The 144,179-nt window shown below is 36.9% G+C and overlaps 1 protein-coding gene and 1 long non-coding RNA gene across 7 annotated transcripts; one reads left to right on the forward strand and one right to left on the reverse strand.

Annotated features, from left to right (window-relative positions):
* Positions 1-2,050: 2,050 nt before the first annotated feature.
* Positions 2,051-37,670, reverse strand: DPH5 (diphthamide biosynthesis 5). 6 transcript variants are annotated; one of them, XM_025385035.1, is made up of 8 exons: positions 37,371-37,670; positions 36,872-37,029; positions 33,769-33,893; positions 25,832-25,940; positions 13,943-14,063; positions 7,582-7,621; positions 5,057-5,160; positions 2,051-3,055 (listed from the first exon to the last, which is right to left on the reverse strand). In XM_025385035.1, the coding sequence occupies exons 2-8, from the start codon at positions 37,004-37,006 to the stop codon at positions 2,832-2,834; spliced, it is 858 nt and encodes a 285-aa protein (XP_025240820.1). In that variant the 5' UTR covers positions 37,007-37,029; positions 37,371-37,670; the 3' UTR covers positions 2,051-2,831. The 6 variants fall into 6 exon arrangements, with proteins under 6 accessions (XP_025240820.1, XP_025240799.1, XP_025240788.1 ...); XM_025385014.1 differs by having other exon boundaries at positions 37,249-37,382; XM_025385003.1 differs by having other exon boundaries at positions 2,051-3,041; positions 5,037-5,160; positions 37,249-37,382.
* LOC112624475 lies at positions 37,412-99,968 on the forward strand. The gene is made up of 5 exons (XR_003119401.1): positions 37,412-37,627; positions 88,365-88,686; positions 90,306-90,454; positions 96,111-96,224; positions 99,438-99,968. It is a non-coding gene; the product is annotated as an uncharacterized LOC112624475 (long non-coding RNA).
* The last annotated feature ends 44,211 nt before the right edge of the window (positions 99,969-144,179 follow it).

A 144,179-nucleotide genomic window follows, 5' to 3' on the forward strand; every position in this document is an offset into this window, starting at 1 on the left:
CTTTTCTTCCATGAACATAGTTCTAAAAACTGCTTTAAAAATAACCTTGTCTGCTAATTCCACTATCACCTAGTTTATGTTAGGATTTTTTTTTCTATTGTCTGCTCTTTTTTTAAAACCATAAGCTATAAGCCGTATTTCCTTATTTCTTTGGATACCCTATAGCATTTTATTGTATTCAGGTCATTGTTTATATGTTATGCAGATTCATTTTATTATACTCTGAAGAGTGCTAAGCTTTGATCTCATTTAAATTATTGGCTAATCACCTTGATTTTACATTATGTTAAAGGTTTTATCCTTAGTTTTAGCATAAATCTTTAGTCTTGTGCACAGCCTTTATTAATACATGGCCATTCTGGGGGTTTGGGAAGCTCAAAGTTCTATCAAGCCCTTCTAACTTGTCAGAATTCAAACTTGAAACTCTGTCTTCTGTTGCAAAAGAAAACAGCCATCTCTGTTCAGCTTCTTGAGCCTTCCAACTGTGGCTTTTCACCAAGGTCCATGGAGTCTTCCTGGGGCCTGCACGGTTCGAGAGTTAGCTAAGGATTCAAGGAGAGATCATATGCAGACAGGAAGCCTCCTCCATTTCTGACACCTTCATTTCTAGGATCTGCTGCTTTAATTTTCAGTCCTTCTAGCAGCCCTTAATTCCATCCTAACACCTCAAGCCAGTAAGACCGCAACTTTCTCTTGAGTTCTAGCCATGCCTTACCACACAGTCTGGGAATGACCTAAGGGGAAAAATCATATATAGTTCACAGCTGGTTTCAGTGACTCCCTAGAGTTTTTAGACCATTGTTTATTATATTTTGTCCACAGTTTATAATTGGAAGGGTTTGGACATTACAAGCTATAACACCATTACTAAAACCAGAAGTTCTTCATTTTATAGTTCTTAAATGTTTAGTTTAACATATGAGAACAAAATAATATACAACTGGTATTTAAATGTACTTGGCTCTCTCCCCTTCTGTGTCTAACAGATTGAAAATGACACCAGGCATGGTGGCTCATGCCTGTAATCCCAGCACTTTGGAAGGCCAAGGCGGGTGGATGACTTGAGGTCAGGAGTTCAAGACCAGCCTGGCCAACATGGCGAAACCCTATCTCTACTAAAAATAGAAAAAAAAAAAAAGCCAGGCGTGGTGCCGCATGACTGTAATCCCAGCTACTCGGGAGGCTGAGGCAGGATAATCGCTTGAACCTGGGAGACAGAGGTTGCAGTGAGCCAAGATTGCACCACTGCACTCCAGCCTGGGCTACAGAGTGAGACTCTGTCTCACAAAGAAAGAAAAAAAGAGATGTTTCATATATATATATAAATATATTTTATCTCGAAGTAAAATAAGTCGAATAATCTTTAGCTAATTGATGAACCCAGGGAGTAGGGAAATCTTTGTTCAACTTCCAATGGATTTATTAAGGGCTCAGAAAAATTGGTTAGGCCATGGAAATACTTAGAGTTGAACCAACTGAACTAGCATATTAAGAAAGCTATTTCTATTCAGAATTGACAAAAAATATAAAACTCTTTGGTCATGAAATAGAATGACCTGTGGTCATAAATGGAGTGTTATTTAAAACTAGTAAGATGTGTGACTACTCGCACATATACAATGGCGTATTAACTGAGTTAAGTGATATGGCATTATCTTGACTAATCCATTGTTGCCTTCAAACTTACATTTTTACAAATTTTATTTTGTAGTCAGCAAGTTTTCCATTTGTCTGCTTGGATGTGAAAGATGCTATTTAAAACCAAACAGCAACTGTACAAGACTGGCTGAACATTTATAATTAAACAATTACATAACCTCCAAAATACAGAAGAATATGAGCCACATAATTAGGATGTCAGCTAACCAAGACAGTGAATTCAGAAGAATGTCATTTTGTGGCATATGCTCAGCTGAGCTTTAAGTCAGACGGCTGGATGGAAATGTAATCTTTCTACCTTTGTTTATATACAGTAATACCAGCTGCTGTCAGGACAATTCATGCAGTCAGGACAGCTAACTTTTTTAAAAAGAAGAAAATTATAAACATATTTTGTGAATGTTTACTAATCTCTTATTTGCTTTTCTTGGCACTCATAACTTCTACCCTTTAAAACTGAGATTCAAGTGATTCAAATTCCAGTTACCTCTAAGTTATATTCTATTAACAACCATGTTGTATAAATTGGTTTCATAAATAAAAACTGCTCTTAAATGATTCTGTCAGTGGATGTCTATCCACAAGCTTTCCAGCCTGGTCTGCTCTATGTGTGTACATCCTGAAAAGTTGCCAAAATAGCAGCAACAACTGATGATATCATAGGGAAAAAACTCACTGCCACGGGAAACCAAGCATTGTTGAGTCAACTTCTTTTTGGTCGCTTGTTTTATACTTGCTAGATAAGCCAAAAGACCTGTTAGTTACACAAATGTGCCTGCATCCATGTATTAGTCCATTCTCACACTGCTAAAGAAACACCCGAGACTGGGTAATTGTAAAAGAGGTTTAACTGACTCACAGTTCCACGTGGCTGGGAAGGCCTCAGGAAACTTACAATCATGGTGAAAGGCACCTCTTCACAGAGTGGCAAGAGTGAGAATGAGAGCCAGTAGGGGAAATGCCAGACGCTTACAAAACCTTCAGATCTCATGAGAAGTCACTATCATGAGAATAGCATGGGGGTAACCACCCCCCATGATTCAATTACCTCCCACAACACCTGGGGATTATGAGGATTAAAATTCAAGATGCAACTTGGGTGGGGATACAGCCAAACCATATCAATCCATATATGGTTGAAATTTAAATCAGACAATAGTAAATATCTACGTTCAAAGTCCATCCATGCTTTGAGATTCTGAGCTATTTTCTGGTATGGAAAAGAGATTTAGCATCTCCATCTCCATTGGATGTATGCTGCCTCCTGTGATGATCAAGGAATGCAATGGTTCTCCCAAGTCCACAGTACACATTTGCTGTAAAGTGCCTGCTGCAATTTTCTGGTCGTCTGCTCCAACCCTGGCTAAGCCAACACAAAGTGTCTCCTCGGTGATTGCTATGAAAAAAAAAAAAAAAAAAAAGATACTGCCATTCAATTCAGCAAATGCATCATCCTGTCCAACAGTCAAACAAACATCAGTACCACAAGTACATTTCAAGAAGCCCCAAATATCTTAAATCTCTTTTGCCACTTATGGACCAGTTATCCATTAATTCATCCAAGGGATTTTCTAAATCATTTGTATTACCTAATATTATAAAAGAGTACTTTCAAATTTTACCCTTTTCAGAATTCCAAAGGCTTACATTAAGCTTTTAGGACTTGACAGGCTATACTTATACTCTACAATTGCATAGCATTTGTTTTAAAATAAGTTCTGAGTAAACAATGTTTATTACACACTTATGTTTTTAATAACTTACTTATGTTCATATTGACCTAGCTATACTGAAGAAACCATGAGATTATGAAATAAATTCACAGATTTGAGTTTCTCCCTTGCCAATGTGATAAACTTCAGTTTTCTGTTTTTAAAATGTAATACTGTCTCTTTTAAATCATGGTAATGAGAGCTAAGATAGTAGATACGAGACTAGTAGATTATAGATTCCTTAACAAATAATGAGCATTTGGCATGATTTATGTCTTTAAGTTCAAAAGAGCCAGCCTTAATGAGCTTTAGTATTATTGACTCTGGTGCTACTGCTAAAGAGCTGACCCTTTAATGGTTGTATTGTTTAATTGGGAAAGGGGTCTTGATTGAACAATGATCAAAAGGGGGCAAATGATTTATCCAAGGACAAACGGGAATGCAAGCAACCTCTGTACAAAGTTATGGATATAGAACAGCCTTGCAGACTATTGTTTCACGACTGTAATATGGTCTACTAATGAGAATAAAATAAGCAACAATCACTCAAGAATCTCTTGACCAGGCGCAGTGACTCGCACCTGTAATCCCAACATTTTGGGAGGCTGAGGTGGACGGATCACTTGAGCTCAGGAGTTCGAGACCAGCTGGGCAACATGGTGAAACCCCATCTCCACCAAAAATACAAAAAAATTAGCCGGGCGTGGTGGCATGCACCTGTAGTCCCAGCTACTCAAGTGGCTGAGGTGGGAGAATGGCTTGAGCCCGGGAGGCAGAGGTTGTAGTGAGCCATGATTGCACCACTGCACTGTAACCTAGGCAACAAAGCAAGACCCCATCTCAAGAAAAAAAAAAAGATCACAGTGGGTCGGGCGCAGTGGTTCACACCTGTAATCCCAACACTTTGGGAGGCTTTGGGAGGCCGAGGTGGGAGGATCGCTTGAGCCGAGGAGTTCGAGAACAGCCTGGGCAATATGGTGAAACTCTGTTTCTACCAAAAACACACAAAGAAATTAGCCAGGCATGGTGGCATGCACCTGTAGTCCAGCTAAGGTGGGAGGATCACTTGAGCCCAGGAGGTGGAGGCTGCAGTGAGCTGAGATCGCGCCTCTGCACTCCAGCCTGGGTGACAAAGTGAGACCCTGTCTCAAAAAAAAAAAAAAGAGAACCTCCCATAAAGATTTACTGACAATAAACATTATTATTATACACCACACACTGTGTCTACATATTAGGAATATAATAACAAATTTTCTCATATTTACCCTGAAGAAAACTATTCCTAGTCTCAGTGTTAAGAATGAAAAGAGGGAAAATAGAAGTAGGATAAGTGTATTTTTGCAGGACAGATCTCACCATTGATTAGGGATAACATGATAGATACATTTTACAAAAATATTTATATTCTAATATATTTATATCAAATGTGACTGATGTTTAATTTGTGAAAAATCCTCACGTTCTGGAACGGTGTTAATTACACTATAAAAGAATGCCAATTTTTTTTTCTTACAGTACAACTTGAAGCCTATGGGATTAAAGTTGGACAAAAATGACAAGAAATAGTACAATACGAAAACACTGACTCTTGCTTCCACAGTAGTATGAGTCAATATTAAGTCATATACACATCTAAATGCAGCAACAGAGGAATAATGTGAGAGCCCTTCTAGGGTCTTGAGTACCTGGTTCTTCTCCTCGTATTCTTTGATTTTGAATAATCTCCAGAAGCTGCTGGGCTGCTTGGTTTACACTCATATACCGTGGAGGTTCATAGATCTTCCTTCCCCTATAGGTAGAAAACTAGATGCCACTGTTCTTAGCCATTAAACTACATAATACATTATTAATGCAATTACTCTCCCAGGTATACTCAAGTACCACAGTCTACATTCTGTTTGATGTTTTTTACATATACTCACTTTAAGCATACACAAAAGCATGATGATTGTTCATTTCTTAAGCTTTTTCATTGTTCTACTTCAACTTTCCTCTCATCTCACTGAAATGATGGCAGGAACACATAAAGATAGATGTCTAAATGAAAGCTATCTTTATTCAAAGTGATACCTTTGGCAAAAACAATTCAAAATAAGTGGCAAGTTGGTCTATACTCTAGCTTAATCAGGTTTAATGTCCTTTTTATGGCCATTTTTAAACCACATTTCTTCTTTTCACTGTTTCCTCTAAGAAAAGTAAACTAAAGCATCTTGGATGCTTAAAAGTCTCAGGTGATGTTTATTTCTGTATGCCTCAAAAGCCTGTCAGGCTTGCCGAATTATCATATTAATAAAAATATAGCTATTGTAGGTCACGTGTGGTGGCTCATGCCTGTAATCCCAGCATTTTTTTTTTTTAATCCCAGCTTTTTGGGAGGCCGAGGCGGGTGGGTCACAAGGTCAGGAGTTCGATACCAGCCTGACCCACATGGTGAAACTCCATCTCTACTAAAAATAAAAAAATTAGCTGGGCTTGGTGGCGCACGCCTGTAATCCCAGCTACTCAGAAGACTGAGGCAGGAGAATCAATTGAATCCAGGAGATGGAGGTTTCAGTGAGCTGAAATCACAGCACTGCACTCCAGCCTGGGCGACAAAGTAAGATTCTGTCGCAAAAAAAAAAAAAAAAAAAATACATATATATACACACACACACACATATATACATATATATATAGCTATTGTGGTTTATAATACATTTCATATAGATTATTTTAATGACTTTCAAAACAATTCTCTAAGTCAATGCTATCCAATAGAAATATAAATGAAGCCACATATATAATCAAGTTTTCTGTAGCCATATTAACAAAAAAGTTTGTAAAAAGGCAATTTTTTTTTTTTTTTTTTTGAGACAGTCTCACTGTGTTGCCCAGGCTGCAGTGCAGTAGTGTGATCTCGGTTCACTGCAACCTCTGCCTCCTGGGTTCAAGCAACTCTCTGCCTCAGCCTCCCAAGTAGGTGGGATTACAGGTGCGCGCCACCATGCCTGGCTAATTTTTTTTTGTATTTTTAGTAGAGACGGGGTTTCACCATCTTGGCCAGGCTGATCTTGAACTCCTGACCTCGTGATCCACCTGCCTCGGCCTCCCAAAGGGCTGGGATTATAGGCGTGAGCCACCACGCCCAACCAAAAAAGGCAAAAATTTCAATAATATATTTTATTTAATCCAAAATGTTGTAATTTAACACCTACTCATATAAAAATTATTAAAGAGATTGTTTTTATATTAAGTCTTTGAAATCTGGTATGTACTTATAGCACATCTTAATTTGGATATTAAATTTTCACTGGAAATTACTGATCTGTATTTAAATTTCATAAAATTTATAGTTGTAAAAGTAGATTTATATACTAAAGCTGTTTCAAACATACTTAAAAGTTTTCCAACAACAAGAGTATCATTTTTCAATTAATTAAAATTAAATGAAAAATTCAGTTCCTCAGTCACATTAACCACATTTCAAATGCTCCTTAGTCACAAGTGGGTAGTGGGTACTGTATTAGACACTGCCTCTCTAAGTAAAAAAGGATTAGTACTATCATTATACATATGAAGAAAATAAGGCTCAGAGATGGAAGTAACTTGCCCAAGAGCACTCAAGTAGAGGCAGACTCAGGACTCAAACCCATGTCTTTTTTTTTTTTTTTTTTTTCTCACTCTGTTACCCAGGCTGGACCACAGTGGCGTGATCTCAGCTCACTGCAACCTCTGCCTCCCAGATTCAAGTGATTCTCGTGCCTCAGCCTCCCAAGTAGCTGAGACTAAAGGCACGTGCCACCACGCCGAGCTAATTTTTTCCTTTTTAGTAGAGATGGGGTTTCACCATGTTGGCCAGGCTGGTCTTGAACTCCTGGCCTCGAACAATCCACCTGCCTCAGCCTCCCAAAGTGCTGGGACTACAGGCGTGAACCATCGTCCAGTCTCACACCCATGTTTTCAGAATCCCAATGCATTAATTCATTCCACAAGCACTGAGTGTCTGTTAGATGCTAACCACTGTTCTCAGTGTTTAATCTACAAGATACATTGCTATTTCTACTCTATTATACTGCTTATCATTTCATAAGAATAAAAATGTTTAATGTTCACACTGTTAATGAGAGCTCATTTTCAACCATCTTTAGAACTCAGGTCATTTAAGTAGAATTTATTGAATTTGGTTCAAGGAAATAAAACAGATGTATGCATTCTCAGAATAATAACTTACTTGATTAGATTTTCCAAAGACTGCTCCTTTACTTTGATGTCTGTAGGAAGTAAAAATAGTTCTTTTAATTTAATTAAAAACTTTATCCAAAACCCTATGTGTAAACCTCAGTTAAGAGTCACCTAAATTTTGGGGAAACATTCTTCCCTCACACTTTAATTAGCCACTTTGTTACAGTAACATAGAGAAGAATGGAAGCTTGTGGTTGTGCCACTAGTTAGAAAATAAACATGAGCTTGGCCCTGAGACCATCCTGCTAACATCTAATTTCCTTTTGGAAAAGAAGACAAAGGGAAGAATTAGATAAACATTGGCAAATACACTACTAACAGCTAATCACAATCTTTGTTTTCATTTCTGCCAGCTAATAACTGCACAGACCCAACTGAAAGGCCTTCGATAGATATAAGTAGAAAAAAAATCTTTTCCACATTTAAAAAAGTATTTCGCTTTCTTATGAATGTTAACACATGCCATAATTTTGAATAAATACTTTAATTCTAAGTATTCATGCTTTTAACAGGGATTTGAGCACCAACTGTGTGTCAGACACTGTGCCAGAGACTGGGAGACCACAGGGACCTGACCAGATATAACCTCTGCTCTCAAAAAGCTTGACAGTCCAAGCATCACAAATATTTGATTCGGTATACTTTTTAATCACTAATGCTTAACTGAACTATTTGGTAAAGGTAAAAAAGGAGAATCACTCTACATCCTCAAAGGAACTCAGTATACAACAGCAACAGCTGCTTCCTGCTTTACATGCTGAAAACAAATGGTTCAGCCAAAGTTTGTTTTTGCAAAAATAAACATAGTGCAACTGAGGAGTCTTTAATAGCCTTATGCAGATTTCCTAAGTGATTATAGAAGTGTTTCTTATAAAGAATATCCAAGAGTTTGCTTGGAAATTATAGCAGAGTTAATATTAAATACATATTTTTAAATGTTCTTGGAACCAGCACTGAAAGCCTTTTTCAGGTTTGAAATATATTTCTACTTGTCTGTCACATTATGGAGAAAAAAGTGAATGTCTGTTACTAAGAATGTGGCCTCCCTATAATCAATGGTGTAAGTCAACTTTTAGATTTCCATTAAATTATGTTTGTAAGATTTTAAAAATTTTAACCCATTTATTAATTCATTCACTTTGAGCTTCTGAAATGTTGTGATAATGAGATTTTTTCATATTTTCAGTTTTCTTTACTTTTCAAATATGCTCTATAGAATCTGATTTTTAAAGTGAAGAGGGTTGAGGAGAATTTTTACAGGTAAATCCTTTTTAATCAAGGAATGCATTCGTGACTTCGTCTCAGGCCAGACCCCGCGTTACTTTTCCCTTGTCTTCAAACAGTCCATAATTTTTCTTCTCTATTTCTGCTTGCTAGAATGTAAGCGTCTCTGATTCATCTTAGTACCAGGACCTAGCATAATGTGAAGTACCCAGAAGACACTCCATAAATGTTTACTGAATAAATTTACTCATGTGGCTGTCCCACCACTCAGTCACCAACCCATCTTAAACCATCCGCCTTCTGGACAACCTAAGTCTAACTCCTTCATAAAGTCTTTGTTGACATCTCCTCAAATGCTTTTTGTTCTTGGAAAGATCTATACAATTAATGCTATCTTTTATGAACCTCTAATTATATCATATATATTGGTCTTCTCTTTCTAAGTAAATTGTAAATTCTCTGTGTTTTCCTACCATGATTTACCCACACTAATCCCTACAGAACTTAACCCACAGCAAGCATTCAATAAATACATACTAATTTAAATAATGAGAATGCCAGACGATAAAACGATAAGAACTATGGTTTGAGGATTTGAAATCATGACATCCTATACTTCACAGCCTGTTCCTGCTTTTGTTAATGGAGCAAGGAAGATATATTGTTTAACCTTGTTTGTCTTTTCCCAGGAAAGCTAAGAAAAGTGGCAGCTCTTAGAAAGAGAACTCAAGAGCCAAATTTCTGGTTTGTCCTTCCTGCCTCTCCATACAATAGAACTTAATTGTTCTTTAAACTTTCACATGCACAACACATTAGTTCCAAACTAGATTTCAAAGCTTTGAGAGCAGGACCCACGTCTATACTTTCTTGGTATTCCAAAAGAAACTAACTCTACATGGGGCATAGGGTAAGCACTCAATAAACACCTATACACTGATCTTCTATTTGCCTTTCCAAAGCTTCTGAAAAGATAAGCACTGCTTGCTCTCCTTCCTGTCACTTTTTCTTTCTTTTTTTTTTTTTTTTGAGACGGAGTCTCGCTCTGTCGCCCAGGCTGGAGTGCAGTGGCGCAATCTCGGCTCACTGCAAGCTCCGCCTCCCGGGTTTACGCCATTCTCCTGCCTCAGCCTCCAGAGTAGCTGGGACTACAGGCGCCCGCCACCACGCCCAGCTAATTTTTTTATATTTTTAGTAGACACGGGGTTTCACCGTGTTAGCCAGGATGGTCTCCATCTCCTGACCTTGCCTGCCTCGGCCTCCCAAAGTGCTGGGATTACATGCGTGAGCTTCTGTGCCCAGCCTTTCCTGTCATTTTTAATGGCTATAAGGGGAGGTTATCAGGTAGCCTGCCTCTCAGATTCTTCCTTCCCTGTTCTGTTTTAGAACCTTTCAGTACTGTTGTAAAACACACATTCTAGTATCTGAGCTCCAATGAATCCCCATTTTTCATCCCTCAGATACATCTTCTTCAGCAAAAGTCCTTTCAAAAATTATCCTTCACCTGTCATCTACTTTGACCTTCTACCCACAGCTGATCTTAACTGGATCGAACTTTGGGATAACAAGATAGATATATCTGATGGCATGGTCCACACCAACTCATAAGTCTTACAGTGTCCTTTTTAGTAAGGACTATAAAAAAGTAAGACCAGTCTCTTTTTACATGGAAAATTCAAGGACAAAATTATAAAGCTAATTAATGATGAATGAAGCACTAAATCACACTGGCAATAAACTAAAATAAGAAAACGTCATACTAGCTGATTGCGAATATTGGCATAAGACAAAAGAAAATGTGTTAGAGAAGAGTTTATGGCCTAATCTAGATCTATAATTAATTAGATGTCAAGAATAAAAGGAGGCCAGGTGCAGTGGCTCAAGCCTGTCATCCCAGCACTTTGGGAGGTCAAGATGGGCAGATCACTTGAGGCCAGGGGTTTGAGACCAGCCTGGTTAACATGGCAAAATCCCATCTCTACTAAAAACAAAACAATTAACCAAGCATGGTGGCACACTTCTGTAATCCCAGCCTCAGGAGTCTGAGGCAGGAGAATCACTTGAACCTGGTAGGCAGAGAGTGCAGTGAGCTGAGACTGCACCACTGCACTCCAGCCTGGATGACAGGGTAAACCTCATCTAAAAAAAAAAAAAAAAAAAAGAGAAAAATGGAATTAAAAGGAGTGTATTCTGGCTGGAATTGATTGAACTAGCAAGAGTTAAAAGATTTTCTGTGCCAATGGGTAATAAGACCAAGTCTGAGAATATAGACTAAATAAAACTTCAGTTAATTTCCATAAATATTTATTTAATGCCTACACTGTGCTAGACTTCCAGACATTAGGAAGAGAATAATGAGCAAGATAAAGTCTCTGCTCTTACGACGCAGTGAAGAAATCAAGTTAATAAGGTAATTCATATGGCTGGTAAGACTATGAAAAAAGTAGCGTAAGGTTATAACACATCACTGAAGGGATTCAGGGTGCAGCACATGAGATTAAATAAAATTTCACTCAAGATCAGGAGTCAGCAAATTTCTGAAAAGGGGCAGACACATTTTAGGTTTTGAGGACCATATGGTCTCTGTCACAACTACCCATCACTGCTGTTGTGGCATGAAAGTGGCCATAGATAATATATAAATGAAGGTGCATGGCCATGTTCCAATAAATCCTTATTTACAAAACAAACAGCAGGCCAGATGTGATCCATGGGTCCTTGTTTGCTAATCCCCGCTCTAGATATTAATTTCTATCCTAAGAAATGCCAATCATTAGTAAAAATGTATAATAATATTTTCTATTAAGACATACGGCCAGGCACTGTGGTTCACTCCTCTAAGCCCAGCACTTTGCGGGGCCAAGGTGGGTGGATCGCTTGAGCCCAGAAATTCGAGACCAGCCTGGGCAACATGGCGAAACCCCATCTTTACAAAAAATACAAAAATTAGCTAGGTGTGGTGGCATGTGCCTGTGGTCCCATACCTAGAAGGCTGAGGTGGGAGGATCACTTGGGTAATGGGAGGTTGAGACTGCAGTGCGATGAGATTGTGACACTGCACTCCAGCCTGGGAGACAGAGCAAGACCTTGTCTCTTAAAAAACGAACAAACAAACAAAAAACTTACTGTGTTGCTTAAAATTAAATATTGTTAAATAATAGAGAATTGGTTATATTATGCAAATAGCTTAAAAATTTTTGGCAAACAGGCCAGGCGCGGTGGCTCACACCTGTATTCCCAGCACTTTGAGGGGCAGAGGCAGGCAGATCATGAGGTCAGGAGTTTGAGACTAGCCTGGCCAATATGGCAAAACCCCATCTTTACTAAAAATACAAAAATTAGCTGGGTGTGGTGGCAGGCACCTGTAATCCCAGTTACTCGGAAAGGCTGAGGCAGGAGAATCGCTTGAACCCGAGAGGCGGAGGTAGCAGTGAGCCAAGATTGCGCCACTGCAATCCAGCCTGGGCGACAAGAGCAAGGCTCCATCTCAACAAAAAAAGAAAAAAAAAAAAAAAAAAGGCCGGGTGCAGTGGCTCATGCCTGTAATCCCAGCACTTTGGAAGGCTGAGGTGGGTGGATCACGAGGTCAGGAGATGGAGACCACCCTGGCTAACACAGTGAAACCCTGTCTCTACTAAAGAACTACAAAAAATTAGCCGGGTGTGGTGGCGGGCACCTGTAGTCCTAGCTACTCAGGGAGCCAAGGCAGGAGAATCACTTGAACCCGGGAGCCGGAGGTTGCAGTGAGCCGAGACTGCGCCACTGCACTCCAGCCTGGGCAACAGAGTGAGACTCTGTCTAAAAAAAAAAAAAAAAGTGGCAAACAGAAATCTTTTCTAATGTTCTGAATATCTGTATTTAATATACAGAGGCCAAAATCATGGGTTTATCTGCCCTGATGTTGTGCTATGTGATAGACATTTTGGTGAGTGACTTCACACAGTTTCACTAAGACAGTACAATTCAAAGTATGATCTCAGGACCAATGCCAGTATGTGAGCTTTGTGTTACCAGTAAATGATGAAGTAACTACAGGAGTAAGAATATGTACAAAATTTATGGTAACTTGACACTGACATAAAAGATTGAAAATTTAAAAATCAAACATATGTTTTAAACAGCCCAACCATGGTTCTTGACCACAAATAGTTTGAGAAGTACTGCTCTATACAACTCCATGAAGGAGGAGGAATTATTCCTCTTTGATAAATATGAAGGCTAAGGAATGTTTACAGTATTCTCTAGCTAGTAAGTAGTAGCACTGGGATTTTGTCTTCTGATTCCAAGTACAAGTATCATTTCAAAGTTATCAAAAATGTCAGTTAGCTGTGTTCTGTTCAGTCACAGATTAAGTCTTTGATACCAGTATTTCTTTCTACAACATATGCTACTAAAATAGGGGCTGATTAGCAAAGGTGAGTCAGTAAAATTTCAGTGCCTCTGCTAGAAAGAAAACACCCTGCCTTTCTGAATCTCAGTACTATTATCTGGGTAAACAAAGACAGTGATCCCAGCCAGCTCTTTCCACACGAAACAGGAAATGGGATTTGAGCAAGATGGTACAGTGAAATGAGCTATTATTAAAAGGCTATCTGAATCTCCCAGTTCTGCCACCAACTGACTAGGTGACATTGGGGAAATAATTCAATATTCTGGGCCTCAACTTCATCTGTAAAACAGGCTTCAGTAAGATGATCTCCAGAGTCTCTTTTAGATCTATCATTGTGAATCTGATAGCATCAAGACTGCAGTATTCAAAGAACCTCCCTAGGAAGGTGCAGGATGGTCCTTGGTAAGACTTGCTCAGTGCATGTCTATTGGATTGCAGTATATCCTTGATGGACCAATGAGTAAGATATGGAATACTGGAGAGGATCTACTAGGGCATAAGAGGGAGCAGCATAACTATGGTGTGTATGCAGAAATAACCACGTGGCACCTGAAGCAGAAGATGCATGTCTCTCTAAGAGTGTAGGAAAGAGTGCGGTCTGCATAGAATGGCTAGACTGTGTCTTTTCTTACCTCTAGCTAATTATCCATACAACAGTTTTTACCTTAACACAAAATCAAAAAAAAGAAAAATATGATAGTTCCATATTGTTACTTCAAGGAAATTCCCAAACCCTTACCTAGTAAACATAATGTGTGCATGCCATTTTGTCTGTTCTTCTTCACTTTGTCAAAGAAGCTTTCTGGTCTCCAAGTGTCTGTCCAAAAAACAATAGAAACTGTCTCTCCAAACTTATATAACTAGAAAAAAAAAGCACATTAATTAATGATGGAACAATTCGCTACTATTTCATAGATAAGGAGAGAATTTAATCATTTTCCAACCAAAATAAAACATGAAAACCCAACTTGAAATGGGTTGGGGATCAAATCTGTCACCAAAAAAGATAACAGGAACTTCTCTTTGGTTCATGGTAACTGGTGTCTTTCTGACGCCAGTAGTAGGTAAATTTCAGTAATAAGTTTCTAGTATTTCTGCATTCTGTATAGGAACATGTATAACAATTTCATAATTTAGCTATATAGTGTTACTAAAAATACTGAAATGCAAAGAACCCAGGAGAAAAAAAAAAAAAAGAGTTCTGAGCAATCAGAGCAGGGTTCACAAAGTTAATATTGTTCTCATTTTACAGATGAGACCATCAAGGCTTAGAAAGATCAACTGACTTAGCTAGTCATATAGCTAACTAATATAAAAACAAATACTTAAATCTAGTCTGAGGGAATGCTCCTTTTCATCACACTATCTCAATAAAACCAAGTATATACTCACTCCTGCCATTGTTCCAAACCTACAGTCCCTTAATTTGGCAAGATTCTATTTGTTCCTTCACTACAGAGTTCAGGGGTGAGAGCCTTTTTCCAAACCTCCTCTTTAACCCTCATGTGGCCTACCCCACTTCACCATCACTACAACCAAGAAGCTTGCTTCTCTGATCCAGACTGGCTGAACTAGTTCACTTAAGTAAGTCCAATTTCAAATCTTACGCTGAGAAAATCTACTTTTGAATTCTGGCTCTGCAACTTGTTGGGTGTGTGATATTACCCTAAGACTTTATCTCTAAAATAGGAATAGTGATAAAATTCTGTTCTTCCTACTCCTCACGTTGTGAGGATCATATTACATGTAAAAAGTTATTCAAACTGTGAAACAATAGGTTAATATTAGTTCTTATCTCAGCACTGAGCAAAGGATATTTATTTTCAAAGACTTAATATAAAACAGAATACTAAAGTTGTATAAAGATTTCATTATTCAATTTAAATAGTACTTGAAATAATTTATAATAGAACTAGTAAGCACTAGACTCTGAAAGTCCCATCTAGTCCTCTGCCACAAATTAACTGTGTGCCTGAAATAGCCGTGTGACTTCAGGAAGTCACTTTTCTCAGCCTTGGGTTCTTCATTTAAAAATGCAGAAACTGGTCTGCAGCAAGGATTAGTCATCCTCTGCTTCCAGTAGCCTAAGGCTTGTCAAATCAGTTTCAGAGGCTCCTCAAGAGATGAGGGGAAGACAGGCAGGAAGGAAACAGAGAAAGTGGGGCATTCAGGTGCTTCATCCTTAATTCCCTAGAGCAGCTCGACGTTTCTCAGTTTTTACATAATGAGGTCCTATAAACTATAATCAATACTCATAATGGTGACTTTGAGTTCTAAAGGGAAGGCTCATCATGTTCCTCATAGGCCACAGTCTACATCTTACCTACCAACAAGCTTTACTCCAAAGTCCATTTGAAAGCTGCCTAAAAACATATTCTCTCATAGAAGTTATGCTATTCAGTAGCAATCGAATTCACAGGTCAGTGTACCAAGACGTACCAAGACCCATGTAACTCCAAATATTCAGTCATGAAACTTCCTGCCACATGTGACAAGGTTTCTCTGTAACAAATGTATTTCTGGTTCCAATGTGGAATGCCAGGAATATGTTCACTCTGTGCCAAGCTACTAGGAATGGTCCGGGCCCTGCTGAGAGGTTCCATTATTATTATTAGGTGATGAGAGGCAAACTTAGCCAACATATACTTGTTACAGATCATCTACTATGTACCAGGTATTATGCTAGTCACAGGTTTAAAATGACAGGCAAAACATAGCTCCGGCTCTCATGGATTGTGCAGTCTTGCTCATGTCTCATACAGCAGGGAAAGGCTCTGCAGTCATGGCACTGGTTCTTATTATGATTAATCACGGACAAGTCAAGTAATGTTCCCAAGCCTTGGGAGGAACCCTTCTACAAAATGGGTATAATAACTGTAAACATAAAAATGTGGTTTTTTAGGGTTGAATGACACAAAGTATGCAGAATGCCTAGTAGTGCCTTGCACATGGAAAAGTCTCAGTGTTAGGAATTTGATGATATAATAATGATGATGTTTTAATAATGATGATGTTCTAAAATGCTATGCCCTGCTATAATCCAACTGCTTTTCTTATTGGAGTAAGCTCAAAAATATTATTAAATATTTGAAACTACATTTATGATTTCATTCTGACAAGTTCAACTGTTCACATTCTAAAAAGGATTTTTCACATCTCTGATCAAATTATGAAATATTAGTATTATTCCATAAAAAAACTTCAAGGTAAAATTGTTAAAAAATTATATATGCAATAATACATACTTTAAATGAGTCTTAAATACTTTAAGAGTCATGGGAATACAGTCATGGAAGGAAATAAGTTCTTAATTCAAAAAGAAAGTAATAGACCACTTAAGAAAGAACTGAGATGCAAGTCACATATAAACACTATCTAAAGCATTTTGTGTAGCAGTGTCTTTGAATTGTCTAATTTGAGAGATTAAAGAAAACCTCACACAAGCACTGCTCTCCAGGACCCTGATTTATAAACTGTAACCACTCCTATAGCTGTGGTGCAAACTTCTTCAGTGAATCCTGGAATATTATGCAAACAATTTCACCATATGTCAATACCTCAAAGAACAAAAGAACCAGTTCTTTGTGTTTCACAATCCAAGGGCTCACCAGTGAACTATACTAGAGCAAAATCACACAGTGATGAGAACTGAGATTGCAGAAGCCTAAGTATTGAGCCATCCTATAATACTAATATAAACCTTTGTGCTGTAATCACTTTTCCTCCAAAACATTATCTGCAAATCTAAATTTAAAGACTACAGAAACAGCTGTTTTATAAGAAACAGTAGGTAAACACAGGCCTTTTTAAATTTTAACCTGGAGTAACTTATAGAGAAAGCAGTTTACCTAACTTATATTGGATTATGTTTTATCTAAGACAAAAACCAAAAAAACTCAACTGAAAACATCCACTTATTAGGCATAAGGCACAATCTAGTCAGAAGATGCACAAGAAAGACAATAGCAGGTAGTAATAATTATTATTAAATATGCTACAGACTCTAAGCATTATAAGAATTCAGCATTTCCCCCACTCAGAGGGCATCTGAAGGCATCTTCTGAAAATACAAGGTGTAAGCTACACCTTGAAAGACAGTTAAGATTTAAGACTGGAGAAGCCAAACATGGGGAAAGAATGAGATACTATGAACAAAGTAACAGAGGTGGGAAGTCTTGGGCAATATTTAGAATGGCATTAAGCAATTGCCTAGAAATAGCTAACTGTACCTGACTTCTCTCTAAAAATATATCTAATTCCTGACATCTTATTTAGTGCCAATTCCTGTAAATTCTGCTGTATAATTTATGTAGCTGACTAGTCATTTCTTTTCCTACAACTATGGTTTGAGCCCTCAATGTCACTTGCCTGAATAACCTTAACAGTCTCCTAACTCATCTCATAGCCATCAATATTTCTTTCCTTTTAGAAGCATAGATGCTTTGTAAAACTCCATTTTAGACTTCAATGCTTTTGTTATTTTGTATAATAAAAATATTTTCTGTGGTATTTAAGTTAAAAAATCTGTTAAATTAAGAAAAATTAAACTTGCTAAAAACTCTATTAAGCCCTGCAAGTATCATATATTTATATCCTAAATTAAATCAGTGAAATCTGTGAAGTGAAAGAAAGCCAAGCCAGCAAAACTGTCAAAAAATGTACCACAAAACCACATAATCAAGAGTGATTAGTTTTCTCTTCTATACAGAATACTGGTCTTGGGGTTGGGTTTTGTTTGTTGTTGTTTTTATCCCCACATACAATCTGCTTACCACTGATGTAACACTGATTTTTGATGACACTAAGAAAGAATATGCACATGGCCACACACTAGGTACATAAAGTTGAATGACTATGTAGACAGAAGAGCTACAGGATTTATAATGAGAGCCATTTGTAAATTAAATTTTAAAATGACAATTTAGAGCATATAATTTCAAAGACAAGATCGAACTCCATGGTGGAAGGCAGGGGGTTGGGGGAAAAAAATAAATAAGAAATTCAACCCAGCAAGTACTTGTTACATATTGATTATATGCATGGCACTGTGATAGACTGTAACGGCAGACAGGAAAATCAGTAAATCAAAGCGTTTATAATATAAAATCATAAACATATATAACATGGCTTGGGTGTGCCCCCACCCAAATCTCATCTTGTGGTTCCCATAATCCCCACATGTCGTGGGAGGGACCTGGTAGTGGGAGGGTGAAGAGGGGGGCAGTTACCTCCATGCTGTTCTCGTGATACTGAGTTCTCACGAGATCTGATGGTTTCATAAGGGGCTTCCCCCCTCTTTACTCTGCACATCTCCTTGCTGCTGTCATGTGAAGAAGGCTGTGTTTGCTTCGCCTACAGCCATAATTGTAAGTGTTCTGAGGCCTCCCCAGCCATGCTGAACTGTGACTCAATTAAACTTCACAGTTTATTGACCTCAAGGTCAATTTAACCTCAAAATTGAGTCAAAATTGACCTCAAAGTCAATTTCCCAGTCTTGGGTATGTCTTTATGAGAAGCATGAGAATGGACTAATACAACATACAAGTAACTGAACATTCTATATAGGATGGGGATTAATTTACCAAAATTGTTTTAATAGAAGAATGGCACAATTAGATTTACAATTTAAAAAGAAAACTATGAAGTAGGAAAAAAATGATGGTAAGGTGGCTATTAAAAAAAATAATGATTAGAACCAGTAATAAGTGGAAACAAAAAGGAAGAAAAAAAATTAAGTATGCTCATGACTTAGCAGGTAGTCAAAAACTGTTGCTAAGTGACTAAAAGAATAGAAAGAGCTTAGATTGTTTTCTTCTAAGACCACAGAAGGATGTAGAACTCTAGATGATAAAACCTAGCTTAATACAAAGAACACTAAAACTAGGTGTTCTTTGTATTAAGCTAGAGTTTTTCATTACTACGTTAGTCCCTGGACAACAATGAAACCAATTAATGATTCTGAAAACTAACAAGAAGAATCACTACAAAGTTGACAATGCTGACTATCACACTGAATGTTGTGGTATTAAAAAAAAGGGAGGAAATGAGTTGTTACTTTCAGAAAGTAACATACATTTTTCCAAACTAGAAATGCATTATATAAACAGATGAACATATGGCAATACTCAAGGTCACTCATGCAATAGCAAGAGAAAGTGGAAACATTTCACAATGATAGGAAATTATACAACCTTTTCTCTGAAGTCAGCCACAACTGATAATGCAGTTTTTATCTAGAAATCATTGCTACCTAGTTTCATGGAATTGTCTCATTTATTTGCCTTTCAAAATGTTTTAAAAACATTTCAGTCACCAAATTTCTACAAGAGAACTAATATATTCTATCACACAAATGATTAAGATAATAAAATTATATATAAAGAAGTATTTCAGAATTTTTAATTTCTTCTAATATTTGTTTGGCCTATAAGATTGAGTAAATATACACATACTAAGTGTTGAATAAAAAGACTGAAATATGCCAAAATTGGTAATTGTGGATAACTCTAGGTGGTGGTACTATGGATGCTTTATTTTCTTTCTATAATCAATATAGCTTCCTAATTTTCTATGAGTATAGAAATCATTTATTATCAAGGAAAATGGTTCTTCTAAAGCAGGAACAATGCTAAATGGAAGCAATTCTGACTATGTCTAAGCTGCTTCTGCAGAAATGTTAAACTCAAGAATTCAAGAAAAGGGCTTTATTCTCCTATCTTCTGTGTATTGAGAAAAATCTCTGATTTATTAAGATTGATCCTCAATTTATTAAGCAAATTTTCATTACCACGACATCTGAACACAACCAACATGCCTGGCTTTAGACATACAAATAGGCTTTTCTTTCATTAGAAAAATCTGAAAAATGTTAAACAATTACAAGTGTTAGAAATGTCTGTTAGGAATTTAAAAACATGATTTTAAAGTATATGTGTTTATAACTATTATTTTAATGTAAAAAATCCTAAAATTTATTGAATGAAAATTTGAGTACCTAATAGTATCTCAGTCAAGATAATCTTTCCCAAATGTTGGTAAAGACGCTGGCTTTTTGGCTTCCAAATCTATAAGATATTAGAGCTTATCTAGTTTAGTAATTTTCATACATTTTACTGGCACTTAGTGTACATTTAGTTCTTTTTTTCTAAATGAACTACTCTTAAGTAAAACATCAATAGAGTTAAAGATAATAATTGGGCTCCCTGAAGATCTAAATATTTGTTATTTGTTGTTATGTCACTACTTCATTATCTGCAGAATCCCTAAAGCATCTTCACATATCATGGTGCGGTTTGAAAACCAGCTCTCTCATCCAATCACCCTCTCAATCCTCAACACATACCCTTACGGTAAAGAAATCTGAGATCCGGAGAAGTAAGATGATGCCTTAGTTACTGCCTAGGCAAGAAGTAAAACGAAGGCCTTTTAATTTGAAGTTAAATTCTAAATCTTTTCCATTATATTTTTCCTCTACCAATTCTACCCAATATGTGGTCAATTTTTATTCAACATACATATTCTAAGCCTTGTGTTAACTGACTCCCTAGATAGCCAAGGTTTCTTTGGTATTTATTTATGTGCATATTTGTATGTATGTGTGTGTTTCTGCAATACCTTACAAATTCCCTAAAGTGCTTCTAAGACTCTCTCTTTTAACTACACTTCTCTCTCTGTTGGGAATGCCTTCTGCCCTTTTGCCTATCTAGCTAACTTCTTATAATTCATTTTTTTAACCACTTTACTGCATTATCATTCACGTAACAATGACCCTTTCAAGCGTATAATTCAACACTTTTTAGTAAATTACCACGCTGTGCAACCATTGCCATACTTAGTTTTAGAACATTTTTCATCACCCAACTAAGACCCCTTATGTCCATTCACAGTTAATCCCTGTAATGCCCAGCCCCAAACAACCATTAATTACTTTCTGTCTCTACAGATTTGCCTTTTGGGGACACTTCATGTAAACAGAATCAAATAATACATGGCCTTCCATGTCTGGCTTCTTTCATTTAACATACATGTACTTAATATCTACCCCATGACTTTAACTCTTCCCAAGACATTAGTAGAGCCTTCCAAGCAACATCCATACCCTCAAGAGTCTAGGAGTAAGATAAACATAATACTACTCTTCCACATAATCAATTCTATGATTAATCTATGGTCCTGAAAGCACAGGAAGACTGGCACAGGGCTCTTACTGAAAGGAGGCAACTGCTCTAGCAATGACAAGTTTAACAGAACCAACCAAAGTAGGAAGCCAATTGAGCAATAGTAATAGAAGAGTCCAGCCCTACAGACAAGTTTTTGTGGGGTACAAACCATAATAACAGTGATAGTGAAGATGATGCATAAAGACCCCAATTCCTTTCCTAAGACTATCAGTAAGGCAGAAGTGGCTCTCTACATCTCCCCAAATCTCAATTCTCTTAATAGAAAATGCTCCTAAGTTCACTTTCTAAATCTTCTCTTATGCCATACTCCATACAGTACAAGCCAACATCATCTTTCCTCTAAATGACTATAATTAGCCTCCTAATTGATTTCCTCAATTCAAATCTTGCCTGGCAGTAATTCAATCTTCACATATTGGCCAAAGATTATGTTTTAAAAAATTTATCAGATCAAGTATTTCTATTGCTTAAAACCCTTCAATGTCAATCTATGTCACTTACGATAACATCTAAACTCCTAATGTTGGATGAGAGTCTAGTGATCCAGCCCTGTCCACCTATCCAACCTCAGGTCACTCTTCCCCTTGCCTGCTACGGCCCAACAGCCTTTCCTTGGTTCCTTTAACAAGCCAAGCTCATTCTCACTTCAGGACCTTTGTACCGACTGTTCCCTCTGTATAGAATATGCTGGTTCCTTCTTGATTCATATCTAATCTTAAATGTCACCTTCTTAGAGATACCTCCCCGACCTCAGTAGGACTTAGTCACTCTCTAAATTCCAGTCTACTTGAATTTCTTATACTTACCAATATCTAATATTTATCATTTTATTGTTGTTGTCTCTTCTGCCCACTAAAATAGAAGCTCTTTGAGAGCAGGGACTCTATTGGTCAAGTTTATTACTGTATCCAAAGGCACTTAGAAAAATAAGTAGGTTAACAGTATTTGTTGAATGAATGGATCACTATTCTCTTTAAAGATGTCTAACTTAGAAGCCTCTAATACACTTTTTATTTTACAAGGAAATTTTTCATCAAGAATATGGAGTTTGTGGTAGATAATTTTATTTTATGGCAAGCCTCTAAGTGCATATCAACTGGCTGTGTATGTGAATGTCTGTGTGTATGAAGGAGTGTTAGATAAACAACCATTTTTACCATCATAGTGATAAACAAAAATTTTCTGTTGGCTAATAAAACTACAAAGGTAATGAACAAATACTCAGTGGTTGATTCTGAACTCTGCATGTTATTTCTTTAGAAAACAACAAAAACAACAGAATAGTTCAAAGGGGGTTGATATGTTGATAGCTGAAAAGTCTGCCTATTTCTAGGTTAGAAATTTCACACTGCTACTCTTTAAGTCAGAGACGTTAGAAAGCATATATGGTTCAGGTTTGTCACAACATCCAAAGTATATTTCTGTTCAATAACTTGATGACTGTTTTTGAACTCATGGAAAGCTCTTTCATGGAGATGACAGAATGCCTTTTCACAGTGGTTCTCACTTCCCTTTTAAAAAATTGAGCAAGAGAGCATGGCAAGATAACCCCTCAACAGCCTACATTTAACAAGTGTATACTGGGAATTAAAAACCTACTCTTCCAATCCTGCCATGTCAAATGAAAGATAATACAGTTCTCTCACTTTCTAAGTTTTTAATTTGTCTAGGTTGGTGGTTCTCAAAGTATGGTACCTGTAGCAATAGGTTCAGCATCATCTGAGAATTTGTTAGAAATATAAATTCTCAGACCCCATCCCAGATCTACTATATCAGAAAGTCTGAAGATGAAGCCCAGCAACCTGTCTTACAAGCCCTCCAGGTGATTCTAATAAATACTAAAGTCTGAGAACCACAGATTTAGGTTATTGTTTCTTCCATAAGCACTAGTCCAAATAGTAAAAAGGCCAGCTATTATAAGGAAGAAGACTTTGTCAAAGTACTTGCATTATGCAGGATATCTATACATTTATTTTAAAATTTAAGTGTTATGCATATGATTTGTAATGCTTTTTATATTAGAAAACTGTATAAAATGAATCAGTAATTACCTCTTCTGATATGAATTTCAGTGGTACAAGAAGTGTATCTTCATGGAAATGTCATCACTATATAAGACAGAACCTACAAAGGCACCTCCTGTTTCTCACACAAATAGTCGTTTCATATTCAGATTAGATAATAAAACTAAGCTGGGGTAAAAATGGTGTGTGGCTGTTTAGAGAAATCCCGCACACAATTGTGAGAAAGTTTTTTGAAAAATAATATATTATATATGGATATGACTATAGGTGCTTATATGAAGACTGCTAATTCTCACAGTAAATTCCCACTCAAATACCTTCACCCATTTTAGACGTAAGAACAATTACACTTTACTTGTCTATCAATGTAGAGGATCAGAAGGATAGGATCACCCAAGTTTAGTTTTAACCAGTTTATAAAACAGATTTACAAGGGATGTGTTCTATTTTTATGCTTAAAAAAGAAGCAAAAAAAAATTTTAAAATAGCTATAATTTAGAGCAAAATATGATGGAGAAAGGGCTAGTTAACTTTCTTTACAAGACATAAAATTATATGAAATATGATAAAAATGTATGTTCTATTAGCTTAAGGTTTACACATCTTTATTTATCAAATGATAATTTCTCTCCTTTTTTTCTTTCTTCTAGCATTTATCAATTCCTTTTTTTATTTGAGAGGCAGTTTTCATTCTTGTCGCCCAGGCTGGAGTGCAATGGTGCCATCTCGGCTCACTGCAATCTCCGCCTTGCGTGCTGGGGTGATTCTCCTGCCTCAGCCTCCCCAGAAGCTGGGATTACAGGTGCCTGCCACCACGCCTAGCTAATTTTTGTATTTTTAGTAGAGACGGGGTTTCACCACGTTGGCCAGGCTGGTCTCGAACTTCTGACTTCAGGTGATCCACCCGCCTAGGCCTCCCAAAGTGCTGGGATTACAGGCGTGAGTCACCGCGCCCAGCCATCAGTTATCAATTCTTAAAAGGCAGCACTGTCACAAGCTTGTCCAATCCGCCTTATTTTGTGGTTGTTTTTCTGTTTTGTGTTTTAGGCTTTTAGCAGCCTGAAGCCTTGGTTTTTAGTTTCTGTCTCTAGTGATAAGCAGAAAAGAGGGATGAGGAAGCGGCTTTATTGGCTCAACCAGCAACAGAAACTAAGATTTCTCTCCCTTGGACACCCGCAGAAGGGAAGAATACTGGACTAGGGATAAAGAGTTTTTAGCTCCATCTATGCTACCACCTACCTGAATGACCTTGGGAACATATTTTGGCATCATTTTCTCCATCCCTATAGCATTCTTTGTAGCACTAACACTTTATGGTTTTATGAACAGCATTCAACTTACTCCAACACAGAAATGTTCAGAAGGGTTTCAAATTGTAAAAAAAGACTTGAATGGGAAAGGTTTTTTAAAAGTATGCATTGTGGGCAAAAAAGATAGCAAAATTCCATGCTAATTTAAACATAACAACTAAGAGCAAGTGGTGAATACTGTCAGGTCAATCATTTATACTTTTTCTCTAGTTCTTCACAAACACACGCAACATTTTGACATAAAAAGCCAGTATTAGTCAATTAAATTGAACTATTCTCTCCAAGTCATACAGAAAATATAGTCCTCTAAAGCTATAGACATAGAATTGGTGCCTGATGCTAACATATCTTCTTGAAAGTATCTATTTTTAAATTATGCGTTTCAGGAAGACACACTGGGGAATACTTTATTTCAGAGATTCTAAGATGCATGTTGTTTTCCTGTTATGATATATCTGAAAATAGGACTATGTCTTAACAATCGATGATGTCTTAAAACCACTGTTAGCCAAGCAGCAGTCATAGTTGTCATGGATTATCCATGTGTGAACATCAGAATACAAACACCAAGCTTGGAAAATGAATGTCAGTAGCTAAGAAGTAAATCTTGGAAACAATTGTGGGGCACTCTAACCCCTTAGAACCAAGACTGTTGGACACAAAAATGACTAACTTTACACATCAATAACTGCAAATCCGGTTTAAAAGCCTACATCCCTGGCGTTTAGCTTTTATATTGATTCTATTAAGAAATGCAGCATCACAATGCTCTTGACAGCACACAAAACAATACTGTATGAAAAATCATGGACCTTGACAATGCTGAGTAAGTCATTTGGATTAGTTTATATCTTCCTTTTTATGTAAGTACAAGTTGGATATAAGGTTAAAACAATTTTCTAGTTAAATCTAAATATTCTACTCCAATAAGGTGGAAAACCTAGCATAAAAAAATTAGTGTTAAAAAATTCAGAATATGTATATACTAAGTAGTCTAGTATCAAATAATAGTATGTTTTATGATTCATAAAATACAAATAAACGTATTTTCAATTTGTGGAAAAATAAAACCTTTTTGTTTAATTCCACTGAAAAACCTCCTTTGTTGCATTACCTGTAAACCACAGCAGCCTACAGCATTCATTATGGAGGCATTGTGAATAACTCTGTAAGGAATTCCCAGCTTTGTTGCTCTTAGAACAAGATCACTGTGTGTTGTAGCCCTGTAGTGAGAAAAGATTAGATTGGATTAAAGCAAACAACACTTTCAAGACAGTAAAGCTATAATATTTCCTGAGTTCATGTCAATTAAAGAGATAGGAGCACTGCATTTCTTCAAATTCTTCTACACACCTGCATAAAGGTTTCATCTGAGCTTTTTAGCAAGAAAATGCAAGACTAAACATGCCCTTCAAAATGTTGAGTTGCTACTATAACACTCCGAAAGCAGCCTTGGCAGCTACTTAAAGGGACCTTTACTTGCCCTTTGTCCTGTAAATACCTGAAAAGACATCTAAGAAATATAAGCTCAGCAACTTAACTCTTGAGCAGCAATTCTTAAGCTCTTTGGTCTCAGAGTCCTTTTAAATTCTTAAAATTACTGCTCTAAAATTCTAAATTAGGGCACAACTAGAATCACTGCTCTATTTTGAAGGCTTTGTTTTTGTATTTAAAATATAAGGCAGAATATACAGATATACCGTGAAGATACTGCAAGTTTAGGTCAAGATAACCACAATAATGTAAATATCAAAATATAGTCAGCCACATTAATTATTTTAGTTTCTTATACATATAAAAGTTATGTTTATACTAAACTGTAGTCTGTTAAGTGTGTAATAGCATCATGTCCAGAAAATGTGCATATCTTAGTTTAAAAATACTTTATTGCTAAAAAACGCTAACAATCATCTGAGCCTTCAGTGAGTCGTAATCTTCTTGCTAGTGGATGGTCTTGCCTCCATGTTGATGGCTGCTAACTGATCAGGGTGGTGGTTGCTGAAGATGGGGGTGGCTGTGACAATTTCTTAAAATAAAACAATGAAATCTGCTGCATTGATTGACTTTTCCTTTCATGAAAGATTTCTCTGTAGCATGCAATGTTGTGTGATACCATTTTGCCCACAGTAGAACCTCTTTCAAAATTGGAGCCGATCTTCTCAAACCCTGCCAGTAATCTAATCAACTAAGTTTATGTAATATTCTAAATCCTTTGTTGTCATCTCAGCAATGTTCACAGTATCTTCATCAAGAATAGATTTCATCTCATGACACCACTTTCTTTGCCCGTCCTTAAAAAGCAACTCTTCATCTGTTCAAGTTTTATCCTAAGATTGGAGTAATTCTGTCGTATCTTCAGACTCCACTTCTAATTCTAGTTCTCTTGCTATTTCTACCATATCTACAGTTACTGCCTGCAATGAAGTCTTGAAGTCCTTAAAGTCATTCATGAGGGTTGGAATCAACCTCTCCCAAACTCCTAATAATGTGGATATTTTTACCTCCTCTCATGAATCATGAGTATTTTAAATGACATCTAGAATGGTGAATCCCTTCTGGAAGTTTTTCAATTTACTTTGCCCAGACTCATCAGAGAAATCACTATCTAGGGCAGCTATAGCCTCACAAAATGTATTTCTTAAATAAAAAGATTTGAAAGTCAAAATTACTCCTTGATCCATGAGCTGTAGAATAGATGTTGGGTTAGCAGGCATAAAAACAACAGTAATCTTCTTGTACACTGCCTGAGCTCTTGGGTGACCAAGTGCATTGTCAATGAGCAATAATGTTTTGAAAGAAATCTATTTTTTTGAGCAGTAGGTCTCAAGGGTGGGTTTAAAATATTCAGTGAACCATGCTGTAAACAGATGTGCTGTCATTCAGGTTTTCTTGTTCCACTTACAGTACACAGGGAGAACAGATTTAGGTTAATTCTTACAGGCTCTAGGATTTTCATAAGGTTATATATATGAGCAATGGCTTCAACCTAGAGTCACCAGCTGCATTAGCCCTACCAAGAGTTAGCCAGTCCTTTTAAGTCCGGCATTCACTTCTCCTCTCTAGCAATTAAAGTCCTACAAGGCATCCTCTTCCAATAGAAGGCTGTTTCATCCACATTGAAAATCTACTGTGACGTGATTCATCAATTATCTTAGCTAGACCTTCTGGATAACTTGTTTCCACATTTTGTTATCCATAAAAGCTCACACATTTAGTTATAGAGACAACTTTTTTCCTTAAACTTCATGAACCAATCTCGGCTAGCTTGGAACTATTTTTCTGCAGCTTCCTCACCCCTGTCAGCCTTCACAGACTTGAAGAGAGTTCAGGCCTTGCCCTGGATTAGACTTTAGCTTAAGGGAATATTGTGGCAGATTTGATCTTCTATACAGAATACCAAAACTTTCTCCCTATCAGCAATAAGTCTGTTTTACTTCCTTATCATTTGTGCATTTCTAAGAGTAGCACTTTTAATCTCCTTTAAGAACTTTTCTGGCCAGGCACGGTGGCTCACGCCTGTAATCCCAGCACTTTGGGAGGCCGAGGCAGACGGATCACGAGGTCAGGAGATCAAGACCATCCTGGCTAACACAGTGAAACCTCATCTCTACTAAAAATACAAAAAGTTAGCCGGGTGTGGTGGCGGGCGCCTGTAGTCCCAGCTCCTCGGGAGGCAGAGGCAGGAGAATGGTGTCAACCTGGGAGGTGGAGCTTGCAGTGAGCCGAGATCGTGCCACTGCACCCCAGCCTGGGCGACAGAGTGAGACTCCTTCTCAAAAAAAAAAAAAAGGAACTTTTCCTTTGCATACATAACTTGGCTGTTTGATGAAAAAGGCCTAGTTTTCAGCCTATCTTGGCTTTCTTTTTCGAGACGGAGTCTCGCTATGTCACCCAGGCTGGAGTGCAGTGGAGCGATCTTGGCTCACTGCAACCTCCACCTCCCGGGTTCAAGCAATTCTCCCTACCTCAGCCTCCCGAGTAGCTGGGGTTACAGGCACCCGCCACCATGCCCAGCTAATTTTTGTATTTTTTAGTAGAGATAGGGTTTCGCCATGTTGGCCAGGCTGGTCTTGAACTACTGATTTGAGGTGATCTACCTGCCTCAGCCTCCCAAAATGCTGGTATCACAGGTGTGAGCCACTGCACCCAGCCTCTTGGCTTTCTATATGTCTTCCTCACTTAATCATTTCTAGTTTTTGATTCAAAGTGAGAGACATGTGACTCTTTCACTTGAACACTTTGAGGTCATTGTAGGGTTACTAATTGGCCTAACTTCAATATTGTTGTATCTCTGGTAAAAGGGAGGCCCAAGGAGACAGAAAGAGAGTTGGGGGAATGGCTGGTTGGTGGGAGCAGTCAGAACACACACAACATTTATCAATTAAGTTCACCATTTTATATGCACTTGGTTTGTGGCAACCCAAAGCACAATAGTAACATCAAAGATCACTGACCACAAATCACCATTAACAGATGTAATAATGAAAAAGGTTGAAATATCACAATAATTGCCAAAATGTGACACAGAGACAGGAAGTGAGAACATGCTGTCAGAAAAAATGGCACCAACAGGATTGCTCAATGCAAAGTTGGCACAAACCTTCAATTTTTAAAAAATGCAATGTATGTGAAATGAAATAAAGCAAAACACAATAAAACAAGGTATGCCTGAGAATAAATTTTCACAGCTTGTCACTCAGTCTTTATACGAGAGTCCTATCTCATATAATATTGGATTTTATACCTGTCTAGCAGTCATTTTATTTATAACTGTTTTCATTTGATTACTGTGTATAATTAGGATGTGTGTATGCACATGTACATGTGTGTGCATATCTGACCTGCTGTCTTTCCTTTTTTAAGATAAATCTCAAGATTATAAGTAGGTAGATTGGAGTAAAGAGAGAATATAGATAAATATGAGCACAGTGAAATGTAACCCCTTATCAATTTAGAACTGCATTTTAAAGACATTTTTCCCTCTTGATAAAAATTCCAGGCCCTACTGGGTAAAGCAACATTAGCATGTCTGAGAAATCACATGCAAACAAGCAGAACCTGTCAACTGGTCAGTGCATACCAAGTAGGAAGATCAAGGGCTTTCACCCCATGAAGCACTCAGATATATATTAACAAATGCCCACCAAGGAAGCTTGTTTTTAATCACATACATAAAATAAAACTACTATGAAACATAATCATTAATTTGATTTCAAATAAGCTTTAAAAAAAAAAAACATGAATATCAATTATAAAGAATTTTTTTAAATATCACCTTCAACAGAATCTCACTACTTAACATTAAGAGTAAAGAAAACTAAATTACTTACTTGGTGAGTTATTTAAGTACATGAAAAAGAAAAACTGGTTCAAAATTACATCTCTATCACAAGTTTATTTAAAATGAGTAGACACATACATACACACACACACACATTGACTATTTCTAGGTATATGGCTCTATCTAAAATCATATATGTGTATATGTATGTATGCTCAGAAATAGTAATAAATCTGTAATAATATGCTTGTTACTTGAAATTGTTCTAAAGGCAATTTCAAAAAAGGAGACCCAAAAATGTTTTGATTAATGGAATCGATAAAAGTACACAAAGGTGGCCAATTTGAATATACAAAATTTGATTTTTTTTTTTTTTTTTGAGACAGAGTCTTACTCTGTTGCCCAGGCTGGAGTGCAGTGGCACGATCTCAGCTCACTGCAACCTCCACCTCCCAGGTTCAATCAATTCTTCTGCCTTAGCCTCCCGAGTAGCTGGGATCACAGGCACCTGTCACCACACCTGGCTAATTTTTTGTATTTTTTTTTAGTAGAGACGGGGTTTTGCCATGTTGCCCAGGCTGGTTTCGAACCCCTGAGCTCGGGCAATCCACTCACCTCAGCCTCCCAAAGTGCTGGGATTACAAGCATGAGCCACCGCGCCAGCCGGTATGTTTGTTTTAAATGTTATAGTGCCTCCCTTTTTGACATAAGTATGGCTGGTGGTCCAGAAATTCAGTAATGTTTGCAATGATATAGTGAAAACAATGTTTTCTTGAACTATGGAAGCACTAACAATTGGCACTATCCTTTTGAAAAATAATTGATAATATGCTTTTTGCTAGAAAATCTCCATGTCCACACTTTTTGATATTTTATTCCTAAAAAACCTATTTTGGAGGATCTACTATAAGGAAACAATCTAAAATATAGGGATAAAGAAGTGGGAGGGAGGAAGGTATCATAAACATAAATTTATACGTGACAGCTTTATTTATATTGAAGAAAAATGGACGAATAATGATGCTGACATTGATTTTATAGTTACTAGGTGCCAAGCACTGTTCACATTCATTACACGGAATGGAAGCAGTCAAACAGCCTACATCAGGACATATTATCTGTACATGTATGCCACTAAGGAAAAGGCATACAACATAGGGATAAAAATTATGTATTCATTATAATAATATAGTTACAGACCATATTGAAATACAGAAGGGAATAATAAAACAGAACCATCATTAGAAACAGTGTGTTTAATAAAGACTTCTTATGCAGAGATTTAGGGATAGAATATTTGAGACTGTCAACTATCATAATGATGAAGTTCTATTGATCTAGTATTTTTTTAGACTCATTTACTTTCTTTGTGTGATCTATTTCCATATTCCTTTCAATAACCTGGCTAAAAGAACAAAGATGAGACTACATGAACTTACTTTACTATGACTTTTGTCTTCAAGAACTTCATATTGTTGGAGATGGACAGTGCTGATAATTGCACAACAATGTGAATGTACTTAGCAAGCCACTGAACTGTACACTAAAATGGTTAAAATGATACATTTTGTCATGTGTCATTTTACCATTTTAAAAATATTGAAAAAAAGAATTTAAGATTCAGCATCTTAAACAATCTTCTCTTTTTATATATTTTATTTAAATAAGAAGGGGTCTTAAAATTAAATAAGAGATATTTTTGGCTGATATCTAAGAATTTCAATGCCTTGCTGCCTTCTATATTCCTTACCTGATTTCTCTTCCATTTAATCCACTCAAATTCCAATTAAAATTACACATTCCCCACCATGCCATTTTCAACTATTACATCCTAACAATAATCTGCTGTTAAATAAAAAATAACTGCAGTACAGTAAATATTCCTTAAATCTGAATTTAAACACAAGGTTATATATGATGAATCACTGAAAAAGAGCAAATTAAAGGAGTTTAAAATGAAAAAAAAAAGGCACTCCTGAATAAAACAGGAATGAAACAGGTAGCATCTGAGCTGTATACTAATTTTATAGTACAAATAGGTATAACTAGGAACTGAGAAGAACTGTTTTAAGGAAAAAGCTTGAGCAAAGAAATGGGGGAAGAATATTATAAAACACTTATGAAATGGAAAGTTGCACAATTTGGTTCTAGCATAGCAGTTAAAGAGTAGCTAGAGAAAAAAGAAAGACTTCAAGATTTAAGGCCATGAGAAGTCACTGAAGGTTTCTGAGCATGGGAGCAATTACATTAAGGTACTTTCTCTGTACCTCAGTTTTTTCATTTATATGAGCATTCTTCCTTCTACCTTTCTCCTGACCCATCCCATAATCTCTATCTGTTGAACCCTACCCAGACCCAGCTTAGGTTCCAACTCCTCCATAAAACCACCACTAATCAACTCCAAACATCGTGTTTTTAAATTCATACACATACTTCTATCCTCATCTTACAGTCAAACTTTCAGTATTATATTGAAGCTATTCAGTCTTTCCTTTTTGAAACAGTCTCTTTTCCTGGTTTCTGCGACAACATAACTCTCTTGCTTTTTCTCCCTCCTCCTCTGGCTCTAGGTACACGATGAAATTCCAAGGTTTCCTAGGGCTATCCTAGGTCCTCTTCTTTTCCCATTCTTCTCTCCTGAGCTGATTCTATTCATTCCTCCAGCTTAAACACCATAAACATACTGATGACTTCGAAAGCCATTTATCTAGGATGACCTCCCACCCCCAAGCTCTAGCAGCAGCTAACTGCCTACTTGACATCTCAAAGTTAACATATTTCCAGAACCAATTCTTGTTTCTCCAAATCCTGTTCTTTATCAGTTTTCAAGTGACACTATCAACCACTCATTTATAAAGCTAGAATCCTGGGAGTCAGATTTACTCCTTTCCTTTTCCTTATCTACCACATCCATCTTGGAATTCTTCTTCTAAATATGTTCCCATCTTTTTCTCTTTTCCACTCAAAACATTCCTGCCTCCCTGAAATCCATTTACCTAAGCATTTAGAGTGATCTTTTAATGCTAATCATATTTTGACTTTTTCTGCTTTGAATCCTGCAAAAGTTTACCACTGTATTTAAATTAAATTCCTAGTCCCCTCCAAGGTCTTACATGGTCCTTATGTTCCTTAAATCTGTGATATAAATCTCAGGTAACCAGCTGTAGACAAAAAACTCTTCTGTTTGACTTGACATTAGAGATTGATGATGCTTGACTAGGCAGTAGAAGCCCATCTTCATGGTAATGACAAAGAACAGGGTTCCCAATGGGTATAAGAAATTGAAATCAGAGACTTGATAAACGATAAATTCAAGCCAAGCAAAGTGACGGCAGTATTGCCAAATGGTAGATGATTACAAAAGGGAAAAAAAAAAACCCAGGACAAAAGAAGTCAAAGATGCTTGAAATTATCAGCAGCAAATGGCAGGCGTGACTTTTGATAATGTAATGAACTGTAATGAACTATTTAATAATGATATACTAGTTAAGGCATTTGTTGCCCTACATGACCTTCTAAAACAGCAGAAGCAGTGATACAAACTTTACAGTTGACACTTGATAATACAGTGATACATATGATGATATATTTACCAAGTAGCTTTTCTTCATTAATCTCAAAAGATCATGAAAGTTTAAACTACAACATTTTAGATAGAGCTTAAGTAAACAGAGTTCCTGGCAGGTAAGTTTTAAATGCAATAGAATAATTCTTACTGATTAAAAAAAAGTAAATGAGTTAAAAACTCAAAACTATCTGCCTTGACTTACCCAAATGGATCGCCAACCACAAGGAACGCAACATCACTGATATCAGCATCCTTTAAAATATTATCTGCTTCTTGTTCCACTTCTTCTCTATCAGCAAGAATCAATTTTCTTCCGTAAAACTCTTCCTACAGATATAAGTCCAATATCAAGATAAAGAGACAGCAGGTGACCATTCTAACACACACACACACACACACAGTTTGTTTGGGACTGGTGCATATCTTGGCAACTACCCAAACACAGATCGTTCAATACAACTCATCAGTGAGCCAGTACTTTATATCATGTTGCAATTAAACTCTGTCTTTGGGGCTGTCTTAATATCCCAAAGGAGACAGACCTCTTAACATCTGAGGCTTTTTGCATTTTTAATTTATTTCTAAATTTGGTTCTAAAGGCCAAGCAGAACACTATAGGATGAATACGGAATATGTACACACATGAGCCCTACTTCAGAAACATGATGTAATATGGAATAAATATATTAAACAATAAGTTTAAACAAACATGGTGGTTTAGCTTTTATTAAATTTTCAGTGGTTAAACATATGGAAACTCAGCTAAAAAAAAAAGGCAGCACCAATGAGAAACAATAGAAAATTAGCTGTTTACAGAACCAGTGAACATTCCAACATAAATGCAGAAGATAGTAATTTAAAAGTATATTCCTTAGTTTCTGCTAAAAAGGCAGAGTTGCAGGAGCAATAACTGAATTCTAAATACGTAGGAAGTTTGCAAACAAACTGCTTTGTGATTTAATTCCCTATAGCTCAACTCTAGAGAACAAATCCAGTAGAGAGTGAGCTAGTAAGCTGGTAGTCATCTGATAGTGGTCACAGGCTGTTACGCAAGATCATGAATCCTTTTTTTTTTTCATTTCATCAGCCAGTACAGAATGAAGAGGCATGAATCTTAAAACTGATTTCCTGAGAAGTAATAAGTAATTCAAATGGAGTAAAACTGGATGCATAGATAAATAACATGGTTTCTTACATACTGAGAACTTTGAGTGAGTTATTAAAAGTTATAAGAATTGCTGTAGTGCAATGGTATCTGGTACTCAATAATATCTGTCAAACAAAGGAGTACATGAATAAATTATTAAGCAGGGCAGGATCCAGCATTGACCATTTTGCTTGAATCCTACCTTCTCTGTAGGTGTTCTGTGAAGTTACACTTTGTGTAGCTATTATCTATCCTTAAGAATACTGAGACACAGTACAGTGTAGAGGTCAAAAGTGGCAGACCTCGACTGGGCGCAGTGGCTCTCACCTATAATCCCAGCACTTTGGAGGCCGAGGCAGGTGGATCACCTGAGGTCAGGAGTTCGAGACTAGCCTGGCCAACATGGTGAAATCTCATCTCTACTAAAAATACAAAAATTAGCCAGGCACAATGGCACACGCCTGTAATCCCAGCTACTCAGGAGGCTGAGACAGGAGAACTGCTTGGATTCCCACTTGACAAATGAAGAAACTGAGGTTCAGAGAAGTTTGGAAATGTGACCATTGACAATTTCTATTTCTGAACACTTTTGTGCCACGTACCATAGCTAAGAACCTATGCTAAGACCTATGCTCAACACCTAAATTAGGTGGTTTTTACCCTATTTAGTGACCCTAAAAGTCACTAAAGTTAAAGGACTTGTCCAAGGTCACAATAACATGTAACAAAGCAAAGATAAAACTTTATCCAAACTTTCCTCTATGCCATCCCCTGATATGTCATTCTATCAAACTGCTGTTTTGTTATTTGTCTCTCTTTTCTTGATGGTATTAAGTTCCTTCTACTTTTCCTTAATCACTGATTAGAGAGGCACATTCCTATCATTCTGAGCATAGATATTTTGGTTCTATCCTAAGAGTGAAAAAATGAGGAAAAAAAATTTTTTTAAATGAAAGCTGGTCTTAGGCTGGGTGTGGTCGCTCATGCCTACATAATCCCAGCACTTGAGGAGGCTGAGGCAGGCGGATCGCTAGAGTCCAGGAACCTATGACCAGGCTGGGCAATATGGCAAAAACCTGTCTCTACAAAAAATACAAAAAAGTTAGCTGGGCATGGTGGCACCCACCTGTAGTCCCAGCTACTCAGGAGGTTGAGGTGGGAGGATACTAGAGCCCAGGAGGTTGAGGCTGCAGTGAGCCATGATGGCACCACTACACCGCAGCCTGGGCAACAGGGCAAGACTTACTTTCTCTCTCTCTCTCCACGTGTATGTATATATCAAAGTTGGTCTTTACACACAACTTTTATTTAAATGCATGGCCAATTCAAGTAGCAGTTCTTAATTCCTTCTTCAAATGTTAAAGTAATCTAAGGCCTAAAAATTTTAAGTCAATTTTTTGTTTGGAAGACAGGACAAAGACAATTCTAAAAATCTACTCTCTTCTCCCATAACATATGTATTAATCATTTGATTTACAGTCTACTTAGAGTTTGACAATGAACCTGAAGTTGACCCTTCCCCCAAATTTACTGGGCCCTTATGAGGGCCAACTAAATGTATAATACACTAACAAATATTCTGGTTACTTAGTGCATACTCATATAACTGTATACTCATACATTTGTATATATTAAGTCCAGGCTCACTCAATGTATACAAGTGTATCAGTATAAGCCTTATTGGGAGATAGTCTATTTAAGGTAAGATCTCTCTGGATATGATATAGAAAGGCAATCACCATTCCCTATGGACATACTTCAAAGGAGGAAGCTTTCAGCTTGGTTTCTGAATATATAACCAACTCATTAAGGCTGTGTCAGCACCTCATTAGCACTCAAATCAGAAAGGATTTCTTGACTACCTCATGAAATAAGGGGTTTTGATAACTATCCCCCAAGAGTATAAAATGGCTTTCCTATTTACTGGAGAAAGCCACAAAATTAGACTTGTAAAATAGGACAAAGCACCCTTTCATTTTCCAAGTCACTTGGTTGGTGTATAATTTCCATTCTTCTGCTCCTCAGACCATTAATGAACAAAGGATGCGTTTCAAAGGGTTTAAACAAGCAGACCTGAAAATTCTGTTCAGCTTAGTGTATGAAAATCAGATGTTAGATAGCTTTCTTCCCAGGAGGCTGGGGAACGCTCAGCACCTACCAAGGCTTCCTTCCCTACAGTCAGGACTGAGGTGTAGGCTTCTAGATACACTCGACTGCAGCGTCTAACAGCTTCCAGGCCCTTGACTGTGATGTCCTTGGCATCTCCCAGGCCCAAGCCGATGAGATAAAGCATTTCAAACTTCAGGAGAAGAGAGACTGCAAGACGAAGTGGACAGAAAAACCGTCAGTTACACCGAGGACACCTAAAATCTAGTGATGAACACGAAGGTGACAACCAAAATAGCACAAGAGAAGCGGCAAGTCACAAGGAGGGGTTTGGGAACCTTATGTCACGCTTAAGGACTGGGATAAGAGGTTTTAAACAATCCTACCACTTTTACCGCTTGTTACACAAACCTAGGAGCAGCCAATTACCCGCTGACAGAATCGTACCTAGTTCCCTGGCCTTTCCAAATTCCAAACTACCGCCTTTCCGCAGAAGGAACTACCAAAGCGCCGGTTCCGTGCACCGCAAGGACCCACGCCGCCGGCCTCACCTACGGTGCCGCAAAATGCTGGTGCCTTTACTGCACTTTACGACTAGCGGGAGGGGGCCGGGCTAGCCGCTAGTGGGCTGTGGAGACTAGACCCCCGCTCCACGGGTAGAAACCCGTCGGCCGCTGGGGCAGGGCGGCGAAAGGTCAGTCGGCCGAGAGGAGTCCGTGGAGTACCCCTTTCATTGCCTCAGGGAAAGGATCGGGCGTGCTCACGAGCCCCCTAACCCATGGCTTAAACACCCGCTTCCTAAGCCTGGGTAAGTGCAGTAGCTCTTTGCCGGAGAGGAGCCACGTGTGAGGAAGTCTGGAGGGGCCCTGCGTCCTACTCCTTCTCTCCAGAAACTGGGAGGGCGGGAAGGATTTTCCTGATTTGTCCCCGGATTTGCCCGAGTGCACAGATTTTAATCCCCCCTTCTCATCCTCCTGTAATTCAACAAGGTGTCTTCCTGGTGAAGCGTCAGATTGGCAAATCCAGCAGTGAGTGTGCTTCTGATTTGACCTTATGCCTGGAGTGCCCCAAGGATGCTTCGGTCACCCTCAGTGTCAGGAATCTCAGATCTTCCTGTACCTAAAGAAGTGACCTTTAATAGCGCTCAGGGAGTTCAGACCTCTCAAGTGTTTCTGCCGGGGGAATTCTTATAAAGCTGTTGGTTACATGTGATTATGAATAGAGAAGATTTGTTTTGACTGAAAATGCTCTTCCCAAGGTGACCTCATCCAAGTTGAAAAGACAGCTGTCATTGCTTTTCTCAGCAGGCAGTGCTGGTTACTCAGAATTTTCCTGTTGCCTCCCCCACAATGGCGAACTCTGCTTCCTTGAATCTTGGCTTTTTTTCATTCCCAGGTTCCATCCACATTTTTGCACTTCCTATCTATAAACTCTTCGTGGCTGGTTTTATCCCCTCTCATTACGTTGCTCTATTCCTCACACCACATACACGCCCCAAAAAACTCAAAATGGATTGTAGATGTAAATGAAAAACCTAAACCTATACCAGAAGAAAACATTGGAGGAAATATTTGTGACCTTATTTAGGCAAATATTTCTTAGACCAAAAGCATGATGAGAAAAAATGGACAAATTGGACTTCAACAAAGTAAAAATTTATGCTCTTCAGAAGAATGTTGAAGCCACATGCTGTGAAAATATTTACAAAGCATGTATCTGATGAAGGACTTGTGTGGAGAATATATAAGGAGCACTCAAAAAGCAATAATAAAACAGCTCATTGTTTAAAAATGGGCAAAAGATTTGAATAGACACCAAAGAAGATACACAAATAACAAATAATCATTTTAAAAGATCCTAAACAAACAAAAAAAGATCCTAAACATCATTAGATATTAGGGAAATAAAAATTTAAATTACAATGAGCTACCACTACCCACCTATTAGAATGGCTTAAGTAAAACAAACAAAACCCCCAAAAAACTGGCTGTTCTCTCAAAATTCCTAGTGTCTCTAATATTTTGCAGATTCAAATTTCAGCCTGCTATCCAGACTTCCTCCCTCTTGGCTTCTTGTTAACTTTCTGCTGGAAATCTTCACCTAGGTAACCCGGAGTCATATTCAGCACTTCCAACGTTGAATCCATAACCTTCCCCTTCAATTTTGCTTTTCTTTCCATATTAGCTACTTGGATGGAGGGAGGAGTAGGTGAGGACAGTATTGTCATCAACAGATTAACCCCAGCCAGACACTTGGGAGTCACCCCTACATCCAGTCTTCCTATCTGCCTGTATATCTCAATGGAAACCATACCCTCTGTCACCATCTTGGTTTTCAGGTCCTCATTTTGTCACTCTTGTAGCTGATCATCATGTCTCCTTCACTCAAGGGAGTCAGAGAGTTATAGTTGGTACACAATCTGAAAATATCACACCCCTTTTAGATCCTTCTGAGACCAAGAGAAAGTCCAGGTTTGTTAACATACCCCACAAGATCATTCATGGTGTGGCCACTGCCTACCTTTTTAGCATCAGCTCTCTCCACTCCATACCATGAGCTTTCTCTCCACCAACACTGAATTTCTTATAGTTCTCTGCCCACAACATGCTGCTTTGTTCCTCTGTGCTGCTGCCTCATCATAGAATATTGTCTCCCATTCTCTCCCGCCTAGATCACTAATACCCATTCTTTAAGACCAAGCTCAGGAAGCCTTCCCAGAGACCCTCACCCCGCTAAGCTAATTTAGGTTTCTCCTCTATTACAGTATTACTCTACATATACTTACTAACCAATTTATGAGATTTTATATTTGTTCATTTGTGTTTCTTCTTCACCAAACTATTGATTTAGTCAATTCAGGGACTGCATCTTATTTGTATTCTCATCTTTAAGGTTTAGCACTATCCCTCGCACATAAGGTATTAAATGTTTGTTGCATAAATCATTATTATCCACTAGTAGCTGAGTTACGTATTTTTCCATCTTTATTAAATACAGAGGGTGGTATGTTTTAAATAACTACCAAAAAGTCATTAATGGAATATCAAACATAAATATGCCTGTCTCAGTGCCACTTTAGAAGGTCATTTGTATTGAAAGGCTTGTAACACAAAAAACATATAGTTCATATGCACGCTATTGAGTAGGTAAACACATTTTCCAACGTGTTGATCATTTGTGTTTTTTATTCTCAGATTTAAAAAAATAATATTTTCAGATAGATTCACAGCAAAAGGACACTGCCAAAAAGAATGATTAAGTAATCTGAAGAAGGTGTGGTTTATCTCCTTTCAGGAAATATATCTGTATTGAAATAAAGTTATTCTGGGTAATCAAGGAAGTGAAACATTGTCTGAAATAACAGTAATAATTTGTTTTTAAGCTTCAAAATTTAGCCAGAGGAACTTAGTTTCACCACGTAGAATTCTTAACGAACAACGCTTTCACCTGCCATTATTTCTCAATAAGAGTGGAATTTTTTTGTACTTTTCTGGAGCTAGACAGATAAAGGGATTATGGTAATCTTTTTTTTTTTTTTTTTTTTTTTTCCCTCAGCTCAACAAACATAAGCTGCAAAAGTCTTGCCTATTGGTTTTTGCAGAATTCTTCTGTGGGATTTGACATTTCTCCCTTGCCATTTAAAACGGGTTTCAAATGTGATAATATTTTCCCCAACAATTTATTGTGCAAAATTTCAAACATATAAAAAGGTTGAAACAGTGTCACAGTCAACACCCATATAGCCGCCTCCAAGGTTCTAAAGTTGTTAACATTTTGCTGTTTTTGCTTCATCACTTACTTATCCTTTTACCCAGACATCAACCCCTCTTATTTGTTGATGCATTTCCAGGGAAGTTGTAGACATCAATACACATATTACATTTTGCTTGAAACATAAACTCCTCATCTAGGTAATAGATTAACAAAACATACCTGGTCATATAGCTGATTAAATGATATCATTGCTTTACCTAATTTAGGCTGGGTTTTGAAAATTTTGCTGGAAAACGGTTTCAAATTAGTTTTTAACAAATATTGTAGTTTTATAATGATAATGAAAGCAGTTAGAGGACAAATTCATTTATGTCAGCAAATTTGTAGTCTCATGTCTAGCAGAAGAGAGAGTGATGGTTAAAGAGAAGGGTGATTATAGGACAAAAGAAAAAAGATTTTTAGCCTTTTTTGGCTTCAAGAATAACATGGATAGATTAGACCTGAAGAGTTTTCTACTTTGTATTCTTGCTTTCAGGTCAGATGATGCCAAGTCATCCCTGAGGGTGAACATTTATGCTTTTACTGAAAGATCTTTAAGATATTTTTATAACCTTTGCGAGTAACTCATTTTCACTGGCAAATTCTTCCTTATATTTGAGACCTACAGGCAGTAGTCATAAAATGTGAGAGAGATGCAGATAGTCATAAGAAGTTAATGCTGATGGCTTTTCCATTCCATTGTCATAAACACATCATATGCTACTTTTATTTTGAAGTAATAACATAGTCGAGTCACTGCATTACATTATGGACAAGTTATAATTACCCTACATTGAAGAGAAGTCATCCTTCAATTGTCCTGTTTAAGTAGTTTGTCTATTGAAAAGAAGACATCAGGGCGACTGACTAAACTCCATCTGACCTTACTGTGAATAAAGAATATTATTTTACTCTGAAGCTGGCCTTTTAACCTACATGTTCCCAGAGATTGCCTTTGTTAGAGGAAATCTTGATTAATATTTGTAGAACTCAGACTCTGAATTGATTGATAGTCATTATTTTCTAACAATTCACAAATAAGTGATAATTAAAGATAGCATTGCTTTAGGATAAGGACCTGTATTTACTAAGGTTAAAAGATTTGAAGTTACTTTATTGTACACTTGTTTACTTAGAGAAAAAGTCACTTTTTATAAACTCAGTGATTTTAAATACTCATCCACGCATTATATGTTAATCATATGATGTAAAATGCATAAATAGTAAACAAATCTAGAGCTATTTTCTGTGTCTAATGTGGCAATTTTTATTGTCATTCATCCTAGTTTAATAGATTGAATGAGTAACAATATGGACTGTCATAAAGAAGTCACCTAGAGCCCTGCATTTTTGTGTAAAGTAGCTCCCAGAATGTTCCCTTCAGTGCCTGTGTGTATGTGCATGTATGTGTAAACTTTCTGTGTGTTTCTAACCCATTTTTATATATGGCAGTTCCTTCCTGCAAAATCTGTTGCTAAAAAGGTTCAATCAGGGATACATAGTTCATTCTTTTTGCACTTAAAATAACTACAGTGTCCCTTTAAGTTTTTTTAGGGAAACATAGCTAAACTAGCCAAGATTTGGTGGGAGAAGGGGAGCGGTTTCCCTTTCATTCAAAAGCCAAAACATAAAAAGCGAACTACCAGGCTGTATATTAGCCACACATACATACCCTCACTGTCTACACCACTCCCCTAGTTCTCCAGCCTCACCTCCTCGTCTCTGTCCCCCGGCCCCTACAGATAGCTGTGTGGCTCTGGCTCTACTTCCTTGAAGTCATTGTTCAGAATTCACTTCCTCAGTGAGGGCTATCTTATGTAAAACTTCAACCGACATTTCTAATCACTTTGTCCGCTCATTTGCCCCTGTAGCATTGCTCACTTTCTAAGACAACTGTATAATTTACTTATTTATTGTGACTTTTTTTGTCCATGTCCTAAGAATATAAGCATCACAAAGGCAGGATTTTTTTGTCCATGTTATGCTCTAATGTGAAACAAACAGCTAGAACAGTGTTTGATGCTCAGTAAATATGTATTGCATAAATGAGTATACATCTACACTTGGTAATAAGTTATAAATAAATTTCTTGAGGAGAAGAACTGAGCAGAGGGGATTTTTTATGATGGTTGAGATCTCACATTTTGGTGTCATTCAGACCGTGTTTTAGTCTAGGCTTTCCACTCGGTATATTCCTTGCATTCCCTTTTTAAACCTTAGTTACTTCTATAAAATAGGGATAATAGTGACATCTTTCATGGGATTATTGTGAGGATAAATGAAAAAATACTTCTAAAGCACTTAGCATACTTTCAGACAACTAGTAAAGACTCAGAACACATTGGCAAATATTGATACAGAGTTTGAAATTAATTTTAGAGTTATCTACAGCGTCTGTTAGATTATAATATGAAAGTCAAGTCCACCTAGATTTGTTCTCATTCTTTTCCCCATTCACAAAAGTTCTATGAATCATTTACATAATTCAGTAATTATAGACCAATCCACTAAATAGTTTATTGATTGACAAAAGTCTTCTTAAGCAAACATTATTATTTTAATATTATACTCTGAGGTATTATATGAGAGAAACTGTCTTCATTTCAATTATTCTGTCACTGAGTTCAACTATAGACTTTTTTGGCACCAAAGAAATGTTGTCTGGCAATTTGTTAAAACTTAAAGTAGAACTTAAAGGAAATGGAGCCAAATATAGTTTACAGCTGTATAATCCTAGCACTTTCAGAGGCTGAGGAGGAAGAATCACTTGAGCCCAGGAGTTCGAGACCAGTCTGGCCAACATAGCAAGATTTTGTCTCTACTAAAAATAAAAATAAAAAAGTTAGCTGGGCATGGTGGCATGTACCTGTAGTCCCAGCTGCTCAGAGCTTGAGGCAGGAGGATTGCTTGAGCCTAGGAATTTGAGGTTGCAATGAGCTATGATCACATCACCACACTCTAACCTGGGTGACAGAGTGAAACCCTGTCTCAAAAAAAAAAAAAAAAAAAAGTGAATGGACTTTTCTTCTTAGTAGTTAAGTGAACAAAATCTGCTAGTTAGCAGAGAAAATGTTCATTTGGGAACTGAATTCTTTTTTAAAAAATTTTTTTTAGATGCCCAACAACAATAAAAAGAATCATTGTGTTTTGTGATACATTCATATAATACAATGCTATACAGCAATCAAAAAGAGTGAATTACTGCTACATGAAACAACCTGGATGAATATCACAGAAATGGGATATAGCTTACATAAAGCAAAGTCCACCAGATTTTAAGTATACAATTTGATGAGTTTTTACATATGTGTATAACCATGTACCCATTATTCTGATAAAGATATGGAACATTTCTGGCATCCCAGAAGGTTCCCTTTTGTCCTCTCCCAGTAAATGCCCTCCTCTCCCCAAAGTAACCGAACCACCATTTGACTATAAATTAGTTTTGGCTATTCTTATACATGGAACCACATAAGATGTACCCTTTCGCATCTGGCTTCCTTGGCTCTGCTTTACTCGTCCATGTTCTGTGTAGCAGTCGTTCATTCTTTGCTAAATAGAATTCTGTTATTTGAATGTACTACTATTTATCTTTATTTTTGATGGATGTTTAAGTTTCAGTTTAAGGCTAATATGAATAAATCTCCTATGAACATCGTTGTATCTGTCTTTTGTTAGACGTTTAAGTATTCATTTCTGTTGAGTTATATTACCTAGGAATTTGAATTGCTGGATTATAGGATATATGTTTTCACTTTAACACATTGTGCCAAACAGTTTTCCAAAGTGTTTGTACTATTTACATTCCCACCAGAAATGGATGCAAGTTCCAGTTGCTCTGCATCCTTGCCAACACTTGATGTTGTGAGTCCTTTTAATTTTAGTGGCTGTATAGTGATATATCATTGTGGTTTTAATTTGTGGCTCTGTGGTGGTTAATGGTGTCAATTGCCTCATATGTAATTTTTTTCAGTTATTTTAAATTTTCAGTTATTTAATTTTTCAGTTATTTTCTTTATTCTTCAATATGAATAAAATCAATATCACTTTTTGTATTGGATGAAAGTGCTTTTAAAGTCAGTATTAATTGAAACCTCTTCAAAGTCAATTTATTTATTTTTTAAGACAAAAATATTTCTTCCACCACAGTGATATTTAAATGTGGAATCTATACTTGTAGTTGAGTAAATTCATTTGTGAATAAGATACTTCCTTTAAAGGGGCCTTAATAGATTCACTAATAAATATGTGTGAAATATGTTTTAATGTATAAAAAGCACTTAGTGCCTGAAACATAGTAAGTGCTAAAGTTTTTTTTTTTAAATAATTAAAATATACTTAAAAAATTATATATATTGTTTTGCCTGGAGAGAATACCTGTTGTCAGGACACCCACTTCTCATTCTGCCTCTGCTTCCAGTAACTATGTGGGTTTGGACCATTTTTTGCTATCAGGACCATGAATGCTTTTAGTTAGATGATTTCTAAGTCACCTTGTAGGATTCAGTAGCTTCCTTTGGGGTTAGAATGGAAAGAGCACTAGACCAGTAATTAGCCAATGTAAGCTATTTACACTTGTGGACCTTTGCTTTGTTTCATGACTCAAAACCCCAATAAGAAGTGTCTTTCCCTTCCTCCTCCTTTTCTACCCTTCTTCCTTTAATAGATTTTGATATAAAACTGCAAGCAATACAGTAATTCCTTAAACCTGGAAATTAGCATAACCAATATAAATTTTTTTTAATGTAAGTTGTTACTAAATTTTATACACTAATAAACTGTATAGACCTTGAGTTATTCTTCACATGACTGTACTTCACTGTAAGTACAGTGATTTTTTTCGTGATAACTAGAAACTTTTTCAACCAAAGTTAAACTGATATCTATATCAAGTTGCAGAATTTTCACAGATTTAATTTTCTCAGAGTGATTTTGGTTTGTATTTCTACATCCTGGGTAGCCATAGAATATGATTCACCCTAATCTTATTTCCTTACATTTTGCTTTATTTTATTAGGGTCTTTTGTTTGTTTTGCAGTAATATGTTCTATTGTATACTTTTAGTAGCATTGTTTGTTTGTTTTTTTCCAGCAATTTTTACACCTTACTATCAGAGCTCATTACATATTCTGATAAAGGCTTATTGGGATTGAGACTCAAACTCATACAGATTCTATTTTAATCTTATCTTTGCTTCTGGCTATTGCCTGTCTTCTGGTGTTCACTAAAACTTGATGAAATCCTATTGTATCAAAATATTAGTAGTAGTATTAGTGGTATCAAAAATACTGTTTTCTCCATGCATACCAATTGCAGAAGCAGTGAATAGCAGTGGTTAAAAGCCTGGACTATAATGTCATGGGCTTTAGAGTCAGACTACAGAATTTGAATTTTGGCTTCTCTTACTAGCAATGTGACCTTAAGAAAATTCTTGAACCCTTAGTTATATTGCCTATAAAATACAGATAATAAAGGCACTTATAGGACCATCATGATGATTAAATGAAGTAATACTACATATAAACAGTGTCTTTGAACAGTGTTTTGCACTTTGTAAGTGTTCAATAAATGTTAGTGATCACTATAAATATTACCTTTAGGGTTTTGTGAAGATTAAATGTGATAAGTAAATTGTATATCAAAAGGCCTGCAATATAGTGCACAATTAACATTAGCTAGTATTACTACCAAAAATATTCTCTAGCTCGCTGGTTTTACAGAATTTCTGTGTGGTCTAGGTAAAATTGCAGTTTAGGACCGTCATCTATCCCCCTTGACACCAAACAAAAAGTGAATTTGTAATTAGAATATTTAGTACTCAGAAAACATGGACATCCAGGCTAAAGCTCAAAGCTTTAAAAAATTATTATGTAGCTGAAATGTTATTTGCAATGAAAGGAAACAGAAAGTGGTATTAGTAATTTTAAAGATAATTTTTTTCTTGAATAAGGTGTGATGTTTAGTTCCTAATAATCTTGTCCTGTGACCAATTAAACCCATCAGTAGATTGAAGGTGTTCAGGGCATGGTGATCTGAGACTGAGGCCAGTCACTTTCTTAGACAGAGAAGCTATAAGAAATCCTATGTAGAAATTACTTAGTATCACACTAATTTTGATGTTTGCATCACTTAGATGTTATTTACTTTCCTGTTATCTGTGCTCCTGTCTGGCCTCCCTGCCATCTCACTAATAGAGTTCCTTGCCTTATTCCTAGTCATCAGGACCTGTCTCTCTGCCTTGTTATTTCAAGAGGTTGAACCTTGCTACTGATTTCATTCTGAGAGACTTAAATTCTTGCCTTGGCCCCATCTCCCCATGACTGGGTTCCCTTTTACAAAGCTAGGCTCCCGCAAAGGTAGACACTCACCTATCTGAAATTGCCAGGGTCATCGAGCACTTTTGAACAGGTGTAGGCACAACTTCAAGAGGTACCATTCACATAGATGACATACAGCTGCCCAACTGTACATGGTGGCTCAGTGGCCAGTTGCCTATTTCTCGAACTATGGTTGATCACCTGCTGTGTTCCTGCTTGATGGTCTTCATTAGACAGCACATGCTGAGATTCTTGCCCCAGTGTTTGTGGTCTTCAGTTTTTTTAATTATGTGATCTCACCTGCTTTTTATCTTGCTTCTGGTTAATTTATCTCAAATTTCATGGCCATTCATTGCTCAGTGTGTTGCCTCTACCCGGGAATACTTCCCTACTTTATCTCATAAGAATCATCCTTAGAATTCTAGTTCAGAACCTTCTCGTCTGTAGTGTTTTCCCACCTCACATAAACTGCAAATTTTTTTCTTATTTTGATTTTCTTTAAATAATCTATTGCTATTGTGTGTTTTTCTTAAGTAAGACTATAGATTTTAAGGGCAAGGCCAATGTTTTATCTTTATATTCTCTGTAACTCCTGCATGGTGTTCTGCTCATAATAGATGTTAAATGAGTATTCATAGAATGTCTTGATGAAAGTGCTACTTAACAAAAGGAGGCAAGTCAAGGTGTACTAATGAACTAAGAAAAGAGAGGCTAGAAACAAGGAAAGAGACTTGATAAACTATTGCAGCGATCTGTACCTGAGGTGATAGTAAGTCGTGCGTATTCTCAGTGACAAAAGAAGTTGAGATGTGTTAATAATATAAATTAGTGGGGATGACCATGAACATAATTAAATGGGAGAAGGGAGGAAAGGGATTGATTAAAGCCAGAGGATGATGCAAACTGGATCCTACTTCTTACTTTTAGAAGTTTATATCAAATGTCAAGAAAATAAAAGTAAGTTCAAATTTAAATTAACAGTATTCTACATTCAGTTTAATAATGTTTAAAACCGCAAAGAAATGGATCCTAAAAAAACTCTCATTTAGTCTTTGTGGAGCTGTCATAATATTTGATGACTATAAATGTAAATTCCATTTAATGGTGAAATTTCAACAAAACTGAAACGAGCTATGGGATTTTTCTTTCACAACCAAATAGACAAATAGGCAGAGAGAGTTGAGATTATTACTCATTTTTGAAAATCATTTGAAATACTTTTATACTCCCTTCCCAAAAAGGCTTTTGAAAGCTAGAGTTATTTTTGGAGCATCACATTTTGACAGATTTTTGCACATTCTTCAGTGGTCATCACATGTAGAGATTTAGCTTGATTCCTTGCACAACAAACTTGAAGTCTTAAGATACCTAGTTGACCTTAATTGTACCTTGTTCAGTTCAACAAATGCTTACTATCTATCATGCATAAGGCTCTGTGCTTTTTGTTCCCAGGGTAAAAAGAAACATAAATCACTATTTGTACCACCTAGGGATTATATTCAAAGGAAGAACACAGCACACCTGTGCTCTATAGGAATATCACAATATGTACAGTGATACCTGCTATAATAGAAGTGCAAGCAGTAAGGCAGAAAAGGAGGAAAAGACTAATTAAACTGGATACTGTTCTAATAGCTTGATCTGATCTTATTGTTTATAATATCTAGGTAACACATGGAAGCTATTTCTGGATTCTTGATGATTTAGAAGACTCATCACAAGATCACCAAAGTTTATGTATGTCATGGTTTAGAGAGACTAAATTGGTATAATGTTGTCCAGGAAGCCCAGACATGTTGCAGATAGGACAGCATTGCAGCATTGCAGATGGCCTTCATCCTTACAAACATGCTAACTGGATTTTTCTTAGAATACCCAGAATAGCCGGGCACAGTGGCTTATGCCTGTAATCCCAGCACTTTGGGAGGCCAAGGTGGGCGGATCACAAGGTCAGGAGATCAAGACCATCCTGGCTAACACAATGAAACCCTGTCTCTACTAAAAATACAAAAAATTAGCCGGGTGTGGTGGCAGACACCTGTAGTCCCAGCTACTCGGGAGGCTGAGGCAGGAGAATGGCGTAAACCCGGGAGGCGGAGCATGCAGTGAGCCGAGATCGCGCCACTGCACTCCAGCCTGGGTAAGAGTGAGACTCCATCTCAAAAAAAAAAGAATGCCCAGAATACCAGTTGCTTAGCAATGGACTAACACTAGCTGTGTTTATCTGTTTCTGGCATACAAAAGTCTGGCTGCCATTTTGTCCACTTCCATTAGGGTCTAGGAAGAGATGAATAATATGTATTTCTTTCTTTTTTTTTTTTGAGATGGAGTCTAGCTCTGTCACCCAGGCTGGAGTGCAGTGGAGCAATCTCAGCTCACTGCAACCTCTGCCTCCTGGGTTCAAGCAGTTCTCCTGCCTCAGCCTCCTGAGTAGCTGGGATAAAGGCACACACCACTGTGCCCGGCTAATTTTTTTGTATTTTTAGTAGAGACGGAGTTTCACCATGCTGGCCAGGCTGGTCTCGAACTCCTGACCTTGTGATCTGCCTGCCTCAGCCTCCCAAAGTGCTAGGATTACAGGCATGAGCCACCGCGCCCAGCCAGTAATGTGTATTTCTAATTAGAACATCCCTTCTTTCAGATGCCAGTTTGCGTATGATAAGCATAAAATTATAACAGGTAAGTGGGTCTAATTACCTAGATGCTTGGAAGACGCAGAAAGTATCTTTCTTCCACATAGTGTCCTAGTTAATGGAATTCTTTTGAGCCCTGTAAGTGCCCTTTCTGAACTCTGTTTTCTGGACTAACCTTTTCACATTAGTTCTTTCTGTTAAAAATACCGTTTAAGCTATAGTCCAGTTGCTGTTTCTGAGGGCCTGGAAGAATTCAGCCTCATCCGATTAAGTGTAGGTATATTTGACCTCTGTCCTCTCTGTCCTCTTAGGCCCATCCCTTTATTACACTCTATATTTTAAGTTTTAATGTTTATAATTAGGATCTCATTTATTCTTTTCTGGTCCTGCTGAATAACCACAGTTTTACTAACAATAACATAAAAATATTTCAGCCACTACATGAGCCCCATTAAAAAAATTGGTTTCAAGTTAGTTTGTTGGGTGGAACTACAGTGGCACTAATATAACACTTGCTCCAAGATCTATGATCTAATGCCTTAATCACACAGGATGTATCTAGTTACTCAAATCAGAGATTCTAGAGTCACCCTGACTGTTCTCATACTCTCCAGGTAATTTCTCTGTCTTGTCAGTTTTGTCCCTTGCTTATCTCTTGAATCTTTCCAGTGTTCTCCATACCCACTATTCAAACTTTAATTCTGGCCTCTGTCCTTTTTCACCTATACTGTGGAGTAGCCTGCTAACTAGTCTCCCTATCTCAAGTATTGTCCTAGACCATCTTTACACTGCAATAGTGTTTTCTCTAAAAAGATTCATCATGTAATCTTAAACTTTTTTAATCCTTCTATGATATCTTATATAAAAGTTCAAATTCCTTAGAATAATATACAGACCCTTACTATTTAGATTTTGCCTATCTTTCCAATCCTTTCTCCATTCTCCTATTGTATACATTTTACTCCTGCCATACTGAACTAACTTTCCAGAAGTCGGGTTTTTCTTGCCATCACCATTTTGCACATGCTGTTTCTCTAGAGAACTCCCACAACCATCTTCCAGGTAGATTTCTATTTATTTTCAGGAGTCATCTTAGACATTCCTTGCTCCAGGAAATCTTTCTTATGCTCCCAGACATAATGTGATACCTTTTCTGTTTCCATTCCTATGTCTAATACCACATGCCCTCTTAGAGTAATTAATTATTTGTGGATTCACCAATGGACTTTGTACTTCGGAGAGATAGAGACAATGTTCTCTTCCTTTTTGTGACTGTCACAATACTAGAACATAGTGATAATATTTGTTTTGAATGAAGTAGAGTAGGCACTTGGCATTCTAGATTTAATTTCCTAGCTTGCAAGCAACCTTGAAGATTCATCACTTGTACTAATTTGTATTATAATGTGCAGAGGCATAACTTTGACTCAAGTGCCATATGGGGTTGGTATATAGGAACAAGTCACTAACCTTGTGAGAATTCTAGCCAGCTATTTGATGCCACCCTTTCAGAGTGGCTTTGCTTTTTTCTTTATGAAAACTGTCAAGGTTCTTTTATTAGTTTTCATACTGCTGTAAAAACATACCTGAGACTGGGTAATTTACTAAGAACAGAGGTTTAATTGTCTCATGGTTCTGCAGGCTGTACAGGCTTTTGCTTCTGGAGAGGCCTCAGGAAACTTACAATCATGGTGGAAGGCAGAAGGGAAGCAAGCATGCCTTCATGTGGCCAGAACAGGTGAGGGGAGTGGGGAGGTGCCACACACTTTTAAACAACCAGATCTTGTGAGAATTCTATTATGCACCAGCACTAGGGGAATGGTGCTAAAACATGAGAAACCACCCCACATGATCCAGTCATCTCCCACCAGGCCCCACCTCCAATACTGGGGATCACAATGCAACATGAGATTTCAGTAGGGACACAGACCCAAGTTGTGTCATTCTACCCTGGCTCTTCCCAAATCTCATGTCCTTCTCACATTTCTAAACACAATCTGGCTTCCCAATAGTCCCCCAAAGTCTTAACTCATTCCAGCATTAACTCAAAAGTCCAAGTTCAAAGTCTCATCTGAGACAAAGCAAATCCCTTCCACCTATGAGCCTATAAAATCAAAAACAACTTAGTTACTTCCAAGATACAATGGGGGTACAATTCTCTCATTCCAAAAGGGAGAGATTGACCAAAATAAGGGGACTACAGGCCCCATGCAAGTCCAAAACCCTTCAGGGCAGTCATTAACTCTTAAAGCTCCAAAATAGTATTTGATTCCATGTCTCAAATCCAGGCCACACTGATGCAAGGGATGGGCTCCCAGGGGATTGGGCAGCTGTGCCCCTGTGGCTCTGCAGGTTACAGCCCTCACAGCTGCTTTCACAGGCTGGTGTTGAGTGCCTGAGGCTTTTGCAGGCACCCAGTGCAAGCTGTCAGTGGATCTACCATCCTGGGGTCTGGAGGACCCTCTTCTCACAACTCCACTATGCAGTGCCCCAATGAGAACTCTGTCTGGGAGCTCCAACCCCACATTTCCCCTCTACGTTTGGTAGAAAAGAAAAACTCATTTTCTGGGGAGGAAATGCCCTAGTAAAGGTTCTCCTTAGGGCTACAGTGCCCTAGTAAAGGTTCTCCTTAGGGCTCTGCCCCTACAGCAGATTTCTACCTGGACTGTCAGATGTTTATGTACATCCTCTGAAATCTAGGCGGAGTCTCCTAAGCCTCAACTCTTGCCTCTGCACACCTGTTGGCTTAATACCATGTGGAAGCCGCCAAGGCTTATGGCTTGTACCCTCTGGATCAGTGGCCTTAGACATATCTGGGGCCTTTTTAGCCACAGCTGGAACTGAAGCCACTGAGACACAGGGTGGCATGTCCTGAGGCAGCACAGATCAGTAGGTCCCTAGGCCTGGCCCACGAAACCATTTTTCCCTCCTAGGCCTCCAGGCCTGTGATGGAAGAGGCTGCTGGGAAGGTCTCTGAAATGGCTTGGAGGCATTTTCCCCATTGTCTTAGTTATTAACATTCAGCTTATCTTATGCAAATTTCTGCAGCTGGCTGAATTCCTCCCCAGAAAATGAGTTTTTCTTTTCTACCACATGGCCAGGCTGCAAATTTTCCAAACTTTTATGCTGTGCTTGCCTTTTAAATATAAGTTCCAGTTTCAGGTCATTTCTTTGTTTATGCAAATGAACATAGGCTTTTAGAAGAAGCCAGGCCACACCTTGAATTCTTTGCTGCTTAGGAATTTCTTCCAAAAGATACCCAAATCATCTCTCTCACAGTACCACCAGTCTCTTTGCTAAAGCATATCAAGAGTGACCTTTACTCCAGTTCTCAATAAGTTCCTCATCTCCATCTGAGACTACCTCAGTCTGGACTTCACTGTCCATATCACTATCAGCATTTTGGTCAGAACCATTCAACAAGTCTCCAGGAAGTTCCAAACTTTCCCTCATCTTCCTGTCTTCTTCTGAGCCCTCCAAACTGTTTCAGCCTCTGCCTGTTACGCAGCTCCAAAGTTGCTTCCACATTTTCAGCTATCTTTATAGAAGTGCCCCACTCCTGGTACTAATTCTGTGTTATAGCCCATTCTCACATTGCTATGAAGACATACCAAAAAGTGTGTAATTTATTAAGAAAAGAGTTTTAATCAGCTCACGGTTCTGCAGACTGTACAGGCTTCTGCTTCTGGGGAGGCCTCAGGAAGCTTACAGTCATGGTGTATGGCAAAGGGGAAGCAGTCACATTCTTCACATGGCCAGAGCAGGAGAGAGGGATTAGAAGGGGGATGTGCTATACACTTTTAATCACCAGGTCTTGTGAGAACTCTATCACAAGACAGCACTAGAGGAGTGGTGCTAAACCATTAGAAACCACCCCCATGATCCAATTATCTCCCACCAGGCCCCACCTCCAATACTGGGTATCACAATTCAACATGGGATTTGGGTAGTGACACAGAGCCAAACCATATCAGTTCTATTGTAAAATTTTAGTTACAGGATGAAGTTATTCCATTTTTATGGACTTTTTATGAAACTTTTCATAACCTACATATCCATTTCAGTGGTTAAAAGGAAACACAACCTGGAACTGTTTCTTACTCTTTGGTTTATTTATGCATGATATTCCTCTGTAGAGAATGTGTTAAATTGTTACTTGGTTTGTATCATTTTCAAAGATTAGCAGGTTCAATAGTATTTCCATTGTCAGTGAATTCCATTTTCCAGTTGTAATGTAAGTGTTCTCTTTCTAGCACCCTCCCCTACCATTGTTTTGTTTTATTTTCACTCAGAATGTAGTATTCCTCATCTTGCCAAACACGGATCCCTCTACCCCTTCTCTGAATTTATTCTCCCACTTTCACAGAGACCTATTATCCTCTTCCATAATTTCAAGTACTCCCTCCCCACTGACTTTTCCCCTTCAGCATATTAGAATACTCCCATCTTAAAAATAATCAAAACAACTGTCCTCTAATCATTCATTGCCTACTTCTAGCTATTCCTCAGTACTTTTCCTTTTCACCATAAGTATTTTGAAGAAATGTTCAGAGATATCTCAAATTCTTCATCATCTCTGCTGTTTTCTTAATTGATTTTATCTGACTTCCACCCCTACTACAATGAAACTATTTTTGCCATGGTCTCTAATTATCTGAATATTATTAAAATAGGGACAGTCGCTACTGGATCTCTCTGCATTTTTTGACTCTGTTGATCAATCCTTCCATGGTTTGTCTGACACCATTTTCTCTTGAATTTCTTTCTATCTGTTCTAAGTTAGTCTACTCCTCAACTGCTGGTATTCTCAGCATTCTGTTCTAGATCTTATTCTTCCCTCACTCTGCAAAATTTCTACTTAGTGATCTGATTTACTCCCATGGCTCCAAAATCACTTTTAAAGTTATGACTTCTTTCTTTCTCTCTCTCTTTCTCTTCCTTCCTTCCTCCCTTCCTCCCTTCCTCCCTTTCTCCCTTCTGTTCTCCTTTCTTTCTTCCCTTCTTTCTTTCTCTCTCTTTTTTTTTCCTTTCTTTCTCCTTCCCTCCTTCCTTCCTTCCTTCCTTCCTTCTGTCCGTCCATCCGTCCTTCCTTCCTTCCTTCCTTCCTTCTTTCTTTCCTTCCTTCTTTTTTTTCTGAGACAGAGTCTCACTTTGTTACCTGGGCCAGAATACAGTAGTATGATCAGCTCACTGCAGCCTGAAACTCCTGGGCCCAAGTGATTCTCCCTCCACAATTGCTGGGACTGCAGATGCATGCCACCATACTAGGCTAATTTTTTTTTCTTTCTTTTTTCTTTTTTTTTTTTTTTTTTTTTTGGCAGAGATGAGTTCTCACTATGTTGACCCAGGCTGGTCTCATACTCCTGGCCTCAGGTAATTTTCACGCCTCAGTCTCCCAATGTGCTGGGATTACAGGCATGAGCCACGTAATACCCAGCTAAAGCTATGACTTTCATACATGTTTTTTCACTTGGGATTTCTTTCCTGAGCTGCCATCTCATATATTCAACTGCATTTTCCACAGCAGCTCAATACTGTGTGTGCAAAACTGAACTCCCATTTTCCCACTGTATATGCATTTCTTTCTGATTTCCCTTTTCCTCTTCCTATCATAATTCCAAGACCTTATTTCTTTCCTCCAGAATTGCTTCATCACTTCCTAAGACTGATTCCAGTCTCATCTGACATTTAATCTTCATCTTCATCACTGCTGCCAAAATTTCTTTTTCTGAAACATATCTTTATTTTATTCCTCTGCTTGAAACATTTCTGTGTTTCCCATTATATTCAAGATAAAATATATGTAAATATATGTACACCGTGTATTTAAGTCCATTTATGATCTGGCTCCAGTGTTGCTGTGAAATCACAATTTTTGCCTCTCCTGTGTGCTAGTCAACTTTATATCAGGTCTCAGGGAGCAATCTACTGTCTACCTTCAGTGTTACGCACTTTCCCCGCTCTGACCTCTTCCTCCTGTGCAATTCTCATTCTTGAAGCCTGATGTCACTACTTCCAAGCCTCTGCTTTTCTTCCCCATCCGCTCATCTGGCATTGCTATTCTTCCTATTTCATATTTCTTTTATAGCACTGACTAATTCAACTATAATGGTTTGTCTGAGTGTTTCCTAAACTATAAGCTTTCTGACAGCAGGAATTATGTACTTTATCCTTGTATCCTGACAAGTAGAATGTAACTGTGGAACATATTTAATAAAAGTTTGTTGGATGAATAATGTCTGTGTTTAGTTTACTTCAAAAATAATTAGTATCTACAATTACAGTGGTTTCTTTTTCATTGTATAGTGAGAAATAGGTTCACTCTTTTAAAATGACCACAACTCCTATGCGAACTTAGAGATATGAGAAGGTACCTCAGGGTAAATGTAACTACAAGTGATAATAATATGATAAAGCCTTTGCAATACAATTCTGACCTGAATTACCCAGAGGTAAGCTAAACTTCATAGGTTAGGGGCATAGTTCTCCACAAAACTGCCCTCATTTCAGACACCAGTCACAAGCTTGGGGGCTTCCAGGGCTGCTGTCACTTCTGATCAGCTGGTTACAAATACATGAAGATAACCTACAAACCCTTCAGTTTCAATCATTAACTAGAATTATTACACTTACAGAATACAGGAAAGCACTATAATTATGATAAAACTTTTATTATAGCAAAAAGAGTACATATCAGAACCAAAAGAAGAGGTCTGGGAGGGCCCAAATATGAGGATCCATGTCCTCTCTCCATGGAGTTAGAATTCATCATCTTCTGGTGAATTGTTGTGCGACAATTGCTAACCAGTGGAGCTTACCTGAGCCTTGGTGCTTAAGAGTTTTTATTGGGGTTTTATTACATAAGTATGATTGACTGAATCATAACCATGCAGTGGAACTCAACCTCCATACTTCCCTCCCTGCAGGTCAGGCTGGTATCACATGGCTCAAAGTACCAACCTTCTAATCACATGGTTGCCCTTTCTAGAATGTCCAGACCCCATCTTGAGTCACCACATTAGTTTAAACTATCATTAGCCCACCATAAATAATGAAGACACTCTGATCATGGGGAAATTTCAAGGAGTTACAGTCTCCCTCCTAGGGACCAGGGACAAAGGCCAGCTACATTCTTTTTTGCAAAACCTAAATGATATTGGTAGTACAGAATTCTTGTTCATTTATCTGTTTTAATCATATGATCATTAAGGAAAGTCCAAAGAATGTGGAATTCATGTGCAGATTAGAAGTCTGAATGGCACTATAAAAATTGAGTTGACAGCATTAATTTCCATTTGGAAGAGTCTGCTAGAGGTTATTCATACAGGAAGAATTTATCAGAATTTGGAACTATTTCTAAAGTAGATCACACACATCTTATTTGGTGAATGTTCCAGAAATTGTGTGTGAACAGTTAAGAGAATAAAACTTAAATGATCCTTATAAAGCTGATGGTCTGTGAAATCCTACCTACATCAAACAGATTCAATAGAGCTATCTTTATCCATTAAGTGTTATTTCCTGTTATTTGATATTACTGATTTAATAAATTTAAAATCTATTATTTATAACAGACAAGTATATCTAGGTTTCATTTATGATTAGACTAATTCAATATTGATTAAAGTTTCTGCCTACATTATAGGTATCCTAAGCAGCCCGATTAAACCCATTGCACCAATAGTGACACTTTCTTATTAAGAAAGCCTGAGTGTAAAGTATAATTCCTGGGAAGGAATTGAAAAGTCTCTCTAAGACATTAACCTCCAAAACTTTGAAAACTTATGTAAGGTAATAAAAGAAGGTGCACCAACACAGTGATTTAAGTAATGTGAGTAAAAATCACTTGTGACCGGGGCCTATCATGGGGAGGGGGGAGGGGGGAGGGATTGCATTGGGAGTTATACCTGATGTAAATGACGAGTTGATGGGTGCAGCAGACCAACATGGCACAAGTATACATATGTAACAAACCTGCACGTTATGCACATGTACCCTACAACTTAAAGTATAATAATAATAAATAAATTAAAAAAAAAAAATCACTTGTGATTAGAGGGTCACTGTTTCTAGCAGAATGACAAAATACCCTGAATAATTCTGCTACTGAAAATGGCCACAGATGCTGGATAAAATATATAACTGAGCTGAGAAGAAATTTAAGAAATTCACAGGTCAAAAGCAAAATGAATGCAGAAACCCAGAGAGATAAGGTAGGACTCAAGCTGCCTTTTCTAGGGATTTGTGCAAAAGCCTCTTTCTTTACCCTGAGCTCAATTTGCACATTGAGGCAGGTGACAAAGTCTAAAGCCTATCAAAGAATCTAATGATACCTCTTTTGTAAACAGAGCTGTACCCATATGGCTTTACCAGCATATTTAGGATGAACTAGAAATAAACCTGTCTCACAAAAGGGAACAACAAGGAACATTGACAGAAACAACTTTCTCTAGGCTGTGGGACAGCAAACTATAACCCCTGGGCCAAATCTGTCTACTGCCTCTTTTTATACAACCCATGAGCTAAGAATGGTTTTTATATTTTTTAATGATTTTTAAAAATTAGAAGGACAGTACTTAGTGATGTAAAAATTATTATGAAATTCAAATACCAGTGTCCATAAGTAGAGTTTTGTTAGAACAGTCGTGCTAATTCATTTATGTGTTGTCTGTGGCTGCTTTCACACTATAACACCTCAGCTGGTACAGAGACCATAATGCTTGCAAAGCCTAAAATGTTTGCTATCTGGCCTTTTACAGAAAAAGTTCACCAAACCCTGGTTTAGGATTTATAATGGTTAGAAATAGTTTGAGTTTTCTTCAGATTTAATTCAAATCTCTAGCCCATTTGATAATACTACATAATCCTTTGTTTAGGTAATAGATTCAATTAAACAATAGCACAGTTATTGTAAAGGCAATGAAATAGAAATTAAATTACTTTAAAGCTGCTATTCTTTGTGATCACTTTGAATCTTTGTGTTCAAAACAATGAAATAGTGGAAACTTTAAGGTATAATACATATTTGATCTAAAATTTATTCACAAAATATCTCGCTTAATTTTTCTTTACAGTAAAAACACATTCTTATTCATTAACTTAATTTTTTAAGCTAAAGAACAAATTAAAAAATGATTTATTACACAGGGCACAAGCCACTAACCTTAAAAGAAAAAAATTGCTAAATAGGGCTTCATTAAAATTAAAAGATGCTTAGCAAAATATATTGCAAGAAAAAAGTAAAGCCAGAGATTGAGATAAAATATTCAAAATATATATACCTGACAAAGGACTTACATCCAAATAAATAAATTCTACTACCTAAAAATACAATAACTCAAATTTTAAAATGACTTGAATGACACTTCACCAGAGAAGATATATTCATGTATGTAATCACAGGAGGAAGGTATGCAGCATCATTAGTTATTAGAAAAATGCAAATTAATATAACAAGGCTAAAATTAATTCTCATACATAATTGGCATAGTGTAAAATGGTCAAAGGACTTTGGAAACCTGTTTGTCAGTTAAATGTTGTATACTTTGTGGCCTAATTCATTTGACTCCTAGTATTTATTCAGAGAAGTGAATACATGTGCTCACAAAAATACTTGCACAAGAGTGTTTGTAGCAGTTTTATTTGTAATAGCCTCAAACTGAAAGCAATGGAAATATCAATCAGAAGGAGAATGGATTAAAAATATATATGTGATACAGTCATGTGACAGAATACTATAAGCAATTTAAAAATGATCTACTGATACAATCTGAAAGATGACTGAATATCAGAAACATTATATTGATCAAAAGAAGCCAGACACAAGGGAATAAATACTGTTTGATCCTATTTATGTGAAATTTTACAACAGGCTAAACTAACCTATGCTGATGGAGTAAGTGGTTGCCTACAGGGGTGAAGGTTGATTGGAAAGGTGCTCTAGGGAAATGTCCAGGGTGATACCCTACTTTTTTCCCCCCAAGACAGGGTCTCACTCTGTCACCCAGGCTGGAGTGCAGTGGTACAATCCTGGCTCACTACAGCCTCGACCCAGGTTCAAGCAATCCTGTCATCTCAGCCTCCTGGGTACCTGGGACTACAGGTACAAGCCACCACACCTGGCTAATCTTCTTATAAAAATTTTTTTGTAGAAATGAGGTCTCACTTATTGCCCAGGCTGGTCACAAACTCCTGGGCTCAAGTAATCTGCCTGCCTCGGCCTCCCAAAGTGTTGGGATTACAGGCTGAGTCACTGTGCCAAGCCCCAGGGTGATAATCTTGATTAGTTATTGGTTATATGTGTGTATCCGCTTGTCAAAACCTATCCAGTTTTGCACTTAAGATTGCATTTCTGCAGCCACAAAAAGAATGAAATCATGTCCTTTGCAACAACATAGAGCTGGATGCCATAATCCTAAGTGAACTAACTCAGAAACGGAAAAACAAATACTGCATGTTCTCACTTATAAGTGGGAGCTAAACAATAGATACACATGGACATAAAGATGGAAGTAATAGACACTGGGGACTTCCAAAGGGGGAGGTTGGAGGGGGCAAATGTTGAAAAATTACCTATCAGGTACAGTGTTCTCCATTTGAGTAATAGGCATGTTAGAAGCCCAGTCTTCACTGGTATGCAATATACTATGTAACAAGCACATGTACCCCCTGAATCTAAAATAAAATAATAAAATCTGTGCATTTTGCTGTGTAAATTAATTAAGCAAAATAAAAAAAAAACTTGATATTCACATAACTTACAATCAAAATATTCCTAGGACTAATCTAGAGCAAAGATCTTGCTTAACACGTTAGTTAACTAGTACCTCTGGATACCATTATACATATTGCATTGTTTTTTCAAACGGCATGTTATGTGATAGGGTAAAAAATAATTTCCAAATGGAAAGCTGCTTGTCTAAAAATAACTTCAATAAATCATGTTCTCTTCAATTTACCTTCATCATAAATTAAGTGCCTATAACTAAATGAGTAATAAAAATAAAGCATACAGGAGATCAGCATCAAACTGTCAAGTCAAAATTAGGATCACGAGAGGAGCTTACTATCAGTTAGGTGTTTTATGTTCATTATCTCAGTTATGTCAGTTAACCGTAATAATAACTCTGGTAAATAGGTTTAAGCTCCCTTTTACAGTCTATTGAAGTTTAGAAAAGTTAAGCAACTTGATCAGACACAAAACTAGTGTCTAACACTCAGTTTTTGAACCTAGTTCAACCAACTTCAAATTTTAAGGTCTGTCCAGAGTACCCCATATTTCAGAGATCAATGAGAAGGGGATAGAAAAGCAGTTTAGGATTTACAGGCTGAAACACAGCAGGGTCTGAAGGACAGATAATTCCAGTAAGGCCGAAGGACTTTGACTACTTGACTGCACCTTCAGATATCTCTTCCACTGCCAGACCCAGGCCTCCAAATAATCTCTGCACCTCATCATTTTCCTTTGGGTGCTCTGAAAGTCAAAAGCTGGCCCATATATCAGTAGTTCAGTTACAATTCTACTGATGTGATCCATCAGTACTAAAAATAGAGATGCATCAAAGGGAACAGTGAAGGTAAATCAGTGCAATACATTCTTCAAAAGTGGAGGAAAATACTGTGTTTCTATATTGTGATAAAGAGTAGTGGAAGAGAAAAGCAGAAAAACGAAGGACAAATGGGAAAGTAGACTTAAAGGCAATTGAAGGTATACTGAAACAGGTGTATTTTTCTATAAAGTCTAGCATTAGAACCTATGTTCTAATGAAAAGCAATGGAAAGAATTATGAGATTAAATAGTTGCTGACTCTGAGACCAAACATTGGTATTTGTGCAGATCTCAAAAAGAAGTAAAGTGTGGCTTATTGTTATTTTAGGAAAAGTAGTAAGAATTAAATAAGTGTTTTGAATGTTTAGACTAATGTGGAATATACGAAACGTGCACCAGCACACTTTGAAGAAATGCTTAGTTCTCAGAGTGAAGCTTGCCCCCAGTTAAGGCATTCCGAATTTATTCCTAACTTGTCTGCCACTCGCCGTAAACATTCTTTTGGAGACTCAATGTCACCATCTAGTAGATGAGAGGTTTGGACTATATATGTTCTAATAATAATAATAATAATAACCACTATATTGATTATCTTCCATGTACTAGGACCCACACACTAGATGCTTTAAGTTTTCACAATTGATGTGTGTGTGTGTGTGTGTGTGTGTGTGTGTGTGTGTCTGTTATTGCCTATCTTATTAATGAGGAAACTGAAATTCAGAGTGTTTAGCTCTGGAATTTGACCCTGACTCTATCTGGTTCCAGAGCTTTTAACCGCTGTGTTATTTTGCCTATCTATGGGTCCTTCAACTTTAATATGCTAAGATTCTATTTCCTTGAGTCAGATCAATAAACAGATTAAAGTTAGATATAAATCCTTGAAAGTCAGAGGACTTGATTATTGTCCTACTTTTATCTTTATCTTCAATGCCAACTACATTTTCGGCCTGGCTGCATTCAAGTGAAAGGAACCAAACAGATTCATCATAATCTTTGTCAGGAGGATCGTATTTTATCATTGCATTCTGGTTGTCACCACTCATGCGGTCCTCTTTCCACCATGTTTAGCATTGTATTTTGCATGTAAAGTACACTCAGCAATTTTTGACTGATTACAAATAGAAAAAGGCTCAAAAATGATCAGCTCTTTTTGGTATAAATTAGACTCAGTGCTTTCATCCAAACACAACCGCTGTTTAATGTGGTGGACTGATAATAGTGGCCACAAGTTTGAGGTTAAGAGTGACCTTTCATAGCCAAGAGAGGCTCAGAAAGGTCACTCTTAACAAAAGAAATATTTTGTAAATTTTAATTTATAGAGCCAATGGACTTTCTCATGAATGCTAGAAGAAGCCTTTCAGAGAATAGTTTTTGCCTTAGGGAGGCCCAAATAATTTGTGTATATATTTTCAGTTAAGAAGAAACATACATAAGATTATTATCTTACTGAATAGATATTAAGATTATGTGTCAAAAAACTTTCTACCAATTGTGGAAGTTAAGTATTTTAGATGGCATTTTTATTCCAAGTAACTGTTCTTCTTGACTTCATTAGAGACAAATGAATATTTACCTTGATAAACAACCAATTTAAGTTCTATTTACTCATGATGAAATAATCCTATGCACCCATGTATCCTAAGTATACTCTATATGAACTGTGTTTGTTTTTAATTAGCCAGACTTTAAGTATGACCACTTAACAAAACTTGTCATGTCACAGATAGTTGCAATCTTTCCTGATACCAGAAAAGAATATAGATGACAGCTAACTTTTTAAAGTAATATTATTTGATAATGAATATATTTCCATGTCTTTCTACAAAAAAATAAAAAACTTTTTCTAGGGATTCTCTAATATATCTTAAAGTATTACTAATAATGTCTAATTTGTCATCTGTGACATGAAACTAATTTCCATAATGCTTGGCATCTAAACAGCCGTGACTGCACCTGTTGCTGGGTTATCCCCTCAGGGAGTGGTTTTAGCCCTGGGGAAGACCCAAATAATTTGGTGGTAGAAGGAAGGGAAAGTGGTTTTTAGAACATTTTGATTATTGTTTCTACAAATATATTGCAATAATGTCCTTACTCCCTCAACTCCCTTTCATTTATCAGTTCATTGCTATCTTGCTTCCTTCTCTAAACTATACTGAAGCAGATCTTGCTAGGTCACAACTAACTAAGTGTCAAATTCTAGGAAGAGATTTAGGCTCTTAACTTATGTGACTTCTTAATAGGACTTGACACGGTTGATCATCTTGATGATCTCTGCCTTTTGGCTTCTCTGATCCCTTTCTTCACATTCTCTGCCCCCCTTTCTTCATGTTCTCTGCCCCCTTTCTTCATGTTTTCTGCCTCTCTGACTAACTACCTATCAGTACAGACAGTCCCTGACTTACAATAGTTCAGCTTATGATTTTTAACTTTATGATGGTGAGTAAGTGATACATGTTTAGAAAAGGTGTGCTTTGAGTATCCGTTCTTCTTTTTACTTTCAGTACAGTATTCAATAAATTACATGAGCTATTCAACACTTCCAAAATAAGCTTTGTGTTAGATGATTTTGCTCAACTGACAGCTCATTTAAGTGTTCTGAGTATGTTTAAGGTAGGGTAGGCTAAGCTATGATGTTCAGTAGGTTAGGTGTATTAAATACATTTTCAACTCAAGACAATTTCAATTTATGATGAGTTTATTAGGACAAAATCCCATCATAAATTGAGGAGCATCTGTATTTCTATACCTTTGTTTTCCTATTAATTGCTGGATTTGTTCTTTACTGTGAAAGTTAGTTTTATTTGTCAACTTGTCTAGGCTAAAGTATTTGGTTATTTAATCAAACACTAATCTAGATGCTGCTGTGAAAGTATTTTGTAGATATGGCTAACATCTACAATCAGTTGACTTTAAAGGAGATAATGCAGTGGGTTGTATGCACTCAGTTGGAAGGGTTTAAGAGCAAAACTGAGGATTCCTAGAGAAGAAGAAATTTTGTCTCAAAACTGCAGCATTAACTCCTGCCTGAGTTTCTGGTTTTCCTGCCTGCTGATCAGCCCACCTTAAAAATGTCAAACTTCTTGCCCTACAGGCTTCAAAGTGTCAGCCCCTACAGCCACACAAGCCAATTCCTTTAAATAAATATCTTTAAAAAAATACACACTCTCATATACATATACATGTACAGATACAGATACAGATACAGTTATGCCCCAGTATTTGTGAGGGATTGGTTATATGTCCTCCCTATGATACCAAAAGCCAAGGAAGCTCAAGTCCCTGATATAAACGGCATAGTATTTGCATATAACCTATGCACATTCCCCTGTATAAATCATCTCTAGATTACTTACAATAACCAATACAATGTAAATACTATGTAAATATACCATATTATTTGGGCAATAATGACAAGAGAAAAATGCCTGTACATGTTCACTACAGATACAATATTCAAATATTTTCAATCTAAAGGTTTTTGAATCAGCAGATGTGGAACCCACCAATACAGAGGACCAACTGTACATCCTATTTGTTCTGTTTTCCTGGAGAACTCTGATTACAAATCCTTGTATCATTTTATTCATCATGCACTCTATATAATTCATCCATTTCACTTCTTCAACTATGTTCATAATATATCTTTTACTTCAGAATACTTACCCCATTTCCACCTCCCGGGTTCACGCTGTTCTCCCACCTCAGTCTCCCGAGTAGCTGGGACTATAGGTGCCCGCCACCACGCCCGGCTAATTTATTTTGCATTTTTAGTAGAGACGGGGTTTCACCGTGTCAGCCAGGATGATCTCGATCTCCTAACCTCGTGATCCGCCCGCCTCGGCATCCCAAAGTGCTGGGATTACAGGCATGAGCCACCGCACCCTGCCAACCCCAGTCTTTTATCTGAACTCCTAATCAACATTTTCAACTACTGTGCATCCCTATATTGATGTCCCAATCCCATCTTAAATTCAGCATGTCCAAATGAAATGGTTTTTTTAATCCCCACCTCAACTCCCTTCTCTCTTTAATTCCAATCTCAATTAATGGCAACTCTACACCTAATTATCCTATGTAGAGATCTCTGAGCTATTCTTCATAACTTTCTCTGAACTCTGAAGCAGCTGAAGTTTTTTCTACTTGGTTGAAAACTGTTCCCCCAAAATTCATGTCCATCAGGAATCTATGAATGTGACCTTACTTGGAAATCAGGTCTTTGTAGATGTAATCCAGTTCAAATGAGGTCACACTAGATTAGAGTGGGCCCTAAATCCAATGACTGATATCATAAAAAGAAGAGGGAAATTTGGACATAGAGACACACAGAGGGAAAATGGCCATATGAAGAAGGAAACTGAGATTGGAGTGGTGCCGCAGCTCTGAGCCATGGAATGCCAGGGACTGTCTGAGGTCACTGGAAACAAGAAGAGGTAAGGAAAGATTCTTCCCCAGAGCCTTTGGAAGGAGGATGGCCCTGCAGAGACCTTGATTTCAGGCTTCTGTCCCCTGGAATTGTGAGAGAATAATTTTCTGTTGTTTTAAGCCAACTAGTTTGTGGTAATTTGTTACTAGAAAACTAATACAAAATTCATAATCCCTTCATATTCCTCATTTTCCTTGGTTTAAGGAAGACTTAATCATACCTTTTAAAATTTATTTTTACTTATTTTAGAGACAGGGTCTCACTATGTTGGCCAGCTTGTCTTGAACCCCTTGCCTCAAACGACCCTCCTGCTTCATTCTCCCAAAGTGTTAGGACTACACAGTCCTCGTACCTTTCATAGTAAAATTCTTGCATTAAGTTTTAAGAGTCCACTAAGATCTTCATGAGCTCTTTTCCCTCCTCTTTCACTTTACTGTGGGCTTAATCCAAAACCCTTTGCCCTTCTCTTCATTCTTTCTCCCATTGGAACCACTCCCAATCTTGTGATTTTAATTGCTGCTTCTATGTTAACATCTAAACCTAAATTTCCAACTTTGACCTATCTTTCTAGCTTTAAATCCTATGTTTTCAGTAACGGTAATTTTAAATTTTGTATTTTTAAAAATGTTATAGGCATTTTTCTAGCAAAAACCACATAGCCACTTAGCCTGTATGCTGAAGACTTTACATACATGTTAAATATTCGCAAAAACCTTATCAGGCCATTACTCTTATTATCCCCCAATTTAAAGATGAGAAAGTTGTGTGAAGCACTGAGTGGTAAAAGAACTTGCCAAAGGTCCAACAGTCAGTAAGTAGTGGAGCTGGGATGCAAACCCACCACAGTGCGCTTTCAGCACATAGGCAACCCAGACCTCTTTGAGAATTTGGTGAAAACTATGGTCATTCACCACAGAAATAATACAGAAAGTTTCCTATAAATATTAGAAAGTTTATACATCTCTTAGAAGTCTATTTATGGATTCCAGGTTAAGAACACCTGTACCGGATTAGCCAGGTGTGATAGCACATGCCTGTAGTTTTAGCCACTTAGAAGGCTGGAATGGAGGGTCACTTGAACCCAGGAGTTCAAGACTGCAGTGAGCTATGAGTATACCACTGCACTCCAGCCTGGGCAACAGAGCATTGTCTCTAGAGAAAAACAGAAATTAAACAAAAAACATCTGTTTTGGAAAGATCCGGGTCACAATAAATATACTAGTAATAAGAAAAACATAGCTAAATTCAATGGTCTAATTTTCTTCATCAATTTGATTCTCCAGGAAAGTGTAATTTATTTTAGCAAATTAGTAGATCTTTATTTTAAAGAAAATAGTGAACATCATGCTCATTCATTTGACACAAATGTAGTGAATGCCTCCAAATCAAGAAGGGAAGACAAAACATGTAAACCAAAAATTACGATATGATGCAACAGTTAGACAAGAACAATAATCTTTGTGAACTGTGCAGAGTAATATGAAAGGAAAGTACTGTATTGAACACAGAGATCAGGTAAAAAATTACTATAATCAGGTAAGAATAAAATCCATGCAAGAGATGAGTATGGAGTTTCTAACCTATGGCAGTGGAAGTGGTGAGAAAGGATTAAATCCAAGGGTTACTAAGGAGGAAAATGCCGTCTGAGTCTAGTGGCTGATTAAATCAAGATGAAAGTGAGAAAGGAAAGAAGAACAGCTCAGAGATCTCCACATAGAATGATTAGGTGTAGAGATGCAATTAACCGAGTAGAAACAAGGAGAGAAAGGAGTGAGGTGGGGAGAAAAAAACATTCCATTTGGACATGTGATAAATTATATAGAGATAGAGATTCAGAAATAGATATATAGACACAGATATTATATAGTTATATAATCTAAGCATATTTTTAGGCAAAAGTGGGTGACAGAGGGAAGGTTATCAGGCATAATTGTGGGAGGGTTAGTTGGATAGGAGACAGGATACCTGTTTTTCTGAAATAAGAGGACAGACTGCATTCTGCAGTTCCAGTAACAGTTCAAGAAACAAATGACTATTATTAATCATATATTATTTAAAATAGTATCCACTTGAGTGTTCGTCTGATTTTAAATTGTGGATGTCAGTTACATATTTAGCCAAGAGATCTGCTTTTTTTAAAAGCAAATCTGAAAAGCTTATAATTAAAATTGACTATAGCCAACGTGTTGGAATCCAAAGTGTATTTGATAATTTTCTTACAGAAAATGTCATAGGCCTACCAAGGAACTTAGTCTAGTATAGTTAGAACCTGTAATTTCACACTCTTTCAGAGTAAGCGTACTAAAAAATAGTTCTTTTTATAAAAGTGTGCAAGTGATTAAATCCTAGTCAATTGCAAAATGTGTATTTCTGTGATGGCATGTGTATTTAGAAGCTTTGACAATGTTAAAATGCAACTTGATGCTCTTCCTTAGTATGTTTAAATTCAGTATGACATCTCCCTTTGTGGGAATCTTCATGAAGGTAATTACAGCTAAAATAAGTGAAGTTTCCTGATAATGAAATGGCTTTGTTTCTGTGGGTCTTGATTTAGTTTTATTTGTTTATGCAATCAAATGAATAAATATACATCCGCAGAGACAATATATTCAGATTATACATTTATATGTAAAACCTTTCTTTCCAACTTTTTATTTTACAGATTTGTTCAGCTTACTTTAAATCACCAGAATGTAATTAAACATTGCCTTCTCAACTGGAGAAAATAGGCTGTTCTCACATGGTTGGACTTTGTTAAAGAACAATAGATTTAAATAAAACTTCAATAGACTATAGTATGTTTTTTGAGATACTACATGGCTTGATTTTACAATATTAAGATTCAAAACATTGACAAGGTCCCTCCAAGTTGTAAGAGACCATAGAGGTTATCAATTTGTGCCCTTTTTCAGATCAAGAAATGACAGTTCAGAGCAGTAGTTTACCCAGAGCCAAGAAGTATTATATAGTGGATTCTACATGCCAAGCTCTGTTCTAAACAGTTTACATACATTTTATATATTAACTTATTAATTCTTAAATTCATCATTTTACAGGTGAAAAAATAAACACTCAGAGGTGAAGTCACCCAAGAACCCTCACCTAGTAAGTGATGGCCCTGGGATTTGAACCCAGGTATTCTTCATTTGGGTCAGTGCACTTAACTATGCTCCCAGTTTCTACAAAGGGCAGTGTTGAGACCCTGAAACCATTTAACCTTCTGATATGGTTGGGCTTTGTGCCCCCAACCAAATCTCATCTTGAATTGTAATCCTCATAATCCCCACTTATCTAGGGAGAGACCTGGTGGGAGGTGATTGGATCATGGGGGTGGTTTCTCCTATGCTGTTCTTGTGATAGTGAATGAGTTCTCATGAGATCTGATGGTTTTAAAGCATCTGGTATTTCCCCTGCTCATGCTCTTCTCTCTCCTGCCACTACATGAAGAAGGTCCTTGCTTCCTCTTTGCCTTCCACCATGATCGTAAGTTTGCTGAGGCCTCCCTAGCCATGTGGAACTGCAAGCCAACTCTCTTTCCTTTATAAATTACCCAGTCTCAGGTATTTCTTTATAGTAGTATGAAAATGGACTACTATTACTAGTACACACACACACACACACATATGCTAGGTGTAATACACTGATTTTATTGAATTACACTTATTTATGTAAATGCCAATCTCTTTCACTTGACTGAGATGTTCAATAGATCTTCGATAACAGGAACCATGTTGTATTCACCTCAGTGAAGAGTTCATTACTTGGTACATAGTAGGTGCTGCATAATATTTTTGGATAAATAAATGAGCCCATTTATACATGAAGGATTTTTAGGAAGGTGAGTCTAGAGGTAAGGAAACAAGTTAGATGGAGAGTGATCTCTCTTTGGGAGGTAATATAATACAAAATTCAAGTGGTGAAGTGATTTTGTTAAGGGAAAACACTGAACAGATGAGAAAAGCATTACAAAGGTTGGAGTTGGTGATTGACTGCTGTGAGTGACAGAGAAATCAAAACAACTATATGACCAGTTCAGTCCATCACAAAATTTATTACTTTGATTAATCTTTTCTAAGTTGGACTGAAACAAGATATCTTGTTTTGTTTGTTCATTTTCTATGCATTGAACAATACCATAAATTTTGTCACATCCTTCCTTCTGCTTATTTTAGGTTTCATTTGTTCTTCTTTTTCTCATTTCTTCGGGTATATGCTTAAGTCATTAATTTTAGAACTTTATTCTTTTTAAATATAATTATTAAATGCTACAAATTTCCCCCTAAGAACTGCTTTAGGTATAGGTAATGAGGTTTTGACTTTTTCATTTTCATTTGGTTCAAAAAAATTTTTTGAAACAAAGTCTCACTCTGATACCCAGGCTGGAGTGCACTGTTGCAATCATGGCTCACTACAGCCTCAACCTTCAAAGGTTCAGGTGATCCTCCCACCTCAGCCTCCTGAGTAACTGGGACTACAGGTGCATGCCACCATGCCTGGCTATTTTCAAAATGTATTTTAAATTATTTATGATTTCTTCTATAGTCTATGATTATTTAGAAGGGTTTTTTAACATTTCTAAATATTTAAAGTTTTTTTTCAGATATCTTTTTGTTATTAACTTTTAGTTTCATGCAGTTTTGATAAGAGAAATAGTCTATTTGATTTACTTTTAAAAAATTCATTGAGACTTCTTTTGTGACCCAAAATCTGTTTTTTCTTGGTGAATATTCCATTTGCACTTGAAAATAATGGATACTCTGTATTGATTAGAGTGTTCTATATATGTCAGTTAGGCCAAGTTGGTTGATAGTGTTGCTTAGGTCATCTACACGCTTAATGATTTTTTTTTTCATTTACTAGAGAGGAGTGTTAGAATATCGAACTATAACTGTAGGTTTATATATTTTTCTTTCAAGTTCTGTTAGTTTTAGCTTTATGTATTTTTAAGCTCTGTTATTAGATGCATGTACTTTAAGACTGTTATATTTTCTTGATTAATTGACTTTTTAATCATTGTGAAATGTCTCTTTATATCTAATATATCCCTTGTTCTGAAGTCTGTTTTAGCTGATAATAATATAGCTACTCTGCCTTTCTTTTCAGTAATATTTACAAGGTATATCTGTTTCTAGTCTTTTCTTTTTAACCAATCTCTGTCTCTTTATTTAAAGTGGATTCCTTGTAAACAGCATATAGTTGGATCCTGCTTTTTCAGAAATCCAATCTGTCATTAAAATTATAGTGTCTATTGTCTGCAACTCCTGTGCTGTCAAAAGTTCTTAACTTTGTAAATGTACAAATACATGGTACAAATTCTCAGCAAGCTGTTGAGAGGGATATAAGAGGATGGGGTGAAGAAATGCCTGAAAGTTTCTTCAAATTAACAAAATTTTAGTCAGTACTGTCTGATATCATTAATGGGTGGCAAACATTTTTGGACAAGCATAAAAATTATTTTTGTCATATCACTTCTATTTTACAAAGTAATAATTGTATTTAGCATATATCTCAGTTACCAGAACTTTAGCCTGAAACAAACTATTGACAAATCTGGTTCTAAAATGCTACTGACACTTACTAGGCTACTGAGGAAAAAACACAAGAATGACCATGCTCAAACATCCTAAAAACTTTATGAGAAATCACATTCTTCACAGTATTAAAATTAAGGAGTTCTTATCTTTTCCAGAGTATCTTCATCAAAAGTTACATTAGGATGTAGTGTAAGCCACAGTAACAAGGTATCCTAAAGTTTATTGACTGAAACAAGATTAACATTAATTTCTTTGTGATGAAACTCTTCTGGCAGGTGGTTTAGGGTTGGTAAGTTGCCCTAGAGGGGTCAGGGACACAAAACACTTTCATTCCTTTTGTTTTGCCATCTCTAGGCTCTTACCTCATCAGCTTGCTTGAAATTAGTTAGTATCTACCTTACAGCCTGTGGGAAGGGTAAAACAAGAAGAAAATACTTTGTATACTCCTTTTCCTTAGAGGGCAAGATTCAGAGAAGGGTGTATTCTAAAGGCCTTTTCAGGATGCATAAGTTTCTTAATGGAAGAACAAGTTTTATTCACTGTCATTATACATAAGATGTAGAAACATAGTTGGTATGAAATAGTGTCATATGATTTATTACTATAAAATAAATTATAGCATAAATATAAGGGGTATTGTTAAAGCATTTAGATATAAAACTAGTTATTTTGCTTCTGTTTTGACTTTCTGATTTCTTATAATGCAGTCTACAATTCATTTCACTACTCTCTTTCCCTTTTAGTGCATTATTCCAGCAAACTTTTAAGTTATCTATTGCTAAACGAGAAATATTTAGTAGTATGTGAGACAGTCACTGTTCTTTTTGTGATAACTAACCTTCAGGTAAAAAGTCTCCTTTTCCAGGTTTTTGTTTATTTCCATTGTAACTTGCCTTTGAAGCTCTTCACTTGCTTAACAATGTTAGTTCTATTTGAGAAATAAAACAAACAAAAAATATCTAGCAAAAGAAAAAAAATAAAATAAAATTATAGTGTCTAGAGCATTTAGAATTAATGTAATTATTGATACCAATTGTCTTATGTCTACCATCTATTTGTTTTATATTTTTCTCATCTGGTCCTTCCCTTTATTCTCCTTTAAAAAACTTATTAATTGGGTATTTAATTTCTACTATTAGATGATTTTTTAGTTGCTGATTTATTTTTAGTATTTATCTTTAACTTGTCATAGTCAACATTTAAATTATATAATAATACTCCTCCTTATCCTTTATGCTCTTATTATGTCATAATTTTAAGGCTATATATATATATATACATATTAACCTCATAAAACATTATTATTTGCTTTAAACAGACATAAATATCTTTTTAAGAAATTAAAAATGAGAAAAATTATATTATATATATATATTCACATATTTACCATTTCTGTTGCTTGTCATTCTTTGCTGTGGGTCCCTATTTCTATCTGGTATCATTCTTCTTTGGCTGCAGAACTTCCTTTTACAGTTGTGTACGTGTGTGTGTGTGCACGTGCATGTGTGTTCATGTGTGTGTTCATGCGAACGTGTGTGCTGGTCTGCTGGTGATAAACTCTTTTGAAAGAATTAATCTGAAAAAGTCAATGTTTTCCCTATGTATTTGAAAGATATTTTTACTGGGTTAGAATTGTAGGTTGACAGTTTTATTTTGTTCTGTTTCCTTTCAGCACTTTAAAGAGGTATTTTCATTAACTTCTGGTCTGCATGGCTTCTGATAAGAAATTGGCTGTCAGTTTTCTCTTTGTCCCTCTGAATATAATGTGTCGTTTTTCCTCTGGGCATTGAAGAGTTTCTCTTTATCACTGATTTCCAGCAATTTGATTATGATTTGTCTTAGAGTGGTTTTCTTTGTTTCTTCTGCTTGGAGTCATTGAGATTCTTGGATATATCTGAAAACTTGCTTTATGTATTTTTTCTGGTTTACTAGCTGTTTACAGTGAAAGTGCAATGCCCATGGCAAGTGTCTTAGTCTCTCTGGGCTGCTATAACAAAATGCCATAAACTGGGTGGTTTATAAACAACAAATGTATTTCTACAGTTCTGAAGACTGGGAAGTTCACAATTAAAGTGCTAGCAGATTTGGCGTCTGGTGAGGTCTGCTTTCTAGTTCATAGATGGGTGCCTTCTCACTGGGTCCTTACATAGTGGAAGGCATGAAGCAGCTCTCCCGGACCTCTCTGATAAGGACACTAGTTTCATTCAGGAGGGCAGAGCCTTCATGATTTAACCTACCTACCAAAGACCCACTTTCTAATACCATAACATGGATGGTGAGGTTTCAACATATTAATTTGGGGGAAACATGAACATTCAGATCAAAATAGCAGGTAATATTTCATGTGTGGAATCAGAAGTCTTATTTTGTTTTTATTGGTAGAAAATGGCTTTTTTAGCTTACAATTCATGAACTTGTTATTAATAATGTCTTCCAAAATTTTCAGATTTTGTTGTCAAATTTGAGAAAACTTCTCTCATTTTTTCTTGACTTAGCCACATACTTTCAGTGCCCGGCACCATAAGACCCATTCATATACCATGACCACGTCTGGACCTGCATCTTTGTGTCATGATTCTAGATGAGTCAGTACTTGGGGTGATAGAAGTATTGCTAGAAGCCCATCTTGAATTTGCTTAGCTAGTTATAATATAACTATACACAAGACTCTGCAGTCCACATAGGCCTATCCCATTAAATCCAAGCTAAATATATCCTTAACTCAACTTCCACTTAGCTGGATCTTTGTTGTTTTTCTTCTTAAAAACAGGGTCTTACTCTGTCATCCAGACCAGAGTGCAGTAGCTCAATAATAGCTTACTGTAACCCCAAATCCCTTGGTTCAAGCAATCATCCTGCCCCAGCCTCTCAAGTAGCTAGGACTACAGGTGTGTGCCACCACATCTGGTTAATTTTTTAAATTTTCTTGTAGAGAAGGGGTAACACTATGTTGCCTTGGCTGGTCTCAAACTCCTGGCCTCAAGCAGTCCTCCCAGCCAGGCCTCCCAAAGCACTGGGATTACAGGAATAAGCCAACATGCCCAGCCAGGTGGATATTAACATTTGCGTAGCCACTCCAACATCCCTACCATGAGGAGAAGTAATGGAGAACCCATAATGAAAAGAGACGCTGGTATTAATTGATTGCAGTTAATATATCTTACTTTTACAAATTGTACAAAAGTGTATGATCACTAAATACAATGCTTGTGTTTCTCTCTGGACCTTGGGAGGGGTTTGTGCAGAGAAGCCCTGTCACTTATGCTTTATTCATTCACTTTACACTAATTCTGCTCTGATTTTACCATTGGTGTTTTAAAAGCAGGATCATTCTATGTCACATAGCAACTCAAAATTTTGGAATTATCTATTCACTAGTATAATCTTGCACTGTAATAGAAATTGTTGTTCAGCACCGAAAACAGGAATCAGGAAACGTGCTGTTGGTTTGTCTCTTACTTCAGCTATCTGATTCTGACAAAATCCAAGTCAGTACTCAGTTACATACTGTTTCCCGAGCCCTAGTGGAAAAAGAAAATCGAGTTTAGCAGAGATTTGGATTAAGGAAAAAAAAATCCCTTTTGCAGTTTAGAGGTCTTAAATGATTACAAAACAAAAATAAGTTAAGTAAAACTTTTGATTCAAAAGTAGAAAGTGTGTATTTCATTTTACTTTTGTACTTAGTGGTATAGTTCTCACTTGTTTGTGGTTTCATTTGTCCCCTCAGTCTGTCACTCAGAAATAATGAATATGTAAACTTGATATTCACGACTTGGTTTGCTGCATTATAGCCCCCCAAAGTAATTGGGCTTTTATTAGTTTTTTCTTGCAAGTATTCCAGTTTTAACAGCTTTGATAGCAACTATATCTTAATTTTTTCTCCTATAAAAATACCGAGAATCCCTTTTCATAAACAAGTGTTTTTTTAAAGATAACTTTATCAACACGGTAACAGTCTCTAAGTTTCGGAGGTGGTGCTGCTCATAAAGAATGAATGGGGGCCGGGCACGGTGGCTCACGCCTGTAATCCCAGCACTTTGGGAGGCCGAGGCGGGCGCATCACGAGGTCAGGAGATTGAGACCATCCTGGCTAACACGGTGAAAGCCCGTCTCTATTAAAAATACAAAAAATAAGCCGGGCGAGGTGGCGGGCACCTGTAGTCCCAGCTACTCGGGAGGCTGAGGTAGGAGAATGGCGTGAACCCGGGAGCAGGAGCTTGTAGTGGGCAGAGATCGCGCCACTGCACTCCAGCCTGGGCGACAGAGTGAGACTCCATCTCAAAACAAAACGAAACAAATCAAAACAAACGAATGGTGACAGAGCAAGACTCCATCTCAAAAAATAAAAAATAAAAAAAAGACAAATGGAATTCTTTGCACACTTAATAGCAACACCTAGACTATAGTCATGTCTGGCTGCCGATAGGAGGTTTAGAATCCTTTTCTTGTTTTGAATGTTCATTCCTGCTTTGAATTGTTATTAAGAGAACAGATTTATTGACAGATTTCTGCTTTTGATTTCAAGTATCAGTGTTGATTGACTGTCTGCTGTAAGCATAATAGTGATGGATACAAAGCCACTAGTATTACCTTTCAGAATAATAAGATTTAATTACATTAAAAGATAAAATGCTGAGGTAGATTTCAAAGGGAGAGCTCTCTGTGACCTAAATATTCTAGAACTGAAACTGGGCTTTAAGGTTGAACAGAATGTGAAGAAGGACATTCCATGGGGCAAGCAAAAACACCTCATAAGAGTAAAGGCTTATTTATGTCTCATTTAATTTTGTTTAATTCAACATTTATCAAAAGCTTATTGTCTTCTGAGTATTTTTCCAGTTAAACATACCAAGATAAATATGAAATAGTCTTTACCCTCAAAGAATTTAACAATCTAGGAAATGGGAAATGACATTGACGCAACTACTAGAAGACAGTGGATTTCTCTGAATAGAATTTATAGCATAACCTTTTATTTAAAGGTTGCCTGAGCAACAAACTTTGGGTCAGAAAGATCTAGGCTTAAGCTTTAGCACTGCCTCTTCTTAGCTGTGTAACCTTGAGCCCCTTTGAGTTCAATTTTATCTGTGTCTATCTTCCACAGTATTTCACAGATATAATCTGAAGCTCTCCATCAGCAAACTCATTCTCACCAGGTCAGAGAATTTCACTGCCAGCTGTACTATCAAATAAATGGAACCTGGGCTATCTTTCACACCATAGGCTTTGTATCATGTTGCTGCATACATACCCCCAAGGCTACATTAACCCAGTCCAGATTACTCCAGTTCTTGATGTCTGTCTACAGTCATTGTCATCCTGCCTCACCAGCTAAATTAACTGGCCCTGACTCTTCTCAAAACCACATCTGCACTTACCATTCTTTTCAAAGTAGCTCATTGGACTACTCCAAAATATCAGCGTGCTTTCATTTCAGTTTCCTTCCACCTCTCGCTCATGAGACAACTGTCTCCTTTTGCCCAGGACTCAGGGAATTCCGGGAAATTGGGAATTTCAGGGCTAAACAAGTGAAACAGGATGAGTTAGTCATCCTAACACCAGCCTGGTTCCGGCCTCTAGCCCTTGTTTCTGAAGTGTCGACATATCTGCTGCTTAACCTAATCCAAGTTTGGCAGTCTTCTCAATTTTTTGGTGGGGAGGGGGAGGTGGGATGGGGTCTCACTATGTTGCCCAGGCCAGTCTTGAACTCCTGAGTTCAAGTGATCCTCCCACTTCAACCACCTAAATAGCTAGGACTACAGGCACACACCACTGCACCCAGCTACCTTCTTAATATTTTGAAGGTGAAAAGACATACGTTAAGAGCCAATTCCCAAAATGTATTGGTTAGTGCTGAGTGAGAATGCCAAGCCAGTTTAAAACTAAAAGCAATAGCAGGTTGCAAATTAAAACTTCTTGCTGCTCAAAAAAATTAAAGACTTGGAACGGCAGCCAGATGGCTGGGGTGAAAGGTTTATGTGATGTCATAGATAAAGCTGGTAAGTAGGTTTGACCAGGATCCCTTTCCTGTGTGTGTACTTGTGCAGATGGGCTTGCACGTATGTGTACATGAGTATGAGGGAGAAAGTTAAATGCTATGGACAAATTTTGGAAAAATCAGATTGTAGAACTAAGATAGTAACTGGATATAGCAGGTAAGAGCAACTTAACTAGGAAAATGGATTAATTAATAAATTGTTCTCAAATTTTATTTTTATCATAAATTTAAGTAAGCCCTTGGTTCCTTTTATTACATTTCTGTGATAATCTAGTATAATACCCAATATAAATCCAAAGCAGGTGATTGGTTATTTCTAACTTAATATATCAGTATTTCACAGGCAAGTTTGAGATGCATCAAATAATTGTCAGAAATAGGGAAAGAAAGAGTAGGCTGGGTGCAGTGGCTCATGCCTGTAATCCCACACTTTGGGAGGGTGAGGTGGGAGGCTCACTTGACCCCAGGAGTTCAAGACCAACCTGTACAACATAGTGAGACCCTGTCTTTATTTAAAAAAAAAAAAAAAAAAAAGGATAGTCGAAGTATATATTTAGAACATTTGTGCAATTGATATTTTTAAATTAAAATGTTTTAGAAACTTTTGATATTCTTTTTCTTCACAACCTTATGATAATTGGTCTTTTCTTGCATTTGATGACTATAACTAAACATATTACAACCACTGATTTATTTCCATAGCTGGTTTTATAAAAAGTTCCCTTAATAGTCAATGAAATGAGTTTCTTAACTGAGAGCGCTTTTTTTCCACTCAGAACTAATTAGTTATGCTTAAGACTTTCTCACAAGAATTTCTCTACAGAGGAAACAGTACTTTGACTTTGAGGCTCTCCACTAGAATAAAACTGTCTATGGGAAGGATCATGTCTCCTCTACCATCCCCATTTTCATATAGGCTGTTAAATGTTCAGGAATCTGTTGGTGTTCACAGAACTGCCTTTTCTAATACAATGATTTTGAGGCAAGATGATTCGGGGAGGCAAAAAGTGCAGGACTACAGTTTTGGGCTTCTAAATCAGCAATAAAATGCATATCAGATATTCAAAAAACTAAATTCCTAATGTATAAATTCAGGGGGCTTCTATTACCATATTAGTCCGTAGCTGTTAACACACCACAATAGAGACAATTAATACTGAGTATACAGTTACAGATAAATTGATCAAATTCATTCACTCAATAAATATTTATGGGGTACTTTCTATGTTTAAAAACATTTCTAATCACTAGGAATATTGTCAAAATATTAGCCCTGTAGAGTTTACAAAATAGCTAGTAGAATTTACAAAAATCTCTAGCCTTGTAGAATTTAAATTCTAATAGGGGAGACAGATAAAAAACCCAAAAGTAAATAGTATGTCAGATGGTGATACATGCTATGAGTAAGTAAAGCAGCCTAAGAAGGTTAGGGAATGACCCAGAGTGGATGGGGCAGGTATGCTGCTTGAGATATAGTGTCAAGGAAGGCCTGTCTGAAAAGGTGATTTGAGCAGAGACCTGAAGGAAGTGAAGGAGTGAGGGAGTGGGCCTTGAAGGTATCTGAGGAAGAGCAGATGAGGGAGCAGCAAGTGCCAAGATCCCGAAGCAGAACTGCTGGACATATTCAAGGAATAGCAAGGAGGTTAGTTTGGTAGGAGCAGGATGAGAAGGGAGAGAATGGCAGGAAATGAGGTTAGAGAGGTGGGAGCAGGGTGGCAGATCTTGTCAGGTTTACAGATTACAGTAGATATTTTGGGCATTCAATCCCAGGGAGATGCCTTTAGAAGTAGAAAGTTGCATTTTTTTTTCCTTCAATTTTTATTTTAAGTTCTGGGGTACATATACAGGATATGCAGGTTTGTTACATAGGTAAATATGTGCCATGGTGGTTTGCTGCACAGATCATCCCATTGCCCAGGTACTAAGCCCAGCATACATTAGCTGTTTTTCCCGATGCTCTCCCTCCACCCCCTCAACAGGCTCCAGTGTGTGTTGTTCCCCTCCATGTGTCCATATGTTCTCATTGTTCATCTCCCACTTATAAGTGAAAATATGTGGTGTTTGGTTTTCTGCTCCTGCATTAGTTTGCTGAGGATAATGGCTTTCAGCTCCATCCATGTCCTGCAAAGGATGTGATCTTGTTCCTTTTTTACAGCTGCATAATATTCCATGGTAGATACATGGAATATTACATTTTCATTATCTAGTCTGTCAGTCACTGATGGGCATTTGGGTTGATTCCATGCCTTTGCTATTGTGAATGGTGCTGCAATAAACATATGCATGCATGTATCTTTATAATAGAATACCTTTTATTCCTTTAAGTGTATACCCAGTAATGGGATTGCTGGGTCTAATGGTATTTCTGCTTCTAGATTTTTGAGGAATTGCCACACTGTCTTCCACAATGGTTGAACTAATTTACACTCCCACCAACAGTGTAAAAGCATTTCTATTTCTCCACCTGCTCGCCAGCATCTGTTGTTTCTTGACTTTTTAATAATCACCATTCTGACTGGCATAAGATGGTATCCCATTGTGGTTTTGATTTGCATTTCTCTAATGATCAGTGATGTTGAGCTGTTTTTCATATGTTCATTGGCCACATGAATATCTTCTTTTGAGAAGTGTCTGGTCATGTCCTTTGCCTACTTTCAGCGGGATTTTTTCTTGTAAATTTCTTTAAGATGCTTGTAAACTCTGGATATTAGACCTTTGTCAGATGGATAGATTCCTAGAATGTTCTCCTATTCTGTAGGTGAAGGTTGCATTTCTTAATTAAAATATCCTCAAACCAAACGGGTGTTCCTTCTCTTATGTTCAGATGTATAATGGCCCCTGCTTTTGCTAGAATGTCTTTCCCTAACAAGGGAGTGGGGCTTTCTAGCATAATTAGAAAAGCATGTGAAAAGAGTAAAGTTCCCCAGTCACAACTTAGTGGCTGGGAGAAGTATCTAGTGACTGGCCATCCTAGGACCCCTCAGATAGTGACAGATCTGGAGGACAGTTGTCCGGGACAGGAGAGTAAGACTGAGAAGGCCGTGCCAGTGTCCAGGAGACAGTTAACCTCCTGGTCCTCAATGGTCAAGCATACCCAGGGCTCTGTGAGGGTGATGGAATGGGCTGGTGCTTGTCCCGGGCACCCCTCCCGAGGAAATCTCAACTGCACAACCCCTACTATGCCCCAATTCAGCAGGAAGCAGTTAGAGTGGTCATGGGCCAACCTCTCCAACAGCACTCGGATTTTCCTGTTGAGAGCGGGGACTGAGACACCGGACTAGCTGGATTTCCTAGGCTGACTAAGAATCCCTAAGCCTAGCTGGGAAGGTGACTGGTTCCACCTGTAAACACGGGGCTTGCAACTTAGCCCACACTCGACCAATCAGATAGTAAAGAGAGCTCACTAAAATGCTAATTAGGCAAAAACTGGAGGTAAAGAAATAGCCAATCATCTATTGCCTGAGAGCACAGTGGGAGGGACAATGATCGGGATATAAACCTAGGCATTCAAGCCGGCAACGGCAACCCCCTTTGGTGCCCCTTCCGTTGCATGGGAGCTCTGTTTTCACTCTATTAAATCTTGCAACTGCCAGGGAAAAAAAAAAAAAAATCCTCAAACCAAATTGTCACAATACTGGCCTTAACCACCCCATTTATGCCCAGTGTTCCATTTTTTGATTGCCACATAACAATGGAACACAATAAAAACTTTTTCTCTTCAAATTTTTGTTCCTTAAATTTTTCTAGGTAACACGTATGAATTTCATGCAAAAATTCAAAAAATTGCAACCTCAGGCATAAATGGGTTACGAAGACTGATTTCTACTTTGAATTGTTTTTCAAACTTAGATGGATCATTCTATAAGCATATTAATTCAATCTTGGGAAAAACTTGCCTGGTAATATGGCAGAAACCCTAGTTGTAAAAACATCTTAGAACAGCTTGACTATTTCTCAGGTTTTTCCATCTTTCACGTCTCTAAAATGTTCAGTGCAAGTTTTTATAGTGAAGCAGGGCTGATATTTTTGTAAACTTATGGTATATTATTGATAATTTTCAAATAACAGAAAACCTAGTCTATTAGCTAGCATATTTTCATTTACTTCAATTGTTTATTCAAAAAACATTTACTTTGCATTTATTATATTCCAGAATTGTGTTAGGTCCTCAAAATACAAAGATATATAAAGCCTCTTTCCTCAAAACAGATTCATAAGTAAATAATTGCAAGATGATATGGCAAGTGCCTACTATATAGTAATTGCTCATTAGAGACTTGTTCAATGGATGAATGATGGTAGGACTGAGAATGAAATTATTATCTTTGTCTGAGGAAGTCAGGGAAGGGGGAAGGAATCACTTTTGACCATTAGCTCCATGGGAAAAGGGGGAAAGGGCATTATCTTGTTCACTCCAGCATCTAGCAGAGAATCCAGCAAATAATCAGTGTGCAGTAAAAATGTATGGAATGAATAAATGGGTGAGTGAACGAGGAGATGAGTCAGCAATGTCTGAGGGAGGAATAAAATTTGGGAGGCAGGTGCACATTGCTTGTAAAGGAAACAAAGTATACAGAAGGCATAGAGATGTGGAAATGTATTATTCCTTTCCAGTAATAATTTTGGATTTTCATTTAAAGCACTCTGTCACGTATACACTAGAGACGTAATTGCTGGTACACATGCTTCTTTTTGGTGTATTTCATATGAATCTATATGCATCTAAAAATTTTCTACAACACTATTGGTATGTGTGTGTGTGTGTGTATATATACGTATATATATACACACACATATATATACATATATAAATATACACACACACACACATATATATATATATATGCCGGATGAAATATCTATGTTTTTAGCACAGAAACTTGTGTTGTCACAACTTATTTTAAATAGCATATTTACAAGCAAGAACAACTCTGAAATCAGAACACATAACATTGTCCTAATAATACAAAGATTAATTCACAGAGCACATTTGGTGGGAAAAAAATTACACATTTTACCACATAGTTAAGTGTATTATCTTGTCCATTAGTTGTGCAGTTAAACCTTTATCAAGGTATAACAAGCCCTCAAAGTGATTTCAATTGTATGACAAAAGGGATGGAATAAAATTCATTTAAAACTGGTTCACACCAGCTCTCCTGCGTGTACTATTAACTGCTAAGATCAAGTCACAAAACATTATTTTGAGGAGAAAGGGTTTAGTGAACCCTAGAAATTGGGTTTGATTTATGCCAGAAAATCTGCCTTTTCACTGCTTGAGATTTCTATGGAAGAAAGCCACAGTCTTTTACCAAATGGTTTCTAAGGAAACCCCTTATAGCACAGCATTGGAAAACAATTTGGTTGTTAATGAGAAATGGTTCTCACGGTGGGAAAGTGTTGACTGAAAGAAAAGGCTTCTGGAGTTGGCGATCAGTCTGTAAAAAGAGTTTACCGCTCTACAGTTACGTTTATGAAATTTCTAGATACAGCAAACATTTTTAGGTCCCATTTTCCAGTCATTCTCGCTTGTAAATATATTTTTTAAAGAAGCTAGGGCAATAGAAAAGCTTTGTCTTAAAGTTTAGATACTTGAACTTGCAAAAATATATTCAAACAAGTTGTCTTCCAGAATCTTTGCACTCCAGTGAGTTTTTCAGTCTGTTTTGGAATTGTAACATTCCAGAATTTATATGTTAGCATTGAAATATAAATAAATTAATTTTGCATAAAATATTTCTAAAAATCCTAAAATACAGTAGGGTATTTATATATTTTTAAAACATTTTAAAAATGTATTCTGAAATGTCCTATAAGTTGTATTTATTTTACTTCTTTCATTTCTCCATAAAAATAAAATAATTAATTGCAATGAATATTTTAACTACAATCCTTTTGTAAGAATTTCAAGATTACATTTTAATATCTAATGAAGCACTAAACCTTGTAGTTAAAAAATAAATGCTAAATATACACGAATTCTTCTAAATGTACCTATTGAAGTCAGACTCCAAAATAACTACACCTGTATTTTCCTGATAATCTTTAAGTAATGAAAGCCAAGGAAACTCATGCAATAACTTTAAATAGATTTTCATCTGTAACATGATTCAGAAACATGAATAAATATATGACAGGAACCAAAAAAGTGACCATCAGAAGTTCAGAGGAAAATATTTAGAAATATTCCTTGCTTTAGGATTGTTAAAAGTTTTCAAGTCTGTTTAAAAATATAATACTCAGTTGTTAAGTCACTTGAAAGCATATTGCTATATTGCTTTGCCCAAAGCTGCCATCAGTCCATCTGTCCACAAATGTGTTTTCTGCTTTAGACTTTCATACAAGGCAGAGTTGCCAAGAGTCTTGGTGTTGTCTTCAGTTGTTTTCCTCATTTGACCCCCACCTCCTTTCTCTTTCTTCTCTGGTCTTTGAACTTCCTCCACTTTGGGCAGCTGCTTTCATTTGCAACTCTGCTTTGAGCAGGGAAAAAATTCTGCCAATGAAAACAGGAAAAATAAGAAAACAAGAAGGGTTGCAAGTGTTTTGCATGTGTTGCAGCTCTCCGGCTGTCCACTTTGGGGATCTTCCACCATTGGGTAGTATACCGAGAAGGAATCTGCTGTTGGAAACTGACCCTAAGTGACCAGAGCTTATCTAAGGGACATTTTTCTTCTCAACTTAGAATCAGTAAATTTAGAAATCATTTGTGTTAAAAAGAATTGTGAAAGTGATATTTCATGTTTACTCACCCACTCCATATTCTGAGGGTGTATATTCATCATTTGGTTTGGTCAGATCTATGCTATTGTTAAGTTACAGTTTTTTATATATATATATATATATATATACACACACACACACACACATATATATATATATATATAATATTATATTTTAGAGACAGGGTCTCACTGTGTTGCCCAGGCTGGTCTTGAACTCCTGAGCTCAAATGATCCTCCAGCCTCAGCCTCCCAAGTAGCTGAGACTACAGGCGCTTGCCACTGTGCCCAGCTATAGTGTTTTTGATTATGACAGTTGAGAGGGAGAGAATATGACCTTTCTTTTTAACTCTCCTTCATTCCCTGCAATACACACAAAAAACCTCACAGGGCAGAAACTTCCCTAACTTTCTCAGAGTAGTATATGATAGATATGCATGTACAATACATGAGAGTACTTCATAAATATTAGTTCATGAAGCTAATGAAGAAAACGTCTTTTCTAAGTCAAAAAAATAGCAAGCAAATTCTTAATAGTTGCTGTTATTATGCCAATATGCTTGATTTTTGAAGTTTTGTGAGATCTTTTTTGAGTGGCTATAAAAGGGAAGAGATGTAAATCTTGTCTTCATTAATAAAACATCGGGAGGATTGATTGATGGTGGTATCTGAATAATATACTCAAAATTGTAATGTAGTTTCTGACTTGGCACATCTATCTTGTTTTCACTTCTTTGCTTCCTCCTTTTTCCACAGTATCCACTGCAGCACCACAGGATGGTTCCCCAGATAAGGCAATAATCTAATAAGGCAGCTGTAGATCTCTGTGTTAGAATTAAGAAAGGAGTATTTGTCATTACTTCTGTAACCCACTCTGCATCCACACTCACATATAATATGTAGCTGAATGAAGAAATCGCTCAAGCAAAATGTTGCCTCCCTTTGACCTTGTCTGAGTGCCATTCATTGTTGTTATCAGAACTGAGCAGTAAATGGCAGGAACCACACAGAGTTGTAAACAAGTACACGTGAGAAAAAGAAGTAACTGTATTTGCTGAGTCAAGATCCATGTAAAGAAAAAGGATCACATTTCCCTTTCTTGGAAACACTTTTGAAAATATTTACAGTCCCAAGTTCAAGTTAAAATATTCTCATTAATTGCTGTGTGTTAGACTCTTCACTAGTAGCTGTGAATACAAAGATAATGTATCTTGCTCATGGAAGAACTCACAGACTAGACTTATGATAACCTCTCTTCTCCTTAGAATTTGAAGGACTTTAGATGGTTTCCCCTAGATTTTTGTTTTGTTGCACAGTGTTACTCGTATTCACTTAATGAATCTCTAATGAAAGGCCTATTTGGTGGTATAGTAGGAGTCCTAATGATGAATAAGTCCTAATGATGAATAATTCCTAATGATAAATAAGACATCATTAGGACTTCTACTTTATCAGTCTGTTTTATGAGTCCCACTCCACTAGACTGGGGCCTTCTGGAGGGTAGGTTCCAGAAGGCCCCAGTCTAGTGGAGGAGTGAGACTTGTAAAATGGAAATTATAGTACAATTTTTATAGAAATGATCAAATCGTATACTTTCTGGAACACTTAACTTCTGAGATTGATAGATCTTACTAGTCAAATGAGAATACACATAAGGTGTTGTAGCATTGTATCTGGCAGATTGAGAGGACACAAAAGATGTTAACTGCCTCCTTTACCATTATCACCTTTACCTTTCCTATTTCACTATTCTTATGCTAGATATTGAATACAAATCTAGCCCTTCCACATTTGACCTCTTTAAATGTCTCATTAACAAAAGTCAATCTACTTTCTAGGTGACATGAGACTCCTTATGTATCAGCCTATCATTATCACTTATGTTCTTCTACAGTTCCTGAATACCACGTGTGGTGATAAACACGAAAATGTATGAAAAATTGTGTTCATTGAGAGAAAATGGAAGGCTTTTCATTCTACTTCCACATTTTCATTCCAGCAGCTTTTCTCTTTTGGAAGATGAGTACTGAATCTTGCAATGAAATTTTTTAAACTTAAGGTATATTTTAGTGAGTTCCACTCTGTCTGACTGTCTGTCTGATGCCGTCATGAATATTCAATTAACTTTTATTTTATTTTATTTATTTATTTATTTATTTTTGAGACGGAGTCTCACTCTGTCGCCCAGGCTGGAGTGCAGTGGCATGATCTCGGCTCCCTGCAACCTCTGCCTCCCAGGTTCAAGCGATTCTCATGCCTCAGCCTCCTGAGTAGGTGGGACTACAGGCATGCACCACCATGCCTGGCTAATTTTTGTATTTTTAGTAGAGATGGGGTTTCACCATGTTGGCCAGGGTGGTCTCAAACTCCTAACCTCAAGTGATCCACTCATCTTGACCTCCCAAATTGCTGGGATTACAGGCATAAGCCACTGTGCCCAGCCAAATATTCAATTAACTTTTAGATCAGGGTTTCTGAACCTCAGCTCTACTGACATTTCCAGCCAGATAATTCTTTGTTGTGTGGGCTGACCAGTGTGCTGTAAGATGTTTGGCACCATCCCTGGCCTCTACCTACTAAATGACAGCACCCCTGCACAGCTCTGACATTCAAAAATGACTCTAGACATTGCCAAATATCCCTGGAGGATAAAATCATCCCCAAATGGGAACCACTGCTTTTGACCATCCGGCCATTGATTTTAGGCCAATAGGTTGGAGCTATGTGACTACAAGGGTGCGTGGTCTTTCTTCTGGTAGGTGTAGGACTTCAGTCTGCCATGCTCCTTCACATACTCAGTGCCTAATTTGTGCAAGGTACCAGCAAACCATGAGGAGAAACGTGGTCCATGTCTCGAAGAAACTCATAGTCTAACAATTTGTAAATTAAGTTGATTCTTCAGGTTTTGGAAATATGCTAGGTGATTCTTGGTAATGCTTTGAAGTGGTACCTTGAGCTTCTTAGGTAGCTGTGATAAATTTCCACAGTTGGATATTATTACGTGTTATCAAAATACTTCCAAAGCAGTGGACAACCCCTGTACTTTTCTTGAAATTTGTCATTGAATAGTTGATTCTTGGGTAAGGAATGGATTGAAATTTGCAGCTTTGTTTTACTGGGATATTTGCTTGTTGTTTTAATGTTTAAACCTTATCCCTCCAAATCTTTTATAAATCAACACTTGTGTTGTAGATTTGGAGGATAATAACAGCACCTGTCCTGATACATAGAGTTCTTATTGTTTAGACAGCTGTCTACACTCTGAATATCAGCTGTCTGTACTCTGATTTCAGGGGTGTGTATGTGATCTAGGTTTGAACAATAAAAATATTGAACCCCCCTTCCCTGTATCTACAATTGTTTAAGAGATGAAAACATGCAAAAGTTGGTATAAATTTCAATTCTAAAAGAATATTTGTAGAGTAAAAATCTTACAATTGTGTAACTGAAGCTAACCTAAGTATTCAGCTTACTATCAAGTATATAAAAACCTTAAAAAGCCTTTAAAAATAACAAAAAAAAAATTCCAAATACTATAATTAAGCATTTGGTTCACTTAAAATCAAGTATGGAGCAACATATAGCATTTAATATCACATTTGAACTGATAAATCATTAGGACAACTTAGTTAAATAGTAATAAAAGAATTAATCCCCAGGAGTATAGCATTTCTCTGGCATTTATCTAGTCCTTTGTATATAACAAAGTGGTTCAGCTCTTCATTCATAAAACTGTATTAGGAATCTGAGTCATATGGTTTTCTATGTGACAATTTAGACACTTTAGCCTTTGCATTTCAGAAACACTAGGAAAGTTTTTATTTGTTTGAAATAGATTCCAATGATCTATTCTAATTTTTTCTGATGAAAAGAGTAAAGGGAAATTTCTCTGACTCCTAAACCGAGAGATTTCCCTATTGCCTCAGTCTGTCCTCCCACCCCTAAGCTAGATAGAAAGACAGATATGTGTGTACACACTATAACATTGTTTAAGTGATACGCGTATTATTGTTCTGAAATAGCCATACTTTAAATGGTTTCAGATAATTAGCTTCAGTTTTGCCAATATAATTTATGTAAGTCATATAGCTAGGTCAAACTTAATAGAAACTTTAGGAAGAAAGGTATTTAAAAATATATTTTATGATGAAAACTATCTTGATAAATTTCCTTATTTATTTTATATGATAAAAATCATTAGTTGCTCCCTAATAAAATATCACTTAACTTACATTACAATGCTGGGCATGTATTACAAGTTGCTCATTTTTAGAGCTAATTTATGTAGCATATTTGCGTGTGTGCATAAAAGATTGTGACAGAGATAAGAGAAATAAGTGAAACATGTTCACTTATTCACAATATAAGTGAATATAATCTATTAATATTCAAATTAAAAGTTAGATAGCAAGTCAGTAGTTCATTTAGTTGAGAACCTTAGGGGAGGATGGGGAACTAACAATAATGGTACGATTATTATCATTCCCATTTTACAGACAAGGAAAATGAAGAAGCACAGAGACGTTAAATAAAACTCTCTCAACGTCATGCAGCTGAGAAGAGATTGGACTTGAACTTCAGTGCCAGCCCTGTTAATCACTATGCTGTACTGTCTCTCAGGTTCTTATGCCTTTGTTTGAAAAACATGGTTCCCTGTGAAATTTTACATGTAGAAGAAAGCTTCACACTGTGAGAACTCTCAGGATATAATTATTTCAGACAGATACCGGGAACATAAGATGGCTTATCAATCTAAAATGGCCTTCCTGTCCTTTGGATTGAACTGAAACCATCCCTAATTCCAGGGATAGGTAGATGATCCAGGTTTGGACAATCAAAATATTGAACCACCCTGGGCCTACAAACGTTTCTGGGATGGAAACATGCAAACGTTGGTCTAAATTGTTGTTCTAGGCAGCCCAATACATTTCTCCAGTGCCTGGTGAGCTCTAAATGTCTCTACATGTTTGTTGCAGAATGAATGAGAATAAAAGTTTTCTCTTAGAACATATCCCTGACATTAGGTATGGGATAAAAGTGGAAAATGCAGTTTGCCTTACAATAATACCTTTCAGAAATGACTTTTCTATAACAGCCATTCACCAGTATTCTAAAGGGCACCTGTCAAGAAGTCACTGCATTTTCAAAAGTACATTTATTTTCACATCACTTGCCAAAGTTGATCTATTATCATCACATTATGCCCCTAGTATAGAGATGGCCCCTAAATTAGAAGTAGCTATGAATTGCTGAGACCTAGAAGCTTAGTTCCCTTAGAAGCCTTTTTACCTGAGGGCAGGGAGTATGGTGAAGATCACCTGTTTTGAGTCATACTGGCCTGAGGTTGAATCGTAGCTTTGAAGTCAACTGAGGAATCGCATACTATGCATAGCATGACCAGCGGCATACTGTGCAATTCCTCAGTTGACCGAGTAATTATAATCACCCATAGGATTGTTTTGTGAGTTAAGGAAAAGCTATATATACTCACATAAAATAAGTTGTATTATTTTACTTTCTTTTACAACTCTCAGTTGCAGGGATAAAAGGGAAGGAAAGAGGGAGGGATGGAAGAAGAGAATAATGGAAGGAGGAAGAGAATGATAAAAGAAATTGGCTAAAAAAATTAACTCATTACTGAAATATTAAGGGTTCAAACAATATTCTCAGGACTTGGTCTCTGCATTTCTCCAGCCTATTTTTCTTAATACTTGCTTTAACTCTCAAAGAAGTTATTTCCTAATGTCATCCTTTAGCAACTCTAAACTTACACATCTTGCCAGTTTCTAATATAACATAAAAAAGAGCAACTCTCCCCAGAAATATCTATAGAAGTCTTGGCCTCACTTTGATGAGATAAACTTGCATGTTTCTATTCCTAAAACAACTGTAAATTCAGGGGGGTTCAATAGTTTGTTAGATCACATGTCTGTCCCTGGAATCGGATTGTTTCAGCTCAATCCAAAGCAGGGGGACCAAAGGCACAGGAAGCATGGTTGTCCAAAGAAAATTGTTGATAGTGTTACCAAAAGAAAGGGAATGAATATTAGATGGTAAAATCAGGAAAAAAAAATGTCCACTACACTGTCACTTAACTAAATAGCAGTTATTATTGTGTTTTGTGCCACTTACAAATTCCTATTAAACCTACTACTACATTTTTAAAAATCACTCTATTTAACAACTTTATTCAGAAAATATATTTAGATTTCCAATTTGGGATATTGCAATACATCTTCTACCTTTGCTTCAAGATGAATATAATTAGCAGGAATTCCTTAATAGGCCTATGTGGAACTCTCATTTAACTTTTATGAACCTCAGTTTTCTTCTCATTGTCTAAAGAGTTACAATTTTCTTTACTTTTGGCCAAGGTATCTCTGCTCCCTGCAGAATATAACAGATGTTGTCTTATAACTTTTCTCCTTTCCTCTTGTTCCAGAAGCAACAATTACTTCTTTTAGGCTAGGTTATTTTCTTTTTTTTTTTTCCCCTCAAACTGCTGATAACTATATACATACCACTACTTCTGGCTTCTCTTTTTTTTTACTTTGGCTCTAGATGGAATGATAGGGTACACATAAATGTTCGCGTGGGCTCTGGAGTATACCAGGAACTGAAGTAAGGTACATGGACATCTTGAATATTGTTAACTGTGAGATGGGCAAGCCTATGCCTTTGCAAATAAAGGAGGATTGGGAAAGATTAAGGTGAGCTTTCTTGCAAATAGATGGGTCATGGTAATAAGGAATTCTGAATGGATGAACAGTGATGCTCAAAAGCAGGGGGTCTTCAAACTATACTCAAGGACCAAATCATTGCCTCTTTTTATAAGTGAAGTTTTGTTAGAATACAGCTCCACCCATTCATTTAAGTGTGGTCTATGGCTGCTTTAGGACTTAAAATGCCAGAATACTTGTGACAGAAACCTTCTGGCCCTCAAAGCCTAGAATATATGCTATCTGGCTCTTTAAAGAAGTTTGCCAACCCTGCTCCATTGTAAGGAAGATATTAGTCGGGTTCTAACAGAATTGCTTGTTGAACTAGGGTTTAAAACACATGGTAGAGACTCCACTGTTATAACCAGAGAGAAGACTGCCAAGAATTAGGATAACTTGTTCTCAGGCAAAAGGGCTACATAAAAGGCAGAGTCTTAGTTCTGCAGGGCCAGTGCAGGAGGTGAGGAGGCAGGGGTTACACTGGTGTCCGTGGGTCATTGTTCATGCAATGGATACTCAGTCTGATTGAGGGATACATGCGAGGCTAGAATTTGTGCTGAGTCACCAGATTTAAGATCTGAGAAAAATGACGTACATTTCTTCACTTCAAAGACGTGGGGGCCATTAATCCAGATTTTCCCCTTGTTGAACTAACTCAGGAATGGAAAACAACCTTGGTGAGGAAATGGGACACTGAATAGGGATACTTCCTACCAGCCCAGGACTAGGGTTAGGGAAGGACTCCCTTGTTGGTAAGAAAGGATTTTTGCCTCTACAGACCTTTACTTAGACCTGTACTTAAATGAGGTAAAAAGTGAGAAAGCAATATTTCCGGAGTGCCTACAAACCTGAGGAGTCTTTCTCCATTTGTATGTTACTCAAGATCTCAAAATGCCACAACTCTTTAAAAGGGCTCCTTCTCTCCTTTGTATCGGTGACTTGCAACATGCTATTTGAATCTTTCAGTAGGCTGATCTGTTTGGCTAATGCCATAACCCAAATTAATTGTTCTTTCCTCCATGTTTTTATCTTATCACAGTAGTCAGCATATCTTGCCTTGTATTATACTTATATGTGTACATGTAGTCTTCCCCCAGACTAGCCATTACTTGAGAGTGAAATTTTAGCCTTACCTATCTAAATATCCCCTGAGTGCTTGTCTAGTGAATGCCTCATTGTAATGCCTATTGACTTAAATGGAATTTAATTAAATGGGGTTTGTTTTATTCTGCTAAGACTGTAGTAGATGTAGGCACAAGTCTGATTCTTTTCTTATAACCACCATTTTCCCCTGTTATGGATATATCAAATTACCACCCTTAACATCTCCTCCAGATTAATTTGTCTTGAATGAGCCCCTACTTGACCACAGCTGATTAAATTACCCCAAGGGAACTCAGCCACATAGGTTTTATTTGTTTGTTTGTTTGTTTGTTTGTTTTTTGGTTGCAGAAAGCAGAACGGTGCGTATGCAACAGAGACCATCTTAAATACGAAAATTGTTAGAGTAGCTCACAGAATCGAAGGTATCACTGAACAAGCAAGCTTCAGGAGGTTAGAAACCAGGACAATTCTGAGGACTCGAGCATTGAGAACTCATGAACTCTTTGACCCAGAGCACCCCAAGGCACCTCCACTTAAGACTCAAATTCTAAGGATCTGTGTAAGCCAACTGGATTCAATAATGTAACTCTGTGCTCAGGAAACAGGTGGTTCCTTTTTTTTTTTTTTTTTTTTTTTTGTAATCAGAAATTGGAGTTAAGAGGATGCAGGGAGAGTGGTAGACAAACGGAAACAAGTGTTACCATAGCAATCTATTAGAGGGCAAACTAAGCCACCAGGAGTCTCTCAAGAATGTAAATTTAGAGGCCAAACAAACAAACAAATGTTATGAGTGACTTTTGGCTTAAATATGATGTAGACTAAGACTGGAGGCGCCGTGGAGAAGCAGGGAAAACTGAGAGCTGAAAGAAACAAAATGAAGGATAGGAGTGAGCATCCCCTAAGATGGACAAGGTGGCTTCATTTCCTAATGGTTTCTCCTCTTCTTTTCCTTGAACCTACCAATGTGTGGTTATTTTCCTTGCAATATTGTGTTGTAAGATATCCTTCCAATTTATAAACAGAAAGGATAGTAATTGCTTCATGTTAGAGTATTTAGCTATAGAATAATAGGAATCAAAATTATCTTAGACATCAAAGAGTACAGAAAATCAAAGATAATCTGAGGCAACAAGACACAAATCCCACTTGTCAATTCTGCCATTTGGTGATCATGATGGTAGTGATTTGAGATATGTCTAGCTAAGTACCAATCACTATTTTAAGCATTTACATGTATTGTTCTCTCAAAAGCTCTGAGGGATAGGTAGAATTATTAGCCTCATTTTACACATAAGAGAGCTAAAGTATAGAAATAAAAAGTAATGGAGCCAGGATTCAAATTTCCCAATTCAACATCGAAGCCTAAATTCTTGAAAGTGCAGGTCTCTTCACAAACTCCAGAAATTCCACAGCATACAAGAAATCTTAAGTTTTAGGGTTTTTCAAAACCTTATAAATCCCTTTGAGTCAAAAATTTCTCTTTTTTTCCAGATCCTATTCAAATGTCAGTGTTACTATTTAGCCTTGGATATCTCCATTAAAGGCAACTTCTTTCTAGACCAAGAAACAAAGCTTTACATCAGCTGCTTCCATAACAGCAATAATATGAATGACCATTTGCTGAGCAATTGCAATGCACCAGGATTATGGTTTATGAGCACTTTATGTTTATTATCTCACAACTCACTGAGTTAGATACTCTTCACAACCCAGTGAGCTAAATACTATTACTTCCACAGTATATATTATTATATAATAAAATGCTTAGAATATACACACAGTAACTAAACAATACTTATCAAATATGGCTCTAGATATGTTTGATAAATATTTGCCGAATGAAAACATGAAGGAATCAATTAGCAATATCTCTCTGCAGCCTTTAGCCCTTGAGAAGCATGTAAAAGAGGAGCTGTCTTCTCTTAGCAAAACTTCTGTCAGAGATGGTTTCCCCTGACTCAGACAGTTGTGTTTTTTCCCTACAGAATGATTCAGTCTCAGAATTGTTCTTTAATCCTCAATATTTCCATTAAGAAGAGCTTCTATGAAGTGCTTCAAAAGTACCCAATGTGAAGGAGTAATAATGACTCCCTGCTGGTGAGCGAAGTGTGGAGGACACAGGTCCCTTAGCCGTCCACTGGATGCTGCCCTGTTTGGCCTGAGCCAGTGTGGGCAGAAATAGAGGCAGCAGCATAAGCAGATGCCAAGAACCTGTCTTGCTTCTATTTTCACTGGGTTACTGTATCTCCTTTGTAGTCCAACCTGCAAATTACTTTGAGAAGAAGAGCTACACCTCTGGACCAATATAGGAATATATTTGTATTCCTTGCCAAAGTAGGAAAAAAAATACAGAATCTTTCAAAATTGAACTCGAGGGCAACTAATTTAAATTCCTTTCCTTTCATGTTGAAAATCTTTTGACTGGGTTATTCTGAAGCCATAGCATTAGGTTACAGTGTACTTCTCTGTTACTTTACCATCTTTAAATTTGGCACCTTCAGAAGGTTGTTCTGTGCATTTAAAAAAAAAAAGGAACTACAGTTGGATATTGTATTGTTGATGACCGTTATTTGATTTTGGATTCTTTTGTGTGTTTGGGTCTCGGTTTTTTTGGTTGTTGTTTGTTTTCTAGAGACGGAGGTATCACTATGTTGTCCAGACTAGATTCGAGCCCCTGAGCTCAAGGGATTCTCCAGCCCCAGCCTCCTGAGTAGCTGGGACTTCAGGCACCTGTCACCACGCCCAGGGACAGTTACTTGATTCTTAATAGTCCAGTCATAATGAGACAGGATACTGCATAAGCCAAAGACCACACAAGGTATCAATGTTAAGTGTCAAGAGGGTGTGGAGGAAGTGGGTTACAACCACTTTGTCTCCCAACTGTTGTATGTTTTGCCTGTAAATTTTTTTTTTAAGTACATTAAACTGTAGTGTATTCAGATGTGGCTGAAACAATGACAAAACATTAGTTTTCTTTAAATACGCATGACTTTTAAGCTTTTTCCCTTTCCCAGTGACTTGCTTCTCCACTAAGCTCTTTTTCTCTCTTTTTTTTTTTCTCAAATATTATTGTTTCATGTCACTGTGACGAGTTTAGTCTACTGGAAATTCCTATGTTCTCTGTAATTTAGGTTTTAAGCAACATATGATTTATCTTGTTATTTTTAAAAAAACCGTCTTCCCTAAGTGGGTGACTCTGGCATCCTTAATATTCTTCTATAGAAATTGTGATGAAAGAACAGATAAGCCTAAGTAAATCTAGCGTGTGGAGCTCCTTTAAAATGTGAAGATTGTCAACTGGTTAAAAGTAAAACTTGGTTTTGTCCTAAATATCCTTGCTGGGCCTATTATGCATTAAAAAAGGGGCCACAGCCCATTTGCAAGGCTTCTGAATGAACTCCATTCATTCTGTACTTGGAAATGTCTCTTCAGCCACAAAAAGAAACAATAGTTATAACCTAATTTCTTTGGCGCCAATATCAGCAGAAGAAGAGCCAAGAGACCATTATGAAAACTCTAGTAAGTTCTCTTGGTGATTATATAATTCTGTATTCATTGATCATATTTCTGTATTTAAATAAGTACATTTTAAAAAACATTATAAAGTGGATCGGTAATGCTGTAATCTCACATTTCATGTATTATGCAACGTTTTTAAAATGGAGTACTCTAAAGTAATTTGCTTCTTACAGTTACCAAAGTTTAAAAAATACTCTAACATGCACTCCGAGATTTTAAGAGGAAAGCGTTTGTGCTTTTCATCACTATATTTTGAAACCTGAGAGTGCAAAACCAGTTTTCTTAGGTAAACCCCTTAGTCAGTTTCCACATTTACTTGTAAAAGTCAGTGGAGGGCATACATCTGGAAGTAGTAATGGTGGTACACAACGTGTGTTAATATCATTTCCAAGGGGTATCTAGAGTGAACTTTCTTAAGCACAGATCGGATCTGAGCATGCCGCTCCTTTCTTAAAACCTTTTGTTGATTTTCCATTTCCCTAGAAGGAAAGCCCACTGGAGCATGGGCCTTCAGAAGTGCTCTTTCTGGCTTCTGCCTACCTGCCTTTGCAGCTTCACCCCTACCATCTTCCCTGAATGAACTTTTGTCGGTGGCCTCGCTCTTTCTTCCTATGGGATGTTGTTTCTGCATGTTCTTGCAGGGAATTCTCTTTCTCCCAACCCTGTTTCATTCCTTTAATCTGTACAACTCTTTCTTATCCTAAAGTCTTTACCTTAAGGTTGCCTTTTCAAGAAGACTTTTAATTGTATTAACTAATTAATAAATAAATAGTCTGATGTATTTGGAGCTGAGTTTCTATGGGGATTAGTTGCTGGAGGGTAGTTTAGAGCCAGATTGTGAAGGACTTTCTAAACTGTGCTTTCAAGGTTTTGAACAGGAAAATGCTGTAGGCTCTCTGTTTTTTAAAGGTTTGGAGGATGGCTTGTGTCTTAAAAGAATATGTAACATAACCATTTAATTTGTGAGTAGAGGACTAAGGAAACCACTGTAACCTTTTTCTCTCTGCAATAATCCCATCTTCAGCCTCTCAAGCACTGTGAACAATCACTTTCTCTGGCTGTCTTCTTGGAGCCCCTGCTTATTCATTATTGAAAAATACCTGCGGCCTGCATTTGGCCTTATGTTGTCATTTACTTGGTAAGTAATGCTAAATATAATATTAACTAAAATTAAAAGACCATTAAATTATTGGATAGTGTCTACTCTAGTGGTTTAGAGCACAGGCTCTGGAGGGATCTGATTTAAAATTTGCTTTGCCCTGCCACTTGCTAGCAATATAGATGTGGACAGGCTATTTAGATAATTTTCTTAGCAAAATAAACTTGAACTGAAGGGTAAGAGATTGAGGCAAGGAAGGTAGACCCTAAAGCAGTTTGCCAAGTACAAAATCTCTTGGAATTTGAATGTTATCTAAAAATCCATGTGAATCTTGTATTCTCTTCCACAATACATTTCTGTTTGTTTTAATATAAAAATACTTTTAAGTTGGAGGAGGGGGTTAAGTGGGTTGGCGATTATTGCCTCAAATTTTCTGTACAATTATTTCTCCAGGAAAACACACATTGTTTATTCATGGCTTGAAGCAGTCTTTTTTTTTAAACATACTTTTATATTGCACAAGCATGTGAACAGACTAAGGATATTACCAGAAATGTAAATATAATATCTCATTAGAGCAGAAATTCTGCATTGATCTTCAGCCACAGATTTACAGTGTTTACCCCAATATTACTATATTCTAGCTAAAATGTTAAAAATCTAGCACAATAGTGTTACAAAATAAAATGATTATTTCCTTCCCTTCACCATGTATACATCTAGATTATTCCATTCTTTCTAGTTACTCTTACAGGAACCTCAAGAGGCATGCTGGTTTATCTCTTTTCCTGCCTCCCCCCAAATATTTTAGTTAAATATTTTATTCTTTATACAATCCATCCTAAACATGTAATTCTTTCTATCACTTCTTTTCTTTTCTGTTTATTTCATGCAGTCAGCAGTCCATTTTAGGCTTTTGCCATTTTTTCTTGCCTGTAGTATCACTGTGAGTTCAAGAATGAGTTTTCTATATACATTCTCTTTCCTCTTTTGTTTGACCTATGAACTGTATTCCTTCATTGTCTCTGCATCGGCTACAAAATTAAGTATTGATTTCCAAAACAGGCCTGCCTTCCCCATATTATGCTTACCTTCTTTTCCAGCCCAATATATTCCTTTACTCTCCTGAATGGTCCATCCTTTACAGCCAAAATGAACCTTCCACTCTTCCCTGAGCATCCACCGACTCGCTTGTCTCCAGGCCTCAGCACCAATTATTCCCACTGCTTGTCACTACTGTGTTCATTGCCCAAAGCCTGTCGCACAGGCCTCCTTCTCCTCCATAAATCCTTCCTTGATCATCCCAGCTGAATGTGTGGGGTCTCCCTCTCCTTTCATTGTTTCATTTATGGCACAGATGTTTATCAAATGCCTGGTGTACATCAAGCGATAAACCAGCGCTGAGGATTGAGTAATAACTAGGGCAGAATTATTACCCACTCTAATGGAGGTTATAATCCAACACAAAAGTGGCGTTGATAACTAATTTCAAGTTTCATGTGTTCTCCGGGGTCTGTGCAGCATGTTTAGAAGGCTACACCTTAGGCTGGGGGTCAAGAATGTCTTCCCTGATGTGAGGTTTACACAAAGATCTGAAGAATGAAGAGTCCAGCTAAGTGAAGTGGGAGCAGATTAAGGGAATGCAAGGAAATGAAAGAGTGTCCTAGGCAGAGGGAACAACATATGCAAAGGCCCTGAGGTGGGAGTGAAGAAGGAACATTTGAAGAACTGAGAGAAGGTCACTGTGGAAAGCCAGATGCTGTGTGATATGAATAATGCAACAGGGGAAATTGAGATATTAGCAAAAGAGGGATTGATGACCCATGGGCTTGAAGATGTACTGGAACTAAAGTAAGGGGCAAGGATAAATTAAAAGAGGGAGAAATTGGAGAAATAGAGTGCTTGGAGACCGTGATGAATTTGAAGAAAAGGATGGTGATAGAGTTGACCTAGCCAGCTAGAAGGGTAGTGCTTTTTAGTCAGTGAGCCCTCCATCCCATTTCTCATTAAATCTTGTAATGCTTTCTCACTTCCTACATTCTGTCATATTTTATAGTTGTTTATATAATTATCTTATTTTTATACCAATTATAGTTTCCCTGGGTGCTTATTATGGGTTAACAATTATATTATTATTAATAATATGGGTAAATGTTCACAAAGAAGTCTTTGTTGCTATTCTTATTTCTTTCTTTAATCTTTGATCAGGGCTTTTTATTTATGAATTCATCTTATATATCACTTGACAGACACTGAATGCTGAATGCCACAGAATACATGACATTTTAGCAGCATAAAGAAAGGCTCCAAAACCAAACAGCAAACTACACGCTACAAAACAACAATTTTTGGAATTAATGAATGAGGCCAATTTTCTAGAGTCCTCTCTCTCTTTCAAAATGTAGGAAGTGTTAGTATGGCCGGGCATGGTGGCTCATGCCAGTAATCCCAGCACTTTGGGAGGCGGAGGCCGGCAGATCACCTGAGGTCAAGAGTTTGAGACCAGCCTGGCTAACCTGGGGAAACCCTGTCTCCACTAAAAATACAAAAATTAGCTGGGCATCGTGGCACGTGTCTGTAATCCCAGCAACTCAGGAGGCTGAGGCAGGAAAATCACTTGAGCCTGGGAGGCAGAGGTTGCAGTGAGCTGAGATTGCACCACTGCACTCCAACCTGGGCAACAGAGTGAGACTCAAAAAAAATGTAGGAAGTGTTAGTATGTCTAGATCTATTCACAGGTTTGGAAGGAGAATGGGAATAGAAGACAGAGCAGAAAATTAGTGGTAGGATTCAGCAGATCACATCTCCAGCTTCTTAGTACTTTTGACATTTAGTCCAGTTACTGAATTGCTCTTCAATTCTCCACTCAGAACTTCTTTTCATTCCAGTGGGATTGCTTCACACTTATGAGAATTAAGGTACTTATACAAAGCCATTTTCAGAAAGGAATCACTAATATTATTAATAAACACATATTTGTTTGTTTTTCTACATTGAGTTCATTGAATCTCATTTGTATTTTCTTCATATGTTACCTTATACAGATATAGGCAGGATGCCCCTGTTTTTCAGCTGGCTGTTAGATAAATTCACCATACATTCACTTTCAACCTTGTGTGCAAAAATAAAATTAGTTACATGAAGTAGTCATCCACATGACATAAGAGACCTAATTTTAATAGGAAATCATATTAAAAGTGTAACTCTTAGAAAATGTTAGTGATCATCATCTTCCTCTATTTTTTCTCCTAGGTACTTCCTAAGGGTGGCTACTCCAGTGTAGCTGTAGTATATGTACTGAAGGAAGATCCTCTCATACTGCCACAGCCAACAGATAAAGTTGTGAATCTTTTTTGGGAGAAGCCGTTAAGGACAGGTCTGTGAAATGGAAGGATCTCTGGATCACTACAAAGTCTGGCTCAGTGACTATGGCTTTGCAAACACTAAACATTCCTATCTCAAGTCTTGTAGATGGCTTGAAATAGCACACATAAACATGCCTTATAAACATCTTCAGTCTTTATCAACTCTTTGGAGATTCAGCCATTCTTTTTTGTACTTTAGGGAATTAAATAACTTTATAATATGGTATAAATCTGAGCATGGCAGATGGTAGAAGAAATTTTGTCACATATTTTTAAAGAAATAAAAATGTATTATGTTTTAAAATTCCTTTAACTGTTTTTCTTACAAAGCTCCCAACAACGTAGTTACCAAGTAAACTATCTCAGATGTGATTTTTCAGTCCTTGCTAATCTGTTTATAAAATCTTTTGCTATTTTATAATTTTATCATTTATGTCTGTCCTTAAGTGTTCATTTGTTTTTATGTTTCTATATGTCATGTTTATTTGAGCTGTTTAGTGTAAAGCAAGAACTCCCTGCATCTTATAGCATAAAAAGCAATGTTTTTCACATTCTTACCCTAATAGAAACCCTTATTCACAGATTGATGGCTAATGCTCTACCTTTCTGCAATTCCTAGTCATAGAACTGTCCAAGTCTCACATGACCTGCCTCTTGAAGAAGAAATATACCACGAGTTACTTCTTAGCTATACAGGTTAAGAAACTCAAATGGCCCACTAACTAAATCTTGTTTCTTAACAAAAACACTATGGTCTATCATCATAACAATGCCAACTTCTCACATCATCATTTTGAATCAACAACATGCCATCATATCAAAGAGAACTTATCATGTTAGCATATTGAATATAGAATTACAGTACAGCTATTTCCAAGACCTGAATGAGTGTAGTATATAAGAAGAGCAGTGGTTTAGAAATAAGGCGATCTGACATGCTTATCTCAGTTCTGCTATGGGTATTTAAGGCTAATTATTTAAATTCTCTGGGCTTTACTTAAAAAGGGAAAAGAAGTAGAGGCATGCCCATTCCTTTTAAGAATATGACCCAGAATTTCGATGCATCATTTCTGCTCATGTACCTTTGGCCAGAGCGTAATCAGTTTGTCCCAGGTAGTAGGAAAGGAGGCCGGAATATGTGGCCTTTAGCTGAAACTTCGAAGATTCTAAAGGAATTGGACTATTGAAAGACAAGTAACAGTCTTTGCCATTGCTCTCTTATCAGGAAAGCAAATGCTCTCTCAGACCCTCCTCCCCTGCCCCACTGAGTGATTCCATCAGATGAATCACTGTCTATGGCAGCATACCATTATGAAAACTGTATGCAGCAGATTTCTGCTTAGGCCATAATTCAGCATATAGTTACCCTAGATTTAAGGAAGCTGGGGAAGCAGGAAACAGGATTGACATGATTGGCTTTGACCAAAGTTTCACAAACTTTCTTGGTTCACAGCTCCCTTGGGTTCTTAATAATTTTTTTCATGGTACCAAAAAAATACATAAAAGCTTCATTTACAATTTAATTACCATTTGAACTATGATACATAAGTTGAAAGAAAAGTAATACCTTGGTCATTCTTAGATAACCACAGTTACTACTGGGTTATATATACCTGTGGGGCACTCTACAACTTCTCAAACCTTGGACTCAGGATGGTGCCACCCTTATGTCTTGCCAGGCAGTGCTTGCTTTTAATCACAGCAACTCCTGAAAACCCAGCTTTACAGTGACATAATATTCTAAAGAAATGTAGCATAGTCTAACATGGAAACTGTGAATCACCCCAAGATAAAAGCTAACAGTGGGCATGCTGTCTGGCAGAGGTTGAGTCCCTATTTCCCTTGAAAATTTGAATATATTATAGCCTCCCCAGTGAGTTTACTTTAACACCTTTGAGGGCTGGGCACACAGTTTGGGAACCATGGGTTTAGACTAATCATCATTTATTTTCTGGCCTGGACATATTGTTCCCTAGACAAGAATTAGTCTTTTAGGGGGGAAGAAAGAAGAATGGAAACTATTTAGGAAACTGACTATTTCAGCCCCCCTGTATTCCACCTAAACTGCATGATCTTTAAGAAGAGAGGCTATGTCTGTTTTTACACACTGTTTTCTGTGTGGCATAGTTCTGGGTACTTAGAAGGAACATAGAGGCTGGGTACAGTGGCTCAAGCCTGTAATCCCAGCACTTTGGGAGGCTGAGGCAGGCAGATCCCTTGAGGTCAGGAGTTCAAGACCAGCCTGGCCAACATTGCAAAATACCATTTCTACTAAAAAATACAAAAATTAGTCAGGTGTGATGGTGCACGCCTGTAGTCCCAGCTACTTGGGAGGCTGAGGCAGGAAAATTGCTTGAACCTAGGAGGCGGAGGTTACAGTGAGCTGAGATTGTGCCACTGCACTTTAGCCTGGGTGACAGAGCAAGAGCGAGACTCTGTCTCAAAAAAGAAAAAAAAAAAAAGAACATACACATTTATTAAATGATTACAAAATGATTATATGATCAATGAAATATGATTAATAATATTAACCAACCATAAAATGCCAGCTCATAGGAAATTTGTTGCCTATACAACAGGCCTCTGTGTACATTCAAGGACCTGGACTATGCCTTCCTAGTTTTGTACCACCAGTGCCCAATAATTATTTGGTATATTGTAGGTGAGAGAAAAATGTTGGTCAAATGAATGGGTGAATGTCTCAGTGAGAGCTAGTTCTGTCCCAAACACCATTACAAAGGAGTTTCATTACATGCTAATAAAAATGCTTATTAGTGGATTCTTAATGTAAATCTTCATGTTGACTGCCAAGAAAGAAAAATAACCACTTTCTCTTATCACTATGGATCTAAGGCTTTTTTTTGTTACCACAGTCACCACGAGAAAAACTGACAAAAAGAGAAAAGCAGAACTATTCTGAGATATAAGATGAAGTTTTCTTAAAATGGTTTATATTATCAGCAGCTAAACTGTTTCACTATTCGGGATTATTACATAAAGCCCAGAAAGTGACTATTTTCAAAAGAGCTACCAAACTTTATAAGTATGATAGTCATTTGAGCAAAATGTATCTTTTTCCTTTTTCTTGTTCCATAGCCCAAATTGGCTTTTGTCTATTTTCATGGTTTTGCCATTCTAGCTCACTCTGTTTTCTTGGGAAGCCATGCAAGCTCTTTGGTTTCCATGATTGTAAAGTGTATGGCTCTGTGACAACTCCATAGAAGAATGTGTATGTGCTAGTGCATTAGATTTGTCTAGATCTAAAAATTATCTATGGTTAGTTGATTGTTTTCAGTAATATATTTAGAAAACTAGTTATGTGTCTGTCTCTATTGCTAAATCAAAGGTATTTTGAAGGCAGGGACTACATCCTTTTCATTTTTGAATCTCCAGAGCATTGCATCTGAACCCCCAAGACCTGGTACAGAGTAGGTGCCCAATTCATATTTGTCGAGTTAATAAACTCTTTCTTCGCAAAATTTTCCCAATAGCACAGTACAGAGTTTGTTCATAATAAATATTGAATGTATTTTTATTTTGTGAGAGCCTAAATCATTTTTAATTCTTTCAATGTTTCTGAAAGCTAAGAGACAGGATTTATTCTTCCTCTTTTCTAAATGGAAAAATATAATTATCCTTAATGATGGATATCAAATATTGAATTTGTAGTATACAAGAAATAATTTATTGACTTAAAATATTTTAGCGTTCTTTCTTTTTTTGAAGAATATTATATTTCTTTGTTAATATATTTCTTTTTTTACCATTTTAATAAAAGCTTTTGCTGGGCATTTCTACTTGTTCAGGGGCCAGACTGATGTTGCAGTTGTATGCTCCTATATTTTATTTCAAAAATGCATTTTTATTTATTTTTTGAGCATGAAAGTAATATATGCTCAGTGTAAACAATTAAGTCATTATAAATATATTTAACAGGAATACCAGAGATAACTTCTGTTAATAATTCAATGTATTACTACAATTTTTTCTATGAATTTAATATAATAATATTGTTGGAAATTTTGATACAATTATTTAAGTGAAATTTAATCATACTGCACATACTATTTTGCAGTTTTTTTAATAGTGTATTTAAACTTTTAAGTGCAAAAGATTTTCAAGACTAGCAAATATAAATCTACCTTATTCTGTGTAATTGCTAGAGCCTACATTCAGATGTTTGCAGGACCCGATCCTCCTACTTTAAATTATTTACAAATTTAAATTTGTAATTAAATTGTTTATATAATTGTAGTTTTCATATCTGTATCCCTAAATATATTATAAATTCCATGCCTAACACATACCACATGAAACAATACATATAATGGCGATAGGTGCTGTGAATGAATGAATGAGTAAATGGTGGTATTCCCCAGAACTTTCTTCACAAAGCCTGTGCTCTTTCCACAATGCCACACTTCCTCCTCTTAGTGGTTCCTTTACATACTATGGGAATTTTCATAATATCATTATTAATGGTTACATTATTTTGAGTTTTATTACATATGTTTAGGTCAATTGTGAAGGCAGAACTAAGCAATTTAGAAATTCAGAAATATAGGAATTATAATTATATACAGACACACCTTGAAGATATTGTGGATTTGGTTCCAGACAAGTGCAATAAAGTGAATATTGCCGTAAAGCCAGTCACATATATTTCTTGGTTTCTCAGCACATATGAAAGTTATGTTTACACTATACTATAGCCTATTACATGTGCAATAGCATTGTCTAAAAAAGTACGTAACTTAATAAAAAATACTTTATTGCTAAAAATTGCTAATGATCATCTGAGCCTTCAGGGAGTGAATCTTTTTACTGATGGGGGGTCTTGCCTTCATACTGATGGCTGCTGACTTATCAGAGTGTTCAAGACTGGGGTGGCTGTGGCAATTTCTTAAAATAAGACAGTGAAGTTTACCATATCAGTTGGCTTCTTTCACAAAAGATTTCTCTGTAGTATGCAGTGTTTTTTGATACCATTTTACCCACAGTAGAACTTCTTTCAAAATTTGAGTCAATTCTCTCAAACCTTGTTACTGCTTTATGAACTAAGTTTATATAATATTCTAAATCCTTTGTCATTTCAATAGTGTTCACAGCATCTTCACCAGGATTAGATTTCATCTCAAGAAATGACTTTCTTTGCCCATTCATAAGAAGCAACTACTCATCCAAGTTTTATAATGAGATTGCAACAATTCAGTCCCATATTCAGGCTTAATTTTATATTCTTGTTCTTTTGCTATTTCTACTACATCTACAGTTACTTGCTCCAGTGAAGCCTTGAACTCCTCAAAGTCATTCATGAGGGTTGGAATCAACCTCTTCCAAACTCCTATCAATGTGGATATTCTGACCTCCTGCCATGAATCATGAATGTTCTTAATGGCACCTAGAATGGTGAGTCCTTTCCAGAAGGTTTTCAATTTCCTTTGGCCAGATCCACCAGATAAATCACTATCTATGGCAGCTATAGCCTTATGTGTTTCTTAAATAATAAGACTCAAAAGTCAAAATTACTTCTTGATCCATGGGATGCAGAATGGATGTTGTGTTAGCAGGCATGAAAACAACGCTGTAACTTCCTTGTACATCTCCATCAGAGCTCCTGAGTGAATAGGTGCATTGTCAGTGAGCAGTCATATTTTAAAAGGAATCTTTTTTTCTGACCAGCAGTTCTCAACAGTGGGCTAAAAATATTCAGTCAACCATGCTATAGACAGATGTGCTGTCATGCAGACTTTGTTGTTTTATTTATAGAGCACAAGCAGAGTAGACGTCACATAATTCTTAAGGGCCCTAGGGTTTTCACAATGGTAAATTAGCATTCGTTTCAACTTAGGTCACCAGCTCCATTTGCCTCTCATGAGAGTCAGCCTGTCTTTTGAAGGTTTGAAGCCAGCCATTGACTTCTTCTCTCTAGCTATGAAAGTCCTAGATGGCATCTTCTTCCAGTATAAGGTTGTTTTATCTGTGCTGAAAATTCGTTGTTTAATGTAGCCACCTTCATTTATAGTCTTATCTAGAGCTTCTGGATAACTTGCTGCAGCTTCTACATCAGTACTTGCTGCTTCTTCTACATCAGTACCTTGAGTTTTTATGTTATGGAGACAACTTCTTGATCTCATGAACCAAGCTCTATATCTGTAAGCTCTTCTGCTGCTGCTTCCTCACCTCTCTCAGCCTTTATAGAATAGAACTGAGTTATGAACTTGCTCTGGATTAGGTTTTGGCTTAAAGGAATGTTGTGACTGCTTTGATCTTCTATCCAGTCCAATAAAACTTTCTTCATATCATCAATAAGGCTGTTTTGCTTTCTTATCATTCATGCGTTCACTGGAGTAGCACTTTTAATTTCCTTTAATAACTTTTCCTTTGCGTTCAAAATTTGGCTGTTTGGACACCTGGCTTTTGACTGTTTTGGCTTTTGACATGAATTCCTCACTAGATTAATTATTTCTTGCTTTTAATTTAAAGTTAAGAGCCAAGAGATGTGACTCTTCCTTTCATTTGAACACCCAGAGGCCATGGTAGGGTTATTAGTTGGCCTAGTTTCAAAATTGCTGTGTCTCAGGGAATAGGGAGGTCCAAAGAGAGGGTGAGAGACGGGGAAACAGTCATTTCGGTCGGTCAGTCAGAACATACAAAACATTTGTGGATTAAGTTCACTGTCATATATAGGCATGATTTATGGTGCCCCCAGACTAATTACAATAGTAACATGAAAGATCACTGATCACATAGCATCAGAACAGATATAATAATAAAAAATTAGAAATATTGCAAAATTTACCAAAATATGATTCAGAGATAAGAAGTAAGCACATGCTGTTGGAAAAATGATGCCAATGAACTTGCTCAACACAGGATTGCCACAAACCTTCAATTTATAAAAATCACAGTATCTGTGAAGCACAATAAAACGAAATATGCCTGTAATGACAAAAAAAACACAGATTTTAAAATTTTTAAGTAATTAGATCTTACCAATTTTGTCAAGGTTTACATGACACAGGCTAAGGATTTTACTTTTTAATTTAATGCTTAATTCCTTGACTTTATAGCAGGAAAAAAAGTAATATCTCATGGATATTTTGTTATAGCATGGCGCACAATTTATACCAAATATTTTTATTTTCAAGTGTGGCTTTAAAATCTTGTAGAAGTCTTTCTCTTCCAGAGAGTGGTACATTTTAAACCTTTTTTAAAGACTTTATTCTTATGGAGCAGTTTTAGATTTATAGTGAAATTGAGCAGAAGGTATAGATATTTTCCATATACCCCCTGCCTCCACATGCGTGGCTTCCCCCATTATCAACATCCCCCAGCAGAGTGTTAGATTTATCACAACCAATGAACCAACATTGACACATTGTTGTCACCCAGAGTCTATAGTTTAGTGTTCATATTTCGCATCGTACCCGCTATGAGTTTGGACAAATTTATAATAATGCATATGTGAAGGATAATTTTGCAAGATATAGAATTCTTGGTTGCTGGTTTTTTTCTCTGCCACTTTAACTATTTCACTCCACTCGCTTCTTGCTCCATGGTTTCTGAGGAGAAGTCAAATGTAATTTTTATCTCTACTGCTCTATGTGTAACGTATTCCTCTCCCCACCCCCACTGCTAGCTTCTTTCAGTTTTTTTCTTTATCTTTGACTTTCTGTAATTTGAAAATGATATGTATATATATGTAGATATTCTAGCATTTATCCTGCTTGATGTTCTCTGAGCTTTCTGGATCTGAACTTCGGTGTCTGGCGTTCATTTTGAGATGTTTTCAGTCATTACCATTTTGAATATTTGTTCTGTCTGAGTTTTAGTCCGTTCAAGCTGGTCTAACAGAACACCATAGACTAGTTGGCCTATATATAACAAACATTTTTTTCCCATAGTTCTGATGGCTGGGAAGCCTAAGATCAAGAAGCTAGCAGATTTGGAGTCTGGTGAAGGCTTGCTTCTTGGTTCATACGTGGCTATATCTTGACTGTGCTCTCACATGGCAGAAGGGGTGAGGGAGTTCTCTGGGGTCTTTTTCATAAAGGACTAATCTGATTCATGAGGGCTTCACCCTCATGATGTAATTACCTCCCCAAACCTCCACCTCCAAATACCATCACACTGGGGATTCAGTTTCAACATAAAAATTTTGGGGGGACACAAACATTCAATTTATAGCATTCTATCCCTGGTCCCTTAAAGTTTACGTTTTTCTCATATGCAAAATGTCCCCATTCCATCCCAATAGCCCTAAAGTTTTAACTCATTCCAGCATTAACTTTAAGTCAAGAGTCTCATTTATATAGGTCAGGTACTGGTGACACTTGAGGTATAATTTATCTTGAGGTAAATTGCTTTCCAGCTGAAATCAGACATGTCCTGTGCATTATATACAATGTTCAGACAGGCATAGGATGGACATTCTCCTTCTAAAAGGGACAAATACAAAAGAAAAAAGGAGTGACAGGTCTAAGGTAAATGTAAAACCTAATGGGGCAGGCAACATGAAACATTAAAGCTTGAGAATAATCCTTTATGGCTCACTGCTTTGCCTTCCAGACCCACTGCTGTTGTGGTCCCAAATCCACATCTCTCATGGGTGAGAGTTGCATGTTTGTGACTCTTGTGAGCAGCAATTCTGGCTCACTGGGGTTCCATGCTTGCACCTCCCCCAGGCTAGAATCATACACTGGTGGCTCTGCTGGTCTGATGGCATGGAGGTAGCCTCACCCCCTTGTCTCCACTGGGCATTGCCCTAGTAGGAACTTTTTGCCATGGCCCTACCCATGCTGCTGCTCTCTTCCTGGGTCTTTTGGCTGTCCTTGTTGGGGTCTTGTACCCGTGGCTCTGCTGGGAAGTCCTGCCTTTGAAATATACGTGGAGGCAGGAAGGCCCTCCTGGCTTTGCTGGGTGCACCCCATTTCACAGGTCTCTGTGTGGGCCCCACCCCTGAGCCACTGGAAAGGGATATCCTGGCCCATGTGGACTGGAGACATGGCCCCATCCTTTTGAAACTATTCTGACCTAGACCCTTGCACTCTGGGTCTATGATGGGAGGTAAAGCCCTGATAACCTCTGAACTGTTATTTTTCCATCATCTTAGAGAGTAGCTTCTGGCTTCTATTGAGATGGCTGATCAGTACTAAAAACCTTTTCAAATAGTTGCCTGGCTACGCGCTTAGTGTTTTCTTCTGACCATGATTTCTCTGTTTTTACGGTATGGGTATGCTGAGAATTTTCCAAATCTTTGAGTTCTGCTTCCTTTTCGCTTAATAATTCTGTCTTTAAGTCAGTCATTTCTTTCTTTCTTAAATTTTACTAAGAGCACTAAAGAGAAGCCAAGCTGCACCTTTAAGACTTCTCTTTGAAATTTTCTCAGCCAAATGTATCCAATTTTATTGCTCACAAGTTCTACCTTCCACAAAACACTAGAACACAGCACAATTCAGCCAACTTTTTTTTAAACCACTTTCTAACAAGGATAGTCTCTCCTCCAGTTTCCAAAAGCATCTTCCTCACTTCTTTTTGAGACTTCATCAGAATGACCTTCACAGCCCATATTCCTACCAATATTCTGTTCAGAATTACTTAGGCATGCAATAAGAAGGTTGAGGCTTTCTCTGCCACTGTTTTTTGTTTGTTTGTTTGTTTGTTTATTTACCACTACCTCACCAGAATCACCTTTCAAGGTCTGCTCCCAGCAATGTAGGCTTTTTCTAGCATGCATTCCAAGCTTTTCCAGCCTCTACCCATTCCCCAGTTCAAAAGTCGCTTCTGTGTTTTTAGATATTAATTACAGCATCACCCCACTTCCAGGTACCAATTTCTGTCTCAGTTCATTCAGGTTGCTAGAAAAGAGTACCACAGCCTGGGAGGCTTTTAAACAACATTTGTTTCTCACAGTTCTGGAATCTAAAATGTCCATAATGAAGGCGTGGGTAGATCTGGTATCTGAGGAGGGCCCACTTCCTGGTTCATTAACAACCTTCTGTTTGCTGTGTCCTCACATGAAGGAAGGGGCAAGAGAGCTACCTGGGGTCTCCTTTGTAAGGAGATACCATTAATGAGGGTTTTATCCTTATGACCTAATCACCTTCCCAAAGCTCTACCTCCATATACCATCATATTGTCAATTAACTTTCAACATATGAATTTGGGGGAGATATAAACATTCAGTATATAGTAGTTTTGTCTCTCTTCTTCTTCTTGTATTTTTTATTATACATATCTTCTATCTTTGTAATTGTCACACAGCTCTTAGATATTTTGTTCTGCTTTAATTTTTTTCATTCTGTTCTCTTTCTAGTTTTGGAGGTTTCTCTTGATATATATCCTCAAGTCCAGAGATTCTTGCCTCAGCCATATCCAATCTACTAATAAATTTATCAAAGGTATTCTTAATTTCTCTTAAAGTATTTTTTATTTCTAGCATTTCTTTTTGGCTATTTCTCTGAATTTCCATCTCTCTGCATACATTGCCCATCTGCTCTTGCATGTGTAATTTATCCCTTGGAGCCCTTAGCATCTTAATCACAGTTTTTTTCCTTCTTTTTTTTATACTTTAAGGTCTGGGATACCTGTGCAGAACGTGCAGGTTTGTTACATAGGTATACACGTGCCATGGTGGTTTCCTGCACCCATTAACCCATCATCTACATTACATATTTCTCCTAATGCTATCCTTCCCCTAGCCCCAAACTCCCCCAATAGGCCTTGGTGTGAATCACAGTTGTTTTAAATTATTTGTCTGATAATTCTAACATCCCTGTCATGTCTGGCTCTTTACTTGTTAGAATAGAGTGGGAATATCCAAGCTCTGATACTTGCTGTCTCTTCAAACTTTGCTTTTGCCTTTTAGTATATGGTATGGTTTGAATATGTTTCCCAAGGTTCATGTGTTGGAAACTTATTCCTTGCTGTGACAGATACGGTTTGTCCCCACCAAAGCTTATGCTGAAATTTGACCCCGAGTGTGATAATATTGGGAAGTAGGGCTTAGCGGGAGATAGTTGGGTTATGGAGATGGATTCCTCACAAATTGTATGATGCTGTTCTCATGGTAGTGAGTTCTCATGAGAATGGATTTAGTTCCTGAGAGAGTGGGTTGTTATAAAGCCAGGACGTCCCTCAGGTTTCCTTCTTTTTGTACATGTTCATTTCCCCTTTGACCTTCTCTGCCATGTTGTGATACAGCATGAAAGCCCTCACCAGAGTCAGGGCCAAGCCCTTAAACTTCTCAGCCTACAGAATTATGAGCTAAATCAACCTCTTTTCCTTTTAAAGCACCCATTCTCAGGTATTCCTTCATGGCAACACAAAACAAAGACAATCCCCACTGCAACAGTGTTGAGAGATGGGATCTTTAAGAAGCAATTAGGTCATGAAGGCTCTGCCCTCATGAAACAATTAATGCTGTTATCGCAGGAGTGGGTTTCTGATAAAAGGATGAAGTTGACCCCCTTCCCAATCCTGCATGCTCTTTTGCATTTCTGCCATTCTTCCGTGGGCTGACACAGCAAGAAGTCCTTTGTCAGATTTGCCCATCAACCTTGGACTTCCCAGCCCCTAAAACCATGAGCTGAATAAATACCTATTCATTGTAAATTACCTAGTCTCAGGTATTCTGTTATAGCAATACAAAGTGGGCTGAAAGAGTATGCCTTGTAATTTTTTCTTGATAACTGAACATGGTGTACTGGGTAAAAGGAAGTGCTGTAAATAGGCCTTTACTAATACGGTGATAAGGTGTTGGGAAAGGGGAAACTTTCTGTAGTCCTATGATTAGGTCTCTATCTTTTAGCAAGCCTATTTCTCTGGACTCTGAATATCACACTTGTTTCTTAGCCCTTCCCTTTTTAAGTAAAATAGGACAGCTAGAGTAGGCTGGGGTTGGTTATTTTCAATTCCCTTAGGTTAGTTAGGCTCTGATGAAACCCCAGCAGGTGGCTCTGGTTAAACAGTTTCTCCTAAGAGTAGACCTTGTTAAGAACAGAGTGCTCTGGCATGTATCAAAGTGATTTTTCTTTCCTTCCTACTGCCAGAAGCACAATGTAATTTTCTTCAATAGTTAGTCTGATAATCTGGTCATGCTGCTGATGGTAAAACATACGAAAGCATGGTGGTCCCCTTATGACTAGGTCTTCCAGAGTTTTTATCTCTCAGACTTGTCTACACATAGCCTCCAGCAATTCATCAATTAGTTTAGGTTTTCCTACCTCCGCAGTGGCTCCAATGGAGGTTTCTGCTCCAGTATATTGTGATTCTCTGTATCTGCCTGTCCATCTTGCTAATTCTGGGGGCAACAGTTTGCCCTGTGACCTCACTTCTCTTATGGACCCAAGAAGACTTGATTTTTCAGTTTGCTCAGCTTTTACTTGTTAGAACCAAGTGGCAACTTCCCAGCTCCTTAAATGTGAAATTGGAACCTGGAAGTCTTGGAGATTACTTTTTCAAAATTAAAAAGACAGTGATAAACAGTCACAAAGCAGCTTTATTTAACTTTTCCAACGTATTTATCAGGCCAGTCTCTTTCAGACATTCAAAAAGAAAGAGTTTCTAACCTTAAAATAATTAAATGACAAACGGTAACAGCTGCTAGTTATCTCCCAGTGGCTGTTCCCATGGTGGTAGGGCCTCAGATGTGTGGCCATTTGCAATGGACACAGCATTTCTAGCTTGCAGCCAGGCACAGCCAATAGCAGGAGAGAACAAGGTGTGTTCCTTTCCTCTCTTGTCTTCTGACCCTTTCCCTGTTCTGCTCCTCTGGAATGTGATGTTGCCATGTTGAGACCGTGAGGTTGAAGCCTTCAGGAAAGAACATCAAGATGAATGGAGTCTGAGTTCCTGACAACATGGAGCATCATGCCAGCCATGAACCACTTCCGAGACATCCCTGTGAGACAAAAATAAACTTCCATATTCTTTAATTTGTCATTTTGGAGGGTTTTCTGTTATTTGCTGCAAAACCTGATCTTAACTAACACAGATATTGAATCTGAAATTCCCAGGAAAATCCCTGTAAACCTGTTGCTTGCCACAAATAACTGGCCTTTACCAGTAGCATTCTACTAAAAAAACTATATGTGGCATTATCCCTTATTTATAGATAAATAAAATAAGGGCCAGATAAGTTTCCATTCAGATTCTGAATCTAATGCTCCTCTTAAGAAACTTTTTTGCATGCTAACTAATGAGTAATAAATTAGAATATACAGTCAGTGTCAGCCTTTTGTATACAGTTCTGTGTTTGTTTCAAGATATTAATCTCATCTAGTTACTCACAACCACCCTTAAAGCAGGTTCTTAAATGACAAAACTGAGGCCCAGAAAGTGTCATCTGTACAAAGTAACACAACTGGACAGTGCACTAGCTTCCTGGTTTCCAGCTTTTATGATTTGTGTCATATTCTTCACCAATCTTTTAAAGCCTCATCTGTCATAAAGTATATTATTTAACATTTTATCCACCGAGTTTGATCAATAATATTTTCCATCCCCATTGTAGACTACAGGCTGTCCTTTTCACACTTAAATCTATAAAACTGAGAGAAGAGCATGAGAATCAAGAAGATGTTATTGTTTATTCAATAAGATAATGTTTACTTCCACATCTGGGAAGGAGGAGATTTTGAAAGGAAGAGTAGACAAGGAGTATATATGACTTAAAACACTCTCTGAGTTCAGGGAAACAATTCTTCTAATTGTTACTGATACACTGGACATAGATAACAAATAAGATATCATTTCCATCCTGCAGAAAATCAAGCAGTCTATTCATTGACTGAAATAACAAAGCCTGATTGAAAAATCCACAGGCAGAAAAATCCCAATGGCTGCTTTGCGTGCTCTAGTTAGTTCAAGCTGAAAGTTTTAGTATGCGGTTTGCATTTGCTTTCATGCCCCAGTGCACTCAAATTTCAGTATTATTCAGTTTCCTGAGGAGCCCAAATATGAACAACCTTAATAAACAATATTTTCCTCCACTTCCTATATGAGTGTTTAAGGTAATTGCTCTATATTGCTTCTGCTGTAGCCTGAGATCATCAAAAGCATAATCGGTATATGTAATGAGCTGACCTTGACCTTTTCTTCAACCAACTTTAAAAAGAAACCATTTCTGTTGGGTCTCTGATGGATTCTCTTTTTAATTTGTCTGCTTTTGTTGTGTATTTTATTCCTTTTTGCTCATGTGGCAAAGGGACTGAATGTTGATGACTGAAAGTTTGGATCTTTTCCAGGCATTTATTTTGGGACAAGTTCTCAGTCTCTTGGCACAAATACCTACCTGCCACCCCCGTCCTGCCCTCTCCTCCCCACAGTATGACCGACATACATCTACCCTTTCTCCCTTATGTAGTGGGAAGAGTGGGAGTTCTTTTGACAATCTCTATAAACTGAAGTATTTATAGCAAATTTCTGGGTAGACATAGATAAGGCCTAGGGAGTTTGTTAAGGATAATAAAATTAGTTGCTTTACTTTTAAAAAATAAAACATTCTTAAACCACTTCTGAGCCATTCTATCATTAAATTTGCTTCTATCTTGAAACTTTCCTTAATAGTCAATTCTTATGCAACTTCCTTTTTCCCTTTGACAGCATGAAGCATTTTATTCACATGAGTTTTCCTGGTATAAACATTTGTATTTGAAGGAATTGGAAGATGCAGCTCACAGTAGACTCTTCTCTCTTTTGTACATCCCACTATTCATTTAAGGATCCTAATTCTTAGAGTTTGCACTTTCATATTCTCACGCCATAATATTCTGAGTATGGTGAAGCTTTCAAATGCAAGTTAGAAGTTCTGAATGTTACTGGATTGACTTTGATTAGTCAATAACCTCTTTATTTTTTATTGGTGAAACATATGTATAATAACTAGAAATCAACTGATCTATACATTTGCTTTGAAAAATAAGTATAACTAAAGTTAGAGAAACAGTGCTGGGTAAATAGTGCATAAAAGAATTGCAAAGAAAGGGATTCTTGTTATTTAATTGGCTTGAATTAAAGAAAAAAAACAGTTTTTTCAACCATTATAACATGATTAGCTTAAAAAGACCTTCCTGCTGAATAGTATAAGATATTTTTTCAAAATATACCTCAATAATAATAGGAATTTTTTCAGCAGTCCTAAGAGTGTAGGTAAAATAATATTATATGTTTTGTTTTTTTAAAAAAGGCAAAGTACTCTCTTTTATGACTCCTCAATTCATTTCCTGTCTTGCAGGTCCAAGTTCAGTTCCATATTGGGCATACAAATTCCTGTAATTATTTCATATCCCAACAGTTTCTACCTCTGAACTGTTCGTTATATATTTCATATAACTTATTACATTTATTCTAATACTTTCTTATACACAATATTATTGTTATTATCTAGAATTTTGAAAAATGTCCTCCATCTTCTAAACTGAATTTTAATTTGCTGGAAAAAAACGATTGCATAGTCTCATTTACTCTCAAAGTTTTATCTACTAATGTAGAATAAGTCTTAACAAATTATTCGAGATTTAGCTTGCTCTGCAGTTCTTTTGCATTGGAATGTATAAACATTACTGTAGGCTCAATTCATATTAGTCTACTTAAGTAAACAAGAAACAGTTAATTATGATCAGTTTCTCAAACTTATATACTATTTCCTTCAAGAAAAGAACTTTGTTTTGACATGTGTAACATTCAGTGTAATCCACTGTAGGATCAAAACACAAAAATCTTTGTGTTGTGGAAAGGGAGGCAATAACTAAAGTTTTACAATAAACATATTTTACATTTTACAGTGTTCTATATTTTTCAAAAATGTTTTTATGTGCCTTTTGAAGGTAAAAACGAAACACATTTTAATTTTATAACATCATTTAATAATGAATATTAGGTTTTACCTGGAGTTCTTTGAGAAACAACAAGGCCTGGCGGAAATATTAGAATCAGAGTGCCTAAGTTTGAATCTTGACCCCACCACTTGCAAGCTGTGTGACCTTTGTTGTTACTTAACCTCTCTGTGTCTCATTTTCTTCATCTGTAAAACAGGAATGATTACAATAATTGGTTGTAATATATTAATGTATATCATGCATTTAAAGTCAGGCCTGGAACTTAATTAGCCCTGGGTAAATTTCTGCTTATACTATTATTTGGGGAAAATTTTCAATGTATCGTGATTTTTTGTTGTATTCAGATTTATTATCTAAATTATAATATAAAAATGGATCTACTGGAGTTGATAAAATAGTTTTATTCCTCTAACTGTGATGCAAGAAACATAGGTATAACCACAGTGTCTTAAACTTTGCTATAAGCTATGCTTCACCAAGTACATCAGACAATTCATTATCATGGGCTCAATAAATACCTGCTTATTGTTAATTAACTGCATAGCAGACTTCCTATTGCTGGATAAGTGTTAAAATTTAGTCTCTTTAAATTTATTTTGCTTGCTTAAGTGGCAGGCTTTTTTGGACAATTGAAATGTACACACAGAAGTTATATATATATAAACACACTGATATATATATATATCTCTTCTTTAGTCTTATATGTGACTAAAAATATATGTTATAAAAAGTGTAAATCTCTCCAATGCCACTCTATTCCTCTTATAAGCATCCTTATAATCCCATTTTCCAGAGGCTTGCTTCCTATTCCCCCTAGGTTTTGATATACCATGTAAGCAAAACTATGTGTGTATATATATGCATACACAGGATGTTTTTTCTCATAAAATTGGTATTTACCACACATAATAATCTTCTGTTGTGTTTTTTCGTATCACATACTTCTAACTTGATTAATACATGTAGATTTCACTTTATTCTTTTCTAATTTTTTTGAAAATTCAGAAGCATGTAAAAACATATGTACAATGACATATGTAGCTATATAGTGAACATCCATACATCCATTACTCAGGTTAAGAAGAACATTGCCAGTATATCAGAAACCCTATCTAATAGCTACAATAGTGTTCCAGTTTATGTCTATATATTAATTCATTTCACATTCACTTATCAATAGATATTTAAGTTACTCCTAATATTTTGCAGTTACTAATAATGCTGTAGTGAACATCTTCTGTTTTACTTTTACATTCTCATGTAACTGTGCCTACATGACGGATTCTTAGATGTGAGATTTGTAGGTCATAGGATGTACACTTTTCAGATTTGAACAGCAAAAACTAAATTATCCTCCAAAAGTTTGGGTAAATTTATACTTCTATGAGCAGTATAATAGAGTTTATTCCCCCAGACCCAGCACATATCCAACAGTTGTTGTGTTCAATATTTTTAATTTTTCTAATCTGATTAGAAAAAAGTTTTATTCATTTTAATTTCTATTTCTTAACTGGTGAAGTTTAGCACAATTTCATATATTTATTAGGTACTTGTATTTCTTTGGTGAATTGCCCATTCATGTACAAAACCCATTGATACTATTGGATTTGTTTATGCTTCCTTCCTAATTTGTAGTAATTCTTTATAAAACAGATATATAAGTCATTTGTCTGTTATATGTCACATGGATTTTCTTCTGGGTACTCTTTTAAAGTTTTTAATGTATCATTGAATGCATGAAGGTACAGGTACTATAAGGCTCAAGAATTAATATTTAATAAGCTATTTTTTTCACACATATTTCCTCACAGTATTTTAACCTCTTACAGAAAGGTTATTTAAAGCGGTTGGATTACTGAATCTAAAATTGCATTTGCCATTTTGGTTTCCATTTGTGGATATGCACCTACACATCAAGTAATTTGTGCTTAATTTTTTTCATTCTCATGGACAGAGAATGTTAAATTGCTAAGAACCCTGTAGTGTTAGTGGACCATTGTAGAGGTGTGTATCTAGTTTTCCGAAGAGGCGATTTATTTCTATATCAATTGAATCATTATATAAAAGCTATATATTCTTCAGTAAAAGTACAATTACACTAGTTTAGAATTAAATTAGTTCTCAATACTTCAAATCACTTTTCTTAACAAACTTTTGTGGTTTTTTTTCCATTTGTTTGTTACTCTGTCACCCAGGCTGGAGTGCAGTGGCGTGATCTCGGTTCACTGCAACCTCCGCCTCCTGGTTTCAAGCGATTCTTGTGCCTCAGCCTCCAGAGTAGGTAGGATTACAGGAGAGCGCTGCCATACCTGGCCGGTTTTTTTTTGTTTTTTTTTTTTTGTTGTTGTTGTTGTTGTTGTTTTTGTATTTTTAATAGAGATGGGGTTTCACCATGTCGGTCAGGCTGGTCTTAACTCCCAACCTCAGGTGACCTGCCTTCCTTGGCCTCCCAAAGTACTGGGGTTACAGGCGTGAGCCACCATGCCTGGCATTAACAAAGGTTCTTATATGTACCTCTAGTGTGTCTCTTGGTATGTTTTTATAATTTTTTTTGTTTCTAGTATTTGTTTTATTTCTAGAATTTGTTACTAAAGAAACTTTGAATGTGATAGAAAGGTGAGAAAATCCTAGAAAAACTGATAGTCTATTAAATAATAGCTTGGACACTTTACATATTGCTAATATAAAAGAATAATTGCTCTCCATATAGAGAAAACTATGCTTGACATTATTTTTACAAGAAAACACGCTTTTTCAAAAGTAATGACATTAAAATTATAGCCAATTTTTTAATGGGTTATATGCCTCTGAGAAGTAAGGAGTGTGTCTTATTGACAGCCTGTAAATAGAACAGATATTCTGTCACTTTAATTTTTAAAATTTACTATTTTCTAATTTGATTGAAAGTTTTTTGGTTTAGTATCTATAGAAAAAAAAGAAAGAATAACATATTTTGAGAAACAGGAAAATCTGATCTATGCTTTCTAAAGACTATAACATGCTTCACGATATAATTTCTCTTCAAATATGTTTAGTACATTTAATGTGTTTTTAATGTGTTAGAAAATAAATATATTCTCTCTGTTTTTTCATTCTCTGCTAATTGTATGCTGCTTGTTGTTTAGTTCATATGCATGAAGTAGCTAAATGTTGGCAAGAACTTTTAGCTGGGCTCAGCTTTTAGTAAGCCAAAAAATTTTGAAAGAAGATGGGCATTCTTTAGCTTCCAAAATGTTGACTCTGGATTTAGCAGCCACTAAGTAATAATAGACTACCCACTGACTCAAAGGTCAGAACCACAAACTGATTAGGACATCATGATTATGTGAAGAAAGAAACATTGGGTTATCTAGTGCCAAGTTTGAACCGGATTGTGTCCTGTGACCTACTTTCCTTGCTCTCTATGGATGGAACATGCAGCCGTATTCTCTGGAGACTATTAACAGTTATTATTCAAAATGTAAAGGTTTTAAAGAAGTCATATATTAATTAATCTAGCCTACCCAGCAATATTATTGATGTGGTTAATTTGTTTGAGCTATATGATATAAAGAACATTGTAATGTACAAAAATAAAGGCAAGCAATGTTACTGGAAGACTTGATGTAGGCAAGTATTATAAACTTCACTGCTACCTATGTAGGTTACACAGATCATGTTACATTGTTGATAGATACACATTTAAACAGCAGTTTTAGTCACATACAGAAAATTCATCCTTTTAATATGTACAATTCAGTGTTTTCTTAGTATATTTACAGAGTTATACAACCATCATCACTATTTAATTTCAGAATATTTTTATCAATCCAAAAACAAGCCCCATGCCATTAGCAGTTACTCCCCAAAGTTGGTTCTTTGGAATAATAGGCAAAATTGATAAGCCACTGACTAGATTGACCAAGAAAAAAAAAAGAGAGAAAAAAACACAAATAAAAAATGCAGACTTGAAAGAGCTAATAAGAGAATATTTTTATTATATTATCACAAAAAACTTTGTCAATAAATTTGAAAATTTAGATGAAATTTTCAAATGGACATGTTCTGAGGAAAACATACTATACTAAAGTCAATGAAAAAAGACAAAAAACCGAATAGTAACTATTCTAACAATTATTACAGAAAATGAATTCATATTCAAAATCCTTTCCACAAACAAAAGTCCAGGTTCAGATAACTTTACCAGTGAATTGTATCAAAAATTTAAGAAAAGATGAATCTCTTCTGTTTGAATCTATTCTGATAGATTAGGATCTGTTCTAATACAAACTCTTCCATGAAACAGAAAGTAAGCAACTTACTTTCTGTTTCAGAAGACCAGCATGACCTTGTCACCAAAATTCAAGGACATTATGAGAGGAGAAAATTATAAGGGAAACATATTATTATCTCAATGATACAGAAAAAGCATTTGATAAAATATAACATCCTTTTTTGATAAACAGAAAAATTGTATCTAGGAATATAAAGGAACTTCATTAATCTGATAAGGGTCTCTACAAAGAAACAATTAGCAAATATACTTAATGGAGATATGCCAAAAGCTTTATCTTTAATATCTGGAGGAAGGCAAGGATATTCACTATCACCACTTATATTCAGCCTTGTTCTAGAGGCCTGAGCAAGTGCAGTAGGGTGAAAAAAATACACTGATTGGAAAGGAATACATAAAATTGCCATTATTGGTGAATATGATTGTGTTGAATGAAAATTCAAAAGCATCTACAGATAAATTATTAGAAATAGCAAGACCGATGACTATAAGGTCAGTATTAAGCAAAGAACTACCAATCTTAAATCTCTACTTAGGTATCTCAGAGTGATCTCAAACTTAACAAAGTTCCAAACTCTTGTTTTTTTCCCATCACAAATCTATCTCTCCTCCATCCCAATGTCCCCGTTTCTGTCAGTGGCAACACCATTTACCCAGTTACTCAAGCCAGAATTAAAGGGTCAGCCTGGGTCTAGCCTGTGTACTGCTTTTGTACAAATTAGAAAAGGTCTCCATGGTGGTAGCCCCATGCCAGGGGACATGACTTGGTGGACCAAGCGTGAGCTGGGTTTCAGCTCCTATTTGCCTTTCTCAGTTAAGTGCTCTTATGCAGTGAACATCCTGCACAACTGTGTATGACAGCTCTGCATTGATCTTCCTCTTTTCCCCAAACTCAATTAATTCACAAATACTGCCAAGCTTATCCCCAAAATGTATCTTGAAACCACTCTCTTTTCTTCCTCACTCCTTCTACCTTAGTTCAAGCCACCATCACCTCTCACCTTCACTACTATATAACACCATTGTAGCTGGTCACTCCATTTCTGTTCCTGCTCCCTCAATTTCCCCATAGCATGTGAAGTGATCATCTTAAGACATAAATCCAATAACATTCATCTCCTGCTGAAATTCTTTAATAGGTTCCCGTTTAACTTAGAAAAAAGTCCCAGCTCTTTACTATGAGCCACAAGGCCCAGCATGATCTGATCCTGTCTGTGTTTCTCACCTCATCTGTGCCACTGCCTCTTTGCTCTTCTGCTCCAACTGCATTAATCTTATTTCAGTTTAATTAACACACCAAAGATCTTTCCTACCTCAGGCTTTTGCGCATGCTGGTCCCTTTTTGTGAATAAAAACATAATATTATAATTAATAACTGGTATTTGTTTTGTTCACGCTATGTGCCATGTACTGTTCGAAGTACCCTACAATCATTAACACGTTTTATCTTTACAATAGTTTTATGGAATAGGTAATACTGCCCTCCATATTTCACGGATAGGGAAACCAAGGCATAGAGAGGTTAAAGAGGTTGCCCAAGGTCTCACAACTTGTAATCAGTGAAACCAGGATGAGCTTCTTCACATTCTTTGTACAGCAGCCTCTTCTCATCCTCCAAGTCTCAGGATATTAGTCCTGTACCTGGGGAGGCCTTTCCTGACCACTATATCCAGGATAGGTCCCACTGTTAGTAGCTATCTCAGCTCCTAGCCTGTGTCCTTCATAGTGCGGACTACAACTTATTGTTATTATTTTTATTTTTCCCCATCTTCCCCACAAAATGTAAGTTCCATGAAGACAGAAACGTGATATTCAAGCATCAGTATGCCAAACACTTTAAAATATAAAATGATGAATGAGAACACCTTTTCAACATCTAGCACATTACTTTGGACACAATAACCACTCAATAAATGTTCACTGAATTTATAAGAGCGATATCCCTTTCCTATTCAGATATTATTGACTTGCAGAAAAATAAATGTTTTGTAATTTAAAACAAAATAAAAAATGCTACTGAAATTACTCCTCGATCAGCTTAACGGGTTTTGCTAGAAACATCCTACCTTTGCCTGACTCACTGTAGAGAGTATAAACCAGACAGGAAGCAATGTGTCTTGCTGTGAATTAAAGATAAGCTAATAAAATTATCTTTTAAAAATAACTAACTCACTGTTGAGATTTTTTCTGATTATGGGCCACATTCTATGGGTTTAGTAGTAATCATTACTTTATTTCAATGGTAGATTTACTTAGGAAATAAATATTATTTTCTCATTGATTGAATGACTTAATTTATTCTGATGTTCAGCCAGGTTTCTTATCAAAAGAGGCAGAAACTAATTGGCTAATTGAAGTGAAGGAAATTTCTTGAGAAGGCTTCAGGGTCACAGAACTTAGAGGAGACCGGGGCATGGGACGCTTGGAAATAGGCAGGAACCAAAAGGTCACCAGAGCCAAAAAGCGTGAAGCAGCCCGGAGTTACTGTGTCCTCGCTGGATGGCCTGATCAGGGTGCCACCACCACTGCTGCCACCGTCCTCCAGTCCTGGCATCACTCATACATACGAAATGCCATGAGCAACCATCTGACTCACCTCACTCATGCGTTGGGCTGCCCAAGTCTTAGTTCTCACTTTAAGACTACTCAGTTAATTCCCCACAAAGAAACTGACTAAGTGTCTTTTCCATAGGGAAAAGCAGAAACATATGTTTTCATCTTTTGAAGATATTTTTGAATTGTGTTAATGGCATAGGTTTTACCCAAGCATACAGATCACAACATTAGAAGGGACTTTACTCTTCCTTTAGCCAAAACTCTTATGTTGAATTAGGCATTAAACAAGAAATAAAAGTGAGTGTTGTCATTGAAGAGTGAAATGTTAATACATGATGAACCTTTGTGAATAAGTCATGTGTGAAACAGCCTTGTAGGAATCAGAAGGTAAGAGTGCCATCCACATTCTTTGCAGAACTAGAGAAGAGTCTTGCATTCAGGTCATGACCCAGCCGTATTTTCAATTACCTATCTAGCCTCTTCACATGGTTTCCCACATCCACACATTCAATTTGGGACATTCTGCGTTTGAGCTCAAGCTCAACATGTATAAAACTGAACTCATCTCTTCCACACCTGCTACTTCTCCTGTTTTCCCAATATTGATAAATGCACCACTATCCAATCTAGTCACATAATCCAGAAACTCAGGATTCATAGATGACCATTCTATATCTCACCCTACACATGCTGTCATATCATTACATTCTGTCAATTCTTCCTCCATCTTGCTTTTGAATGTATGCCTTCCTCTATTCCCTTTTGCTAGTATCTTGGTTCAAATTCATGGTATCTGTATTTCTCACCACTCAACTTATCTTGCAGTTTAGCTTAATTTTAGTAGGTCCCATTGTTGCCAGTAAGCCGGTTCAGGTTCTTGTTTTTGCTTCACAAAGTAATTTGAGAATGAGTCCAAAGTAAGAGTAAGCAAAGAAGTTTATTGCAAAGCAAAAGTGCACTTTGAGAGGCAGAATGGGTTGCTCCGAGAGAGAGACAGCAGTTAGTGCCTTAGGAAGAATTTCTTTTATGGGAGTAGTATATACATATGCAAAAAATACTGATGAGGTCAAGTATGTAAAGGTAGACCTGCAGCTGGCACATGTGCTCGATATCTACAAGCTCTAACAGGCATCACATGTAACATTAGCAAATAAAATCTCCATCTAAGGCTGTCTTTTTTACTATTAAAATGAGGAAAATGTTACTATTAATATAAGCTAAAACTTGACACTTGTTGCACATGTGGGATCCTGGAGAAGTCCCTGCCCCCCAACCTCCAGGCAGGAATTTGTAGCGAATAGCTTCTTGGGCTTTTGGTGCTGATTGGCTGGAGATTGGGGAAGCTACATGAGGAATATGGGGCTTCTGTTCTCTTTCCCAGGCCATAGTGGGTATCAGAAACATGTAACCATCTGGCAGTCTGCTTATATACTGTAGGATCACCTGTCTTGCAAAAGAGTTAGGTGCCGATGCACGAAGTTGCGGGTGAAAAGGACCCCTTGCGAAAGGTGCCTGCTAGGCTTCACACAGGGGGACAAGTCTGTATGGCCTTCTACCCTCGCTTATCCTGCCTTACAGTGTCAGCCATATATCCCACAACTTATTCCCATTTTACCTGGACTACCTAAATTCTGAATATATCCTGCATTTTCATGTGACTTAGATTTTAATATGCTGCTGTTTAGTTAGTTAATCTTTCTACCTGCTTCAATCACTCCTGTCCTTCTTGTTTGCTTGGTAAACTTCTACTCCAAACTTCCAGTTTCAGTTTTATTGAATTTTCCCTGAAGACTTTCCCATATCAACCACCACCTTCGCAAGTAGTCTCAGGCGTTTCCTCTGAGCTCCCATAGCACCTGTACACACTTCCCTAGATCGCTTCCTTGCTCATTATTTGTTTATACGTCTGTTTTTCCTTTTGGACTGGAAGCTTCTTGAGTGCTGGGACTGTTGCTTATTTACAGTTGTGTTTTCTCCCCTTAACACATTCATTTAGTGCCTGGTTCACCACAGGCAATGAAAAATATTTGTTTAATAAATGAATGAAGCACGCATCATTGAATAGAGCATGTAGACAAAGATGAGACTGTAGAAAACTCCAGAAGCCAGGCTGAGGGAGTGCCTCTGTACCCTGACTGTGTCCTGCCTTTTACCCAAGCTACACTCAAAATGGAGGAACTTCAGGAAAGCAGCCCTTATCAATCCCAGATTCTAAAAGCTCTTCTCCCTTGCTTTCCCCAATTATTATTACCTCATTACATTTACCTAGGACACAAACTCTGCCTTCTGCTCCCATTTCTAGCCTAGAACTTGCCTCAAACACCTCACCATGGATTTGGTCCATTCACCTGTGAGCCTCAGTGTTCCTCTTTACACACAGTTTATTTTATCTTCTTCTTGCCATTTTATCTCAAGTGACTACACCCTGAGCCAGCCTTTGACTCCCAGACTATGCTTCAGTGTTGGTTCTTATGGCCCACATTGCTTTGGGGGGTCAGGCCTAAAGGTAGGGAGAGATATATAAGGCAGTGCCATGATAAATATCAGCCTAACTTCACGAGAGAAATAAGAGTCATAGGGGAGACAGTCCAGAGTACAACCCTGACAATTTTATCTGAAAACATCTCTTTGTTTTCACGCCACTTTTCATAGCCTAGTATACACATACCACGTGAGTCCACACATGCATGCCTTCTTCCTTTCATTTATTTCTTTTGGCCTTTATTGAGCTCTTTCTGATCACCAATCACTATACTAGGCTCTAAAATAAAATATTTTAGAATAAAGAAGTTTCCCCTGCTCTTCCGATTGCTTATCATCTGGGACGGAGGGATAGTTCCCTGAGTGATAATTATAGGATAATAAAATAAAATGTCAATTGAACACAGGCCCAATAGTAACAAAGCAAAGGGAAATGCAGCCATAAAGGTAACACCAAGTGTCTGACGAACCAAGAACATTAAATAGTTCATCCAAGGCTCCCCATAACTTGCCCTATCTTATCTTTTCCAACCTTAATGCTTTATACTGTTACATACTCTATACTCCAACCAAATGTAAGACTACCATAGAAGACGCTCATTATGAAATTTAGACAGTTTATTTGTGGGATACATTTTCTTATAGTTCCATGAATACCAAAAGGGCTATGGCAACAGCTTATAATTTCTATAGTCTTGTATTTCAACGTGGCAAAGTAAGGTTGATTTATTTTGGGAAGGTATTTTGATAGGGTAACTTTGTGTTAAATATAGTCAACCTTCTGCTAGCACTTTGTATAATGAGAAATAATCTAAATATAGTTTCACAGATAATCTAAAGTCACGTGTAGATTTACGATGTATTTTCTGCTTTTCTGCTCTGCCATCTTTCCTAGGAAGGATTTCCCATAGTTTTGCCCCTTTTAAGGCTAATGTCAACAATTAAAACGTAATATTAACAAACATTTTCTAACCACATGCCACTGTTGATATGTTTCTGATGGATAATGAGGAAGGAAACTGTTTAACGACTAAACATTGTCTTGCATTATCCCTAAAAGCATAATCAGATATATGTTAAAATGACACATTTTTCTCGTGTGTGTGTGTGCAAACAACTTGCATAAAAATAGTCTAACTTCTGTACCAAAGAGGTGTACAATACATGTAACTATAGGGTTCACTTGTAGTATGTTAGAACCCACCTTTGGGTGGAGTTACATCACTGCCAACGGATATAGTTGTTGTGGTTTATTCTAACACTTTCGGTCACTTTGAACAATCAAGGTTGTTTGATCCAACGTTAGAAGACTGCATTTCATGAGAACCAAGACAACATCTACTACAGCTGTCTGGGCCAGCAGCGTGCGTCACACCACAGACAGCCTGCCCAGCCACTTCTTTCCGGTTCCTGTTTTTGTCTGAAAATGGCAAAGTTGGGAATTAAAACTTAGTTGTAAGAGTCCCCAAATGTAGTACTTTGTAATCAAATGTAATTGTTAGCAAAAGCACATTTGTTTTTGAAATCAAATATAAATGTGCATATAGTATTGATTCGTTTTTAAAATAAATTTGAATACATCTGATGAAGCAGCGCAGTTACACCCTTTTCCTTCTGTATTTTTAACCTTTATCAGAACACTAGCTCTCCAGACTTAGATTACAAGTGTGCTCTGTTTCCCTTTGCCTCAAACACTTTCCTTGGTAACTAACTGCACTACTGCTTCTGTGTCTTCATTTTAATCTCATGCTTCAGCAAATGCAATCTGGCCCTGCTCTCAACAAACTGCTTAATCAAAGCTTGCCCATCTCCCAACCTCATTGGCCACTTTCAGGTCATCATTTTATAAAATCTTTGTTTAAGTCTTCAACACCAACTATCGATGCACTCTTCTCTTGACTGTTGTTAACTCGCAAATATATTTCAGTCCTCTTTTCCACTCTAACTCTTAGACTTGTGCTGAATGTCTTTGACCTTTTTCTTTCCCCTCTCACTTATTTTCTTCCACAGCTTTTCTTTAAGTGCTAAAATGAACTTAAAAACACAAAAGTAATGAATGTCTGTTGTAACAATACAAAGAGTGCAGGGAGCTATTCAGTAACAAATTAGCAATCTTTCCTTCTTCCCATATGTATACACACATACATTTATATATTTGTATTTACATACATGTATATCATATATTCATACATATATGTATTTACCAATGACTTTCTTCACAGAATTGGAAAAAACTACTTGAAAGTTCATATGGGACCAAAAAAGAGCTGACATTGCCAAGACAATCCTGAGCAAAAAGAACAAAGCTGGAGTCATCACGCTACCTGACTTCAAACTATTCTACAAGGCTACAGTAACCAAAATAGCATGGTACTGGTACCAAAACAGAGATATAGACCAATGGAACAGAGCAGAGACCTCAGAAATAACACCACACATCTACAAGCATCTGATCTTTGACAAACCTGACAAAAACAAGCAATGGGGAAAGGATTTCCTGTATAATAAATGACACTGGGAAAACTGGCTAGCTATATGTAGAATGCTGAAACTGCATCCCTTCCTTACACCTTATACAAAAATTAATTCAAGATGGATTAAAGACTTAAATGTTAGACCTAAAACCATAAAAACCCTAGAAGAAAACCTAGGCAATACCTTTCAGGACATAGGTATGGGCAAGGACTTCATGACTAAAACACCAAAAGCAATGGCAACAAAAGCCAAAATTGACAAATGAGATCTAATTAAACAAAAGAGCTTCTGCACAGCAAAAGAAACTACTTACAGAATGGGAGAAAATTTTTGCAATCTACTCATGTGACAAAGGGCTAATACCTAGAATCTACAAAGAACTTAAACAATTTTACAAGAAAAAAAATCAAACAACCCCATCAACAAGTGGGCAAAGGATATGAACAGACACTTCTCAAAAGAAGACATTTATGCAGCCAACAGACACGTGAAAAAATGCTCATCATCACTGGTTATCAGAGAAATGCAAATCACAACCACGATGAGATACCATCTCACACCAGTTAGAATGGCAATCATTAAAAAGTCAGGAAACAACAGGTGCTGGAAAGGATGTGGAGAAATAGGAACACTTTTACACTGTTGGTGGGACTGTAAACTAGTTCAACCATTGTGGAAGACAGTTTGGCGATTTCTCAAGGATCTAGAACTAAAAATACCATTTGACCCAGCCATCCCATTACTGGGTATATACCCAAAGAACTATAAATCATGCTACTATAAAGACACATGCACGTGTATGTTTATTGTGGCACTACTCACAATAGCAAAGACTTGGAATCAACCCAAATGTCCATCAATGATAGACTGGATTAAGAAAATGTGACACATAGACACCATGGAATACTATGCAACCATAAAAAAGGATGAGTTCATGTCCTTTGTAGGGACATGGATGAAGCTGGAAACCATCATTCTCAGCAAACAATCACAAGAACAGAAAACCAAACACTGCATGTTCTCACTCATAGGTGGGAATTGAACAATGAGAACACTTGGACACAGGGTGGGGAACATCACACCCCGGGGCCTGTTGTGGGGTGGGGGAGGGGAGAGGGATAGCATTAAGAGAAATACCTAATGTAAATGACGAGTTAATGAGTGCAGCACACCAATGTGGCACATGTATACATATATATACTTTGTGCACATGTACCCTAGAACTTAAAGTATAATAAAAAATAGATAAATAAAAATAGATTCCTTTTTTATCAAAGAAAAAAAAACACACAAAAGTAATGAATGTCTGCTGTAATAATGCAAAGAGTACAGCGAACTATCCAGTAAAAAAATTAGCTATCTTTCCTTCTTCCCATATGTGTACACACATATATTTATATATTTGTATTTACATATATGTATATCATATATTCATACATATATGTATCTACATGTATATTTTGTTACAAAAGTTGGGTCATACTAAATACTGTTGTAGAACTTATTTTTTCCTTTAGAGAAAATCATGAATATCTTTCCTAACCAATGCATATGAAGACACCTAATTCTTTAAAAGGCTGCATAGTACTATACTTCTAAATTATTTATGCTCATCTCCACATGGTTATTCCACTAGCTAATCAAACTCAACAAACAAAACTCCAAGTTAAAATTTTCATTCTAAACTGTATATCTCTAAACTGTGTTACATATTTAGTTAATAGTATCACTATCCATTGATGTATATAACTTGAAAATGAGTGCTACAATTTTCCCTAAGTCATGAGCATGGATTTCTCTATTAGAAATGTTCCCTTGGGTGTGCCACAGATGCTTCGGGCTCTGCATTTTCCAAGTTGGGTCTTCATTTGGTGACACCATTCTCAGCCTAGTAGTTCAAGCCAAAAATCTGGGAATCAGCTGTTTCACATTCCATGTCCCTGAGTGTGTCCGGTTTTGCCACCTATCTCCTGATTTTGTTCTATCCACTCTATTATTACTGTCTTAAACAGGGATTTCATTATTATTCATCTGACTTGTTGCAGCAGTCTCTTTACCATTTTCCTCTCAATCCCACCCCCATCCATTCACCAAGCTTTCATCAATGTGTTTCTCATCTGCCCTAAAGGGCAAAATTGCCAGCTGCCAGGCAGTTTAAAAACCTTCACTGACTCCCATTCACCCAGGGAATAAAATTCATGCTCTTTAGCTTGCAACACAAGGACTTTTTATTCCCTACTCAGCTCTCCAATTTCATTTCCCGTTAGGTTCCAGTTACCTTTTACATTTTATGCTTTTGCAATATCAAAATGCACATACACACACACACACACACGAAAAAATTTTGGGGGGGATCTATACATGCTTACAAATATTAATTTCTTTGTGTGAGATGGCACCCTATACCTCCTTATCTGGACAATTCCTATTTATTTTTCAAAGTCCTGCAGAACCATCCCTTCCTCAACGAAGTCTTCCCTCACTCTTCCCAGACAAAATACATTACTTATTTCTTTACTTTTTGTGAACATTGTATGCACATTATTGCCTATGCATGCAGTATTATTGCATATTATTTTTATATATATGTTATTACATATCTTTACTTAAGTGTCACCTCCAGCTGTTTGATAGTGAGGGCCAGATATTAATTCATCTTTTGATATTTAGCACCTACCAAACTTCTGGCACAAAGTAAGTGCTCCATGAATTTTTATTGTGATAAATTGCATAGCATTTTTATTCCTTTGCCTTCCTCAGCAGCTATATCCAGCCAGTTAACATCTCTTTACAATGCTACCTCCTCAATAGTAATATTTCTCTTTTATTTATTTTCATCTCCACCACTATTAGCATAATACAAGAGCTTATTCTCTTTTATTCATGCATCCAGTGGTATTTGTCAAATATGTGTGGTTTGGGGGATATAAAGTTGTGGGAAACATTCACTTGGCCTGGAAAAGCCCATGATGATTCACTGAGGGGACAGATAGACAAACAATCATTCAAGGAACTTCACTGATTTTCCATCCCATAGTTTTCCCCTAATCTTAGGTCTCCTTCGCAACACCCTTAGACAAGGGTCTTAGCATGTTTCCCAAGCTGGTCTTAAACTGGGCTAGCCTGATCCTCCTGCCTCAGCCTTTTGAATAGCTGGATTACAGGCATGTGCCTCTATGCCTAACTTCCCTCAGAGCAATCTTCATGTGATCAAATTATTATTATTTTTTGCCCAAAATCCTATAGCTTCCTATTTATTGCAAAGTAAAAACTCACCATTTAGATTGGCAGTCAGGACTCTATGCCTTTTATATCTTATTCCACAGCTCTCCCTTCCTCCTCTACTTCCTGATTTCTTGCCCATTTGTCAAAGATTAATTAAGATGATACCTTTTTCATGAAGTCCTCCAGGACCCTTCTAGGAATAATAAGCATGTCACTTCTTTTGTTACAACATTAATGTGCATCCTGCTTTGTGTTGAAATTATTTATGTATGTATCTATCTTCATTATAAATTGGGACAAGAAAAGGATTTGAGAAGGTTGGGTTTTTTTTGACGTCACAAAATGAGTACTAACAGAAGTATAGTGGGCTTTGAATTTGAAGCTTATGTGTTATTCCATGTAAAGGTTATTCTATTTTTGTATTATGTAGTTCTCAATGACATTTCCATCTATGAGCTTTATAGAATCAAACACCATGATGGTAAAATTTATTTTATTTATAAAGAATATGATTATTTTATGAAATAACTTCACACCAAATATAACTTAATTCTCTAGAAAGGATTTTATTGCCTAGAGTCACCGTGGAATTACATAGCAACGAGCCTTCATTAATGAAGAGTAATTATTTTACTGTGGTAATCTCAAATGCAAAGTAGTGTTACAATCGGTATGTATATTATACTCGCCAAATGAATTAATACTGCTTACCCTTCTGATTAAAAGATCAAAGATTTTTTAATCATGTCTTTGCACATTTTGCATATAATCTGCTGAATCCAGTAATAAGTGATAACAAACCTATCATTTATGTAAATGTTCAGAAGCTTGACAATAAAGTAATGAAACTTGAATTCGCTCTTATGGAAGAATGAGGAGTCCAAATATATAATCTTTGCATATGCATGCAAGGTAGGATAATTCTTTTTCTCTCCCCAGTTGAGAGCCCTTTTCTGATGCAAAAGTGATTTTATGTTGCTTTTAGATCTTTATTTGATACATTGGGCTGGAGGGCAGATTACTGGAAAGAGTTGTGGTGAAATGCAAGCAGAAACATTGGCAGCCATGGAAGAACTGCATAATAGAGAATAGTTTTCCAGGTTTATATCAGTTAAAATTAAATAGTATTTATCTGAATACACTATATTTCTTAGTGTTAGAATTAAATATTCTGATATGATATACATTTTATTAAAATATTTTATTTCTACATTTTATTGAGATGCAATTTGGCTGTTGTAGGAAAAGGAGCATGAATTTTAGAGTCAGATAATCAACTGTGGCTTTGGGCAAGGTACTTATATTCACTTTATTTCAGCTTCTTAATTTATACATCTTTAAAGGATTGTTGTGAGGATTAAATCAGATAAGATATGTAAAGCATCTGGCACAACCCTTGGCAGCACTCCTTTTCTCTTTCTGTATGTTATATACATATAAATTTTATTTGATGGTAAGTGGCCTCTAGCCCTTATATTCTTGAATGCATATTTTCTTAGAAATAGGGATGTTCTCTTACATGAACACAGCAGTTATATGCTTCAGTAAATTTGATCTTCATGTAATACTTTAATCTACCATTTGTATTCCTTTTTTTTTATTTTGTAAAGACTAGGTCTCACTATGTTGCCTAGTTAGTCTTGAACTCCTGGACTCAACAGATCCTCCTGCCTTGGCCTCCCAAAGGGCTAGGATTGCAGGCATGAGTCACTGCACCCGGTCTGTATTCTAATTTTGTCAATTGGTCCAGTGATGTTCTTTATAGCACTTTTTCCTCCCCAGCACAGATTCCAGCCTAAAGTCATAAAATTGAATTTAATTGTCATGTTTCTTTAGTCTCTTGTAATCTAGAGCCTTTCTACAGCTTTTGTTTTTCATAACATTAATATTTTTGAAAAGAATATAACTTCCCTATGCCATTTCATAGAATGTGCCTCATTTACATGTTTTATTTCACAGATGTAAATTTCATGCCTCAAAGATCTTATCTACCCCTAGATTATAAAAATATTCAAGTATTTTTTCTAGTTCTTCTAATAGTCCATTTTGAAAGATCTTTCATTCATTAACTGATGATCAATAAACAAAATGTGGTATCTTCATATAAAAGAATATTATTCAGCCACAAAAAGGAATGAGGTACTGATACATAGTGTAACATGGGTGAACATTGAAAACGTTATGCTAAGTGAAAGAAGGCAGACAAAACATACAAGTAATGAGTCTCTGTTATAACAATACAAAGAATACAGTGACTATTCAGTAAAGCATTAGCTATCTTTCCCTCTTCCCATGTGTGTACACACATACATTTATATATTTGTATGATGTGTATACAAATATATATAGGGCACATATTATGTGATTCTATTTACATGACATATACAGAACAGGTAAATCCATACAGACAGAAAGAAGATAAGTGGTTGCCAGGGGCTGTTGGGAGGGGAGGGACTGCTTATTCAGTACGGAGTTTCTCTTTGGGATAATAAATAGTTTCTGGTTGTGATGATTATACAACACAGTAAACTGTATACCTTAAAATGCTAAGTATTATGTTATATCTATTTAATCACACTGTATAAAATATCTTTGGTCCATTTACAACTGGTTTAAGTCATCAGATAGGAATGAGCTTTCAGGTTTTTTTTGTTTGTTTGTTTGTTTGTTTTTTGCCAGCTGACTATCCCGTCACCCCAGTGTCTAAATTATTAACCTGTTTTGATCTACTTATTGGAAATGTCTCCTTTAATCATATTATATGTTCTTATATACACTTGAATCTTTCTCTAGACATTCTTTTCTAGCCCAGAGTTCCATTTGCCTTTCCCAATTTCAACACCATAGCATTTTATGCAATGTAGGTTTATATCATATATTATATATATAGATTTATATCATATGTCATGATATTTTGTAGGACCAGTTTTCCTGCTCAATTCTTCACTCCCAGAACTCTTCCTTTTCAGAATTTTCCTGGAAATTCTTCTATGTTTATTATACAAGATAAATATTATAATCTCTTATTCAAGTTCCTTGTTAAGGCTGTTTATTTTTTTTACGCAGACTTTATTTTTTAGAGTCGTTTTAGGTTCACAGCAAAACTGAGCAAAAGGTATAGAGATTTCCAATATATCCCCTGCCCTACACATGTACAGCTTCCTCCATGATCAACAGCCAGCACCACAGTGGTACATTTCTTACAATTAATGAACCTACATTGACACATCATTATCGCCAGGTGTTTATTGTTTATGTTACGTTAGGGCTCACTCTCGGTGCTGTACATTCTGTGGATTTAGACAAACATAGAACAACATGTATCTGGCATTGTATTATCACATGAAGCAGTTTAACAACCCTAAAAATTATCTGTGCTCTGCCTATTCATTTCTCCCTGACCTCTAATCCCTGGCAACTACTGATCTTTTTACTGTCTCCACAGTTTTTCCTTTTCCAGAATATCACGTAGTTGGAATCAGACACTGTGGATTCTTTTCAGACTGACTTCTTTCACTTGGTAATATGCATTTAAGTTTCTTCCATGTCTTTTCCTGGCTTGATCACTCGTTTCTTTTTAATACTGAGATATTCCATGGTCTGGATGTACCACAATTTATTTATCTATCAACCTAATGAAGGACATCCTGGTTGCTTGCAAGCTTTGACAATTATTAATAAAGCTGTTATAAATACCTGTGTGTGGGTTTTTGTGTGGATAAAAGTTTTCTATTTATTCATTTGAGGACCACGATTGCTGGATTGTATGGTTAAGAGTATGTTTAATTTTGTAAGAAACTGCCAAACTGTCTTCCAAAGTGGCTGTGCCATTTTGCATTCCCACCAGCAATGAATGAGAGTTCCTGTTACTCCACATTCTTGCCAGCATTGGTGGTGTCAGTGTTTTGGATTCTGGCTATTCTAATAAAATGTATAATAGTTCTTTGAAATCTTGATTTCAAAGTTTATCATCTAATTTGAGGTTAGCTCTCCATTATTCAAATCTTTTATGTCTTTTAGTGGAGATTTGTAGTTTTTTCCAGTAAGTCCTGAATATTTTTGTGAAATTTATTTCTATTTATTTATATATGTATGCTATTATCAATGACACATTTTATTTCACATTTTCAAACTAATTTTGAGTCTGAGAGTCATTGATTTTTATATATTTCTTTTGTACTAATTGTCTTATTGAACTCTACTTATAGATGACATAATATATCCTCCTTCCAAGTTCGTATCTCATATCTATATGCATTCTTGAGTACTTCTCATTCTACACACTCTTCTTCCATTTGTCATGAATCCTTCTTTTTAGCTGTGATCCTCAAACCTGTTTTGCATTCCAGACTTCTCCCCAGAATTTGAGATTCGTGTATTCTTTTATTATTCCTCCAGCAAATATTTACTGGGCCCTGGCTGTGTACTAGACCCTGTTCTAGATATATCTCTTGGGAGAGAAAAACAACTAACTCCAAACAAATAAAATTCTACTTATAAGAGAATAGCACTGCTCTTTTGTTATTATGATGGTAAGTTTTGAAAGATAAAACATTAGATAACAGAGAACTTACAGTTTTTCAAATAGTTTATTTTATAAAAATATGCCAAAATGACATTGAATCATTATCTTGCAATGTATTTTGATGTCCCTATCACTCTTTTGATCTTAGAAACCTATTTTTACATATTTCAATTTTACATCACAGTAAGGAACTTTGAAATGTAATGTTGTCTTACCAAAAGAATATATGGTGTTAACTGTCATGAAGATTTAAACCAGTGATCCCAAATAAATGTGTTAAATCCTTTACTTGCATGGTTAACCAAGCAGATTTTAAGTTGAAGATTAAAATTTATTTTTTATATTTTTCCATTGGCTTGCTTTGATGAGTCATCTAAAGTCGGATTAGCTCATCTTCATACCTCTGTCAGAATATTAAATAATTAGTATCATTACTGAGAAAAAAAGTGTTTATGAAGCTGATTATAAGCTACTATGGTTATTCTGTAAGAAGAGAAAGTCAGAAAACCAAGATTTAGGATCCAGATCTACAGGGAATAGTTAGGTGATCTGGAAGAAGTCATAGCTCTTTTCTTTAGCTATAAGATGAGATTAAGTGTATATTAAGTACTTGCTCCTTTACTGCTGAGGAAGGTTAAAAGAATAAATAAAATAATACATGAAGACCTTATGATCTCCTTGTTATTGATGAATCCTAGGAAAGGTCACCTAGTTAAGCCTTCTTTTCATCACAAAGAATCCCATCTCTTGTCTTTCTAACAAGTAGACAGACAGCAAGGCTCTCCTTGTGTATTACAGAAATCAAAGGTTATAAAGTCTTCTATTTAAAAAAAGGAGAGTTATTAATATGAATCACTTTAACATATCCTCTAGTGGCTAGGGCTAAAATGAGGAAAATCATATTGACTATCAGTTATTTCTTTATAAAAAATATTCTGAGGGCACATGGAATTATCTCATGTAAGACCGTCTGGAGACAATGCCAAGTGATATGGAAAATATAAATAACATAATGGATGTAAACCTAGTTCTAGCCACTGTACACTTAGAAGGGTTTCATTTCCACAAAAACAAAGAGCTTCAATTTATTAATATTTAAAATTTGGGATAATTATGAGTTATATTTAACAAATGTAACATTTTCTACTCCAGTGTAACTCAGTAAACATAAAATGTAGTAAGATTCTGAAAGCAAAATATTTGCTATCAGTGTAAGTAAAATGTGTTAAAGTTTTTGCTTTATATTCCCAAAATGAAAAAACAAAGCAACATTTAAAGTAGTCACAAAAAAAGTGCTTAAGGTAATGAAAACATTAATAATGGCCCAGCTAATATATTATCTATCAACCACTTCTATCAGTTAAATGAGAGCATGGAACATATACTATTTTCATTATAAAAACAATTGAATACAAACTGGAAAGCGTGACTATATAGGTAAAGCTGTAGAAAAACTTGCTTTTTCTGGTTTCAACATCACTAACATCATTCCTCCTACAATAAATAAACAGCACATTTAACTAATGAATTTTCATTGTCTCTCGCCCACAACCAAATTGGCAAACTAAAGACTCACATAAAATTCCCTTATAGTATTTTCCTTCCTCTACAAAAAATTTCAAATACAATCAGTTATTACCAAATACATCCTAAAATACTGTTTTCTTAAAATTATGCACATTTTCTTTATAGCATTTACTAAAAACAATTCTACATTTTTAGGAAGAAAGTAATGAAGCTTCTTAAAATGGTTTCAGAGAAACTCTTGAAAGTTCCTTTACTATCTTTTTCTTTTCAGATGAAGTACATCCTGTCTGAAGCAGAATTACTAAAAAACTGAAAGCAAGCACTTCAGGGTAACTGGATTAAAAAATATACTACATTTTAAAAGGTAACTCTGAACATACCAGAGGAAAGCCTTTGGTATAATAATAGAAAAAAAAAAAAAACCTTTGAGGGCTGTGGTAAGCCACAGTCGTTTTTAAAATACCTGTTAAACAGAAAGAGTGGCTCGTACTAGTGGTCAGTGTGTGAGAAATTCAAAATGCTTAGGGTTTCAAGAAATCAAATCTCAGAATTGGTGATCAGAGGTATTTTTCTCTACATGGTAACTCAATTTATAGAATTTTATAGTTTGTGATAAAGGGAATATATTTTCTGATAAGTTTAACAAAATTATGCATCTATGCATTATACTTTGGCAGAAGCAATAGGGAGCTTATATTGAAGAAGGTTTGCATCTCTTGGTGTTATTTCCCTAAAAATGAGACAACTCAGGGACCATTGCTATCAAGGAAGGGACAGAGCAGAACCCTGACACCATTTGTCACCCACACCCGAAACATGGACAACAGTGATGCTTTACCTTTCTCTTCTTCAATTCCCGAATCCAGATATTCACTGGTCTGCAAATGATGCCTATTCAGTATCTCTTGAGAGTATCCACTTTTCTCTCTCCCTGCCTCTCTAACATAAATTAGGCCACCATTGCATCTCACCTGAAATTTTGTAATAGCCTCCTGATCGCAGCCACTCTCACCTCACCTGGCCCATTCTCCCTGTGGCAAAGTGATTTTTCTAAACTGGAAATCTCCCTCATGTAAAACTCTTCAATAATTTGCAACTGCTGTCATGAAGTCCATTCTTCCTTCCTTATATGGCTTATAAGGCCCTCCAAGATCTTAACCTCCCTCAACAAATACCTCACCAGACTCACTCCTTTACCCTCTTAATTACTAAAACTGCACTTCCTTGAATAAGTAATGTTCTTACCTCCGAGTCTTTGCACATTTCCCTCTTGCCTCCCCAGTGTCATCTCAGCATCTCCTCACTGGAGCATCACTCCACATGGGTCCTGAATGCATTAAACGTGTTCTGTCTCAGGGCTAAGTGTGTCTTCTCTGACTCGAATGTCCCCCCCACCCAGTTATGAAGTATATTTATGTGACCCCGACATGTTACTCTCAACAGCCGTATGGAAAAACCGACATGAGGAAGAGCATATACTTTAATCATATCCTGAAAACAGATTCAAAAATTCGAACTTCTAAGAAACTGTAATGGAGAACTAGTAAACAGACTACTAGAAACATGACAATAGAAAGACTCTTTTTTCAGTAGCATTGAGAAAACTAAGGGGCTGAGCCAGAATGTAGACAGGTTTTTCAGGTAGTGCTAGTAGTTGCAAAACAATTTCAAATAATGAATTGCTTATATTACACTATAAGAACTTGCTCAGGGTCACTGAGCTGGGATGTTCCCAGACCGGTGGGAGGAGCAGAGGTATCCTTAACCAACTAGGAAGTCTGCACAGCAATAGCCCCCGATGCTCAGCTTCTACTCTGTCATGTTTGCCTACATATCTCCAGACCTGTATCTCTTGTCATGTGTTGCATAGTACTTCTTGGGCGGGGGGCCCACAAGCACCTCAAAAACAACCTGTCTAGAACAGAATTTGTCATCTTTGCCACAATACCTTTTCCTATGTTCCCTCTCCTAGTTATGGCACCACCATCCACTCAAATAACCAAGCAAGAAAGCTAGATATTCATTATACCTCCCGTCTTACCATCCACATCCAACCTTGTACCCTCTCCTGTTGATGTGACTTTTAAAATTTCTTAATAATGCTCAAATCCATTTACTTCTCTTCATCCTCACTGCCTCTGCGTTTATGTGAAAGCTACACTTGTCTCTGGGCAATAGCAGGTCTTAACTGGTTTCCCTCCAATCTTACCTCACCCTCATTCATTCTGCATACTGCAGCCAGGGTGATATTTCCAAAGTTCAATCATGTTACTACTCCTGTTTAAGACCTACAGTGATTGCCTATTACCCTCAGGATAAAGCAGTTGGCGGATATTTGCTGAGTGAATGATCAACTTTTATCTTTTCAAATCATGAGAATAACTTTAAGGTTGGACATTATTCCATTTTTTTCAGGTAAGGGCACTAAAGCTAAAAGAGCTTTAAGAACTTACCCCACAGTCAAATGGCCAGGTTTGTCTGACTTCTGAAGCTGTGCGCTTTCTATGTCACACTGCCTGTCTTTTCTATTCAAAGATGGCCTTTTCATGCAGACGGTGAAGAAAGACTGCTGATTGCATAGTGGATTTCTGTCAGTCATGCACAAGTAAATAATCTCTGATTCCAACAATGTTGTAGCAATTGCTTTACAAAACTATCTTGCACTGCAGTAAAACTGTAATTAACCAGAATCTTCAATTAAGCAGAGTTTGTTTTAAGAGCACTCAGAGGAAAGACATTGCAAACTTTAAGACAAAATAGCCATATTACCACCAAACACAAGCTGATATAATTTTCTTTTCTTTTTTTTTTTTTTTTTGAGACTAGGTCTCTCTCTGTTGCCCAGGCTGGAGCACAGGGTACAAACACGGCTCACTGGAGCCTTCACCTCCCAGGCTCAAGCAATTCTCCTGCCTCTGTCTCCTGAGTAGCTGGGACTACAGGCATGTACCACCACAACTGAATAATTTTTAAATATTTTGTAGAGATGGGGTCTTGCCATGTTGCCCAAGCTGGCCTCAAACTCCTCGGCTCAAGCCATCTTCTTGCCTCAGCCTCCCAAAAATGCTGGGATGACAGGCATGAGCCACCATGCCCAGACTACATAGGATTTTTAAGAGATGTTTCCAAGGTATAACTTTGAATTTTTATATATTGAGCTCCATGGTTTATATTGTCTTCTATGGCACGTATAATAATCATCAAATAGAGCTTGTATCAGAATAGTGCCTGGCACATAGTAGATGCTCAGTAAATTTGTGAATAATGAATAAATTAAGGAATGAGAAAAGCAAAAGCCTCAGCATTCTAAGATTCAGGATCATTTTCTTATTTATGGTTGTCATATTCTTCCCATGAAGGGAAAATAGTAAATGAATATATTTTAGTTAGGTTTTTCACTATGTGGGTCAAAACAACAAAAGAGTTTTCTTATCCTTGCTAAACTAGAAAACTCATTCAACCAAAACAACTTATTTCCTAAATATACTGGTAAAATATGCATTTAGCCTAGTTTTTAAAGTTTCTATTGAAGTTTAACATATACTTGTATTTATATTTAATATGGATTTGGCCACATTGAGAAAGAAGATTGACAAAGTTGGTTGAAATGGAAGTTTTGAGCTTATTGGTAAATTATAAATATTAGAATTATCCCTGTCTACATTAAGATTTCAGATTCCTGGCCTGGCACGGTGGCTCACACCTGTAATCCCAGCACTTTGGAAGGCCAAGGCGGGCGGATCACGAGGTCAAGAGATCGAGACCATCATGTTCAGCCAACATGGTGAAACCCTGTCTCTACTAAAAATACAAAAATTTAGCTGGGTGTAGTGGCACATGTCTGTAGTCCTAGCTACTTGGAGGCTGAGGCAGGATAATCGCTTGAAACTGGGAGGCAGAGGTTGCAGTGAGCCGAGATGGCGCTACTGCACTCCAGCCTGGGTGACAGAGCGAGGCTCTGTCTTAAAAAAAAAAAAAGATTTCAGATTCCCTCTGGGTCATCTTTTTCTTAGCCCTCTTCACAGTAATATACTGTGGTGTTACCTGTCATAATTTTAATCAAGTTTAATTTATTATCATATTTGTTATATTAAAACAAAAGTAGAATACTCATTTTCTGAGTGAAATATACAATAGATCATTTTTACTCAGGGAAAAGTTACCACTGGAATTGTATACATCGCATTCTATATTTCTAGGTCTTTATTTTTATAATAAAAATTACATTTCTAATATTGTTTTCAATATTTTAATAAATAAAGCTCTAATATGAAGAATCTGAAGATGCACAACTGAAGGAAATTAAATCTTATCTCTCCTTTAAAACAATCAAATCATTATTTGCATTACTGGTTATAATGGCTGATCGGCTTTGGGGTCATGCTGTAAATAGGGCCAGAAAATGTGAGGGTTGGAAATCAAGCTTGAGTTTCCATTGCAGTGAAATTATGATTTGGTTATGATACACTGACAACTTGTATCATCTTTTTTTTTTTTTTTTTCTCTTTCACCCAGGCTGGAGTACAACGGCATGGTCTCAGCTCACTGCAACCACTGCCTCCCAGGTTCTAGCGATTCTCCTGCCTCAGCCTCCAGAGTAACTGGGACTACAGGCGCGTGCCACCACACCTGGCTAATTTTTGTATTTTTAGTAGAGACGGGGTTTCACTATGTTGGCCAGGCTGGTCTCAAACTCCTGACCTCGTGATACGCATGCCTCGGCCTCCCAAAGTGCTAGGATTACAGGTGAGAGCCACTGTGCCCAGCCCAGTTTGTATCAAGTTTAGTTACATCCTCATTGTTTATGAATGTAAGTCTAATATCCCACTACCTCTAAAGGAATCTGTATGGGAAATTTATATTTTTCAGCAATCTTAAGGGTTTCTGATGGAAATGAATCCCATCCTGAGACATAGATGAGATTATTTTAGTACTAAAAGTTTTGATACATTTAATAAAAACTCGTTTTCAACCATGGCACAATATTGAAAAATTTGAAAAAAATCTTGGGATGGGGTTAACAATTAGGTTAATAGTAAAGATGATAGATTTTTCAGAACCCCTTTTTGACAAGACCTGGGCTTCTGGAGAATGCGATTACAACTGTTTGCTCATCTACCTGGCTGGGGAAGCACAATGGCACACTATTTTTTGTTCGGGGAACCTTCTCTGATTCTTGAATCACATAAAGAACAGCCACAGTAAGCCTGGAGTAGAAGCACATCTTCACAACAGGTTTGAGAAGAGGAGGAAGTGCTGCATGCATTGTGCATCTATGCAAATTCACATGACTGTGTGTGGGGACACTTTGTGCAGGAGAATCCATCTAGCGTTGCTTTCCTCCCTGAGTCTCTGAGGGTTGGGCTTCCTTCCTGCTCTAAAGTGGGGTGGGAATCTCTCTGAAACCACTCTGTTTCCCTGCCTTGTTTTTTAACTCCCTGTGAGCTATGCAATAGATCAAGCTCATTCTCTTTGTTGACATGCTCAGCTTTGCCTTCTCATGCATCTGACTTCAATGTTTTTCGTAGTCTTCAAATGAACTTTGTATGAAACAGAGCAGCTGCCTGTAACAGATAACAGCAAAGCACCCGGGTCATAGACCAGTGTGGTCAGCGGCTCCTTCCTAAGCTGCAGTCTGCTTCTTTGAGGATTGCCTGAGTTCTCAACTGCCGCAGATCAAGAAAATCTAATCATGGTTTGATTCCAGGAGAGAAAAAAAAATCAGTTTAAAATTCAAAGTATTAATGTAATCATTTATGAAAACAAGAAACCTCTAAAAGTCTGTTTCAGAGAGTTTAAAGAGGGAAGGAAGCAGGAAGGAAATCCCCTCAACAGTTTTATCTAGAAAAAAATAAAATTGTATCTATGCCACCTCCATGTTGACAAAAATAATGCAGAAGAAGAACCTGGTGGACATACTTTTAATTAGATCAGTGATGTTCACAGGATCAGGTACAAGAGCATTGGATATAATCTATTTGATTTATACTCATTACTGCATACTTAAAAGAATTTCATACCCTGTGCTGCTCCTTCTCAGGCAGCTTAGTGGTTATTGTGGATCATGAACCACACCTTTTTAATCAGATAAAACTAAAATGTGATGATGAGGGGAGAAAAAAAGCCCTATGTTCATTACCATTGCTTATAAAAATATATAAGACATCAGATATCTGAGATGAAAATCAATTTATTAGACTTTTCGTTAAGTTTGTGGCAACATTTTAAACAATAATATTGCTTATCAAGTCACCTTTTATTGGGTTAAAACCTCCTGCAGCATCTAAGCTGAAAGAAGACTTCACTGATTCATGCTTACATTTGAGTTTTTAAAACACCACCTCTTCAGGTAAACTACTTTGACAGTTATTTTGCATACACCAATAAGACTTCACTTGTGCAGTGAACAATCTACATTAACATATTTGATGGTCCCCCAAATTTCCCAAAGTCTTTTTTCTTTTCTTTAAAAAAACTTTTTTTATTTCCATAGTTTTTGGGGAACAAGTGGTGTTTGGTTCCATGGAAAAGTTCTTTAGTGGTAATTTCTGAGATTTTGGTACACCCATCACTTGAGCAGTGTACATTGTACCCAATGTGTAGTCTTTTATCTTTCATCCCCCTCCCACCCTTCCCCCTCAGTCCCCAAAGTCCATTATATCATTCTTATGTCTTTGCATCCTCATAGCTTAGCTCCCACTTACAATTGAGAACATATGATGTTTGGTGTTTGGTTTTCCAATCCTGAGTTATTTCACTTAGAATGATGACCTCCAATTCCATCCAGGTTGCTGCAAATGACATTATTTCATTCCATTTTATGGCTGAGTAGCATTCCATGGTGTGTGTGTGTGTGTGTGTGTGTGTGTGTGTGTGTATCACATTTTCTTTATCCACTCGTTTGATGGGCTTTTAGACAGACTTCGTGTATTTGCAAATGTGAATTGTGCTGCCATAAACCAAAGTCCTTTTTCTAACCCAACTGAAACCCTTAAACTCCTAGTATATAGAAATTTGGAAGCTACCACGGGCATCAAGTCTTTTGACTCTAGCCTTAAAAAGCTCTAGAATACCCTCCTTTTTATCCTCACCACTAATGACATATGACAAGCCTTTGAAGTCACTTTCCTACACTCTTCTAGGAAAGCTTCTAACTGATCGGATTGCCTCCTGTCTACTCTTTACATTGATGATGGAATTGTCCTTTCAAAAGTGGCACTGATAGTTTCACTCTTCCTCTTAAGAATCTTCAGAAGAGTGAAAACAAAATAGGTTACAAAAGTGACATGATATTTAATCACTTTAGCCTCTGAGGCACCCTGGGTGGGAGAAAGCAGCCAGAACCCCAGTTAATTGCCTCCGACCTGAAGCAACTTCTATCGGTAACCCAGCATATTATCCAAATATTACTATTTTTATTTAGGTCATTACATAAGAGCTCCAACAGCACTGCTGTAAAGCAACAGTTCTTAACTGAGACCTGAGAACCCCATGGAGAGCAATGTATGGGCATTAAGATATTTGAGATGCTCCATAGGTTTCTGGGGAGTGGATCCATAGAAAGGATCTATTCTTGAGGGGACCATACCTGTTAAAAAGTTAAAAACAGATCCACAGTACACATTAGTTTTAGGCGATTCTATACTATCTGCACAACCTCAGCAACAACCATTTTTTCCCCATGCATCTTATATTCCAGCCACAGCAGACTACTTGGCATTCTTT

This window comes from Theropithecus gelada, chromosome 1 (genome assembly GCF_003255815.1).
Source record: "Theropithecus gelada isolate Dixy chromosome 1, Tgel_1.0, whole genome shotgun sequence".
NCBI lineage: Eukaryota > Metazoa > Chordata > Mammalia > Primates > Cercopithecidae > Theropithecus > Theropithecus gelada.

Bases quoted from the DNA above. Each gene is read 5' to 3' on its own strand.
- DPH5 (XM_025385003.1), bottom strand. From the start codon at position 37,006: ATGCTTTATCTCATCGGCTTGGGCCTGGGAGATGCCAAGGACATCACA. The intron at 33,894-36,871 runs GTAGGTGCTGAG...TTATATCTGTAG, and splicing joins CTGTAGGGAAGGAAGCCTTG to GAAGAGTTTTACGGAAGAAA. The intron at 25,941-33,768 runs GTAAGTCAAGGC...TTCTCACTACAG, and splicing joins GTGGTTGGCGATCCATTTGG to GGCTACAACACACAGTGATC.